This window comes from Xiphophorus couchianus, chromosome 18 (assembly GCF_001444195.1).
Source record: "Xiphophorus couchianus chromosome 18, X_couchianus-1.0, whole genome shotgun sequence".
Classification (NCBI taxonomy): domain Eukaryota; kingdom Metazoa; phylum Chordata; class Actinopteri; order Cyprinodontiformes; family Poeciliidae; genus Xiphophorus; species Xiphophorus couchianus.
This window is the reverse complement of record NC_040245.1, coordinates 19959764-20100539: the sequence shown is the minus strand read 5'-3', so window position 1 is coordinate 20100539 and position 140776 is coordinate 19959764. Positions and strand designations below refer to the sequence as shown.

The 140776-nt window shown below is 40.4% G+C and overlaps 8 protein-coding genes, 1 long non-coding RNA gene and 1 other non-coding gene across 16 annotated transcripts in view; 4 read left to right on the top strand and 6 right to left on the bottom strand.

Moving 5' to 3' along the window:
* kmt2a (lysine (K)-specific methyltransferase 2A) overlaps window positions 1-33941 on the bottom strand; it is a 44422-nt gene extending 10481 nt beyond the window's left edge. Inside the window, exons 1-26 of one of the 3 annotated variants that reach the window (XM_027999219.1) lie at window positions 33167-33941; window positions 24605-24677; window positions 21094-24407; window positions 20017-20194; window positions 19022-19250; window positions 17940-18607; window positions 17577-17650; window positions 16971-17207; window positions 16286-16432; window positions 14797-14895; window positions 14442-14562; window positions 13019-13132; window positions 12690-12874; window positions 12423-12599; window positions 11082-11192; window positions 10758-10831; window positions 8564-8778; window positions 8381-8478; window positions 8158-8295; window positions 7916-8074; window positions 6916-7027; window positions 6735-6813; window positions 6457-6617; window positions 5329-5475; window positions 2638-5212; window positions 1-1662 (exon numbers count right to left, since the gene is read on the bottom strand). The exon at window positions 1-1662 is cut by the window's left edge and continues 990 nt beyond it. In XM_027999219.1, coding sequence (XP_027855020.1) covers window positions 1-1662; window positions 2638-5212; window positions 5329-5475; window positions 6457-6617; window positions 6735-6813; window positions 6916-7027; window positions 7916-8074; window positions 8158-8295; window positions 8381-8478; window positions 8564-8778; window positions 10758-10831; window positions 11082-11192; window positions 12423-12599; window positions 12690-12874; window positions 13019-13132; window positions 14442-14562; window positions 14797-14895; window positions 16286-16432; window positions 16971-17207; window positions 17577-17650; window positions 17940-18607; window positions 19022-19250; window positions 20017-20194; window positions 21094-24407; window positions 24605-24677; window positions 33167-33484 — 11465 coding nt within the window. In that variant the 5' untranslated portion in view covers window positions 33485-33941. The remainder of the gene's footprint in view (window positions 1663-2637; window positions 5213-5328; window positions 5476-6456; window positions 6618-6734; window positions 6814-6915; window positions 7028-7915; window positions 8075-8157; window positions 8296-8380; window positions 8479-8563; window positions 8779-10757; window positions 10832-11081; window positions 11193-12422; window positions 12600-12689; window positions 12875-13018; window positions 13133-14441; window positions 14563-14796; window positions 14896-16285; window positions 16433-16970; window positions 17208-17576; window positions 17651-17939; window positions 18608-19021; window positions 19251-20016; window positions 20195-21093; window positions 24408-24604; window positions 24678-33166) is intronic. The other 2 variants (XM_027999222.1, XM_027999220.1) reach the window with 2 other exon arrangements.
* Window positions 33942-35994: 2053 nt separating this feature from the next.
* Window positions 35995-53394, bottom strand: ube4a (ubiquitination factor E4A (UFD2 homolog, yeast)). Of its 4 annotated transcripts, none has more exons than XM_027999228.1 (20): window positions 53283-53394; window positions 51197-51373; window positions 49294-49467; window positions 47451-47563; window positions 46485-46637; window positions 46215-46374; window positions 45909-46111; window positions 45624-45815; window positions 45213-45546; window positions 44149-44275; window positions 43720-44027; window positions 43394-43526; window positions 42696-42886; window positions 42279-42379; window positions 41313-41426; window positions 41006-41180; window positions 39746-39926; window positions 39408-39555; window positions 39137-39294; window positions 35995-37868 (listed from the first exon to the last, which is right to left on the bottom strand). In XM_027999228.1, the coding sequence occupies exons 2-20, from the start codon at window positions 51330-51332 to the stop codon at window positions 37745-37747; spliced, it is 3225 nt and encodes a 1074-aa protein (XP_027855029.1). In that variant the 5' UTR covers window positions 51333-51373; window positions 53283-53394; the 3' UTR covers window positions 35995-37744. The 4 variants fall into 4 exon arrangements, with proteins under 4 accessions (XP_027855029.1, XP_027855030.1, XP_027855032.1 ...); XM_027999229.1 differs by having other exon boundaries at window positions 51197-51359; window positions 53283-53382; XM_027999231.1 differs by lacking the exon at window positions 53283-53394 and adding an exon at window positions 52950-53260.
* A 3790-nt stretch (window positions 53395-57184) lies between these two features.
* LOC114133393 (BICD family-like cargo adapter 1) lies at window positions 57185-87156 on the bottom strand. Its single transcript, XM_027999273.1, has 10 exons — window positions 86728-87156; window positions 84880-85095; window positions 78586-78705; window positions 77666-77812; window positions 76962-77132; window positions 61637-61792; window positions 60707-60784; window positions 60271-60383; window positions 58973-59093; window positions 57185-58016 (listed from the first exon to the last, which is right to left on the bottom strand). The coding sequence occupies exons 1-10, from the start codon at window positions 86971-86973 to the stop codon at window positions 57777-57779; spliced, it is 1608 nt and encodes a 535-aa protein (XP_027855074.1). The 5' UTR covers window positions 86974-87156; the 3' UTR covers window positions 57185-57776.
* Window positions 87157-90754: 3598 nt separating this feature from the next.
* Window positions 90755-93946, top strand: LOC114133402 (protein FAM98B). Its single transcript, XM_027999284.1, has 8 exons — window positions 90755-90908; window positions 91125-91234; window positions 91420-91542; window positions 91626-91888; window positions 91971-92051; window positions 92133-92249; window positions 93260-93406; window positions 93485-93946. Exons 1-8 carry the CDS (start codon window positions 90865-90867, stop codon window positions 93638-93640), a joined length of 1041 nt encoding a protein of 346 aa, XP_027855085.1. The 5' UTR covers window positions 90755-90864; the 3' UTR covers window positions 93641-93946.
* A 453-nt stretch (window positions 93947-94399) lies between these two features.
* On the top strand, window positions 94400-98047 carry LOC114133409 (coiled-coil-helix-coiled-coil-helix domain-containing protein 2). Its single transcript, XM_027999292.1, has 4 exons — window positions 94400-94582; window positions 95391-95622; window positions 96217-96364; window positions 97690-98047. Exons 1-4 carry the CDS (start codon window positions 94533-94535, stop codon window positions 97698-97700), a joined length of 441 nt encoding a protein of 146 aa, XP_027855093.1. The 5' UTR covers window positions 94400-94532; the 3' UTR covers window positions 97701-98047.
* Window positions 98048-98230: 183 nt separating this feature from the next.
* On the top strand, window positions 98231-109247 carry LOC114133398 (phosphorylase b kinase gamma catalytic chain, skeletal muscle/heart isoform). The gene is made up of 10 exons (XM_027999278.1): window positions 98231-98518; window positions 99959-100108; window positions 102582-102760; window positions 102865-102919; window positions 102996-103061; window positions 103137-103300; window positions 105712-105802; window positions 105945-106098; window positions 106174-106299; window positions 107201-109247. Exons 2-10 carry the CDS (start codon window positions 100026-100028, stop codon window positions 107465-107467), a joined length of 1185 nt encoding a protein of 394 aa, XP_027855079.1. The 5' UTR covers window positions 98231-98518; window positions 99959-100025; the 3' UTR covers window positions 107468-109247.
* On the bottom strand, window positions 108017-111798 carry LOC114133411 (uncharacterized). Its single transcript, XR_003593178.1, has 3 exons — window positions 110234-111798; window positions 109848-109932; window positions 108017-108739 (listed from the first exon to the last, which is right to left on the bottom strand). It is a non-coding gene; the product is annotated as an uncharacterized LOC114133411 (long non-coding RNA).
* On the bottom strand, window positions 108885-108960 carry LOC114133713 (small nucleolar RNA SNORA15). Its single transcript, XR_003593251.1, has one exon. It is a non-coding gene; the product is annotated as a small nucleolar RNA SNORA15 (small nucleolar RNA).
* A 740-nt stretch (window positions 111799-112538) lies between the features above and the next one.
* Window positions 112539-117859, top strand: psph (phosphoserine phosphatase). 2 transcript variants are annotated; one of them, XM_027999288.1, is made up of 7 exons: window positions 112587-112711; window positions 113198-113295; window positions 113392-113535; window positions 114641-114775; window positions 115898-116043; window positions 116137-116285; window positions 117367-117859. In XM_027999288.1, the coding sequence occupies exons 3-7, from the start codon at window positions 113396-113398 to the stop codon at window positions 117475-117477; spliced, it is 681 nt and encodes a 226-aa protein (XP_027855089.1). In that variant the 5' UTR covers window positions 112587-112711; window positions 113198-113295; window positions 113392-113395; the 3' UTR covers window positions 117478-117859. The 2 variants fall into 2 exon arrangements, with proteins under 2 accessions (XP_027855088.1, XP_027855089.1); XM_027999287.1 differs by lacking the exon at window positions 113198-113295 and having other exon boundaries at window positions 112539-112711.
* Window positions 117860-117931: 72 nt separating this feature from the next.
* On the bottom strand, window positions 117932-124479 carry nipsnap2 (nipsnap homolog 2). Its single transcript, XM_027999285.1, has 10 exons — window positions 124323-124479; window positions 123719-123858; window positions 123586-123631; window positions 122825-122919; window positions 122485-122555; window positions 122241-122381; window positions 121105-121136; window positions 120162-120256; window positions 118940-119023; window positions 117932-118851 (listed from the first exon to the last, which is right to left on the bottom strand). Exons 1-10 carry the CDS (start codon window positions 124412-124414, stop codon window positions 118787-118789), a joined length of 861 nt encoding a protein of 286 aa, XP_027855086.1. The 5' UTR covers window positions 124415-124479; the 3' UTR covers window positions 117932-118786.
* Window positions 124480-140776: the final 16297 nt, after the last annotated feature.

The following is a 140776-nucleotide window of genomic DNA, read 5'->3' as shown; positions in this document are numbered from 1 at the left end:
GCCAGGGTGGGCTGGCCGCGGGTGCGAGCCGGTTTCTTGTTTTTCCTCGGCAGACGAGAGATGGGCCTCTTCTTGCCATGAGAGGAGGCTATCACAGCCGGGGAAGAGGTCAGGGAGGAAGGACTGGAGACTATGGCGACATTGTGGCCAAGCTCGTGAGGTCGACCCGCCTCCGAGACTAGAATCTGGGACTGGTCGGAAGGCTGGGAGGGCAGACCGATGAGCAGGCCCGAGGTGGTGCTGGGTATTCCCGTTTGGAAGCCCGCCTGGGTGGATCCGGTGAACGTGTGAAGCTGAGAGGGGTGAGGTATGGTGCCGAGGACTTTGCCACCAGCGGGGAAAATGGGCTGGCCTGGAGATAAACCGGTGTTTAAGCCTCTGGTGATGGTCATGGGGCTCAGCACGGCAGAAGACGTGGCTTCCATCACTCCTGTTGCGCTGATCTTCTGGGTAACGCCGTTTGGCACCGTCTGAAGCACATAGAGAGGCTGGAACTGCTGGTTGACCACGATGAGTTTATCAGGACCCGGTTTGATGACTGCCGGGCTCGAGACCTGAGCCTGGGAAGGTCCTGGACCAGGAACTGGACTGGGACTGCCTGCAGCAGCGGCTGCTGCTGCCGCAGCTGGGAGGTATTTCTGACCCGGAAGAGGCATGGAAGGAGAATTTGGCAAACCAGACAAGCCAGACCTCGTGTTTACTTCCTGGTTTCCAGGAGTTTCAACCCCCTGACCAATAGCGGGGCTGGAAATGAACTGCTCTGAAGTCATGTGACCCTCTGCAGTCTGAGAGTCCCTGCTTCCCAAAGCTGCACCGTCGTGCTGATTCTCGGTCGGCGAGACGCCAGGACCCGCTGATTTCTTATTGCCGCTCTTTTCCCTGCGGATGTTGTCCGGGTCAGAGTTCAAACCCAGGATAGTACCGTCTGAGGTACCTGAGATGAGGCCACCGGCCGAGTGGTTCTGGCTCGTGCTGACGGCCGGGCTGCGTGTCGTCAGAACCGAGAGGTCCGAAGGCAGCTCGAGAGGAAGATATGGTTCTTCGACCGATATGGAGCTGTTAACGCTGGCCTCCACCACCCCTCCGCTCTCAGCGCTGGGCAGCGGTTGCGAGAAGTCGTCAAACAGAATGTCTTTAGGCCTGTTCAGGTCATAAGTCTCGTCCAGCAGCAGCTCAGAGGACGACGGCTCGGACTGCTGACCCAGAGTCGGCATCGACATGGAAGGCGTGTTCAGCACAAACTCCATGATGTCCGACGGCAAAATATTCCCGCATTCATCGCTGTTGTTGTTGTCGGAGTCTGACTTTAGCAGGTCCGTGCTGAGAGAGAGCTGGGCCTCCAGAGGATCCTGACCCTGGCTCTGCGGCTGGGATTTGACGCCTCCACCAAGAGGAAGACAGTTTTCCTTGTGGTTCTTTCTGCTTTCTCGTGTGTTGCCACCGCCGGTTCCACCGCCGCTGTTGTCTGCCTCCTTGCTCGAATCGTGGGAGTCGCCTTTGTCCGCGTGCCTTTCTCTGTTTCTCCTCTTGGGCGCACTCTTCTGTGGGGCGGAGGAGGAGGTGGCCGTGGTGGTCGTGGTGCTGGTGGTGCAGACGCTGGTGTCGCTCTCAGAGTCGTCGTCAACGCCGTCAACCTGGCCGATTTGCTGTTTGCCCAAGGATCTGTTAAACACAACAAATATAATATGTAAGGCAATGACAGGAAGTAAAGAAAACGGCAGAGATGCACCAAGAAATCAGACGATTCCAGGCTTCAGTGGTGATAGGCATCACTGACAAAATCATTCCTCAGTGTGAAAGTTGGCAGTCAGCAGCATTGGGGATAAATTGATTTAATCAAATTTCTTCAGATGAATTTTTTTTTTTAATCAACGAACTCCTTTGGTTTCCATAATTGAGTGATGTCAACTCACATAAAGCCCATCATCTTGTTTAACATTAATACTTAATGATTTCTCAAACCCGAAACACTGATAAAAAATATTTATAATTTGTACTCTGATGGAGAAAATTGAACCAGCTATACTCTGTGGTAGCAAGTATTTCTGAAATTTAACAGTGAAGGCAGGGACTATTAACGTTAAAGGGAAATACACTAAAGGGATAGTTGTGCTAACATGCTAAACTGATTTAAGTAGATGAAGTTGCTTTTGTTTCAAAGAAAACGCCAAATTGAAGCTTTTTTCTCTTAAATATTAAACTGCACTTAATTGTTAGAGTATTTTGTAATATGGGGAATAGAATATTTTGTAGGACACAAATAATAAAAATGAATGAGCCATCATCTGTCTAATAAAGGAGCAAAGCAGATATGCTTTCACTGGGTTTTATCTAAGTGGCTCTGCTTCATAACCTGGACAATTTTACTGGATTTGAAGACCTTCACTGATGCAGAGACAGGCCACTCTGTTACTGTTTTTGAGAAGTCATTTTATTCTACTTAGGGATTAAAAAATCCTTATGCAAGTAAACTTCTCAATCTTAAAAATGTATTGTTGTTATGTATAGTTTTTTTAAGTGAAATCAGAACCAGCCATATTTGGTATAGGCATTACAAAATCATGAGTAAAACAGAATTTTTCATTGGTGCATCTCTAAAACATTCGAGTAAATGTATCAAAAAAATTGTGTACTAACAAAGTACTCAGCATGTCTTCTTCAGTTTTTCCTTGAGCCCTTTGCTGCTGCTGTTCCTCGTCTTTCAGAAAGCGTTGAAGCTGGGATCCCCTTCCTAAACAATCGTCCAGCCCCTCTATTGACGGAAGGTCTTCGCCAGGGTTGATTATTGTCCGAGTGAAGTTGTAGTAGTAGGAGTCTTTACCCCTGTTATTCATTCCGCCATCTTCATCCTCGCCACTGTCTGCAGATGAAGATGAGGTGCTCATATCATCCGCTCCGTCCACCTGCCCCTCAGCCGACTTCTTCCGTCCGCCGGTCCTCCTCTTAACCACAGCCCCCGCTCCGTCACCGCTGCCGTAAAAGGCAATGTCCTCCTCACCGTAAGAGCGAACGCCATAAAACGGAGTGAGTCCGAAGAACATGTTGGAACGTGCGCGGGCGCTGCGCCGCGGGTATCGCCTCTTGGCTGAACCCGAGCCGTCGCTGTCGTCTTCATGATGCTTGTCCTCCATGCCTCTGTTGTGGTCGTCCTCCGGGCCTTCGCCGTCGTCCTCCTCTGCACACTGAGAGAGGAGGCTGTGGTGGTCTCTGAGCCTGTTGCGTGGACGGTTTTTGCGGAGTTCGTCTTCCTCCATCTGAGCCTGGGTGTCAGACTCGGAGCTGTCGCTACTGCTGGCAGAGGGCGAGGAGAACAGAGGGGACGGGGCGGAGCGATGGGTCCCCTGTCCAGCAGGGGAGACGGTGGAAGAAGTGCTTGTGGGACAGGAAGATTGCGTCCCATTGGGGTCAGACTTCATATTGGTCTTGAGCGGAGTGTGAGAAGAGGGTTTAACTTGCCGCTTCTTCTCTCTGGAGGAAATTGACAACTGGTTGGTTATCTGTTTGGTGTGAGACTGAGTTGCGCTCACTACACCTTTCTCTGCAGCCAAACTGGTCTGCATCTGCTGGAAGCTTTCTGGATTGTTGCTGTACTTCCTCTCTGGACAGGGGAAATTTTCTCTGCTCTTTGTGGACAACCTGTCCTCTCCCTGGTTCTGCTGCTTCTCCCCCTGAGGCTTCCCTTGGGATTTGGTGCTGTTTCCGAGCACTGGAGCTTTGCTATTATAACTGGAGCTGGAGTTTGGGGAATGTGTGCTAGAGCTGCCTGTGGTTTTTGCATTGTTGTTGAGAAGAGGAGCTTTGTTGCTGCTGCTGTTCTGATGGGTCTTCTCTCTGTCTCGGTCTTTGGACACATCTCTGCTGCTGGCTGATCTGACTTTGGGGTGTTTGTCTTTGGCAGCTGAGCCTGCAACCGGGGAGGTCAGGTGCAGGGAGCTCCGTTTACCGACATCGTCCTCCACTGACGTCCGTGATGAAAAGAGAGACTTCCCAGCTGGACCTGAAGAGTAATCATTAGATTTCAGTGTACTGGACTTCTGTGGGGAGCCAGATTTTCTAACGACGGATTCCTTATGAAATGGAGACGGTGTGGTATTCCCAGTGGTGCTGCTACTCTCCTTCCCTGAGCTGGGCTTGTCCTTTGATGAGGGGATGTTGGAGGGTGGATTGGATCGGTGGCGAGGCAACAAGCTTAGACCATCGTGGTCTTTGTTTCCATGTTTTCCCTGCTTGTCAACCTGTTTGGTGCTGCCACTCCTCTGCTGACTTGAGAGAGCAGCAGTGCCCACTGGAGGAGAAGACTGTCCTGAGCCCACAGGTGCCGATCTTGGACTCTTGCTCTCACTTCCAGCTCGCTTCGATTGACTTCCGGCATTGCTATCTTTAGCTGAGCCAGAGTCTCTGTTTCGCTCTGCACTTCTATAGCTGGAGTCTCTAGAGGAAGGTCTACCCCTGTCAGAATCCCTGCTTGATGGTCTATCTTTACCTTGGCCCAAGTCTTTTCCTGCTTCCCTGCTGTACTGTCTGCGTTTCTCAGAATCCCTTTGTCCCACATCTCTGCTGAGAGACCTAGATTTGTCTATACCCTTGTAGTTAGGATTTTTGAAAGATGTCTTACTCTTATCCGTTTCTCTATTACTCGAGTCTCTATTTGCAAGCCTCCCCTTTTCAGAATCTCTCGAGGAGTCTCTACTCAGCGGTTTTCCACTCTCAGATTCTTTCAGACAGGAGTCTGTACCTATAACTCTTCTCTTTTCTGGCTCTTTGGCTGATATGTCACCCTTGTCAAAGTCTTTTTGCACATGCTCTCTGGGTGATTTACTTTTTTCTGACTCCTTGGATGCTTGGTCTCGACTTGACGTCCTTCCTTTGTCTGAATCTCTCAGGCCTTGTTCCCTTGCTGGTTGCAGCCTGTTTCCATCTGTGGAAAAGGATCTGCCTCTGTCCCCATCTCTTTGGACTGGATTCTTCTTTGAGTCTTTGATGAGGTGTTTGGATTTTTCAGGGTCTCTGGCCGGGGAGGGGATGAGAGGAGGAGGTGAGGTGAGGGGTCGTGACAAACTCTGAGGTGCGGAGGTCATGCCTCTCTGCCTGTTCAGCTGGTGGGGAGGAGAGGACAGGGAAGGGGAGCTGTGACGTCTGGAGTCAATGTTGCGAATGCTCGGATTCCCCGGTGAATCTGCCACAGCTTGGCTTTGGGGCAGCGGGATTCCCTCTACGATGAAAGAAACAAAAACTGGTTTAAACGTGCAAAACTCTCCAAAACATTTACAGCTATATGAAAACATTTATTGTTATGTTCTAAATACAACAGGAGGTGCATGTTGGTACCTGGAGAAGACATTTGTTTGGAGTCTACAGCGCGCTGGCAAGGGGGGTAGCTGGGATGTCTGTTTCTGGTGTATACCCTGAGCTTTGGGGTATTTGCAGGAGAGAGGTTTTCAGAGCGTCTTGGTGACTCAAATGGATCAGGAAAGTCTGTAAAAAAAATGAACACACAAAAACATTTAATACAAATACTGTTATTTATACAGAACCGCAGAGAAATTCTATGGTAAAGAAAAAAAATCAAAATAGTAATTGTCTTGATTACACACACACACTGTGATTCTTCTTATATTTTTGAAAACATAAGATGTTCAAAATTACAACCCAGAATCCAATATAGCTGATATGAAGCCTAGGCGCAAATTCAAACTGGAAGACTCTTTCATCCCCACCGGGACCCGTTAATTGAAGCGACCTGCCCACAATCGTCGACCTATCAACGCCGGACCAAGCTACGTCACGTCCAATCATCGACCAAGTCCCAGCTGATAAGGACCTTCATTCATGGCGTCCTTCGCTCTCCAGCCGAGCTCAACCCACCACCACCCCTTCTCCTCCATTCGCCCGGTCCTGAGGCCCGCACCCTTCTTCAACCTCCACCACCAGTGCCGGGCCCTGGGGGATGACGTTCCTAACAGCATCGGGGATGCTCATCTGAAGTCTATCGCTAACGCTGCGATAACCGTTATCCCCAGCCGGGGCCCGAGCGCCAAAGACTTTAAATTCTGTTTGTCAATAAACTCTTCTAATTGTCTTCTTATCTCCGTCTGAGTCTCTCCAGATTGAATATATATATATATATATATATATATATATATATATATATATATAAAACACTATAATGGTTTTATATCAGTTGATACTGATAATTATTTATTAGTTTTGATTAATTGATGCCATCAACTTTGCTTAGCTGACCGTGAGAAGTTGAGTGGCTAAAACCTTTCCTCTGCCTACATTCCCCAGAATGCTGTGCGGTTCTAGACTGGAGTTCAGTCAAATTACTGAAAATCCTATTGGACATATCATCTATTAATACTGATAATGTGTCTATCGCAGTATATATACTTTTTGTGCTTTAATGCAGCTTACAAACAGGAATCGAAAACAGAAAAGTCAGTAAGTTAGTACCTGTAATGGGAGGTGGGCTGTGTGCAATTGTGCGATTCTCCTCAGGACACATCACACTCTTCATGTCAGACTCTGCCACTGGAGGATGACAGACTAATATCCTGCAGGTGTACACGCAACGCTTCCTAGCGTCTAAAGTGCTCCAGTATACCCTCGAACATCTGAGGAAAATCAAATGTTTTCAGTTTGATAATATCAATTTCCTCTGCGGTTAATACAGTTTATTTCTGTCAATCACTGAAAATAATGACAATGTCTAGATTAAAAACTCCGCTTACTGGTATCCAACAGGGAAGAGCTTGCGTTTGCAGTCTGAGAGTTCAGTCAGTATTCCCAAACAATCAATTGTCATGGAGCCTGCAATGACAGTGTCAGTCAGTGTTCAGCACACAGAGGAAATAAAGTTAAGAAAAAGAAATGACAGGCGTTAAAATCAATGTTTAGAGAAAGGCATATCACCTATTATCATGTGGACATTTTCAGGCTCCAGCCCTGCCAGCCACTTCCTCCTGAGACTGATCCCTTCCAGGTCCACCAGGATCCTGCGGGTTACCTCAAACCCTGTCACCACCTTGTAGGAAAATACACAAACAGAAAAAATGAGGGGAAATCCTTCTCACAGCATGAATGCACATGAACTGCTTCTGCTCTCTACAGTGTCATAAGACATAAGAATTTATATCCCTTTATGACATTTTACCCTTTGGCCGCATAATTAAAAACTTCAGGCTAGCATAACGTAGCTTATAACTGTAAAAATATTGGGAAACGATACATGGTGTAAACTGAAAATGTTATAATGCATTTATAAACAAACCAAACTCTTTAAAAAAAAACCTGTGGTGGCACTGCGCCAAGAACCACTGAAGGAAACAAAATGAAAACTTATGAAGAAGAAATGAGCACAACTTCCTTCTTCACAAACATAAACAAAAATAATATGGCATGAAATTTTGTTGTAGGATTCTCTTTTGTCTTTGGTAAAGGACCATAATCCATTTGTCCAGCTGGCGATAGACTAGTGGATTTGATTTGGGTCATATTTACCCAGAATGCCCTGCCCAATGGTCCGCTTCCTGCTTTTGGAGTTCCATTTAATCAAACCGAAACCTGGATTTTTAGGGATTTAAAGTGGACCAAACAGAGTGGGGATGATTGGACTGTAAAAAAAATTCCTAGTCTTGACAGAAACTTACACACCAGTGGACTGTGATAACGTGGTATGCAGTTGGCTTCCCTGGATTTTATTTAGGACTAGAGAGTAAAATTGACTAAACTATAAATGCATCCAACACTTTTCAGACTTTTAATAGTAAAAAAAAAAATTAAAACCATATAACATTTTTTTGTTACACTACCCCATGAAACCACAGTGAAATACATTGTTTTATGGCTGTAATGGGAAGAAATGTGCAGAAGTTCCAAGAATATCAATAACTATGCAGGGTGCTGTCCTTACCTCTCCCTTGATGAGGTCCCTGTGCTTTGGACAGTAGACTTTCCTGTCTTCCAGGAACACACAGTGGCAGTTGCGGGCACACATGAAGTGGTAGCTGCTGGTGCAGGAAGTGAGGCAGCAGCCCACAGTGGCCCCCGTCTTCTCACACCTTTCACAGTTCTGCACAGAAAGCACGGCAGGTTGAGAACATCTGCAGAATAAATGCACACTGAAAGAGAGATTACGTGGACCGAGGGTCTCACCGTTTGCCTTCCCCTGAGAACAGCAGTGTGAACATTTTTCAAAGCTCCGTTGTCATCTTCAAACACCTCTGCAGACCAGAGAGCGCAGTTCACGTGAGCCCACTCATTCTGACCGATGTATAGCAGCCTGCCGCAGTCCTAAAAACACAAATAAATGGTTACAGGTGATAACCACCTGATCCTTTTCATGCTGTGAATGGAGTTGGGATTGTTAGGGACTTACATTAGTGTACTCGTCTCCATACTGGAGGCACAGCACACACTGCCTGGTATCACTGATGCCTGGAGGAGGAAGAGGGGGTTCAGGATTGTCCTCGTGATCTTAAGGGAAAATAAAAAATTTTTAAAAAACAAGAAGAAAACCAGATTCCATGCATTTGGAGTCATTTATTTTTTTTTGGCTTACCTGCCAGGAGGTCAGGTGGCGGTGGCAGTGAAGGAGGTAGCAGAGGAGGTGAAGCTAATGAATCTAGCTTGGCAGGGTTCTTGGGCTGCGGAGCTGGGATGATCTTTTTCATGAAGTGGGGGTGAACGGCCCGGCAAAGCTCCTGCCTCTCCTGCCACTGGGCGTAGTTGTGGTCCAGGGATGGAGGAAGGACGGCATTGGGGAGAAGCCCACTGCTGGTGAACAATACCGTACGGAAACACCTTAGTGGGGCAAATATCACTTATTGTGTTAAGCTGAGGCTGTTGTAGTAAAAATGCCCCTTATTGGGTTTTCACTTGGGTAGATTGATGAGACCAGCAATGTTGATGCAAGCACCATACACCAAACACTCAATAAAATCAACAGTAGGGTTCATGTGTGAGAACACATTTTCTCAAGCAAATCCCAGAGATGAGTTGAAATGGCATCAACACTAATATACAGAATTGTATTGGTCTGTAATTTTTAAATTCATGTTTTAGTAGCAATAAATGGAATACTAACAGAAATAAAGGCTTTTAAATATCCATCAGTGAGTATTAATATGCTTCACTTAGTGAAAACTTTTCAAAAATATTATTGAGATAACTATTGAATCCGTATGTATATAATTGGACGTGAAGTGGATATATTTGTTTTGGAAAGTACCCTTCTTCTGAATCGGCACATTTAAATAAACACAACTTAAACGAATTTTACAGTCAGAGGTGACGAAGCTGTGAAGAGTGCGTAAACAAAAATCTAGCAATAAAACACAGATCTGAAGGGAAAACACTTGCACTGAAGCTCATCCAAAGAGTTTTTGTCAAGTTGAGCAATGCTGATGATCTGAAGCTTCAAGCCTCAGAAATCAGCAGAGGAGGCATCTAGGAACAAATCCTCCCGGTGACAGCCTCGTGAACCACGCGTTGCAACGCTGGATTTAATGTGACGGCTGAAGCGATCCAGAACGCAACAGTCCAAGCTAACAAGTAAACCACAAACACGTATCAAAGGCCCTTTGAGAGAAAACCGACACAGTTGCGGTTTGCCTCCCTCAAAGCCAGGAGGCAGGCGGAATAAATGGCGTGAGAAAGCTGACAACTAAATCTGACTGACTGGCTGGGTAAGTGAACGAGTGAGAGACTGGGTGAATGAAGTTTTCAGGAACAATCTCAGCATGCAGAAAAACATCTCTCCAATATCAAAAGGATGATCCAGCTATATATATATATATATATATATATATATATATATATCCAGATCCAGATCCAGACAGACAAAATGGTAATGGCTAACCAACCAGACATTGTCGTAGTGGATAAACAACAGAGGAAAGCCGTTGTGGTAGATGTAGCAATACCAAGCGACTGCAACATCAGGAAAAAGGAGCACGAGAAACTAGAGAAATACCAGGGCCTCAGGGAGGAACTGGAGAGGGCCTGGAAGGGGAAGACCACAGTGGTGCCTGTGGTCATCGGGGCCCTCGGGGCAGTCACCCCCAAACTGGACCAATGGCTACAACAGATCCCAGGAACAACATCAGACATCTCAGTCCAGAAATGTGCAGTCCTTGGCACAGCCAAGATACTGCGCAGGACCCTCAAGCTCACAGGCCTCTGGTAGAGGACCCGAGCTCAGAGGATAAGAACCACCCGCGGTGGGTGAGAAGGGAATTTTTTTTTATTTTTATATATATATATATATATATATATATATATATATATATATATCTAAAGATATATATATAAACCCACATCGTATTCCTTCTTTCAATAATTACAGAGCTGCGCTTCTTGCAAACATCACAAAGGTTTTTGGAAAATCTCAGATTACAGCGGTATTACTGGTCAAAGCTTCTGCTTCTCTGTAATTACAAGCATAGCTTAGAACAGCGTTTGAGAAATGATAGCAAATCACATTCGTTAATATCACCGACTGCCAGGGACTTTTGCTTAAAATACTGACTTCCAGACTTTATTTGTATTAGGGTAAGCTTTTATTTCACTCGTTATAAAAGAATGCTTTCCCCAATTTGATCTCTGTGCTTCCAGTTTCAGCTTAGTACGAGATGTTCCGATATCAAATGACCTCAAAAGCCAAATGACAGTTTATACAGCCCATTACTGAGACAGGGAAATACCAAACATTATTTAATCACTATTGCATTTGCTGCCATGGGATAGAAACTCACTTGGCATTGACTTTTTGCCTTTCCCAGATCCCAGATTCCTTCACTTTGAACCACGGGAAGATTCGGTCCATTTGCTGAAACAGAAAAAATATTCAGTGGAGTTCACATGTCAGCACAGACCCGTCTTTGAGGGCGAAACGGCGTTTGACGGCACCGGTCTTCGTAGATCACAACACTAACACTTGACATCATAAGGATGAGTTTTGGCCAAACATGAGGAAACTACTATTCAAACTGTCTTGAGTATGTGTGAAATATTTTTCTTTGTTTCAGCTATAATGTTGGAGCGATGATGCCAAACCAAAATTATTTTAGGATTCTTACCCGAATGAAGAAAGACTTCACCATGCTGTTTGCTTTCCTGCTCTCAGGCTGGCCTCCATCGCTGTTGATGGCTGTCTGAATGATTCGCACGACGTCGTCGCTGAACTCCACCTGGGAGGCGAAGCATAAAAACACAAGCACAGCATGACTAATACAGAAAAAAAAAACCCACCCAGATCCAGGTGATCATCTTTCAATCTACATCCCAGGTTTGGCCAGAGATGGCTTAAGTAACTTTACTCGTTACTTGAAATCTTCCCAGAAGTATTTTATATGTCTTGTCCATCTTTTTTTTTAACAAATATACTGTATAGTTGCAACTTAGCATTTTTCCTTTCAATTAAATGTTTCAATCTATGTTCAATATTGTTTAAATAATTTTCGGTCTTTTTTCTGTGGCATAAAATCAATAACTGTGTGAGAAAAAGAAAAGAGGCAGCTTTGATAAGGAAGATTTGACATTCACAACATGCTGAATATCCAGGCATTTTATGTTTAAGTACATAAGTAATAAGGCTTTTCCTTTTACTTGTATATGTCATGCATTTATGTTATGTGTTTTTGTTCAAATGTCATTTTAGTGAAAAATCTTTCTGAGCAAATAAATGGCTTCGGTTTTTCAGCCCAGCGATCAAATAATTAAAAGATTAATCATTAAAAGTTGCAGCCGGGCGTGCCGTGGTGGCGTAGCGGTTAGCGCGACCCGTATTTGGAGGCCTTGAGTCCTCGACGCGGGTTCGACTCCCAGACTCGACGACATTTGCCGCATGTCTTCCCCCCTCTCCTTCCCCGTTTCCTGTTAGCCTACTATCATATAAGGGACACTAGAGCCCACAAAAGACCCCTTGGAGGGGTAAAAAAAAAAAGAATAAGTTGCAGCCAAATTTGGCAAGGGCGAATAAAAACTTCATTCATTTCATCACTCCGTCAGATTATAAAGTGAAATCCAACTGTGGTGGAGGGAGCAAGTTGTAGCATTGATTTGGTGATTGTTCCTTGGTATGCATTCTACTTATAGTAAACTTTTTATTACACAGCAGCTGTCAACAGAGAAAATCAAACCACTTCAGAGGAGCAAACCCAACAGAAGAGTCAATCAACCAGGAAGCTTCTTCATTCCTGAACATTTCAAATCATCTGTGTCATCTCGGCATTAAAAATGCAGCAGTTGTTCAAAACCGTGTTTACAGTAGATGTGATCCCACTTTGCCTGCCTTCATTAAATATAAATGTACATCAAGTATAAATGTACATCTGATTAAAGAGCAGCAGACTCCAAATTTGAAAGTTTCCCTGGGCCCTGTTGTAGCTTTGCTATAAAGACTGGGGTTAGTTACTCACCAATGAATTGTAACGGCCCTGACCCATCTTTTTCTCAACAGACTCGAGATCCGGAGGCGAGTCACTGGGAGGGGTTGGGGGGACTTCCGTAAGGACCGGGGGATCCGGGCCCTCTGGGGACCGTCGTGATGGAAGACTCTCCTCTGTTTCTGGATTCAGCTCTGGAGGCTTCACCGCCTGTCGCATGATAAACACAACACGTCCATACAGCTGAGGCTTCATTACAAACTTTAAATTCATCTACATTTACCGGTTTGTGTTTCTCACCTGTCTGTAGCGTAGCAGGTGTGTGGATGTGCGCGAGTTGAGCAGAGCGTTGAGAACATTGCGGATGCAGCCCTGAAACTCCCTCTCCAGCGCTGTCCTCCACTCGGCCGGGTGGCGCTCCGTGCATTTGGTGCACGTGTAGGCCGCGCTCTGTGGCAGCTTCGACAGCAGCTCGAATGTTTCATCTGACGGACAGAGATACGACTGGCCATTAAGGCCCCTGCCACTCGGTTTACTGCCCGTCGGCATCCGATCAGGATCGCCTGTCAGGCCTCAGACACTGAGCGTGCTTTATTAGTATTACGGCATCTACGTGGCGTCGCAGTTACCTGTAAGGTTCTCACACTTGCCATGAACCCATTTCTTGCAGCGACTGCACTCCATCTTCTTGCTGTCACAGTCGTCATCTTCAAAGCACTTATCACACAGTGGGCAGAGGTTCCCTACAGGAAAAGATTAGAACCAGCTGAAATGGGTTTTAACAACATTTTTTATGCCATCTACAGCATTTCCTACACCAACTAGAAGAGGTAACGCCTTCAAGACATTTTTTTTAATTGCAGTAGAATAAACATTCCTTAAATTTGAGAACATTTCAGAGACAAGAAAAAAAGAAGTGTTTTTAGGAAACGTAAATTATGTGTGCCACGAGTATTAGCACTTAAGCTGCTAGTATTTTTGCACAACCTGATTTTGTTAGTCATTTTGGCACTTTCTTGCAACTTTCCACAAGGTTGCAGCATAGAGACAAATCTCTCTTTAGATTGGATTGACTCTTGTCTTCAGTCCACATGATTTAATTTGGCCATGAACACATTTGATTTTTCTTTCTGATGAAACATTCCTTTGCTGTAAATATGTTTCAGACATCCTGCAGGACGAGCCCTTCCCAGTTTACTAGTAGAGTCCACCGGATGTTTATTTTAATTTGAACCTTGGGAAGACCCACCAGCCCGCAGCATTACGAATCCATCATCGTACGAAACAGTGGAAATAAGACCCTTTCCCATATAAATATTCTTTGTTTCTCGCTAAACTCACCTGTTCAACCTTGGTGTTCTCTGAACATGACACATGGTTCCATTTAAAGACCCAGTAGTGGGAAGCAAACTCCACATATTTATATTTGGGATGGTATGTCATCTATTTAGCATCTAATGGTCGTTATGGAGACTTGTTGATCAAATAAGTTGATCGTCTGTCTAATTCTCCAATGGTGAAATTTGGAGATTTAGATAACCTCCTTTCCTTTCTCATCTAGCTTTGTTTCAGTTATATTGTTTTTTTGCTTTTTAATTATTACTCTCACAAAAAAGTGGAATGTTTTTATGTCTTTCTCATTTTGAAAAGTAGCTAAGAAAAACCGGCCTGTGTTACGCCATATTTTCATCCCAGTACCAGAAGTCGCCAATAACTGATGAGCAGAAATGAACATAAACTGGAGCTTAATTTATTTTAAAACTATTTTTAGCGATACCTTTGAGAATGGATTTGAGACTTCGCAAGCATTTTTTTTCCTTAATGTGGTTTATATTTTAAACTAACTACAGATTTTTCTCACTTTAATGGTAAGATTTTGCTCTGCAGTAAAAGGGGAAATTATTTCAAGGATCTTTACCCATCTTTACCAGAAGGTGTTGTAATCTGAAACTTTACATTGACTGAAGTCATTCATATCTTTCAAGTCTACACCGTTAGTGTAAGAAAAAGCAGAAGTGCTTAACTTGTGACCAGCACTTTGACCTCCCTCACCTTTAGAAAACAGCTTGGCACAGTCGTGACACATGGAGAAATCATGTGACCACTGGGCATCCCAGGACTTCCCAGGTTTGGTGGCTCCACAACTCTTACAGCACACACACTTGGTACAAATCTGATGGGGGGGGGGGAGAACCATATGAGCATAAAGACAAAAGCGCTTCAGTAAAATGTGTAACAATTGTGAAAGTGGAGCCGTGATGAGGGAAAAATATTTTTGATAGACACAAGCTATGTAGGGTCAAGTGAACTGAGAAGATAAGCAGTGAACCCACAAGAGGAAGAAAAGAAGGAAAGAGAGTGAAATTTGCTTAGAAGTGGGTGGGAGTACAGAGATGTTGAATCATACCCAGACTCTCTTCTTCTTGGTAGGTCTGCTGGGGTAGTTGGGACCCAGGCACTCCGGGTGATAGCTGTTACGGCACTTATCACACTCTAGCAGCTGCTGCTACATTGCAAAAGGCCAAAAGGAAGATGAGAAAAAAATTTAAATAACAAATGAGGCACTGATAACTCTTTTTAAAGTTCTGTACACACACTTTTTAAAACTGGTGCAAGTGTGTCAGCGGCATCTAAAAATAAATAAACACCAACAATCACTGCTTTTTAGATCAGTTTTACTTGATGTTAAAATGTTGACTATTTCACAATACAATCTGACAGGAGTTCAGGCTGACATGTACAGCTGAAACCAGATTTCTACATTTTTTCCTCTTTGTTTCCTGTTTGAGGGGAGATATGATTATCAAAATTATCTGCACATGTTAAATATCAGAATAAGAAGAGATTATTTTTGACAGGGTTTTTTTGCTAGTCTCATATTCAAATATTTACATGGACTTCCTTAGTATTTGATAAAATTGCCATCAGAAACATTTGGGTATCTCTTGGGCTCTTGGCTCCAGACAGAACAGGTAGAACTGGTGAGAGGTTTGTAGGCAAACATTTCACAGTGGATAATGACTCTCTCAGATCAAAACATGGGAGAAGTTACTCCTTGCTGAGAAGTACGATGGACGACCATTCTGATGCCGTTAACACGTTGCAAGTAGTAGTTTAAACGTCTGAACAGAGCACCGTCAGCCAATTATATCCAACGATAAACCAGATTTGTGGAGGTCCAAAATAATTTTCCTGAAGGAGAATGTAGAGTTATGACAAAAAGACATCAACAAGTATGTCTCCATTTCCCTTAAATGTTTAGAAATGTTGCCACGCCATTATTATCCAGGCTTAACTAATTAGCGTATGAAAAATTCTGTATTTACAGGAAAGTATTAATCCATTTTTATTTGAATGTTCTCAGTTTTCTGACATTCTGCAAACAAATAAAACATGAAAAGTTTAGTCTGATAGAGCAGGGTTGTTGTTTTTTTTTTTTTTTTGCCTTTTTACACAGGGTATGTAAATATCTGGTTTCAACTGCAGCTGGGATTGCAGACTTCTGCGAGCGACGCTCTGTTTTACGAGCAGATATCTTCTGAAACAAATGGCTGAACTGAGTCATCCAGCACACATCCTTCATCTTTTATAAAGATTTACAAACAACAAGCCGAGCCATTGATCAAAATTAATGCATACAGAGGCTTCAATGGGTTGCTTAGATTAAATATGTTCACACATAATTCTTAAATGGCAGCCATACAAGGCTCACACTGTGCAGATTTTGCACAGGGTGCGAGTTCAATAATAAAAGCATGGCAGGAAGCCAGGAAGCTGATTAAATGATGCGTGCTGGCAGGACTAGCGAGCATCTTTCCTTTCAGGAGATTCTCCTCCCTGTCAGTCTCAACTGAGCTGCTTTTGTCTCCAGCTGTAGACTGTACTAAAAGGCTTACTTTAGCTTTCTGGTGCTGGCGCCCACAGGCCTGGCAGAACCGGCAGCGTCGACAGCACCAGTTCTCAAACTGCTCCTGGAGGGGGCGCTCAGACTCCCCCAGGCAAAAGAGGTGGAATGGTTCGCAGCACACCTGGCAGAACACAAACTGGAGGGAGAACAAAAGTTTAGAGGGGAGCAGAAACAAAAATGAGGGCACAGGGAATTTAATTAAGAAGCTGAAAACAAATCTTTTTAAGACTTAACTATTTGGGTTCTGACTTTTTTTTTAATCCGTGAGAAAGTAATAAAACCTCTTGAACCTTTTCATGTTTTATCACAGGACAACCACAAGCTTTGCATGGGATTTTATGTGACGGAACAATGGAAAGTAGTTCATGATTTAATTGTTTTCTTTCTTTTTTTTCAAATCACCTTTAGATGCAGTTACAGCAGCATTCCTTTTGGGTTAAACATTAATTGTTCCCATTTTAGACAGAAATTTAGTTTTTCTTTGGTTTGTAGCTTCAGCTCAGTTATACTGGATGCTCTGTGAACATCAATGTTCAAGTCTAATGCTGCCACTAGTAGGAATGGTGTGTTTTGCAACACAAACCTTATTTAAAAGTGATCAAGTTTGTCATTTTTTTTGTTGCAAACTGGTTTGACGGGTATAAATATTTTCACAATGTGGTTATTTTTCTTACCTCGACATTTCCACTGCTTGCACACAGGAAGCAGAGTACTCTGGGTGTGATGGGCACAGAGGTGAGCAGGCTGAGTCCACCAGCTTCCCACACCTTCTCCACATCATGGTCCCTCTTGAAATCCACTCTGATTCGATGCACTCCGTCGCAGGGAGCTCGGGACTTCACCTGGTCCCTAGTCGAGGGAGTGCTCAGCAAGTTTAAAGTACTGCTGCTGGTCGGTTTTGTTGTCAGCGGCTTTTTGGATAAACGAAAGAGTAGGGAAGCATGTGTTAAAAAGCATTTAATTAAACACTGCAACACTTTTGGTCTAGTTTCTAGTGCAAATATCTTAGTACAATTGAAATGAAACTAAAAACACAAGTAAGTTTTCAGCTTCATTTAGTAACTTATTTTAAGTCAACAATAATATGGATGAAAAAGTACTAGTTAAAGTGAAATAATCTGCCAATGGAACAACTTATACCTACTACTTTTTCATTTACATGAAGGAATTATTTACTTAACACTTTTTACTTTTTCATATTTTTTGGCTTTGTCTTATTTCAAGTGTACAAAGATGTTTGTACTAGACCAAAAATACTTGGTAAGATTTTGTACGCTTACCTTGTCTTTTGTTCTCTGTTTTGGAGATGGAGGAATAGTGCGGGAAGTTGGCTTCTTTGATGTTTTTGAGTCAACTATGGAAAAGGGAAATGATACGAGACTTAAGTAGAACACAATCACCCAACATCAACCACATCAGATTTAAGGAAATTGTTCTGTTTTTTTAAATATTTTTATTTGGCCACAAGTGACCTTTGTTGATAGCCATCAGACTTAAGGTAAGAAAAAAAACACAGGGCCGCAGCCAACTCTACTGCTACACCACTTGAAGCACCAAGGAAATATAGCTGCATTGAGCAATTACAAAGCACCCAGTTTTTGGTATCATTTAAATATTATTACAGGAAGAAAACAATCATTTACCCATAGTGGCTGAGCTCTGTTGTTGTGTTGAGTGCTGTTGGGATTTTTTCTTGGGTTCGCTCAGAGAAATCTTGGGTGAAGCATCTTTCTTTGTAGGCACCTGACTCGCAGGTGTCCACTGTGAGGGTTGCTGACACTGAGTCGACTGTGAGGGAGAGCTCTGGGCTGAAGATGATGAGGAGGAAGAAGATGACGATGAAGAGGACGAGGATGAGGAACTAGGTGAAGACGAAGATGCGGGGGAAGACGCTTGAACAGACTGGTGAGGCTTGTGTCCCTTTTTACTGGAGGTGCCGCTTGTAACTGGAATCTGTTTGGCATCCGGGGTCGGAGGCGGGGACTGAGGCTGAGACGTGCCCGGAGTCTGGGCTTGCTCAGCTGGGGCGGGGGACGAGGCGATGGCTGGTGATGACTGCTTGAACAGCGGCTGCTGTTTGGACTTCTCCTCCATCAGCTTTAAAGGGGGAGTCTCGCTATTTTTCCGAGCAGGGTCCTCCTTTAAAGGAGCGGAAGCCGGTTTGGGGGCAGACTCCAAACTGGGGGCTTTTAACGGATTGAGACCCTCTTTTCTCTCAGAAAACTTCTTTTTCTTGTCCTTCTTGCCTTTACCTTGCTTTTGGAGAAACATCTTTGAGGGCATCCATTGCAAATTCTGACACTTTCTCATCCTGAAAGTTGAACATAAAAAGCGTAAACTTTACTTTTCTTAAAAGAAACAAAAGAAATATAAAATTTTGTAAGAATATAAAGTAAGGATTTTTTTTTTATATTCCTTGTATGGTTGGTATTGTTTGTTTTGTTTTTTTGCAACTATGAGCATGAAGTCTGTTAATAAAGGTTGAAATGGATTTATTTACGTGCATCATAAAATTATTTTTTTACAGTTAGTTAAAAATTTGTGATGCACGGATCAGAAATTTTTGTCACTAGCATCTTGTAATACTGGTTAGTGTGGTTAGCTGGGATAGCAGTCCTAAAAAATTAGCCTTCCTGTTATTTGCTCAAAGTCTTGATCTTTCTCTCTTTCTGCCAGGCTGAATAAACCATAGACAACTCCATTAAGTCCATAAACTAAGACTTACTTGCAGCATTGCTTCTTAATGTTTCGCCCACCAAACTTGGGCTTGTCTAGACAGTTGGTGCATTCGCCACAGTCTTCTGGAACCTGGCAGCCTGAGCACTGGCCACAGCGGCGGGACCGGCGGCCCTTTTTGGGAGGAGCTTCTTGAACGGCCTTCTGTCGCGTCTCTCTTGGCTTTATGGGAGGAGACTGGGGCTCTGCCTCCTCTGAGCCTGCTACTGATGACTTGTCTGTTAAATAAAATCCAGCACATACATATTAGCATTAAGAGAAAGATGCTACACTTTGTTGCTTTTAAGCTTGTTTAGAATAAAAAAGGTTAATCAGGCAAATTCAAAACAATTCTGTGAACAAAGCCAAAAGCTTTTCAAATGAAATACAAATACCCATGGAAAAGAAATTGTGAGTATAATTTTCAGTTATCCTCCAGATTACATGCCACAGTCAGGGGAAATAACCTCACATAAACTCACATGTTCTAACATGACATAAAAACTAGTCAAAAATAACAGGAACAGAGCAGCCCAACTCCTCTCACTCCTCCAGCACTTCACTGTGTACTTGTGCTCCCATGGCTGACTGGATTTCTCTGCTTTTTGCAAATCAATTTTTAGTACATGCACAGATGATGTTATAAAAAATAAAAATTGTGCTCACAAAGTTTACTGATGTAAGGTGGTTATGAGGTCATGATATACTTGTCTAAGTTTTATTTACAGGCTTGAATCATACATTTCTATGTCAAAATTACACATTTCCAGATTACTTAGTCCCCTTAAGTTTTTGAAACTGTAAGTACAACAGCAAAGGAAAGAAAGAAGAAAGGACGAAAGCAAAGAAGGAAGAAATGAAGGAAGGTTTAGAATTTCTTAGGGGAGCCCTTTCATTTTTTAAGCATTATCTCATTAAAACAAGATTTTTTTTCACTATTACATGTATGAATAGAAAGCTTAAAAGATAGCAAGTCAACAGAGAACTAAGTTAAAGATGCCTTACCATCATTCCCCATGGAAGATAGGATCTTCTCTCTTTCCTCCCAGGGCAAGGCACTAAGTGTGGGCATATCATCAGGGAACACGGCCCGATTACGGCCGAGAGCCACAGCTGCACGACGACACACATGCTTGATGCGTGGACCGCGGACAGAGGCCTCTGACGAGTCACTCTCCTGACCCTGCACACAAACACAAAACATGAAGTATGTGGGAAAAGTAATACAAAACAGCAAAGGCACAGATGTATGTAGACAAACGTTCACTGCAGAAGGGACATTCTTTACATAACTTAGTGATTATGACTTTTCAGTAAAATAATAAGTTACAGATTATCTGAGAATTCTGCTGTTACTGGAATAGGTCTATTTTCAAGTTGATCTGCGTTGGTTGGTTGCAAATCTGAAGAACATATAACCAATCTTGATAATTGTTTAATTAGCGATTTCAGTGTACATATACTGACAGCACCACTCTTTAGTGTCGAAGGTGTTACCGGGAAGAGAAAAGGAGTACTCGAGAACTTTTAGTAGATTCTTCAACAAACACACAGGGTGTTGATTTAGTTAAGCTAGCCACACTAACGGTGTCAATCACAAATATAAGACGCTAAAAGCTGTTAAAATGTCAACTTCAAAATACTTTGTGTTTGTTTTAAATTTCCAAGATCCAGCCCTCACAAACCGGGAGTGATGTAGCTTCTGCTTATAATATAACTCACACAAACCTAAGATCAGAAAGTTGACACACAATTCTGACTTGGCCATTTGAAGCAGCAATGATGAAGATATTGTTAGAGTGACATGAGAGTGACTAACGAGGCACTGCCTGGTAATGAACAAAAAACTCACATCCGAGTTCCCTTTTCTGTATAATGCATAACAAGAATTCCCCTCAAGTAATACCCTCTGTGGGACTTTCCTTCTATCTAATTTCAATCTGAGTTTCTATTTATGGAAAATAGACAAAGCATCATTCTCACTATCACTCATCATTACTTGTGGGTAAAGAACAGGACTACCAGAAACAGACAAGTGAGATTTAAGTTCTGTGAAAACAAATCAAAAAGTCCAAAACTGACCTGGACCTTAGTCTCTTCTGCAGGCTTCAGCTTATTCTTCTTTATTGCAATGAGCTGGTCTTTGGCCTTCTTGAGTAGTCCAACCAGCCGCTTGTCAGTCAGTGAATGCTGTCCTCCTTCTGTCGACACCAAGGAGACAGGAAGCTGATGTCTGCCTTGCTGCCCTGGAAGGCTAGCTGTCGGCTGGTTAGATGTACTTCGTTTCTCTTTCTCCTTTTCCTTCTCCCCTTCTTCGGTCTCTGTCCCTTTCTCAGACGGTCTTCCTTTCTTGAGGTGGCGACCTTTAGCGATGGACAAGGGATGGAGCCCTCTGGCTTCTAAGGAAGCAGTGTCAGAAACCGTATCAACTGATGTGGATTTCTTTCTTCCAGGAGTCTTTTTTGGTGCAATAGCGCCTTCCGAGTCCCTCCCATCGATGGTAAACAAGCTGGAAGGTGCATTTGGGGAGCCATCAGGAGTGGACACCTTACTTCGTTTCTCCAAATCTTTCCGCCCCTCTCTCTTATTTTCCTTCTCTTTCTCGCGATTTTTCTCACACTCTCGCTCCTTTTCCTTTGGAGGTGGTTCTTGGGGAGCTGACAAGCTTTTTTCCTTTCCAGTTGTCCCACCTCCTCGCCCTGTGTCCTGAGCACTCGAAGGAAAGAGAGGGAAAAGAGGGGAGGAAGCAGATGATGATGTGTTTGACAGAGGAGATGGGTTTCCTGGTGCCCCTCTTCTGGTTTCAGGTGTTCCTTGCAAGTGCAGAGCCCGAGGGACAGTGGGGAAGGAGCTGAAGGAAGTAGATGTTAAGGCACTCGTGGCTAGAGGGCTTCCAGAGACCCCCGGCAAAGAGCTGGGGTTACTGCCGGAGACAGAGCCCGTCAATGCAGACACTTCAGAGGCACCTTTGATTTGGACGCTGCGTCTCGTCATAGGGTGCGAAGAAGACCGTGGGTGGCCACGATGCGCTCCTGGGACCAGTCGTCTCCTGCGTCGCAGGGTTCTACTGGAACTGGGAGGCGTCTGGTGAGGGGAGAGAGAGCCGGGGCTGCTCCCCGAAGAAGACTGCAAGGTAACAGACTCAAAGATTCGAGAGTGGGCCTCGCTGGGTGTGAAGCGTGGCGCACGGAGCAACGAGCGTTTCTGGAGAGGTGAATCAAAGCGGGACGACGGGGAGTGTTGGTGGTGAGTGTGGGGGTGTAGGGGAGCAAATAGGCGGCTCCCTGTACCTGCTCCAGTGCCTGGTGCTGAATACGCAACTGAAGCAGCTCCCCCTGCTCCTGCGACACCTTGGGGCAGCAATCCCACATCTTCAAGCGTAAGAGGCGGAGGACGGAAATTGTCAAATATAGGCTTTCGAATGAGGCCCTCCTTGGCATATTTAGCAGAGGAAAAGTACTGCTGCCTGGGATGGGACAGGGATGTCCAGCGGAAGGTGGGCTCCCTCAGAATTGAGCGATTCCTTTTGTCTGACAAGTTGGACAGCCCTGGTGGCATAAATGTCTGGATGGGCACCCAGGATGCCTGAGGGTGGTGATCACTGATAGCGGCCGTGTTGGAGGAACCAGACAGGGGAGGCTGCGGAGCAGTGAGGAGAGGGGGTGGTGGAGGTGAGGAAGGGGAGGAAGCTGTGGAAGAAACCTGCTGGGAATTTCCAAGTGAAGAAGAGGACATCAGCACTCCTGTAGGTGGGCTGATGATGGGCTTTTTAACCCCTGTGGTGCCACTCTCTCTCACCCTCTGTTTCTGACGTCCCCGCCCAGTCCCCTGTGCTCTCCTACCCCGCCGACATCCCTCTGCCAGCACATGCTCTGGCTCAGAAGGAGGTGAGGCAGGCCTTGAGTTGTTTAAGAGATTGGGCTCCCTTTCTCCCTGTGAAGAGGGAGAGTGATCCTCTGGCTCAGAAAGAGCCTGTGTGCCCTCAGAAGCCTGAGAGTCAGATGAGGAGTCATCCAAGCTCGGGCTGCTGGACCTGGAAGACTCCGCAGAAGAGAGCTGCGAGGAATGCTGCGATACAGCACTTGAACCACAAGATTGTGCACTATGACTAAATCTCCCATTGGCTGCAGCGTTTGCATTGCTGTTAAGCACACCGGAAGCTGTCGGCGGGGCAGTGGGGACGGGGGCAGGAGAAGACGGAGGAGGGAGCAATTCCACAGGAGCGGCTGCCCCACTACAAGTAGCAGCAGAGGTAACGGAGACAAGTGCAGGAGAAGGGGATGAGGAAGTGGTGGGTGTAGGTTGGGCAGATACAGCGACAGTGGAAGGTGGCGTTTCTAATCGTGCTATCTTTGCATGGGACGCTGGAGTTCCAAAACTGCCCTCGTCCTGAATGAAGCGCTTGGGAGTTTTGATGATGCGAAGGGAAACAGTGCTGACAACTGGCATGATGAACTGTCGGATGTTTTTGAGTTGGGTTTTTCTGATGCCAGCCTCACTGGCTCCTGATCCTCTCCCCCCAATGCCAACAGCTTCTTTCTCCAGTCGCTTCTGTGCTCCTTTCTTAGCACGCTGCAGCAGCTGTTTGGCGATGGTTGCATCTGTACGTTTGGAAGGAGGGACTATTCGAACGGGTTTCCTGTGCCGGGGGCTCTTCCTGAGGCCTACTGGCCTTCCTGGTTTAGATGCAGTTGGGGAGGTGGGTAGACTAGAAGAGTCCTGGTCTTGAGCGCTGTCCATGTTCCTTACATTGGGCTCTTCTGTGCTGTGTGGTTCTGTGTCTCTGTCTCCACCTCTGACCCTAAAGGCCTTGTGTATTCCTTCTCCGCCTTCCATTGAAGCAGACAGCTGGGCTGCAGCTGCTGCTTCAGCTTTGAGCCGCTCAGCTGACGGTGGTCGCCCACGTCTGCGTCGAGGTGCACCAGGCAAAGTCTTGAGGCGTGATTTGAGTGGGGTGGTTTTAGTCTCTGTCAGCCTCTTCATGTTGGTAGCTTTGGATTCACCCCGGCCTCCTTTGGAAAGCTTTGCCTCAGTGTCATGAGGCTGTGCAGGGCCCCCTGGCAATCTCTTGTTGCCCTTTCTGTCCTTCTCATCCTCTGTATCTGTGCCCAGCTCAAATCCAGCCTGCCTACTATCCTCAGCAGCTGCATGGTTGCCCGTACTCCAAGTTTTCTTACTACTTGAAGAAGGAGGACGGCCCCTTCGCTTTTCACCAGTGCCAGGTGGCCTCCCAGGTAGCCTTTTCACTTTCTCTGCTGGCCTTTCAGGGCCATCAGGTTTCGCTTGCGTCGGAGAAGGATATGACAAGGGGGATGGTAGACTGGCAGCAGCTTTTTGAGCAGTCAGGGTCCGTGGTGGGCGGCCTCTGGGCTTCTTCTCCTGCAGGGGTACTCCTTCTGAACAAATCAGAAAACACAGAGGGCATTTAGTAAACGTCATTAAAACTGGTGTAGACAGATGGTTGAAGCCTTATGACAATAGGAATAAAATCTAGTCCTATTTTCCTTTTCCATAAATTATCAAGAACTGTAAAATGCCAGAACAAAATTCCAGAATGTGCAGGGACCCTGTTTTGATTTTTACTAATTAGTACCTGAAGAAGCTGATGAAGGGCTTCGTATTTCTGTTTGTTCATCGGTCGCTCCAAATCCTGCAAATGCTTCGTCCTACAAAAGATTTTTAAAAAATGACATGTATGCATCATTTTCTGCAAAGATATACTTAATATTAATATGTAGATTTTTTTCACAATTTTTCCCCCTTTGGGCTCAAGATCTGTCAGACATCATTAGAAATGTAAAAAGAATGGCATGAACATTCATTCTTTCTCTCCTGCTTCAACAGAGCCTTGAGATGTGGGTTTATGAAGTCATCAGGGACAATCAGCATCTCTAGGATCCTCACACTGGATATGCTCAGGAGTGGAGGTGAGTGTGTCATTTTATCATGTTTATTTATAGAGGCGTGTGGAGATGCAGTTGAGGTCTTGTTGGCCCAGTTTGGAGAGCAGCTGCTCTCCAAGTCTGTGCAGACATTCAGACTGACTCTGCACCACCTAGGAGTTACATCACCTTGCCAAAAAAGCAGATACCATTAAAAAAAAACTGATGCACTTCGCAGCATCTGATACAAAATATAGAAAGCTATAATGTGAGCTGTAAAACTGTCTTTGGTCTGTTCGACATGTAAACTGTCATAACGAACAGTAAATACTGCTGTTTACCCTGGCAAGGAACGTTAATCTGAGCATCTGACACTCCTCATAATGCATTCAAGCATCTTCATCTTCTTCTATTTACACTTCTCTCTCTTTATCTCCCGTCTTGCTTTAATGCCAGCATCCTCTCCTCTCTCCGAGCAAGCTGCTGCTCCTCGCTGGTGATTTTGCAGAGCTGAAGGGGGGCGGGGTACCAAAGGAAGGCTATGACTCGCTGAGATGCAGTGAGTAGCTGACATCACAACATCCTTATTCGGGTGGCAAGATGTTAAAGCCGAACGCTCCGATGCATTGCGAGCGTACATGAATTCTCCGTGTGTACCTCGTGATTCTATCGGTTATCATTTTAACATTTACACGAGTAAATTATAAAAATAATTATTTAAAAAAGAAGTGCAAGCACCCTGTGCATAAATTGTACATCGAGATGTAAACAAGCACAACATATGAGTGAGGATGCGGGGGAGGGGAGTGCATGCACACCAGAGTGAGAACCAGAGAATGGATTTAGGAGCATGCAGAGAGAGAGAGAGGGAGGAGGGAGGAAGAGAAAAAGGAAGAGAGACAAGGAAACAGCATCTTGACCACCAACAGTGGAAACGCAGCATTCCCCTGGGAGCACTAGATGAAAAGGATTCAGGTTTTCAGCATGCCCGTGCAGAAGCTCGACAGATCCCAAACCAAACAGGCCTCCCACGTACAACAAGGCTCCCCGTCTCCTCCCAAAACACATATTCCACCGAGCTCTCGCTTTGCGCCTACTGACTGCCGAGCACAGAGAAGCGGCGGCGTGCGAAACACAAGGCTCGCCGTGAGCTTGACAGCACGGCGGGCAACTACAAGAAGTAAACAAATACGGTAGTAGATTAGTGAGGTCACGTTCATGTGCCGCTATGCCTCGCAATGTGCAACGCTGCAACGGGGGAACAGCAGAGACAGAACTTCCCTTCTCTCCACTTAGTCTCTTGAAATGAAAAACGGTTTACATTGTTGCATGCTCTCGCCTTGAAGTCTTCAACAGTTTTACTTCCTGCTGATCTGCCACATCTCATCTGCCTGATTGCTGCGTGCATTACATGACAGAAATCACTAATAGGTGGAGAAAAGAACACCACGCTGATTCATAGTTGGAGCGAAACTGTTGCTTTCAGGGGGTGTTTGGGACTGCCCCAGACACCTGTGAGGCGGATGGGAATTCGGTTTGAGGTGCGCTTCTCTGTATCGTTTTGATGCCGCTTTTACATGCTGAGAGGCAGGCTGGACTTTTATAGCCTTTTGAGAAATCAAACTGATGCAGATAAAGTCCGTATGCAGATCTGAACTTGTTAGGCATTACCCTCCCACACACATGTAGCACCCTTTAGCAGAAATTCAGAAGCTGGTCCATGCAACGTGCAAACTTTGTGCAGTCTCTTAAGAGAACACCAGCGACTATCATCTGCCTTATTGTGCAGTTGATAAAACAACCACAGCACGGATTTCTGATCGGAAACACAAACCACATCTTATGCAGCCAACAAACACAGCTGTGACAGTTTCACAACAAGCTGTCACCTGTTAGTAAAGTTTTTATTTACTGTTTGGTGGAAAATTGGTTTAGATCCAAAAAAGGCATCCATTGCCAACGAGTGACAAAATGATGGAGGATTACAACAGTTGAACTGCGAATTATATCATATTCAGAAATCAATTTTGTTCTACAACAGAGGGAAAGCTGCAGATACATCTGGGAAGTTGCACTGTTTGTGTCAAAAATGAGGACTCGGGTCTTTAACGTTGAACCCTGAAGCCACAAAATCCGCAAATTCAGACTTGACTTAGACTCGAAGCCTGGAACTAAAGTCTCAAGCATGATCTATGTCTGGTGCAATCTGGGTGGAAAGTAAACCAGTGAGAGTAAATCATTTGAGTAAATTATCCATTTTTGTCCCCTTTGAGTTACTGTAGTGTATGTAAATGACTTTTCGTCACGGTAATGTTATGCATCGTATGAATGATTTAATGCTTCTCAACAGTGCATGTCAGTAAAATGAGTTAAAGAAGACACAAAGTGTTGATATTTATTGGCACCATGGAGCAAGTGTTTACAGGAAGTCAGCCACTGGTCTGTTCAACTATGTGCTTAATTTATTAGTCAGGGGAATTTGTGTACTGCGAATAGCTCAGACCAATTTGTTTTTGTTTGCTGTATCATAAAAAACAGCCTCACTGATGTGTCTAACTGAGATTTGTGTTATTGACTTTTGGTCATGGTGAGAACAAAAAAAAAAAAAAACGTAAATTGAACTCAGTTGGTAATTTTTTGTAAATTTTAAGACTCTTCCAGTTCTTCAAAATAAAATCACTTCTTTTTTGATTCATTCATCTAAGGTTATAACTCAATAAAATCTTGGTTTACCTTGATGCTGCTAAATAGCCTATAGTTCAACTGGAAATTACTAGTATTTCAGAATACAAGGTTTTAACTTTTAATTTTAAAAATTAAAACCTTGACCAGTAGCAGTCAATAAATTGCATTATTTTGAGAACAATTGTTGTTTTCAGTCATATAAAAGGATCATGTTATATTGTTTAAGGTTTTATGCTAATAAAGTGATAGCACAGTATTGTGACTCAAGGTTATCATGTCCTGAGAATTTCACATCGCCAAACAGCGGAGCTGAGTAATGTTGCCTGCTCCCTCTGATGCACACAAAGCTGCTCCTGTTGCACATCACAGTACATCGCTTTCTGCCTTTTCACAGTACAGATTTAGTTGTTATTGGGTGCCTTACTTATATGTAAATACTTCTGTCACATAATCTTGAGACTGTTACTGTATCTGTTGATGCTAAGTGACACAACAAAAGAAAGATCTGTAACTGTGGGTTATTTTTCAGAAAATGTTAGGGTTTCTTTTTAGTATGCACATTTTATTTGTCAGTTTTTCACTCCTCCACAAAATAAATAAAGAATAAAATGCTTGTTCTTAAAAAGACATTTGTATCAGCAAGACAACCCCAGAATTTGTCCACAAAAATCTCTGACTGGTGCAGTGTCCAATTATAACAAATTCCTGGAAGTTTCCCTCTAGGAAGTAGCGTAAAATCACTATTAGTCATCTTGTTTTATATGGTAAATGGCTGATTATCTCATTGTTTTTGTATGTCTTTTTGATTACACATCTGTTAGGAAAAAGGCCACAGGAGTGACTCACACCAGGATGAGTGCCCCATCAGACCCAAGCAAAAGGTGAACATTTGCTTTTTGCAAGTGTTCAAACACCAAATACAACTACTTCACATTTGCCCTTTAGCACACCCCGTGGTGGGACACCTCATCTCCCTCCATATGTGTGAGCTGTAGGAAGAGGAGGACAGTTGGTGGACAAAGACAAACAGACTGACAGGAGGTGTGTCGAACTGTTTCCCGACACAGGAACGTTCACAAAGGCTGGCAGACACAGACGGTGCGTATCCACTCCTCCTAAACCAAGCAGGCAGCATAAACTCAAGTTTTAATCAGAATAAAGACAAAAACAACACGCCCACTCCTGATTGCAATCAGAGACGGGGACAAAGTCCGAGGGACATCCCTGCCCCAACCACCGGCAACACAAAAGGAGGGAAAGACGACACAATTGCCGCCTTTCTCCCAGTCAGAGAACTCCGAAAGCAGAGGTGAAAGCCCCTTGCCCGCCTGCTGTAGCAGAATAAAGCCGTGGATAGAAGGGTCTTGGACTAATTCCCCACCCAGCGCTGTCCCGTTGGGATGAGGAGGGTGGGGGTCGCCCAGCACCCTTTGATATCCCTGCCTGCACTCTTTCAGCCGCCGCACTTTGTGAGAACTAGAATAAAAGCAGACACAAGGCTTCCTGCTCCAATCCACACGCTGTCTTGGGAATGGGTAATCGGGTGTGGGGGTCTTCCATTTAAATAGGCCAAACACCTGCCGGACTGAAGCCCCTTCCGCTCAACCACACCATTTCTCTTAAACCGCTGAGGCAAAGAGATATTTAGGTGGATACATCCATTCAACAGCCTTTCTGTATGAATGATTAAACTTTAATAATAATGTGTGAGGAGAAAAGATGCAGCAGAAGGTGAGATAACAAAGGACCCGTACAAAGAAGAACCGAGGCAAACTTTGCTTGGAGAGACAGAAAAAACTGGGGATGATTTTATTTACACAAACATCTACATGCCCAGCCCTTGCAAAAAAACAAGAAAGAGAAACTATTTATAATTTACTCACTTTAATGCCATAAAATCCCTTCATGCACAGAAAAGCAAATAAATGCCATAATTTGGACAGCAGCAACCAAAGGGCACCCTTTAGAGACATTTAAATAGGCTTAGTAATCCATTCCAAAGTGGCAGCTGTCAGAAGAAAAGTTGTTCTGCCTCTCAGACGGGGATGTGTGTGTCTGAAGTGGATTTCGATTTTTTTTTTTCTGCCTGGAAGGAGGCGGGAGGGGTGACCGAGTGTCCGGCTGGCGCTCTGTTCGGGGTTGCCCCATGAGCTCGGTATCTTACAGTGAGCCTGGACAACCCTGCCTCGGTCTGGCCAGACAAGCGCTTCACACTGCTTTCTTTTTATTACTGATGAAGTCATCAAGCTACGTTACCCAAACTTGATGAGGATTTAATAGACTAATCTGTGCCCACACATTAAAATTGTGTTAAATTTTGAGTGGCTCTTTATTATAAAGAAATATCTCCTTAGAAGGGTTTTATGTAGTATAAAAATCAAAGCAAGCCAATAATATAATGCCGCTTAAAGTGTGAGTGAAATAGAAGAGCAGCAAAAGAAATGCACTAATACTCCAGAATCTCTAAACAGTTCAATGCATGACCTAATAGTCTAGATTGCTCCAAATTATTTATAATCTTCCATTGATAGTGTATTGCAGTAGTTCTCAGAAGATCTGATTATCTCTTAAAGAGTCACCAAACACTAGAGTAGCATGGTACAGCTTTTCGTCTAGCTGACAAAAACTTAAAAATGTAAATCAATAAAATCTGATATTGCACACTTTAGGCTCAATAAAAACTCAATGCTTTATCCATTCTAAAATCCACCATTTTCAGTGACAAAGTTTGGATTTCATTAAGCTAAAGTTCTGTGAAGGTATTATCTGTAACAGTTCCTTTTACCAGCAGTAGAAAGTTGACACACAGCACTGAAAGTGTAGCACAGTGAGGAAATCACCAGAGTGGTACCATGGACAGAGCACAGCCTTCACTGATTTTAGCTATTTAAAGCTACTCACTATAAAAACGTTCACATCTGCTGAATACAATGCTATATTAGCTGTTGCAAAACAAGATACAGGCAAGTTTGTGACCGTTTCCTCAGATGCTAACGTCATATTGGCTAACTTTGTCAGAGTAACCCCAGCACAATAAAACAGACGCTCTCAGCTTAGAAAGCAGAGCTGAACTTAACTACACTGTCTATAACACTGCATCCAATAAATATGTTTACAGGTTAGGCAGTTTTAAATTGCTGGAACATTTGTCAAACTGTTAACATTTTTACCACTTTGAGGATGTACCAATTTCTGTACAAGCTTACATTAATATCTTTCTGTTACAGATAATTAATTATTACTCATAATACCTGTAAACTCTCTCACTTCAACATAGTTCATTGAATACATGGTTTGGTTACTGGCATAAAAAAGCATTTTAAAAAGTTATGGTTTCAGTTTACTAAAGTTTCTGCAGTTTAAATTGCTATTTAATGGTGGGCTACAAAAAGTACCAGAATGATGAGAGGTCTCTCAGGCAGAGAGTAGTCCAGATCTGCCCCTCTAGTCACCTGGCTAAATTAAGGTTTCTATACTTTTCCCTCACCTACTGTAAAAGGAAAATCAAAATAGTTACAGCTAGGAAAAACAAGGATTCATGTCACCCATCACTCTTATTAAGGAACCACAGTTTAATTAATACAGTGTGCAGGCTACAAGCAGTGTGTATATGTTATGCAGCAGGCTGGCTGCTGGAGCAAACAGCACAACTACCTAACCCTCTAACCGGACCTGTGTCACACTACGAGGAGAGGGAATGCATGACCACTAGAACTACCAGCCAACCAAATATTGTATCTAACCAGCTCTTAGCAAAGGCTGCACTGCAAAAATCTTACTTAAATTAAAACAACTTGCAGTATTGAATAACATTTTGCCTAATAAGCATTTAAAATGTGCACACTAGATTTAGCATTAAATTGTGTATTTTACAAAGGTTTACATATAATAATATATAAAGAAATCAAATAAATAAATGTAATGCAGTAGCTGATACATTTTGACAACATGTATCAAACACGTAAAAAAAAAAAAAAATCACAATTTCCGTCTCAAAACCGCCCCTCACCACCACTAACTTAGTATATATAAATACTGACGTGTTTTGGTCAAAAAACATGTTCTAACAGAGCTCTGAACATGAGCTCCTAACCTGCTGGTAAACATCCCCACTCCGTGTACTCCCACTGCAATGAACGCATGCTGCACATCATGAAGGAGGAAGATGGTAGTTCGCTAACGCGAACACACCCCCACATCACACGGTCCGTCTGGAAGGGGCTCGTTGTTATTGTAGCCAGCCCTACATGCGCACTGTCACCAGCAAGCCTCTTTCCGCTGATAAACCTGCCCGCAAAACATGCCCGCATGCTCCCGTTGTACACCGAACAGCTATATTCATTGTGCGGCGTGAAATCGGGCGTCCTCGCCTCGTGTATTAAGCCAGATATTATGTTTGTATTAGCTACGTAGTGACTGTAAGGAGAGGGGGGGAAAACATGTCCACCTCCCATTTTCCTATGCATCAGCAATAGCCCCGATGGCTAGCGTGGCGTACAGCGTAGCATGGTAGCTGTCTTAGCTTATCAACAGAAACCATTTACATTTGTGTGTGAGCCTTGCTAACTTTAGCCCCTATGCTCCCACTCGACTGCGTAGCGATGAACCAGTCGGATGTAAACACAGCAACCTCCTGAGTACAAAACTCAACTTTACCAGCGTTTCAGGCAGAAGAATAATGGTGTACTTTGGGCTAAGGTATACAAACAGCTAGCATGCGAGCTAACCAGGAGGACGTCGCTAAAAGGTTAACCACCTCGATAAAACGAGTTAGCCCTTTTAGCTTATTTTGATTCTACGGGGCTATTTAGCTGCCAAAGATTTACTCCTAGAAAGCTAAACACGGGTTACGCGAGAAGTGAACAACCAGTGCAGAAATACGCTGCACACAGCTAGCTTCACGTTAGCTCATCACAAACCACAACTGTACTCTCTCGCTTCCTTTAAGTTGCCTTATTTTTTCTACGCATTACATGCTTACTACAAAGACAGACGCGCTACATTTGGGTGTTTAAGTGCTAGTTAACAGTAGGCCAGTAACGCCAGTGCTTACATGGGACGTCAACTTTTACATTGTGAGTGAGGATGAATTTTCAGGAGAACATGTAGAGCTCTAGCGGCTCTACATCAATTTAAGTTAAATAACTAGTAAACCATAAGTAATGAAATACGTGTAAAGTCTACTGACTTGCATTTGTTCCGTGTGTTACCGGGACTCTAGGATGTAAGTACCAGTGTAACACAGGGGGTTTCTCTGCTGTGGTTTGGCTAACAGAGTAATGTTAGCTCCAGCTGAACTGTGTGGATGTAGCATCTCTCCTCCTCCGAGAAGAAACTTTCCTTCATTTTAAATGGTCGAGCTACACAAAAACAAAACTTACTACCTGTGCTTTTTCTAACTAAACTTGCAGCTGCAGTACGTTATAGTATAGCTGAAGGCCACACAGCTCAGTCAAAGTTAACCGAGCATCCTTCCAATGACAAGTTTAGCTGCTCTCCACGGAGGGACCGAGCGGTCCGTCCGCCGACCGGCCCGGGTGTCTCGGAGCTGTCTAAACCCAAGGCTCCCGGCTGAGTCCCGGGCTTACCTCTGCGCTGCTAGAGTCGCTCGATTCCCCCAAAACATCCCGAAATTTCTGCAGGTTGCTCCTGATGACAGAAGAAACCTGTAGTGCAGCATCGAACCCGGGTCCGAGTCCAGCGGCGTTTGGCTGGGCTCCCGATACGCTCCGCAAAAAGGCAGTAACCCTGATACGGCCCGCTCTCCTCCCGGTACCGGAGTTGCTGCTCCCTCCGGGCCGAGCAGGGAACCGCCACCGACAGCTGTGCGCCATTTTACCTCTCTGCCTGTCTGCCCCTATGATCAGATACCTCGGTGGGCGGAACCCTAACCAAGCACTCCACATAAACAACCTCTACCACAGCGCTCCGTTCACACTGGCGAGCTCATCGTAATGCATGTTGCGGGGCGACACTGAGAGAACCCGGACAATGCATTTTCTTAGTGGTCCTATTCAGGATCTGCATGGCTGAATCCTAATCAGGTTCAGGGGTTTTGCCCGGGAAATAACTAAACATTTAAACTACTGATCTGGGACAGATTGTTAAATAAGGCGTAAAATGTGTTTCAAAAAATCCGAGTGGCACAGCATATTCAGAGCTAGAATATGTTTAAAAACGACACGTGTGTTCAATAAGTAACTAGAAATGCAAAACAATCATTGTGAGTATAAAAGGCAGGTTGTGTCAAAACTCTTAAACTTGGCAGAGCTTCAAACGGGTTGCTCCTTTTGTGCTCGGATGGTGGATTTGCCAAGGTGCCAATCGGAAATTCCCCCCCAAAAAGTTTTCTGAATCCTGACTGGTAAGTTCAAAGAATGGAAAAATATTTTTCTTCTTTGTTATTTTTTGTTTGTGTTCATTACATTAACAATCTACTTTCATGAAAGTCTCCAATAACATCAGGAATCGCAAAATTGTCCAAATAAGTCAACTACATTAAACTGCATTAAATTATCTAATACCACCCTTAAAATGGGAAGTCAACCAATACTACAACTGTTACCTTCAGTTTTTATGAAAATACTGTTTATGACTAAATAAATTACCGTGTTTGTTTTTAATGACATTTATAATACAACTCATTTAACTAATGTTTATTTAGAAAGCAGCTTATAAAAACCAAAGCAAAAACCCCCCCAAAACATTCAAAGCTATTTAGACCTTTTATAGACTTTTTGAAATTTAGCTTTTTGTGCAAAGTTGAACAGGATGTCTGTAGATGTTAAATATCTAGAGGTGCGGCCAACATGTAGCTGAATGGCTTGGTTCACTTCCTCCGCTGCCATTGCTAAAACTACAGGCAGGCTATAAACCTATACCAGCGCAGAAAAATTGACGTCATCATTCACAACTTCTTCTGCTAGCAGATTGGCCCGGCTGAAATTCAACTGGAGGAATCCAAGTCAATGGGAGAAAGCCCAGACTGAGCCGTCAAGATTAGAATCGCGTGGAATTGGCCAGGAAGGCAGTGGCCAGGCTAAACTACAATAATTTGTTCTTCAAAGGTCCTATAATGCTAAGGAAACACGAAATGCCAGCCTAGTCATCCTGCACACTGCACCTGGCACTTTTTTGGAGAAGAGGGAGGGTCCTCCTACTGTCCTTTCACATCCGTCTCTTGTTATCCAAAATGTAACTATCCTGTCCCTCTTTTACAACTCAACAGCCTGTATTTTTCTTAAACTGGTAAAAAAAAAAAAAGAGGAAAAAAGTTATATATTAATGAAAAACAGAACAAGACAACTTGATGTATTGTCTGTATAATACACACTTTCTCCTAAAATGTTTTCGCAATAAAGAAATGTCAGCCCTTTTCTGGTCAGCCGGTATGTATGGATTTTAATTGATCAAGCAAATTAATCATTTATGCACCTTTGTGGTATAATCATTTATGGTATAACACTGCTGATAAGCTGCCTTTAATGTTCCCTGTGCCCTAAATACATAAAAACCACACATATCTGAAGTCTATGGATGGGAAAAGGCATGTATGTATTTGGAAATCCTGGTTTCAGATTGTGGAGAGAAACACAGAGTCCAAGTTGCTTGAGATCCAAAGTGAGATCAAACCATGGATGCACTCAAACTTCCTCAAAATCATCTGGGACAAGTCAGACATCATCTCGATCGGTCCCAAATCCTTTGCCAAAACTGCCAACAACTTCAGTCTCCCTCCACGCACATCTCCTCTGAACACCACGTCAACCATATCACAAGAACTGCCTTTTTTCTATCTAAAAAATATTGCTGGTCTCCGCCCATCACTCCCCGTCTCGGCTGTTAAAATTTTCAGCCATGCCTTCTCCAGACTTGATTACTGTAACATCATTCTTTATCGCTCATGGTCCAGTCCTCAACAAACTACAGCACACAGAGTTCTGCTGCTCACCCACACCAGGGGCGGTCACCCACTCTGTGACCGCCCCAGAACCTCCCTGTCCTTCAACATATTCATTTCAAAGGTCTTAAACTCCTAGCTTGAGCTAAAAAATAGGCAATTATGATATAAAATATTGTTTATATTTATGATTGAATAAACAAAACAGATTTTCAGATTTATATTAAAGTTTACACTCCAAAAACTGTATGAATAACAAATGTTAAAATATTTTTAAGTAGTCTAGTTGGGAAATAGTCGGTGTGTCAAAGTGCTACCAGTAAATTCATCCCAAATCTTTAAACATCTTGATTTTTGAGGTGCAGGATTTTCATAAATACAAACAGAACGTTTATGTTAAACTTATTTGTAAAATATGTTTTTGCTCCGTTTCCTTACATGCTACAATTTTTGAAAAATAGAACCTCAATTTATACACATATCAATAAGTTGATATAGTCACAGAATTACTAAATGTCTCTTATAATTTACATAAGTTTATTTCTTAATCATTTTGTACATCCAAAATATTTTTAAAAAATCACATTTAAAACAAAAGTATTGCATTGTAATTTAAACCAGGAGACCGTTAGGATGGTAAATATTTAAAACAGAATCAGAGCGTGCCAACAAAGCCACTCCTCACATTTTATCACCTCCTACTTGAGTTAAAGCTCTTTAACTCAAATACACTCAAACAAGATGTAATCTACTTTTCTTTTACAACAATCTTCTGCAAAGCTGCTTAAATTCACAGAAACAAATTAGCATGTGCATGTTAAAGGTTTGAAACTCATTTACTGAGATTTACAGCAGAGCTCTGGATTTTAGGCACCAATTCTACTGATCGACTGTTTGCTCAAATGTTAATGCACTACATTTAAACCAAAAGCAAAAGTGCTCAAAGGGTTCACCAGTTATGATCTGGTAAGTTTTGCTTTACAGGATGAAAAGGGGTAACAATAGCTCTTTTTTTGCCTTTTAGTTCAACTAAGTGTGGTTGTAAATGGAAATAACTTGAATCTGTATCAAGTCAGAGAAACAAACCTAAGACGACAACACAGGCAAGTGGATTCTGTTACAGTGATGACATACAATAAAATCTGGATAGCATTTTCCTGTCTGTCTGGGCCAAGACCACCTAAGGAGTCCTCCGTTACCACTGCTAGGTGTCTGACAGAGATGATCCATAATTTCACACATGAAGCTAGTCGGCCAGGTTGTCTTGAAAAGCTGGCAAATGCTCTGAAAAATTTGATTTTAGACCAACTCTACTATTATACAAAAAGACCTTCCACCCAACAAGAAAGATTTCTTTTTAAGCAGGAAAATATTTAAAGGAAAACTTAGATTTTTTGGGGGGGGAGTGGTTGTGTGGAGTACTCTTGAGAAGAAAGTGTATAGCCTGAAGTTGATGAACAGAACCCAAACCCACTATGAAGAATCTGAAAAAAATCCTGGCGAATTAGCTCAAAATTGTGTTTTCATTTGTTCTGTAGCAAAATTTACTCTTGTTCTGAGTTGCATTTAGTTTGACTTTCCAATGAGAATCCTTCATGCCACATTCAGGAAATTGAAGTCACACTGATCAATACACTTCATAAAACCCCACTTAAAAAATGTCCTTATAATCTGTTAAAACACAAATGGAACGTTTAAGGTTTTTAATGCCTAAATGTAGAACTTTATTGTTAATCAATTAAAATCTATGAATGTTTAGTTTTATGTTACGTTGCCAATTTTATTTACAAAGAGCCTGCCAATTGACGTTTAACCAACAAGTGCAAACGAACGCAGTATTGAGCGTATGGTATTCTTCACAAGGATAAATTCAGTTTGAAATGTTAAACACCTCGTGCTTCTATATTATTAACCCATGACTTGTCTAAAATACTTACCTTGCATTGTAAAAAGGTCAGATCGGAGGGTCACACTGAACTGCTGCTTCTGGCTCTAAATCCCACTGCGATAACTGCACAAGCAGAAGCAGCCTCATTCTGCACGTTAACCCGACAGGGCACCTTGCGAGGAGCACAGCTATAGTTTATTGATTTTAAAGTGAAGTTTGCATGGACTGTTGTCAGAGAGAGAGTCCATTATATACTATAGCAGAAAAGTAAGAAGAAATCCACAGAGGAAAGCATACTGTGGATTTGCCACTGAAGCAAAGGAGCAGAACAACGAAGGGAGAAGTCACTGTATTTCCACTGTGGGACTAGCCGCTGGGTCACTGCTGCTGCTTGTCCTGCCTGTGCTGCTCCAACCACTGTGAGATCTGCTCTTTGAGCTCCGTGTTCGGCTTGATCTGGTCCATGGTGAGAGGACTGCGGTTGAAAGGGTCGGTTTGGTCGCTGCACAGAGGACATTACAATAACAAGAAGTCACAATTTTAGCAATTCAATTTTCAATTTCTGCATTCACAGTTTTAAGAGTTGATTAAATGTCGGAAAAATAGCTTATAGTACAGTGAAGGGCCAATATTATACTTTATCTTAATCTAAAAAATAAATGTAAACAGGAAACAAAAATTACAGATCCTTTCAACATTAAGATTTGTGACTTTTTGTTATATAGAAAAACTAAGTGTTTTTCTCTTTAACTCTCACTTCAACTTTTGGTGCTGATGATACAGTGGATTTCTCCTCAACCAAAGAGAAAAGTCTCTATTCTATATATTTTATTTTTTTTGCCCCAGGATGGGGCTTCAAGGGAAACAACTACCTTCAGTAGTTACTTCAAGGAATGAATTGTCTGTGGCACAACACAGTTCATGCCATAATGAAGCTACATTGCTTGAGCAGTGAGCAGGCAAGCGGACCATTGAGGCAACCACACGTTGTTTGTGAGCATAAAGTTTCTTTTTGTTTTTAACTTGTATTTGATCACTGTCTGAAAGAAATATCTGCCGGTCTGCGGATCACGTTACTAAATAAATCAATAACTCCTTGTATAGCCACAATAAGTAGCTGCAGCAGCAACTCAATTTTCCCTCAGTCTCATTCCAATAAATAGCAGCTTATATATTAGCATTCTGACTTCCTTAGGAAACAAAACGTGTAGCAAGAGTGAGCCTTTTGGGGCTAAAACAACAACCACTAAATGGCTCATTTGTATAAATTAGGCTCTTCTGGTGAGACAGTGTGCCGATGCCGATTTGAATCAGGGTAACAATGTTGGTCAAAATTGTAGCAAAAGTTAAAACATTTAACCTCAATTCTACCAGAAATGTAGAATTTCTGTTTGTAATTTTGTCACAGTCAGCACTGTACAGCATGAATCAGGATATTTTCAGACTGTGTAATCCCTGAGTCAAGACACAACATTAGCAGTTAGCTTGTAAAAACCAAGCGAGCGACGCAATGTGCTGGATTGGTGCTGTGTCACAGCATGAACGGCTCAGGGCGGTACGGAGATCATGGTGGAAGAGGAATTGTTTCACTCTGCAGAAATGAACTGTGTGATCCGGTGAATAGATCATTTGAGTGAACTGATTCTAGAGATTCAGTACACTCAAATGGACTGCCGTCCCATCACTAATCTACAAAAGGACAGACTGTAAAAATGGCATTTAAACAAATGAATGACATGGTGTTTTTCTTTTTTCCCAGAAGTTACGAACCTGAGGAGATGTCTTGCTATAGTGGAACGATCTACAGTAACATTAGAAGAGGGAAGAAGAACAGGATCCGACATCAGGGTGGACATGATGGGGTCCAAGAATTCATCTGGAGCATCTGCATACGTTTCCTCTTCTTGCTGCTGCCTGTCTGCATGGGACTAAAATCAAGTGACCCATGAAATAAATAAATAAATATTAATTACTGCTTTTTTTTTTTTACTGACCACTGAAAAAATATATATTTCTGTCATCCTACAGGAGAAAAAGATACCTTAATTTTATCTGCAAGGAGTCCAAACGCCACAATCATGTCACCAGGCTTATTGATCTTCTTTAGCACACGGAGAGTCTGGGAGAAAAGTGTCGGTGAATACGATCGTCCATCCTTCGGGACTGTGGCACAGAAATTTTCCTCATCACTGCAAAAGACATGCGTCATGTTCAAATTTTACTCAGAAATTAACTTTTTACTACAAAATCCATCTCTCCCATATGGAGAAAACACAAATTTTAATGTTCAACAAAGTGTCAATAAATACAACAAAAACCATTTAAGAGATTATTTACTTTATCAGATCAATTTATGACAGATGAATCTTTGTAACATACCCCAGGTTTAGGTAGATTGTGCAGATGTCAGAAACGAGCTGCTGTGGCTTAAAGTCAAACTCACTGAAGTCCTTGACTTTAAGTGCACCCATCTTTGGACCAACCAGGTGCTGCAAAAAGTAGTTCAACATCGAGATGATCCTCTCAGCCAGAAATGGGTGCACAAAGATGCCCTTGATCTCTGAACGAGGGATGGAAACAGAACAAAAGCACAGAAGAATAAATTATTTAGGGCACATATAGCTTAGTTAACCCTTTGAAACACTCTGATTTCTAATTCCAACACATCTTTTAGGTGAGTTTTAGAGGAAAATAATTGAAACAGAAAATGAACACTTTAGTAAGTGTCACAATCAATTTTTAAAAATCTCAGCCTGATTTTGCATCCACGTCCTCCAAAGCTGTGTTATGTACCAAAAATACCATTTAGCTAATCTAACTAATCTGGGGTTTGCACAACAATATAAGTGTTTTCCACCCTTGACATTGATGTTCCCAGTTTGTAATGGTTGTAGCAGCCATTACAAACTAAAATGGCTGCTACAGATTCCTGTGTAACTGTAGGATGTCCCCCAATACAAATACTTTCTTCCCAGTTGATGTTGGTATTTTATCTGGGGACGAGATTCTGTCCAATTAGGGTTTAGGGCTGCCAGTGACCATAACATTTGTTTAAACTTAAAAAAAATTAAAAAAGAAATGTATTATTTTCCAACTCTAAAAAAGAAAAATGTGCCAATAATCCAGAATACTGCCAATGGCAACAACATTTTATTTTAAAAGAAAATGTCAAAACTTTCTTTCTAAAGGACAATTAAGGTAAATGTTTAATTTAATTTGGCTTATTTATTTATTATAAAGATTTCAAATATCATGATATATATTTAGATAACTATTTATTTAAAAAGGAGGTAGCCAGAAGTAGAAACTTAACTTGACTGTGCCCCTTTTCTTACTTTACACATTATTCTTTAAAAGACTGCAATATTTGATACGAGGTGTAATACTTAAAAGTCATTCTAAAAACAACATTCTCTCTTTCTCGGAGACTACAGATGGAAACTAACATAACCTAAATCTGGTGCAAAGCATCTTTTATTAAAGTTTATTGAACATTGTCCTTCACTGAATTATAAAATGTTCTCTGTAGTTGTTTGGTGCATGTCTCTTAACATTTTCAGGTAAAATTTTATCATTTGAATATTTGGAGAGATTACATTTAATAAGGGTTAAAAGTGGGTTTTTTTTGTCCTGCCTGACCTGAGGTAAGGAAGGCCAGTGTGCCGATAGTCTCATTGGACATGATGTTGTGGAAGCGTCCCAGTTGTCCAAACATCTGCAGGCTTGACTCTTTTTCTCTTCGGGCATCAGGGGCCAGGCTTTCCCACTCCCCTCTGTCACGCTCAAGCTGCAGAATCTTAATTTTACTCAAGTACTACAGAAAAACAAAAAATAAAAACTAAGTTTAGTTATTTTGACATCACAATTAATGATTGGGGTTCCCAGTACGAGGAATAAATGTGTTCTCATGTGTTGTATATTGAGAATTAATTTCCATCAGTCCCACCTGAATAGCCTCATCCAATAAGAAGATGGCATCATTCATGAGCAGGTTGAGGAACCTGAGGAACAGAGGGGGGTTCATGGCCTCCAGGTTCTCGGATGCATAGTTTGCCAAATGCTGAAACAAGCATAACAAAGCATATAATCTTACATGGAATTAGAAGCATTTTAATTCAGACTCCTATTTAACCAACATCTTTCTTACTTTTTAGTGTGTTTAGAACATTGGAAAAATTTAAGAAAGCACCATTGAACTAGAAGAAGATGTTTTTGCACCCCTTTGTTTATTCTTGGTTAAGGTTTTTATTCCTCTGAAATTAACCTTAAAACTATAAAATAAATTATCAGAGTTCACCTGCTCTGTGACCAAACATCTACATTTTCAAATTAAAAGCCGGCCAGATCATCAACTCTGCATTATCTTTGAAAGCTTTACATCAATGTCTGTTATGAACGTCAGCAAGACAGTTAAAGCTTATTTTCATGCTGTTATCCCAACCATCATGTTCACCTTTCCTGCTGTCTTTTTTTTACTGAATTACTGAAGTGAATAAGACCAAATTTAGCTTGCTATGTTTGGACCAGCTAGTAATTTCTTATAATTTTTTATTATTGTTGTGAAGAAAACAAAGGTTCAGAGGAATTTAACTGAGCTGAATTGAACAGAATCAAATTAAACATAGCTGAAGAGTTATGAACAAAATTGAGTTCACTTAAACAATGCATTGGTAAACTGAACTAAACTGAACAAAACTGAGTTGAAGCACAAACTAATATTCTGTGTAACGTCAACTACGGGGCTTCATGATGCTATACTGGGACAGCAAAACAACCAAACTGGAAATCATACAAGAACACTTCAAAGTCAGAAAAACATCCAAGTGTCTAGTTATAAAGTAATACCAATCCTTTTACATAAAAATGCAAGGCATTGAGATAAGTTAGGTTCAGACATAATTTGTTTATTCACCTTGATGCTCTCTCTATAGCTGTCTTTGCTCCACATGTACTTCAGAATCGGATACATCGGTCTCCTGTAGTTGAATTTCTGTTCAAACTGATGAGGGTCACCTGGATAATAAATGAAAAGAAAAGTTAACAAGCTAAACTCTACTTGTTTTACACCAAGCAGATTCTCATATTTTCAGTAGAACTCACAGGTAAACCCGCACAATTAATGCAAACTCACAGATTATGTGAAACATCCAACTTTAATCCAGATCTTGTTTTCACCTCTGACCTATCTTTTCAGACGAGGCTAATTTAATAGTAGTCTTAAATAATTGTTTAAAATCAGTAGTAATGACGGAAATACAATATCAGAAGATGGTTCTGCTAGATAAAAGACGTGGACAAATTTAACCCTAGGAAATGAACTTTTACCTACCTGTAAATTCAATGTCGACAAACACAGTGATGAGGGCCTCAGCCAGCTGAGGTGCATGGGCGTAGGAGCAGAAAACTCTCTCCCTCTGGAAAACGATGGGCTGAGCAGCACCAGGAGCCAGCGGCTCCATGTGAGGCATCACGGCTTCCAACACTTCTGCAAGCTTTGCTCTTAAATGGGGATTCTTCATCCTGGTTCACATTTCAAACATGGGGGATCACAGAAACAAGTTGAAAGATGTGTATATATATATATATATTTTTTTTTCTTTAAACCTGTTCTACTACTCAGAACTGATCTAGTGGTGGTTTTAGCTTCACCTAGTCCAGATTCTGTAAAAATCTCTTATTAGGCACCTATAAAATAATCAATAAATAAGTTCTACATTGTATCAATGCCAAGTCAAGCAGAAAGGCCTGAGCTCTTCACACATTTATGTTAGAAGGATCTATTTAGCTGCAGATGCATCCTTTGCTACAGATGATCAAGTGTTCACTATAGGAATCTTGTTGCATTTTAGGCAAGGAAATTGTGGTTTTCTTATTTGAAAAGAAATTACTATTTTTAATTATTTGCATTTTTATGTAAAATAAGCTTAAGAGGTTACATGAAAAATCTGCAGAACGTGGCAGTTTCTTCAAATGTGATTCACAAATTAATCATCAGGATAATCGATCAATGAAATAATTGTCACGTACTTCTCCACGTTTCCCATGAAGACAGTTATGAAGTTAAGGATCTGCTCCAGACTTTCCGTGGAGGTCTCCAAGATCTCGTCTGCAAAGCGGCGCAGGAAGATGAAGAAGTCTCCCATGTTTTCTGCAAAAAACTCTGAGAAAAAATAAAAATAGTCCAGGTTTACGCACGGCTGTTGTGTTCAGGGACTTTCAGATTTACTCAATGAGCATGTTATCAGTAACTAACCACAGCCACATTACATGAACAGCTGCAACCATTTTAAAATTCCTCACAGAGCTGGCCTTTCTGATATTATTCCTCAGCCAAGCCTCTGACTCCGACATACCCGGTACGTAGCAGAGCATGGTGTTGTGCAGGGACGCCAGGGGAAAGCTGAGTGCTACATGTTCGGGCCCCTGGTTTCCCATGCTCAGCTGAACAAGCAGAGCAGCAGTGGAAGCTTGCAGGTTAAGGCAACATTGCAGCATGGCGGGCTGCGTTGCGGCAGCTTTGGTTGACAGATACACGATCATCAGACGCTCAAACTGCTCCAGGAGCTGCTCGGACAGCGGGCTGCCCGCGCGTTGGGCGTCCTGCCAGGTCACCTGGAGCCGATGGAGTGACTGGTTCATCTTGACCATCTGCTCATGGAGTCTGAGCGGACACACACACGCCACACAAGTACAGGATTTAATACAGGAAGAGAAAACAAATGAAAGCGTTTTGTCTAAAATTGGGAAATTGCTGTTATAAGATACTGTTAAGTGATTCGTACCGGTGAAAGCCAAGATGCAGGGTGAGTTGTGTGAAGACGAGGTTTTCAGTCAGCAGGGTGTAGGTTCGTGCAGATTCCACCTGCTGCTGAGGGGGTAAAGGGATCAAGCAGGTCTCCTTCTCAAGACCTGGTAAAAGAATATTTACTTGGTAATTAGTATTAATGTTAACAATTGTTCCTTCAAAAACTACAGGCATCCGCTACACCAAAACAAATTCATGAAGTGCTTTACAAAATATTCAGACCCATAGAACTTTTTCATATCTTGTAACTTTACAAAAACAAAACTTTATGTATTTTATGAGAGAAGATTATATGTAATAAATAGACCAACAAAAACAGATGCGTGACTTTCAAAATATTTTTACCCCAGTTTGCCAAATGACCCGACTGTGTGAATGCGAGTGTCTTTGGCTGCGTTCATGCAGCAGGTCTTGATGCTCACTTCCAACAGCTGAAATACATATTGCTTTCTTTGCGTGGTTGTTCAGACTACTAATTAAATGAGATGTCAACTACACTTGTGTGTGTGTGTGAATGGTTTATGACCCAAAGTGACCCGGTCAAATGAGTAGTCAGGGCCAGAGGTTGTGGGATTTGTGAAATGCTTCACTGACACAAACTTCCTCCGTAGGTTTACCATTAAAGTCTGGCTTCTTCTGGTGCAGAATTAGGTCAGATAAAATGCGACATGTCCTTTTACGCTGCATAAAGCCGTTTTGAAAACAATCAATTAAGTATTGGAATTAGTACCACATATGCAAGTGGCACAGATGTTGTGGGATGAAAAGATCAGAATTGGGCTGTTCAGACTGCCGTGAAATGTCAGATATAGGTGACATGTGAGCAAAAAAAGTGGACTTGGGTCACATTTGCCTGCTGTGTGCTTTGGTGTAAATATGTGTTGCATCTTTTTCATTTATGGCACAATTATGTGCTTGTTTGTGTAGGTCTGTCACATAACATTCCAATTGAATCCATTAAAGTTTGTTGCTGTGACGTGACATGAATGCGAAAAAGCTCCAGAGGCAGAGTGTGAAAACTTTGACATCTCATATAATGACCTCTTGCGTGGACGTTGCGATTACGCCGGTCTTCTTCGCTCAGGTCTTTGAGAGCGCAGTATGTCGGGTCGAAGGCTAGCAGCTTGGGTGAACGGGGCTTGCAGAACGGCTGACACAGCTTCAGCAGAACGGCCCCCAGGTTGAGGAAAAATGCATCGGAGGCGTACATTTGGAAGAAGAGCTCTGGCACCTGGTTGGCCCATATCTTAGCACGACCTGCGTTCGCCTGCAGACACCCGCCCAGCCAGGTCAGCAGCAAGTGGCGAGTCTCACCGGACCGCTGCAGCAAACTCTTCAAGATCTGGTGCAGTTTTTCATGAAGTTGACCCATAAACTGCAACAAGAAGAAAGTAAAGCTTAGTTTCCTTCTCGTAAAATTTCCAACAAAACAAACTGATTATGGCCATATACCTGGTGAATGTTGGCTTCCTGGACCTTTGTCTCCTGGGCACTGGAGCGAGAAGGGTTCAGGAAGTAGCCATGCCCCTCTACAACCCCCGGGGTTTTCAGCAAGCAGGATATGTTCAAAATCATCCCCAGCAGGCTGTTCTGGTACTGCAGACCATTAGCTGCGTTTTTGGGCTGAATGTGCTCCATCAACACCTGCAAACACCAAACAGGAACAGACAGGATGATACTAAAGGACAGTCTCGTGAAAATGTGACTCAAATTACACGTCTGGTTTTGTCTTCTGACCTTGGCGATATCCTTATTGTGACAAAAATAGAGGAGAACATCCAGGTAGTCGTAGAGCAGAGGCTGGCAAAGGTCCAAGTCTTTGATGCGCCCCTGGAAGATATCAAAGACCGGAACTACCACCTCCTCAAAGGTACGCACCTCTTGGTCAGAGAGTATGCCAGCAATGACCTCCTCCACGAACTCAATCACCTCCTCGGGCCCTGAAACACCAAGAGTGTGTGGAAAGAATATTTTACTGAGCGCAGACGAAGATGAAAGTAAAACTGATACAGTCAGGACTCTTAACTCCAAAGATGGACCTACGTGCTGCTTTGAAACCTTCAAGCCACAGGTCAAGAAGCTGCTCGTAGATGTTCTGGTTGACATAAATCTCTGGGGTGAGCAGAACGGTGCGCGCGTTGGACACCGTCAGGTTCTTGCAGCATATGGCAACTGAATGTAATTTTTCTGGGACTTTTGTCAACTGGTGCAAAAACAAAAAGGAATTCATCAAGTTACTTTGGAAGATGGGTGATGCTTATGCTCCAGTTGCTGTAAAGAGTTTGAGGATTCTTTAAAGGAAAAAAAGAGCACCTCCTCCTTTGCCCTCTGGTAAGAAGCAAAGAGGTAAGGGATGGCACATTTCTCTCCAGCATCCCGGTCAGCCGACAGGTTCACTGCACTGCAGGAGGTCATGTAGATGAGATGGTTTCCTGGCTCCAGGAGCAGCAGGCGGTTAAACAAAGCCTAAAGGGGAAGAAAAAACACCTCTGAGCTCATTACATTCATGTTTCTAAGGCGAAAGACATTGTTACAAAACAAAATGCTCTATAAACTGAATCAAAATCAATGGAAGTAGAGTGCTGCTTAAACATTTTTACAAAATAATATATGATTTAGGGGTGCACCAATTGTAATTTTCTGGCTGATCATCAATTACCAATCTTTAAAAATGCTAACCCGACGATTTAAATTCTGTCCAACACTAATTTTTATGCCCGAAATGTTACTAAACATAGCAAGAAAATCGTCAATTAGCAACAGTGGGGTGACTATTATTAACTACAAACATGCAGACATGACTTGGTGGGCCGGCCTGTCAGTCAAACCTCTCTCACGGCACAGCAGAAGAGGACAGTCGTTGATTTTTGGACCTTTGCAGAGGTAAATCGGTGGATAAAATTGGCTCCACATGTAAGTATCGACCAATCACGATCTCCCAAAATTAAGGAAATCGGAGCCGATAACTCAGCAGGCTCTAATTAGATCATTTGATATTTTCTGTGGCTTTTGTCAACAATTCATGAAAAACTAGCAAAAGGATATATAATAATGACTAGACTAGAATAGAATAGAGTTTTTTGTCCCTCAGTAAGGTAGTTCTTGGTCTACACCAGCAAACAGGTGACAAATAAAAGCACACACTGTATATGAAATAATAGTTAAAAAGAAAAGCCGGAAATAAACCAGAAATTTCAATTGAAACAGCTGCAGTCATGCTGAAATAAAAACATATCTTTACAAATTGTGCTATCTATAATGTTTAACATGGTTTTTAACCTGCTCTATGTTGTCCCTGTCCAGCCAATCCTGGCCGTCCAGATCTGCAGCCATTTCTTCCAGGTAAACGCATCGAGGAGGGATCCCATTGCCTCCTCTCAGACTGGGATCGCCTAGTGTGATAAAAAAAATCCCAAAATGAAAATATTGATATATTTTAAACTTGACATAAAGTAAAGAATAAAACAAGACTCAAACATAACTTAAAAGAAATTTGACTTTGCAACATAGCTGACCCCTTGGAATTGGGCCTCTCCCTCTTTAAGAAGCTCCAACCCTTTCCAACACTGCCCTTGAACACATCATCACGCCAATGCTCCTCCATTATGCCGCTTACAGCCATTCTTAGGAGTGTGAGAAGTAGTTTGTATAATAAACTCAGCAGACTACCACTTCCACAAGTTGTTTGGTAACTGCTGAAGGAGCTGAGTGGAGGAGTTGCAGGAGAGGGGATCTCTGTATGGGTGGGAATTCAGCTGGAGGCTCCGAGGCAGAGCTTTGGATAAATAGGCAACACATCGTATGAGCAAGCCCTTATGGTGCGCTCACACCAAGCACGTTACACGTGTTCGACGTGTGTGCACTTTGAATGCAGACGCTTGACATTTTTGCTCTACACCAAGCGTTTTGTGCATCTGGTTTACATTCAAAGTCTATGTGGATGTGCGTCAAGGGCACGTCAGACGCATCAAAGTTGCTCTACCTGTTGTTTTCCATTGCTGGCCTATTTGTCGGACACGCTTGATGTGTCAAAAGTTTCAAATCGCACCATGCTAGACACACAAAAACGTGCCACGACGGGCCCTCGACGCGTTTGGTGTGAACGCAGCATTAGGCGCCCCTGAATGATTGCCACGGGAGATTCAAGGACTCCTCAAAGAAACACAGGTATGTTTTTGATGAGGGAATAACGTCCTAACATAATATAAAGCTCAAAAAAGTAATTTTGTCTAGTAACAAATCATGGGTCCATCCATGCTTTGGTTGTCATATCTCCATCTGGTCTAGCATCTTTGGGTTGTGGTGAAAGGGACTCCTGATATAAAACACAAAGGAACCAAAAGCACAGCATTTATTTACAACACAGAGGTGAAGACTCACTCGTGCAGGAAATGTGTGTGGAGTGCAGGCGGCATTGGGGAGGTGGCTGGGGGGTTGGAGGTTCTATAATACATTTTCTGAACATCATGACTCATTTTTGAACAGTCTGTGTGATGAGAGGCCCAGCCAGCTCACAGCAAGGCCATGCAGCGGTGGAGGTCTTTGTGTCATCTGTAAGTGCGTTGACTCATTTCTGCCTGGCAAGTTTGGCTTTTAAAAGATAATGAGCTGCATCCAAGAACGTCCCCAGAGCAAAACAGACCCTGCAACTATTTATGATCAGTCTTGTCATCAGCAAAGCCTCTAGCTTTCAACTGTGCTTTTCATGCGAAAGAAATACCTCCAGGGAAAACATCTTTTACTGGTAATATTCAATTGAATTACTTTTTAACTGCATTTGACAGACTTGTCTCGTCTCAGTTGGAAAATCATCCGACTGAGAAGAATTTACCTCATCAACCGTGATCTCAGAACCGAGGAGTTCCCTGAGATACCGCTAGAGTTAATACCAAATAAGACACACTAATTAACTAAGTATCCCTTGGTTTTTGGATAAAACAAATCTTCCAAATACTAGAAGATTTTACCAACTGGTGTCACCTTAAAGCCAAATGCATCTTAAAAGCTGCCAGACAGCATTGACCCTCTGAAAACATGACATATTCATCACAATATCAGAACTTCAGGCTGCGAGTGTTTTAACCCAGCAAATTTGATCTCAAAATAATCAGCTTGTACTCACTGTTATCAAGCGTGATTAGAAATATTCTCTGGATGATGTGGTTGACATTGAGCTGTTCACAAAGCTCCTGCCGGGACCGGAAGGAGCGACTGATTTCTGCTACGGAGTCGTTGTCGTTGACGCTGTCAGAGACGGATGCCTCCAACTCTGAGTGACTTCCTCCCAACTCCTCCGCTGTGACAGCAGACAGAGCGAGGTCATATGAAAAGATTGTATTGACTTTGGAAGCTTAAATTATTACTAATTAACCTCTTAATCTTCAAGTGTTTATGATATGTGACTTTATACTTTAAGAGCATCACATAAACTCTTTAAAAAAGTCACATTTCTGTTTGGCTGGTTATTATTTGTTGTGACAATGGCAATAAATTTGATACCTTTAGAAAACCTGTTTATTAATACGAAAAATAAATTTGTGGGAATAAGCAGCAAAGTTGATTATGTGAGTTGTGCCAATGAAAAACATGTCAAATCCTCTAAACTAATGCCAAAACAGCTTTTGATGGAGGCAGTGTAATGGTGTGGAGTGGCAAAATTATTCACACCTCTGGCAGAATTACAGTAAAAGATACTTTCATTCAACCAAGAAGTTTGTTTCTGATAGAAAACAACACAAGATCTCCCAAAAGCTAATAAAATTGTGTAAAATCAGTATAAATTTAGATTTTAAAAAATGTATAAACTTACATTTAAACTTGCATTCAAATAAGAAATGCCATGTGAAAAATTTATTATACCATTCACAATGGATAAATCTTTATTGGCATTAACTGCTGACCAACTTTTTTGATGTTTCTGCTGGTGTCTCCATCTCTTTGAGGTTGGAAGGCCTCCTTGCCATCACTCTAATACTTTGCTTCCTCCACAGATTTAAATCAGCTTCAAAACACTAATTTCAGTCAGTATAATGATTGAAACATTGACACTATTCACCAAACACAAATTAAATGTTGTTTGGAAATGGATAAAGAAGGGTAACATAAAGCTTTATGAATGGCCTCAAGCTCAAACCCATTGAGTTTGTAGTAGAAAACCACCCGCTCTTCACAACCCTGCTAATAAAAGTTGTGAGTATCTAGCCAGAAGCTTATTGATATCTGAAAAAATCAGTTTCTCTGAGACTTGGTGAAGGACAATTTAAGCAAATATTGGTAAACGTGTATATATTTTAGCCTGTTCTTATGTAGATAAGAGAAAATGCACAATAGACTGAAACTTGTGCGTACGACTCCTGTTTATAAAATTCACTGAAATTCCACCTTGTACAATACTTTCACATCGGGAAAAAAAAACCTCAAATGAATCATTAAAAGCTTCAAATCCATTTATGCAAATTTTAAGTGTGTATGTAAAGGAAGTAGGTCAATAAATAAAAAAATAGTTTTAAAAATGTAATAAAACCCAAATATTCCTCCAGTCAAGTATTTCTACAGTAAACCAAGGTAGTAAACTTTTACCAGTTGATGAAATTACATTATAAAAACTGGGACTTTATTTGATTAGTCTGGATTGTTATTACCACTGAACAACTGGCATAAACAACATATGCTTCAGACGTTTTGCTAAAACCTGCTGTGACGTTTTTTATGAAGAAACAGCAGAAATGAACTGAGGAACCCAGCAAGGTCCAAACAACTAACATCTCTTAAAAGTAGAGGAATACTGAACAAAACCTCTATGGACTGAAGCTCCATAGAGGTTCAGCTAAAACTGTTTCACTGAGACGACAGGGACGAAATAATGTCTTTTATCCTTCAAAATAAATACATAGAAATATGTTTATTACCTTTATCCAACTTCTCTACAGAAATAACACATCAGAAAGACACATGGATACAAACAGTTCTGAAGTATACATTCAGTGTGTGGCTTTTGTAATGGACTGACTTTTAATTCTACTCACATGGTGGTTTAGAAGGTTGCGGTTGCTGTTGTGGGTTTTGGCTTGATGCAAACTGCTTGGCATCAGCCAGTGAGGTGAAGAGGGCAGCGAAGGGGTTGCAGGAGATGTTGTGATTGTTGTTGCCCTGGTCAGTCATCTCACTGGGGCTCAACACTCACTCCATCTAAGATCACAGCCCTTATGAGTAATGCAGAAGAGCAAATATTGATCAAATAAATCGCTCATGTCAAACTCAAGGCCCGTGGGCAAAATCCGGCCCGCCATAGCATTTTATGTGGCCCTCTAGATTCTAGACTAGACACTAAGTGAGCTTAAATATGTAATCAATCAAAACAATGCAGGTTTTATCTGTTTACTGCCAAATTATATCAATCAGTCCCTCCAGTTTCTTGAGAATTTTTGAGGAAATTCATGTAAAATCAACAAATCCCTGCAATTATTTGCGCTAATAATTGGGAGTTTATTGCAGATTTTTCTCAAAAATTGTCAAAAACTTTCTTACTTGTATCAAAACAGCTGCCTCAGCCTTAATTGAGGTCAGATTATAGTCCATGATCTATTCAGCGAGTAATAAAAGTCACATTTACTGTCATAAATAAGCACAACTGTTGCAAATATTTTTAAATTAGTACCACAAACACTTTGATTTTTATTGCAAAAAAAATCACAAAATCCTGGAGGGACTGAAAAGATGTTCAATAATATTTTAGAATTCATTGATATTTTAAAGTTTGTGGAGAAGTTTTATCAACACATTCTGGCACAACCAGCCCTTTAAGAGAATTCATGATCTTGAATTGGCCCAAAACGAAAATGAGTTCGACACCCCTGAAATAAATGAGCACATAAGTAATTACTGTGGTCCAGATGTCATGTTAATGTAATCACAGCCTCTCATGGTGAACCTCCATCCAACTCTTACAACCTCTAAGAGGTCTTTTTCCAGGATTGTTCCATATTTAACTCTGTTCATCTTTCTATCGACTCTGACCTGCATCATGATAAGGCTATGTTTTACCTTTGAGCGGTGTATTCAGGGTTAGTTTTTCAATAAACATGTTTTGCATGGAGGCCAAAAAGCTACATGTTGGTTGTATCAAGGTTGTAATATTGAAATCCTGTGATGTGAATCTCAGTTGCAACATTCTTTTCTTTCCTCTTTCTCGTCTGTGATTCCATCACTGTTCATTTTAGCATTTTGAGCAAAGTTATTTGTGTCTGCAGTGAGAGACTCTACATATTAGATTAGCATGTAAAATGCCACACTACAATTATTTTGTAAAACCGTGTATAATTTTCCTTCCACTTCACAATGACACCATCTTCTGTTGGTTGAGCACATAAAATAAAACAAAAACAAAACAGTCATGTTTGTGGTTCCAATTTATAAGGTGACAACCTTGACAAATGTTTTTTCATATGCTCAAAACGTTTCGACTTCTCTTTTTTTTTTTTTAAAAAAAAGGGAAATTATCGTAACTCAATTTGAGTTGGTGACAGTGATTTACTTTATACTTCATGTTCTGACCAATTACTATAAGAATGCTGCCGTTAGCACCAAGTTTACCAATATTAACTAATAAAGCATTTGTTGGAAGCTGACAAAAACGAACACCATCACAAAATACTGCTTAAATGGACCCGTTATTGAATACATTTGAAGGTTTTCGATGTGAAACATAAAGAGACCGTGTGAATCTACCAAATGAAACAGAAAGAACGTTCATTGCTACATACTCTACATGCTGCTCACCTGTCAACAGATTAACCGTCTTCTCGCGATATTAGTCACTTTAAACAAAAACTCCTGCATTTATTTAGCCGTCTTTTAGCTTTATTTCATGCTACTCTGGGGATGGAATAACAACCAGTGAGCAGCTTTAAAAGCAGAGGCAGGTTTCGGCAGTTGACACTGTTTAGCTAACTGGTTAGCAGGTGGCTAGTTAGCTCTTACGTGGAGCAACAAGCTAAACTGTCATGGCGTCTCAACGGATCAACTTCAGCGTTTGTTTAAACTCTCAACACAAGGACTTGGCGTGTTTTCGGTCTAAGTAATGTGTATAAACAATATACAGAGCTGCCGTACCTGGCTGGTAAGCAGTTGTTGGAATATTTGGTTAGAAAACAAAATGCTACAACGAAGCCAGGGGGGACAGTTCCTTAGTAGTAAACAGAAACGTCATCCATGTGAGACAATGTTAAGGCGGCGGTTTATTTAGTCATTTATTATTGTTTTACATAGCACACAGTAGCGCAGCAGTGTAATTTACAGAGCTCATTTGGTGACTTGGGACAAAATACAAATCGTGGACACGACTTAATAACATTAATTATTATTATTACAATGGCAATAATGGACAAATTAGATCTAATTTCGTTGTATTTCAATTTGGGAATCAATTAAAATCACATTCTTCAGGCACTTCCGGTTAGGCATGGAGTAATTCCTAACTAGAGATACTTAAAAAGCAGGGGCTGAGCAAACAATACACTGACCTTAGGGCAGTGCTTCTCAATTCTGGTCCTCAGGCCCCCCTACCCTGCATGTTTTAGGTGTTTCCCTGGATTGAATCTATGAGTGATTAACAGGCTTCTGCAGTACTTGATGCCTGCAGAACAGGTAATGCAATCATTTGGATCAGCTGTTCTGAAATAGGGGCACATCTAAAACATGCAGAGCAGGGAGGCCTGTGGACTGGAATTGAGAAGCACTGCCTTAGGGGAAGTCTTTTGCAAAACAAAATGGGTTAAAAATAAGTTTGCCAAAACGGTAGAAACATAGCCTAAAGGTTTTGCAGAATGTCACAGCTGCGAATGGTTGTTCCACAAAGTATTAACTCAGGTGGTTGATCACAAATGCATGTCGCATTTTGTGTGAACATTATTGAAAACTGTTTTATTGTTTACTCATTTCACAACCTTGCACTACTTTGTGTTGGACTCTCACACAAATAAATAAATAAAACATTGAAGTTTGTTGTTGTAACGTGACACAATTTGAAAATAAAACCCCACAGAGGGAAATTTCAGGTGTAACATCAATGCCAACATCACAAAAAGTGTTGAGAAAATATACAAAACAAGAACAGTAATAGCAATATACTGTTCAAGATTATGATGTGATATAATGCAATTCTTAGAAATAGAAATATTATGCTCACAATCCAAAATATGCAACTGAGTATGATGATACATAATGTGCATGTGCATTGTCACTGAAAAATAACAGACTATTTACAATATATCAGTGCAGCGCAATTATGAGTTATTCATGAGTATTCGTGAATAAAACAGACACAATTTACTCATCAATTTACAGTAAATGACTGTGCAAAGGCCAGTGGGGATGTAAACACATTGATTTTGGTAGGTTCTGTAGATGTTGTGTCCGCTCTCAGAAAACCATGGTGTCCGCTCTCAGAAAACCATGGTGTCCAATTGGACTAATTTAAAACCTGCAGTGAGTTTAGACCATCAGTAGAGGGTGGCAACACACTGTATCTCTCAGGGAGCCTTTTTCAAACGGGATGTAGTTTTAGAGCTTCCTTCATATTGGCTTTTCATGGCAAATAACCTACTTGTTCTTCGAATAAAGTAATGGATTATTAGTGATCCTAAGTAACCCACAGTGTGATTACAATATCCTGAAAATTTTTTCATCTGGTGTTAATGCTCTCTTGTGGCATCATTAGTTCAGTTAAACTAATCTGCGTGCATTAAAAGTAATATTTCATCTGACACAGAGTCTTTGAAAGCCAAGGGACTCTCTTCAGGGATAAACTTATGAATGTGTGCTAAGGGTGGTTTTTATAATACAATTTAAGAAAGTCATGGACTCCATCGGAGCACTACCATATTCAAGCGTATGCATCAAATTACAAAGAGGAATTATGAAAAAGATGTTTTGTTCTTGAGAGTTTTTACCAGTTGGAAGTATCAATCAAATAAATACAACAGTATTTATCCTGTTACTGACTTACCAAAATGTAGAAATACTCCAATTGTGTAGCAATCTGTGACACACCATATGTCTGCTCTAAGCATCGTCACTAATGCACTGCAGCATTTTCATTTAAAAATTATTTATTTATCATTTGGTAAGCAACATTTCATTCACCAGGGATTTGTGATTATTATAGATTTAATGGAAGAACTTTATTCAACCCTTTTAGTACCTGGATCAAAGTCTTAGAGCATTAGCTGTTTAGCAGTGGTGCGTAGATCCATTTGTCCACCTTTGGTCTCTGTTTTAGTTGGGACATTTACAACTCGGTGGTGTAGGGTTCTGATGACGACAGCTACAATAAATTAATCACTCTACATTAGAGAGACAAATATAACAAGACTAGAAATCCAAGACGGACATTCGTTGTGTTTGCTTAGGCTGGTTACCATATCAGCAGAAACATAGAAACGGATTAGCTGATGTCAACCGATTTGTAGTTCAGAAGTGAACTGATTGCCTTGACCTGATTATATGATGCTGAACAAGATAGGTGGTGCAAGTCAAAGATCATGTTGTGGTTTCTATTATGTCATGTGTACAGTACACTTCAATAAAAGGGAGTGTGTTATCTCTTCTTCTGGATGAATACTGTCGTCAGTCAATTTTTTTATCATTGACTTTGATGTGATTGTCTTCCATAGGTCAGATGTTGTGGTGTTGCTTGTGCATTGTAAGACTGGTAACACTGGGTAACACTGGCACATGGATGATTTGGTCTTTACAAAGCAACACTGTATTTAAAATAGAAGATCAGTGCATGCGGAAGCTGGGCCTACTGTTTTTGCAGTAATCAAACTGTAATTTACTGATATTCTTTACAGCCTCAAATTGAAATTTAGATGTCAAAAGGCGGCACCATTTCATCTAGGATGAAATGGTGCCGCCTTAGAGGAAATAAATTCAGTGTAGCTGAAAATTAAGTGTTTGATCGTCAAGTCGTTTCAACTTTTGTGTCATAATACCATGCCAGTCCAAATAAACATCACACACCATTGTATGTTGTTGTCATTCAGGATATTCAACCTGAATGACCTCGTTCTTTGGGCACATGATCATAGCACTGCTCCGACAAAGGCCTGCATGATAGACATGAGGCATGATGGGTGAATCACTTCATGGGACAGTTTTTAAGCAGTCCATAACTTTTAAATGGGGCTCAATTCACTCCCATTCAAACCATTGCCTGCTTTGTCCATTCCAAAACCAGTTTTAATGTATGTTTGGGATCTTTGTTCTGTTTAAACAAAAATAAAAAATTCAACCAAACTGTTCCCCTCAGATGAAAGGAAACTGGTTCAGCAAAAGCCCTGCAAATACCAAGACTCCAGCCTTACACAAAGCGGTCGCTGCTTGAACACCGGTCTTACAATTCACTGTGAAACCAGTTTAACCTCAATATGGATCAACAAAGAACCCGCTCCAACGCTGATGAAAACATAAACATTGCTGAGATGATAGGAAACTAACCAGTTTAAATCAACTTCTTCAATTCTGTAAGTGGTCAAATGAGGACATTTTTACACTTCTACATGATCTGAGGTTTCTTTCCCTCTGGAGGCAGGAAGCCTATATACACAATTTGTGGAAAATTGGAAAGTCACAATTTTGTGAACCAAGCTTTTATAAAAAAAAAAAAAACAACATTTATGCTGTATGCTAAAAATGAAGGATTGAATTAAATAATTAAAAGCCCAGACTTTGTATGTGTGCATACTAATAAAGTCTCATTACAGACATTATGCCTGTAATGAGAGTTTTTAATATTTTTCCCAGAACTATTTTTTGCAAAACTAAATTAAAGTAGAACCAGAACAATTCCCAACCAGAATAATGTCACCTTTGACCTATTTTGTTTGAATGGAAGGTCAGCTGACCAATTGTTCTTTTTTAAAAATGTTATAATAAAAAAAAAAAAAAAGGCTTTTTCTTAATATGCTACGAAACTCTGAAATGTAAAATGCGCGAAAAACAAAGCCAGAAAGTTTAGGAAAACAACACAGTTTATGACTGAGCGACTTCAAAACTGAACAGTCAGACATGTCTGCAGCATAACACATTTCAAGTAAACATAAAAAAAATAACTTTTTTAATAAAAAACAAAGTGAAAATTATATTTAAAAAAATACATTACTGTACATCTCAGAAGAAACTGAGAAGTAACTGTTTAACACAACCTTCAAAGAACATAAACTTTTACATCCAACTTAGAGGAAATAAATTCAGTGTAGCTGAAAATTAAGTGTTTGATCGTCAAGTTAAATAAACCTAAACAAAAACTTTCCATTGAATTACAAGCGTTGTGTAATTATTATACAGTTTTATATAATAAACAAAATGTTTGTTAGCCAGTTTTATGAGAACGCAGGTGTTTCCACGTTGTCACAGCTTAGATCTGAAGATGGCTGAGCCTTCACTGAAATGTGTTGTGCTACAAATGTCCATCGATAAAGTGTTTGTTTGTGTCCTTCATCTCTCAGAGCCGACTTCATGGCTCCCTCGTCTTCACTTGTGACATTCCCTGATCTCGTTGCTTCATGTTCCCTCAACCAGCGGTCCGTGGGGCTGTGTAGGACATTATTTTCCGTATTGTGCCCCTTTCCCCAGTCTTAGCCATTCTCTCCAGGGGGCCTGCACTTTGTCCGCATTACTGTCTGAACTCCACGAGGAGGAAGGGGAGAGCTGGCGCGTCCAGGTGGAGGCCGTTCTGCTGGGTCGTCGGAAGAACGGCAGGCCGTTGGAGGTGGGCTTCTTCTGCGGCTGCTCCGTCTGCTGCTGCGACTTCAGCTGCTGGTTGATGACGATCTGGATGTCGTCCTGAGGCAAAGGAAGGAAAGAGCGGGTGAGCAGGACAGAATTCACAAACTGCGATAAATTGAGACTCTCTCATTTAATTTTCTTATCTGTCATTAGAAGGATCTCAGCGCTCTTTTAGACCTTTATCATCTTAAAGACTATTTGCAGTGTCAGGTATGAGCAACTAATGTTGCTGAGTGCTGCTTTCCTGACTGCACTTTGTCAAGTGTAAAGTTTGATGACAGAAAGGAACCTAGTTTTTTAGGAGTCGGCCATTTTTTTCCAGTGAAAGGACCCTCTGAGCAAAAGACCTGGTTTCAATGGTAAATGGTAAATGTAGACCCCCATGTTAATTAACAGAGTGTTTATTAATGTCTTTTTTGGAAGTTTTAATTTAAAAATATCAAGTAATTAAATGACGTACACATACACTTTCAATTTCCCTTGCTAATTTCCTCAGATGTGAAAATTGGAAATCCATTTTAAAGGTTTTTGATCATTTTGTGAACATTTTTGATCCCCCCCCCAAAAAAAAAAAACGTTTTACGTTTGAACCAATAAGCTTCAACTTGCAGAAAGTCACCATTTCAAAAGTTACTTTCATGTTTGCGTTTGTAACTGATATAAAACATGTGAATTACTATAAATTAGTCTTTTAGACCGAATAATGAATCTAAATCACAGAAAATAAAATCAGCGTTTTAGTATCGATGTTATCAAGACGCTCAGACAGGGCAGCAGTGGCTCGGCTTGGCTTGGCGACTCATGGACTCCTGCTGCTCATGTCCCCCAAAACTGTTGGGACACAAATGTCTGTCCCTTGTGCCCCAGTGGGGACACGTGGACATTCCTGGTTGTCAAATATTGCAGACTTCCAAATACAAGTTGTTGCTTCGACAGTACAGCAGATATTAAAACATATTTTGTTGGAGCTGAGCTGACATTAGAAAGAGTCAAAACTAAGAAAATAAGCTGACCTGCCAGGCCTCCAGCTCCTGGGACAGCTCCAGCTTACGTTGGATAGCGTCTAATAACTGGTTGTTCAAACACATCATGTCGTTTTTGCTTCTCACCAATTCAGCCTCCATCAGGTTTTTCCTGTTGAGAGATAAAACAAAATGCTTCTAATAAATGAGGATCAGATTTGCCACAACGTAACAGCTGTAAGAATAGCTACAGCAAACATGAACTACATCCATCATTTATCTTTGCCTTGCAAGTGTATTCATCCATTTTTTCACATCGTCACATTACAAACTTCAATGTATTGGATTTAGATTTTATTTAATAGACAAACTTAAAGTTGTGAATAATTGTGGGGTGGAGAAATAAGGTTGCATTGTTTCTTATGAGCAGATAAATGCGAGGAGTGTGCCGGGTCAAGACTACCTCAGCCTACAGTCTCTGGCAGCTTCAATCAGCTTTCCTTCCAGGGCTGCTTTATAAGCTTTATTCTTCTTTACATAACTCTGACCAACTTTTCTGTCCCTTCTGATGAAAAGGACCCCCACAGCATGATACTGCCACCACCATGTCACACAATAGGCATGGTGTGTTTATGGGTGATAGGTTTCTGCCACACACACAAGCACTCTGGATGTAGGCCAAAAAGTAAACTTTTTGTCTCTGTACAGAGCATTCATGTGTTTGTAAACTGCAAACAGGACGTCTTTTAGCTTTCTTTCAGCAATGGCTTACTTTTTTGACACTCTTTTTTACAATTACATGACTAATAGTCTAATAGTTGTTCTGTCAACAGATTCTCCCATCTGAGCTTTCAATTGTTGCAGTTGCTCCAGGGTTACAAGAGGCTGCTTTTCCCTGACCTGTCTGCTGTGTTTCTTAGTCTTCCTGATGCTAATGTTTGTAAGCTAATGTTCTCCAACAAACCTGTAAACCTTTGCCAACACCTTGATTCATACCGAGAAGAGATTTGTGCACAAATGGACTTTATTACCAATTAGGCAACTTATTAATGCAGTTTATTGCATCAGATTTTATTTATGGGGCTCTAAGCCAAGTCCCCCCTTTCTTTCCCCCCTAAGCAAAGGGGGAAATGAATCTCAATATGTTTTAGGTATTATTTTTTCAAATAAGCTTGTACCCTTTTCTCAGTACTCCAAAATGCAAAATCCCAATAAATTATATTCCAATTTGTGGTTGTAACGTGGCAAATTGCGAAAAGGTTTAGCAACTACTGATATCTTTGCAAAGCACTTTATGTAAACTGTAAACTATTTGAATATGAATACTTTAACAATTATGAGTTATGTACTTGGCGATAGCTTCATCCCGGTCTCTGACGGCCTGGTGGACGAAGTCCTTTTGATCCTGCATGCTCTGCAGCTTCTGCAGCAACTCGGCATTCTCCTGCTGCAGCTGGATGTTCTGCAACAAGAAGACAAAATAACAAAAAACTAAACAAAATCACGTTATCCCAAGGGAAGCTTACCCCGAAATTAAGATTAGGGATGTGTTACGAAAGATTGTTTTCACTTGTAAATAAAATGAAGATTTTAAAGGCAGCATTAAACAAAGTAGCCAAAAGATGACTACACCTGTATCCATACTGTTATATTAAGTTTGTATGAGTTAAGTCAGCTACTTTGGGATGATAGTAAGAGAGAAGATTTAAAGTCTGTGCTGCAGCCCAGTTTTGATACAATAGGACGCCACAGGCAATGACCCGAATTCTTTTCATCACTGGTTACCTGATCCCTCAGCTCCTGCGCTGTGCTCAGATTCCCACAGTGATCGGCCATCCCGCCAACAAAGGCCAGATTCACCTTCTAGACAGAAACAGACAGTAACAGAGAGATCAGGTGTCAGCCACGCATGTGCAACAGAAGGGGTTTCTGTGGCTTCTGCCTTCTTGGAACGATACTCTAAAGGTGGAGGAGGTGCGGCTGGTTATTTAATTACAGTACAAATGCAGTGAGACACAGATTGACGATGCATGATAGCAGTAAAAAGAAACTCTGTAAAATATCAACTGGGACAAATCAGAGGTGAACAGTGATTATACGTGTTCAGCTGTTTTTAATAACCAATAAACATGAGAAGTTTATTTATATATCCCTTTTAACAAAATAAATCTAAAGAGAAAACTTGAAATATTTTCTGGATAAAGACATTGATGGAAACTGACGTAATTTTATTCTTCTCCAGAAAACGTAAACTGTTCCGCCATAATTTTCTTTTTTCTTTTTGACGCAAAAGGGCAGCTTAAATAGCCGCGTGTAAATAAGAAAGACTAAATAAACAGGATGGCTAAGGACGCGCTTTTTACTTTTCTTTGTTCTGCATGCATCTCTTACCTCTAATGAAAGAGTGAAGGTAAACGTTTCACCTCAGCAGATTTATATATTATCATAATGAGGTATTGTGTATGCTTCTCTAGAACTGAACATAAGATATAAAAATACAAACCTGACTTTCAGGTAAAGCATGCTTACCCATAAAGTGCAGCTCACGTGATTTACTGGATCATTCTTTATCTGATACATATCCGTGTACAGTGACTCTTTACTAATGAAAGTTGAGACAACTTTTTTTTTTTTTAAAGTGAACTCATCTCGTCCTTTTTAGATTTGAACCAACAATGCAGCCTTTTGTTCCCATTTTCCTGTCCTGGCCCTCACCTGGGAACTGGATGCGTGTGACAGAGATTGGGCCGCTCCCTTCAGTCGGTGCATCAAGGCCTGCAGGTCGTCCTGCTGATCCGTGACCTCTGAGCTGCTGAGACCCCAGGTCAGAGGGCGGAGTAACTGGAGGACGGAGCCCATTTCTTCAGTTATCTAATAAAAGGAGGCAAGGACAGAAACACGTTAATCTATCCTCACTAAAAAGAGTTAGCATAATTAAAATCGGTTAAGGAACCTGGCCCAGCTTCTGGGAAGGCTAACATATTTGTGGTTTTCAAAATGAAACACATCAAGGATGGCTTAATGGAAGTCAAAGCAGGTCAACAACAAAAAAAATCCTTTGTTCTGTTTCCTTTCCGTCTGCAACAGCGTAGTCTCATGACTCGAGTGACTGAGTGACATCTGGTATTTACAAAGCAGGAGTTGAGTGGAATCAGCTCATTTCTATTTTTACCTGAACTGATGTCAGGTGACTGGGATAAATTTTATAATTCGAATATCAGGTAACATTTTAGAAAACGAGACATTGCTCAAACAATAAAATGTTTCATTTACCACCTCAGGTCATAAGCTTGACCAGAAATGGACCGATTCTTTAAAATGTTTGTGATATGGTAGCTGAAGAAAAAAAATAATAATAATGGAAATATTCCCACAATGCAGCCAGGACAAACGAGAAGCAAAGCGAATGACGCACAAACCCAGGAACGTATTAGATCTTCCTGTAGTAATGATGTTTTAACATCCTGAGTGTGAAGACTCATCGACCTCATTCACTTTTATTTTCAATCTCTCCGCACAAAGACATTTTGACTGTGTCAGATACAAGTCACACTGTCATGTAGAACTTGTCATCTTACTCCTTTCTGAGGGAAAAGAGGGACTGTGTTTTTCACTCTGTGTTGATTTCCTGAAATCTCCCGTGTCGACCGGGTTTCTGCGTGATCTTCCTGCACAGGACTTTCAGGAAAGACATTAATATTCCGAGTATTACGTTTGCAAAGTTTTTGCTCAAAACACACCATCAGCGAAACACTGCGGGCAGGAATACTATAGAAACAAGTGATGCAGATAGAGCGTGTTCAGCCCAAACAAGACGCTGGCATCTTTGTCAGTCAATATTTGCCAAAGATTATTGTCTTACTGTTGAGCACGATTGTGTTTAGTGTAATTTTTAAAGAGAAGCTTCATGACTTCTAAGAAAAGGGCTTTTGTTTCTTTCTGGGAAAGTAAAATGTGTCTCAAGGCTCTTATAAGTTAACAAATAGCATAAATAACTTTCAAACAAACTGAGATTTTTATCAGAAGGAGCTTCTATTTCTGTTTTGCATGTGAGCGTTTTAGCAAAATCTTCAAGTGTGCTTTATAGTTTAGATTTTTATTTTCAAAAAGAGACTTGTAAAGGGATTAAAAAAATGCTACTAAAAAAATATCCCAAATAAATCTAAATTACAACCACTATTACTGTTTCTTTAATTATTTAAAGAGAAAACTTCTATTTTAATGAAGTTCTAATAAAACTTAAATAAAAATACTTACATTTTGTTCCAGAAATAAAATGTGTGGCCAACATAAACCCAATTTCTTTAGGTTGATGACCAAAGTTGCAAGCTGGTGTAAAATGTATTTATTTTTAATCATTTTGGATTTCCAGTCATTCAGAATGTCTCATTTAGCACTTTTGTGTGTTGTTCCAATTGGCTTTGAAAACAACAGAATTTGACCAAAGTCATCCATGAATCAATGAAAGACAAACATGAATTACAAAGTTATTAAACGAATTCCCAAAGGAATTAATATGGGATATTTGGGAGGAATTATAATGGGACATTTGGGAAATTCCCCCCAAATGTCCCATTATAATTCTTCCCAATTATCCCATTACAATTCCTCCCAAATATCACATATTATTTCTTCCCAAATGTCCCATTATAATTCTTCAAAAATGTCCCATATTAAATTCTCCCAAAGGAATTAATATGGGACATTCGGGAGGAATTATAATGGGACATTTGGGAAATTCTCCCAAATGTCCCATTACAATTCCTCCCCAATATCACATATTATTTCTTCCCAAATGCCCCATTATAATTCCTCCCATATGTCCCATATTAAATCCCCCGAAAGGAATTAATATGGGACATTTGGAATTACTTATAATGGGAAATTTATGAAAAATCCTCCCAAATGTCCAATATTAATTCCTCCCAAATGTTGCATATTATTTCTTCCCAAATGTCCCATTATAATTATTCAAAAATGTCCCATTATAATTCCTCCCAAAAGTCCCATATTAAATCCTCTGAAAGGAATTAATATGGGACATTTGGGAGGAATTATAATGGGAAATTTGGGGAAAATCCTCCCAAATGTCCCATTATAATTCCTCCCAAATGTCCCAAATAAAATTCTCCCAAATGTCCCATTATAGTTCCTCCCAAATGTCCCATATTAAATCCTCCCAAATGTCCCATTATAATTCCTGAAAAATGTCCCATTATAATTCCTCCTAAATGTCGAGCTGATCTAGTGTTGCCCATAATAATCCTTGGACATGTCCCAGACTCCTTGATAATGGAGGCAGGGACATGTCCCACTCTGTGTGGGCCATGTTCCACCCACTTCCTCCAAAATATGTCTAAAGCACTATCTTTGTTGTTGGTCAGTTGTCACTTTGAGCCCTACACTGTATTCGTCCCGTCCTTCTGTGGCTTTTTCGTAGATGTAGATATACCCGTTGCTGCAAACGTCAGCTCCACAGTCGATATTCTCCAGTGATACCCGCTCATCCTCCGCCTTAAACACCAGTTCTCCACACACCAGATATGTATAAAAGCTGCTGGTGTCAGAAGTAGTTTCCTGTCTCCGGCAAATGACGGAGGACAGATGATATAACTGAGTTCCATGTTTTACAGGAACGTCAAGGACTGGGTCAGGTATCACAGGTCGTCTGATATCGTCTGGACTGTCTGGCCATGGCAGAATCAGGGTCATCACATCAGTTTCATTAAAAAAGCAATCCCTCTTTTTGTTGGACTTGCAGGTGTCGCAACTTTCTGACATTCTGCTCCAATAATTCTCCAGAAGAGTTGATGTGGTGTCATTTTGTTGTTCCTTTGGCAGAGGAATGACAGGACCAAGGTTGCGAATAATTCGTGAACACTTCTGACATTGTTCACAGTGGTCAGTTGTATACAGCTTAGAGTTTGTGTAGATTCCACACTGGGCCAGATAGTGCAACATGTAAAACAACAGGACTCCTGGCTTGTCCTGATGTTTTACATCCTTAATCTTCAGAGTTTCAACGAGTTCATTCTGAACAGCAAAGATTTCATGTGGAGGAAAGTCTCTTCCTGGATGGTACATTGCTGTAAAGAAACACCTTGCAAACAATGGTGTCTCTGCAAAAAGTTCCGAAATCTCCTCAGGATACTGAGCCACAAACCTTCTGACAATAGTCAAGTTCATGGTGCTTTGTGTTGTGGCATTCATCCAGCTGTTAAAAAAGGAGTTGGAGAATTTGCAAAAGTACATTCCTGGGTAAATATTTACATCCACAGCGTCGAAATCATCGGTGTCATTCTGAGTTCCATCTTCTGAGTTTTCTTCTTCAGAAGACGATTCCTCTGAAGAAGAAAACTTATACACTTCTCCAAACTCTGTCCACATATCCTCTGCATTTGGGCTTCCAGAACAAACTTCCTCATCCTTAGTGGAAGCATCAACGTCCTTAGCGTAAATGCTATCGTAATGGTCAGGTTCATTTTCAATGTCATCTATAGAGCTTTCTTCATCTGAAGACCATTCTTCTGATGAAGAATACTCAGACACTTCATCAAAATGTGACACATCCGTTGCAGCATTTTTGCTTCCAGAGTCAACTTCCTTAGGTGAATCATCCATATCTTTAGTGTCCAGGTTCTCAAAGTGGTCCGTGTAATTTTTAATTTCACCCATTGAGTTTACATCAACTGAAGCGGTTTCTTCTGTTGATGGATTTTCAAAGACTTTTTCAAAATTCGTCAGACTTTCCTTGCTGTCACAGCTTTCTTTCACAGCCATTTGTTCAACAAAATCGTCAAAGTATTCTGAGGTGTCATCAATGTTCATTTCTCTGTCCCCAGAGTAGATTTCAAATTCCAGCTCCATTTTGATATCAGGAAGACAGACGCTTTCCAAAGCAGCAGTGTTTTCAGATGTGTTGACTGTCAAAGGCGTATTGATGGCAACTTCCTCAACTTTAGAGGAAGCATCAATGTCCTTCTGATCTTCAGGAAAAATTTCAAAACCCAAGTACTTTCCTGTCTTATCCTCTTCAAATTCTCCTGAAATTCCATCGACTTTTACATTGTCTTCTGCGACAATGTCAAATCCAGAGTACTTAAATCCTTCATCTTCAGATGAGCTCTCTGCTGAGGCATCACTGTGTTTTACATTGTCTACGGCGACAATGTCAAATCCAGAGTACTTAAGTCCTTCATCTTCAGATGAGCTCTCTGCTGAGGCATCACTGTGTTTCACATTGTCTTCGGCAATAATGTCAAATCCAGAGTACTCAAATCCTTCATCTTCAGATGAGCTCTCTGCTGAGGCATCACTGTGTTTCACATTGTCTTCGGCAATAATGTCAAATCCAGAGTACTCAAATCCTTCATCTTCAGATGAGCTCTCTGCTGAAACACGACGGTGTTTTACACAGTCTTCAAAGAAATCTTCGAATCCAAAGTACTTATGTCGTTCATCTTCAGATGAGCTCTCTGCTGAAACATCAGTTTGTCTTACATTGTCTTTGGCGACAATGTCTAAATCAAGGTGTTTTGTACTTTCATCAGTTGAGCTCTCTGCTGAAATGTCTTCATCTTTTATCCGATATCCCAGCAACTTCTCTACTCCCTTCGTGACAAGAAACCCAAGGCCCCAACCGATAGTTAAAATCATTTTGATTGCAGTTGAAATGGTTTCTAAAATCACTGTCCGAAATCGTCTCTCTATCAAAGTGTTGTACCTCCAACGACGTTGAAAAGCAAACTGAGAATTCTTGTATTCCAAATGATAATAATAATCATTTGAACCTTTATGACATCATCAATGAGAACATAGATAATATGATGATATCAAATGACCTGTCAGGCTCTTGTTTGTTTTAGTTGCTATGGAAACACCAGGAGTTATGTATGAGATAAGACTACTGTCAATTAAAAATGCATGCATAGACATCTAAATTTGTGAATTTAAGTCAATAAATGCATAAATTTAAGATTTGTATTTATTGACTTAAATTCACAATGTGTTTGTCCTGTCTGTCTCTGTGTTGCCCTGCGACAGACTGACGACCTCCAGGGTGAACCCCTGGAAAGGGTTTTCTCTCGCCTCTCACCTTAAAAGTTAGCTGGAGATAGGCACCAGCACCCCTCATGACCCCACTAGGGAAATCTCAATTAAATCTGTGTTCTCCAAAAAAGTCACTCATAAATATGCTCATTTCCATGAACTTATTCAATTTGTAGTCCACCTGTATGTATGTCCAGATAAAGTGTTTCACACAACTGGAGGAAAAGCACAAAGTATCAAGTTCTACAGACAAGATGCTTGGTGTTGCACAATCTGCAGCTCAGCATCAGGAAGAGGAAGCAGCTCAGTGTAAGAGACTAAAGGGAGGAGAAAACATCTTCTTAAGGATCAAGAGAAGATGAGCTGGCCACATCACACAAACATTAACAAAACACAAAGGCAGAAGCTGTTTTTCTTCAGCAGCTATTATATTTTGTCATTGATTCAAAGCTGCTGACCAGATGCTGGTGCATCATTCAGTGTTGCAACACGCTGCATCATAGCCTGTGCCACTTCCATGCCTATGAAATGAATATTTCCACTTCCAATGACTGGTAAAACTGTTTTTATTCAGCCACTGTTTTATGTGTTGAAATTAATTGTTTCTTTTCACATTAAATTATGAACACTGTTGACAGTGATGTAGTTAGAGATGCAGTTTATTATTTTAATAACTAAATCGTTGAAGTTCAGTCTGTCTATAAAGTCAATATATTTAAATGTGTTGAGCAGTTAGTAGCTGCTTGGTTGCCTGTCAGGCTGACTTGTCTCTCTAAGTTCTCCTTAGGTGTGAGTGTGTGTGTGCATAGTTGTTTATCCTGTCTGTCTCTGTGTTGCCCTGAGACAGACTGGTGACCTGTCCACGGTGAACCCCACCTCTCGCCCATTGACCGCTGGAGATAGGGACCAGCACCCCTCATGACCCCAACAGGGATAAACATGTAAGATCATCGAAGGATGGATGTTAAAATGTGAGCAAAAAGTAATAACTCTGAAACAGGAAGAACAGAGGAGTGAATGACAGCCTTTATTCAACCCCTTCTGCAAAACACAAAGTATTTGCATCTCTCGACACCATAACAAAACAAAAAGAATAAGACACAGTGCCACATGTCTTATTCTTTTCTGGGAGCTGATGGAAATAAGATGCAAAGGTTTGTATTTGACTGATGCATCTAAAAGTATTTCTATCAGGGAATATATCATAAGCATCAGCTTGCAGCAAGGACCATCTGCTGAGTTTAGAGTGGGTATTACATAAACTGAGTTATTTTTGGTTTTGATGAAGGAGGATGCAGGATCCAGCGACAGTCACCTGTGTTAAGAGCAAATATTCTAACCCTTAAAATGTTTCCTAACCGAAAACAGTGTGAAGTCTTTTATTTGGTAAGCGGCTCACGTCATTCACATCTAAGCTGGCACTTTTCATATACAATATTTAAATATTCCAGTGAAACAACCCAGCATCTTTAGTTTCACTGTGAGCTTATTCCAGCCTCACTTTGAGTTAATCAGGTTCTTGCTTGAAATGTACCACCTGTATTGATGCAGAGGAAGTAGCAGACCCGCCTCTCCTTAAGAGGCGAGCCTATCTGGAGGAAAGATTTTTGAAACCTAATAGTATGACCTTATGATATTTTCATGAGCTGAAACCTGTAAGTGAGACAAACAGATTGGGATGATTGATGCAACCGTCTGGGCTCTGATTTCTGATGTTAAGATTGCTGCTGCATGTCCTCTCCCTCTATCTTTGCCCATGTCTTCTCTGCTTCCTGTCAAAAACAACAACAACAACAACAAACTAGTATGTACAACCACCGGCCACTTTATTAGGTACACCTGTTGGCTGTACATCCATGATGCAAAATTCGCGTTCCACCACATTTGTCCCATTATAATTCCTGAAAAATGTCCCATTATAATTCCTCCCGAATGTCGAGCTGATCTAGCGTTGCCCATAATAATCCTTGGACATGTCCCAGACTCCTTGATAATGGAGGCAGGGACATGTCCCACTCTGTGTGGGCCATGTTCCACCCACTTCCTCCAAAATATGTCTAAAGCACTATCTTTGTTGTTGGTCAGTTGTCACTTTGAGCCCTACACTGTATTCGTCCCGTCCTTCTGTGGCTTTTTCGTAGATGTAGATATACCCGTTGCTGCAAACGTCAGCTCCACAGTCGATATTCTCCAGTGATACCCGCTCATCCTCCGCCTTAAACACCAGTTCTCCACACACCAGATATGTATAAAAGCTGCTGGTGTCAGAAGTAGTTTCCTGTCTCCGGCAAATGACGGAGGACAGATGATATAACTGAGTTCCATGTTTTACAGGAACGTCAAGGACTGGGTCAGGTATCACAGGTCGTCTGATATCGTCTGGACTGTCTGGCCATGGCAGAATCAGGGTCATCACATCAGTTTCATTAAAAAAGCAATCCCTCTTTTTGTTGGACTTGCAGGTGTCGCAACTTTCTGACATTCTGCTCCAATAATTCTCCAGAAGAGTTGATGTGGTGTCATTTTGTTGTTCCTTTGGCAGAGGAATGACAGGACCAAGGTTGCGAATAATTCGTGAACACTTCTGACATTGTTCACAGTGGTCAGTTGTATACAGCTTAGAGTTTGTGTAGATTCCACACTGGGCCAGATAGTGCAACATGTAAAACAACAGGACTCCTGGCTTGTCCTGATGTTTTACATCCTTAATCTTCAGAGTTTCAACGAGTTCATTCTGAACAGCAAAGATCTCATGTGGAGGAAAGTCTCTTCCTGGATGGTACATTGCTGTAAAGAAACACCTTGCAAACAATGGTGTCTCTGCAAAAAGTTCCGAAATCTCCTCAGGATACTGAGCCACAAACCTTCTGACAATAGTCAAGTTCATGGTGCTTTGTGTTGTGGCATTCATCCAGCTGTTAAAAAAGGAGTTGGAGAATTTGCAAAAGTACATTCCTGGGTAAATATTTACATCCACAGCGTCGAAATCATCGGTGTCATTCTGAGTTCCATCTTCTGAGTTTTCTTCTTCAGAAGACGATTCCTCTGAAGAAGAAAACTTATACACTTCTCCAAACTCTGTCCACATATCCTCTGCATTTGGGCTTCCAGAACAAACTTCCTCATCCTTAGTGGAAGCATCAACGTCCTTAGCGTAAATGCTATCGTAATGGTCAGGTTCATTTTCAATGTCATCTATAGAGCTTTCTTCATCTGAAGACCATTCTTCTGATGAAGAATACTCAGACACTTCATCAAAATGTGACACATCCGTTGCAGCATTTTTGCTTCCAGAGTCAACTTCCTTAGGTGAATCATCCATATCTTTAGTGTCCAGGTTCTCAAAGTGGTCCGTGTAATTTTTAATTTCACCCATTGAGTTTACATCAACTGAAGCGGTTTCTTCTGTTGATGGATTTTCAAAGACTTTTTCAAAATTCGTCAGACTTTCCTTGCTGTCACAGCTTTCTTTCACAGCCATTTGTTCAACAAAATCGTCAAAGTATTCTGAGGTGTCATCAATGTTCATTTCTCTGTCCCCAGAGTAGATTTCAAATTCCAGCTCCATTTTGATATCAGGAAGACAGACGCTTTCCAAAGCAGCAGTGTTTTCAGATGTGTTGACTGTCAAAGGCGTATTGATGGCAACTTCCTCAACTTTAGAGGAAGCATCAATGTCCTTCTGATCTTCAGGAAAAATTTCAAAACCCAAGTACTTTCCTGTCTTATCCTCTTCAAATTCTCCTGAAATTCCATCGACTTTTACATTGTCTTCTGCGACAATGTCAAATCCAGAGTACTTAAATCCTTCATCTTCAGATGAGCTCTCTGCTGAGGCATCACTGTGTTTTACATTGTCTACGGCGACAATGTCAAATCCAGAGTACTTAAGTCCTTCATCTTCAGATGAGCTCTCTGCTGAGGCATCACTGTGTTTCACATTGTCTTCGGCAATAATGTCAAATCCAGAGTACTCAAATCCTTCATCTTCAGATGAGCTCTCTGCTGAAACACGACGGTGTTTTACACAGTCTTCAAAGAAATCTTCGAATCCAAAGTACTTATGTCGTTCATCTTCAGATGAGCTCTCTGCTGAAACATCAGTTTGTCTTACATTGTCTTTGGCGACAATGTCTAAATCAAGGTGTTTTGTACTTTCATCAGTTGAGCTCTCTGCTGAAATGTCTTCATCTTTTATCCGATATCCCAGCAACTTCTCTACTCCCTTCGTGACAAGAAACCCAAGGCCCCAACCGATAGTTAAAATCATTTTGATTGCAGTTGAAATGGTTTCTAAAATCACTGTCCGAAATCGTCTCTCTATCAAAGTGTTGTACCTCCAACGACGTTGAAAAGCAAACTGAGAATTCTTGTATTCCAAATGATAATAATAATCATTTGAACCTTTATGACATCATCGATGAGAACATAGATAATATGATGATATCAAATGACCTGTCAGGCTCTTGTTTGTTTTAGTTGCTATGGAAACACCAGGAGTTATGTATGAGATAAGACTACTGTCAATTAAAAATGCATGCATAGACATCTAAATTTGTGAATTTAAGTCAATAAATGCATAAATTTAAGATTTGTATTTATTGACTTAAATTCACAATGTGTTTGTCCTGTCTGTCTCTGTGTTGCCCTGCGACAGACTGACGACCTCCAGGGTGAACCCCTGGAAAGGGTTTTCTCTCGCCTCTCACCTTAAAAGTTAGCTGGAGATAGGCACCAGCACCCCTCATGACCCCACTAGGGAAATCTCAATTAAATCTGTGTTCTCCAAAAAAGTCACTCATAAATATGTTCATTTCCATGAACTTATTCAATTTGTAGTCCACCTGTATGTATGTCCAGATAAAGTGTTTCACACAACTGGAGGAAAAGCACAAAGTATCAAGTTCTACAGACAAGATGCTTGGTGTTGCACAATCTGCAGCTCAGCATCAGGAAGAGGAAGCAGCTCAGTGTAAGAGACTAAAGGGAGGAGAAAACATCTTCTTAAGGATCAAGAGAAGATGAGCTGGCCACATCACACAGACATTAACAAAACACAAAGGCAGAAGCTGTTTTTCTTCAGCAGCTATTATATTTTGTCATTGATTCAAAGCTGCTGACCAGATGCTGGTGCATCATTCAGTGTTGCAACACGCTGCATCATAGCCTGTGCCACTTCCATGCCTATGAAATGAATATTTCCACTTCCAATGACTGGTAAAACTGTTTTTATTCAGCCACTGTTTTATGTGTTGAAATTAATTGTTTCTTTTCACATTAAATTATGAACACTGTTGACAGTGATGTAGTTAGAGATGCAGTTTATTATTTTAATAACTAAATCGTTGAAGTTCAGTCTGTCTATAAAGTCAATATATTTAAATGTGTTGAGCAGTTAGTAGCTGCTTGGTTGCCTGTCAGGCTGACTTGTCTCTCTAAGTTCTCCTTAGGTGTGAGTGTGTGTGTGCATAGTTGTTTATCCTGTCTGTCTCTGTGTTGCCCTGAGACAGACTGGTGACCTGTCCACGGTGAACCCCACCTCTCGCCCATTGACCGCTGGAGATAGGGACCAGCACCCCTCATGACCCCAACAGGGATAAACATGTAAGATCATCGAAGGATGGATGTTAAAATGTGAGCAAAAAGTAATAACTCTGAAACAGGAAGAACAGAGGAGTGAATGACAGCCTTTATTCAACCCCTTCTGCAAAACACAAAGTATTTGCATCTCTCGACACCATAACAAAACAAAAAGAATAAGACACAGTGCCACATGTCTTATTCTTTTCTGGGAGCTGATGGAAATAAGATGCAAAGGTTTGTATTTGACTGATGCATCTAAAAGTATTTCTATCAGGGAATATATCATAAGCATCAGCTTGCAGCAAGGACCATCTGCTGAGTTTAGAGTGGGTATTACATAAACTGAGTTATTTTTGGTTTTGATGAAGGAGGATGCAGGATCCAGCGACAGTCACCTGTGTTAAGAGCAAATATTCTAACCCTTAAAATGTTTCCTAACCGAAAACAGTGTGAAGTCTTTTATTTGGTAAGCGGCTCACGTCATTCACATCTAAGCTGGCACTTTTCATATACAATATTTAAATATTCCAGTGAAACAACCCAGCATCTTTAGTTTCACTGTGAGCTTATTCCAGCCTCACTTTGAGTTAATCAGGTTCTTGCTTGAAATGTACCACCTGTATTGATGCAGAGGAAGTAGCAGACCCGCCTCTCCTTAAGAGGCGAGCCTATCTGGAGGAAAGATTTTTGAAACCTAATAGTATGACCTTATGATATTTTCATGAGCTGAAACCTGTAAGTGAGACAAACAGATTGGGATGATTGATGCAACCGTCTGGGCTCTGATTTCTGATGTTAAGATTGCTGCTGCATGTCCTCTCCCTCTATCTTTGCCCATGTCTTCTCTGCTTCCTGTCAAAAACAACAACAACAACAACAAACTAGTATGTACAACCACCGGCCACTTTATTAGGTACACCTGTTGGCTGTACATCCATGATGCAAAATTCGCGTTCCACCACATTTGTCCCATTATAATTCCTGAAAAATGTCCCATTATAATTCCTCCCGAATGTCGAGCTGATCTAGCGTTGCCCATAATAATCCTTGGACATGTCCCAGACTCCTTGATAATGGAGGCAGGGACATGTCCCACTCTGTGTGGGCCATGTTCCACCCACTTCCTCCAAAATATGTCTAAAGCACTATCTTTGTTGTTGGTCAGTTGTCACTTTGAGCCCTACACTGTATTCGTCCCGTCCTTCTGTGGCTTTTTCGTAGATGTAGATATACCCGTTGCTGCAAACGTCAGCTCCACAGTCGATATTCTCCAGTGATACCCGCTCATCCTCCGCCTTAAACACCAGTTCTCCACACACCAGATATGTATAAAAGCTGCTGGTGTCAGAAGTAGTTTCCTGTCTCCGGCAAATGACGGAGGACAGATGATATAACTGAGTTCCATGTTTTACAGGAACGTCAAGGACTGGGTCAGGTATCACAGGTCGTCTGATATCGTCTGGACTGTCTGGCCATGGCAGAATCAGGGTCATCACATCAGTTTCATTAAAAAAGCAATCCCTCTTTTTGTTGGACTTGCAGGTGTCGCAACTTTCTGACATTCTGCTCCAATAATTCTCCAGAAGAGTTGATGTGGTGTCATTTTGTTGTTCCTTTGGCAGAGGAATGACAGGACCAAGGTTGCGAATAATTCGTGAACACTTCTGACATTGTTCACAGTGGTCAGTTGTATACAGCTTAGAGTTTGTGTAGATTCCACACTGGGCCAGATAGTGCAACATGTAAAACAACAGGACTCCTGGCTTGTCCTGATGTTTTACATCCTTAATCTTCAGAGTTTCAACGAGTTCATTCTGAACAGCAAAGATTTCATGTGGAGGAAAGTCTCTTCCTGGATGGTACATTGCTGTAAAGAAACACCTTGCAAACAATGGTGTCTCTGCAAAAAGTTCCGAAATCTCCTCAGGATACTGAGCCACAAACCTTCTGACAATAGTCAAGTTCATGGTGCTTTGTGTTGTGGCATTCATCCAGCTGTTAAAAAAGGAGTTGGAGAATTTGCAAAAGTACATTCCTGGGTAAATATTTACATCCACAGCGTCGAAATCATCGGTGTCATTCTGAGTTCCATCTTCTGAGTTTTCTTCTTCAGAAGACGATTCCTCTGAAGAAGAAAACTTATACACTTCTCCAAACTCTGTCCACATATCCTCTGCATTTGGGCTTCCAGAACAAACTTCCTCATCCTTAGTGGAAGCATCAACGTCCTTAGCGTAAATGCTATCGTAATGGTCAGGTTCATTTTCAATGTCATCTATAGAGCTTTCTTCATCTGAAGACCATTCTTCTGATGAAGAATACTCAGACACTTCATCAAAATGTGACACATCCGTTGCAGCATTTTTGCTTCCAGAGTCAACTTCCTTAGGTGAATCATCCATATCTTTAGTGTCCAGGTTCTCAAAGTGGTCCGTGTAATTTTTAATTTCACCCATTGAGTTTACATCAACTGAAGCGGTTTCTTCTGTTGATGGATTTTCAAAGACTTTTTCAAAATTCGTCAGACTTTCCTTGCTGTCACAGCTTTCTTTCACAGCCATTTGTTCAACAAAATCGTCAAAGTATTCTGAGGTGTCATCAATGTTCATTTCTCTGTCCCCAGAGTAGATTTCAAATTCCAGCTCCATTTTGATATCAGGAAGACAGACGCTTTCCAAAGCAGCAGTGTTTTCAGATGTGTTGACTGTCAAAGGCGTATTGATGGCAACTTCCTCAACTTTAGAGGAAGCATCAATGTCCTTCTGATCTTCAGGAAAAATTTCAAAACCCAAGTACTTTCCTGTCTTATCCTCTTCAAATTCTCCTGAATTTCCATCGACTTTTACATTGTCTTCTGCGACAATGTCAAATCCAGAGTACTTAAATCCTTCATCTTCAGATGAGCTCTCTGCTGAGGCATCACTGTGTTTTACATTGTCTACGGCGACAATGTCAAATCCAGAGTACTTAAGTCCTTCATCTTCAGATGAGCTCTCTGCTGAGGCATCACTGTGTTTCACATTGTCTTCGGCAATAATGTCAAATCCAGAGTACTCAAATCCTTCATCTTCAGATGAGCTCTCTGCTGAAACACGACGATGTTTTACACAGTCTTCAAAGAAATTTTCGAATCCAAAGTACTTATGTCGTTCATCTTCAGATGAGCTCTCTGCTGAAACATCAGTTTGTCTTACATTGTCTTTGGCGACAATGTCTAAATCAAGGTGTTTTGTACTTTCATCAGTTGAGCTCTCTGCTGAAATGTCTTCATCTTTTATCCGATATCCCAGCAACTTCTCTACTCCCTTCGTGACAAGAAACCCAAGGCCCCAACCGATAGTTAAAATCATTTTGATTGCAGTTGAAATGGTTTCTAAAATCACTGTCCGAAATCGTCTCTCTATCAAAGTGTTGTACCTCCAACGACGTTGAAAAGCAAACTGAGAATTCTTGTATTCCAAATGATAATAATAATCATTTGAACCTTTATGACATCATCAATGAGAACATAGATGATATGATGATGTCAAATGACCTGTCAGGCTCTTGTTTGTTTTAGTTGCTATGGAAACACCAGGAGTTATGTATGAGATAAGACTACTGTCAATTAAAAATGCATGCGTAGACATCTAAATTTGTGAATTTAAGTCAATAAATGTGCATAAATGTAAGTTTTGTATTTATTGACTTAAATTCACAAGGTGTTTGTCCTGTCTGTCTCTGTGTTGCCCTGCGACAGACTGACGACCTCCAGGGTGAACCCCTGGAAAGGGTTTTCTCTCGCCTCTCACCTTAAAAGTTAGCTGGAGATAGGCACCAGCACCCCTCATGACCCCACTAGGGAAATCTCAATTAAATCTGTGTTCTCCAAAAAAGTCACTCATAAATACACTCATTTCCATGAACATATTCAATTTGTAGTCCACCTGTATGTATGTCCAGATAAAGTGTTTCACACAACTGGAGGAAAAGCACAACATATAAAACAAAAGGACTCCTGGCTTGTCCTGATGTTTTACATCCTTAATGCAGAGAGATAAGTCTGTATAAACACTAATGCATGAAATTTTCCTAATTTAGACTCTTTCACTGTACACAAAAAAAGTAAGTGATTAGTCAATAGATGCAGAAGAATGCAGAAGTAGGTCTCTGCCTGAATTGGCCTTTAACTCATTGTCTTCTAGGATCATTACCACTTTCTAAAGCAAACAAAACAATAAAGTAGAAAGACTTTTAATTCAAAAGAGGAGTCATTTCAAAGGATTGTTCCAATTAGAACAGTCGCTCTCGATTTACTGAGCAGGTATTGAAGCATTGATTTAATGTAGCACCATAAATCAGACGCCTGAGATGATTTAGCAAGTCATTCTGTTACATAAGGATGGTTATCAAAGTTGAACTCTTGTACCTGTTCTTTGCTGATGCCCCAGTCTGCCGCCTCTAGCTCTGATAGCAAGGAGGCATCCAAGTGGGTCCTGCTGTCCTGCAGGGACACCTCCTCCTGCAGCTCCTCCACCTGAGCCTGAAGCTGCTGCGAACGATCCCGCGCCACCTCCACCTCCTGCCATGCTTCACGAAGCTTAACAAAAAAGAACAATTATTTCTATCATTTTTTTTTGTAAAACTTGCAATTACAATATGAGTATAAAGCTGCAAAGTGGAGAAGAGTCTGATTCTGTTTATTAGAGCTGTTCATGGTTTTCATGTGACCTGTGCAAACATTCATCTGAAGACAAATCCTGACGGGCCAGATTCCGGCTCTCAGCAAACGTGAAACCAAGCGAACAAGTCAGGAATCCGGACTTGTGGGTGGAAGTTACAATAGCAGGGATGAGGTGATTGTTTTGCAATTCTTTCTACAATCCCATCGAAACCCAGGCAGCCAGGCAGAGCGTAGAGCGTCCCATTATCACTGAGGCTTTTATTCATTCACCAGCAACATCACAGTGATGTTTAATGTTGTTTACTTATCTAATGAACTCAATCAGGAGCGGTTTTATAGCTCTGAAGAAGAAAGGGCGCACTTGCTGCATCTGATTGGTTTAGGCATCAGCGTGTGTGTGTGTGTGTGTGTGTGTGTGTGTGTGTGTGTGTGTGTGTGTGTGTGTTTACCTGCTGGCTGTGCTGCTGGTCGAGTTGGTCGTGTTGGGCCAAACGTGTTTGTAAAGAGGCCAAACTCGCTCTGAGCTCAGCGTTTTCTTGACTGACACTCTCCAAGCGTCGCTCCAGCTCCTGCTCCTTCTGTGTGAGTCTCAACACCTGCACAAAAATGGCAAAACAGATTTTTATCTAACCATCTGATCCTCCTACAACAACTGTACGTCTGAATCTACTGCAAAACGGAAACATGAATTTGTTCTGAGACGGTACGAAGGCAGTGAGGATTAAAGAGAAATGTTAAAAACAAAAAAGAAGACTTTGGAGGCTTAAAAAAGGCTTATGAATACATTTTGAGAATGGTTATAATGAATAATAAATACAGTTGCCACTTGAGTATTACGTATTGAATTATTCCAATGTGAATGTCACTGCAACTTGCTTAGAGACATTTATCCAAATCTTAAGAATACTTGTGTACAAATTTGGTTCTGTAAGTCTAAGGATTACAATAAATCCATGCTAAATTCAAAAATGCTTCATTAAGAGCCCAACATGACAGTTTGACCTAATTATTTTATATTTATGCTGGAGAAAATCAGAATAAAAACAGGATATCAGGCAAGTTGTCTTGTACAGATTTCCTTTATTTATGAATCCATTTTTAATTTGCTTCATCCTTTTAACTCTCATCATTTTTATTTCACCTCGTTATTCTCAGTGTTTATGAATAGTTTTGCCTGAGCTGCTGTTTGTTGCTCATGCTACATGAAATGAAAACACATTACTGACCGAAAACATGGAACAAACCGCTAAAAGATAGGGCAGGTTGTTCTGGACACTCTGTCAGTGTGAGTAGAAAATAATCAGACCGTGTTATTAGCAGGGGTGCAACACTGAACTTGCTTTTATCATGTGTGAGCGTCTGCATTTACCTGCTCCTTCATGGCGCTGATCAGCTCCTCGTCCTGCTGCCGGTTGTGGCCTCCTTTCTGCTGGAGCTCCTCTTTCAGAGCCTGCAGCTCGCTGGACATGGCTCTCTCCACCTCCATCGCCTTGCAAGAGAAAAACAAGACAGGCTTACAAAGGAGCAGAAGCTTGTGGCCTTTAAGTATTACAGCATTCAGAAGCAAAGCGAGCATAAGTATCACTTATGTTTACAAACTACGTAATAACTAGATCATTAAAAAACAGCTCCAGCTCTTTAAAGGGCCGGCATTATGCATTTTCCAGGCTCATAGTGGCATTTTGTAGCACAATCGAGTGACTATGTTACCTTCAAACATGAAAAGAAATATGACTTTACAATTTAAAGCCTTGAAATTGGTCTCTGTCTCTTTAAGAAGCTCCTGCTCTTTTGCACATCTTCAGCCTGCAATCACAACAATGACTCTCCATTTTCCCGTTTATAGCCGTTTCTAGGAGTGTTGAACTGAGAAGTAGTTTGCATGATGAGCTTAGCTGATGAGTAGCTCCACCAGGTGTTTGCTAATGGCTGCTGCTGCTAGTCTGAAGGAGCTGTGTGGGAAACTCGACTGCTCCCAGGAGGAAATAGTGGAAGTAGTTGGCGCTTTGTGGGGGCAAAGGTTAAGGATTTCTCAAACATGCATAAAAGTTTCAAGGCAACACTACAGGTATGTTTTTGATGGGGGAATAACTTAATGATATAAAGCTCAAAAAAGTTGATTTTACATAATACCACCCCTTTAAAGAAATACTCTAAACTAAGCCTCAACAAGAAGTTGCATGTCAAGTGGTGAAAAAAATAGTTTTTTATAAGTTTGCATGATTCATGTAAGTTTTTTAAAATAATGTTTGGACCGTTTATATCACAGGTGTCAAACTCCAGTCCTCAAGGGCCGTCCTGCAGTTTTTAGATGTGCCACAGGTACAAAACACTGGAGTGAAATGGCTTAATTACCTCCTCCTTGTGTAGATAAGTTCTCCAGAGCCTTAATGACCTAATTATTCCGTTCAGGTGTGGTGCAGCAGAGGCACATCTAAAAGTTGCAGGACAGCGGCCCTTGAGGACTGGAGTTTGAGACCCCTGGCTTAGGTAGATTTAAGAGACAAATAAAAGCTGTTTTACAATTCAGAAGTTTTTCCCTGGTGAAAATCTGATTGGATTGCAGAATCTGGCCTTGAGCACAGGAAAAAAAACAAGCTGCAATCCCTGAAAGTTCCTTAAAATTGTAACATCCAACATCAACAAGATTAAGCTCAGAGTACCAGCTCTGAAAGTTGCACAGTATCTCCATGGTGACCAAATATCCGCCGTGCTCCCCGCCTCCAGCCTCCTGAACCCGGACCCTCGGTTCCCCTTACTCAGCAGTTCGGCATGAGGCTGTCAGGTTCCATCACCCCCACATAATACCAGACGAAAGGCTGGCCTCTGCGACAGACTGAGCGCAGAGGCATCTTGGTCCGCTTTGTGACATCTTCATGCCACATTGGACAGCCGTGGAGCAGGGGGTAAACTTGGACACGACGGGGGCAAATGGGCTTCAGAGTGAGTGTAAAGAGGAAGTCAGGCTTAAAAAGGAGAGGACGCGTGATGAGAGCGAAGGAGACACTGATGGACAAAAACAAAACACAGCCCACAGAAGCAAAGTTGTAGTCTGGAGGGGAGCTAATAATGAACGTCTCGTCTCTCTGTCATTTCACAAACATGGGCCTCCTCCACAATAGAGACCCCAACCCACTGACGCTCAGCAAAACACCAGAGACAGGAGAGCCATTCTCTGGAAGAAGTATAAGGCCTCAGGTTTCCAGAGATATCGAGCAGCTGACATCCCCAGCCACAGCCGACGCCACCCTGCAGAAAAGGTCGGCTCTCCCTCTGGGACGCAAGGATGTTTGGGTGTGAGAGGCAGCATCAAAACGGTCAAAAGAAAAGACAGATTTATATCTTAAAAGTAGAACGGCTTCTGTTTTATGCCGTTTGTGAGCTCGGTGATGCTGACATTAGGGGCAGAGGTCACGGAGGCTTTTGTAATTCAGGCAGCCACCTTTTCTAATAACGGAAATCCACAGGGAGGGATTTATCACAGCTGTCTCATAAAACAGTGATCCACAGTCGGAGCTTGTGATCGCGCTGCAGTGAGTGGGAAACGAGAGGTGGAAAGGTGAACTGTAGGTCAATGTGAAGCTTGCAGAATGGAGCTCCGGTGGCCCAAATGTTAGAAATGCCTTTGGGGAAATAAAAATAAAGTTCATCTGCAACAAAACCTGACCTTTCCCATATTGAGAAAAATACATCTTTAAAAAACATAATAAAAAAAAGATTTATGTTGCTGCTTTAAGAGTTTAAAGAAATGAGGAAATTTTACACCGCCCAAAAATAATATTATTTTAATGAACACTTATCAAAATTAGAAGTTTTTTACATTATGTTTAATCAAAAACCTAGGTTTAAAACTTGTAATGGTGACATCAAGATTTTACAGCAAATAATGAGTTTAATAACGTCTGAGTGCAGGAAAAAAAAACAAAATACAATTTTTTTCCTCTTAAATCATCATTATTTTTTAATCTTAAAAGAAAAATCTATTATTGACTTTTATGGATCGTTGTTATCTATCTATTAGGAAAGCCTCTTTGACAATACCAATAAAATAAAGTCTCTCTTTGGTCTCTGCGACAAAACCTGGTCCTTACTTAAAGAATAGTGTTTAAAATTTTATTGAAAGCAGCTTTTAAATAAATGTAAGCAGGAACACATCATCACATTTTTATTTAAAGCTAAATAAAAATGCAGAAAAATGATGGAAAACTGAGCTTTTCCTTCATTGATGTACTACAAATGCTTCTTGGATTACTTCACTCACAAATAAAAAACTTTTTTAGGGTTCTGCAGAATAAATCTTAACTTCTTGTCACAATTTCAAACAGTGAGGATAATGATCAAAGACTGGTGCAGCAAACTAATAAATAAAGGGAATAATGTTAAACCTGTATGAAAACAATAAAGACATAAACTGTTATTTCATGTTAGTTATCCATCCTGTGCACTGCTATATTTTTTATTCCATCTCATTTGAATTTATTTATTTTTTTAAACTTTATTTTAAAAAATACATTTTGTGTTTACATGGCATGTCATCTACTCATTCATATAGCATTACTACCATTTTCAGTATGACTCTTTGTTTACATAATTAGAACATTGGAAAGTCATAAACATGGTGGGATAGTCAGGAAGACTGGAGGAAAACTGGACCCGTGTCACCGAGTTTGAGTGAAGCTGATCTGTTAATAATCTCAGTTCTTCTTTTTCCTGCAGCAGCAACTGAATATTTCTGGCCTGCCATCATAAACAGACTCCTGTTGCAGGCTGGTATTTCTTATCAACTGTAGCTAAGTTCACGTTCAAGTTTCCAGTGAAGTTCCTCCTTTTTCATCCCGAGAAGAAAATGTCAAAACCTCCTCTTTCTTCTGAATTACTTGTCATGTTTTAGCTTGATAAAGACTGACAGGAAAATTCCCCCTAATGCAAAATTATGCAATTAAAAACAAACGGATGCATCAGGCAGACTGCAGGAACATTAATGTGATTAAATCCTGTCGGCGCTCAGTTCTCCCTGATGTTTAAACTGTGCGTCTCTGGATCTGGACCGTTGTTTATCCACTCACTTCTGAACTCTGTGGACATTTGTTTTTAAGCTGCTGCTTCCAGTAAAATCTTAAAATAAAAAGACCAGATGGAACGTTTTCTCAAGCCCCCAAACTGAAATAGTTCATCCTGAACACGCCGTCCCCACAGTGAAACACGGTGGTAGCCGCATCATGATGTGGAGGCGCTTTTCTTCCATAGGGAGAAGAGAACCGTCACAATCAGAGTTTATAAAAAAAAAAGAAAAAAGAAGATGGATAAAACTCAATCCTGGAAGAAAACCCGTCGAAACAGGACAACAACGCTGAGCTTACAGCCAGAGCTACACTGAAACGGTCCAGTCAAAGTCCATTCCTAAATCTAACTGAGAATGTATGACAATTTCCAATAATTTTCTTCTTCCGACATGAATGAGCTTGAGTGATTTAGCCAAAAAAAATAACAAAAAAACATTTAGCACCAATATGCATCAACACATTCCACTTTCAGCTGTGGCTCGAGTGAAAGGTGGTTCAACAGATGTTAAGTTTTGAAAATAAGTTGTCTCTGTCTGTCTCAGGACACTGACATTTCATTTGTTGAGGTGATTATTGTCCTGATTCTGAAACTAAATGATTACTAGTAAAGAAAATAGAAACATTTGATCAATCTACCATCTTCTGAATTTCTTGGCTTGAGACATTTTAATGCCTGGGATACGAGGTGTTACTCCTCTCGAGTTTAATCAAGGCTTAATGCAGTAGTTGTTTCGAGAGCAGCTACACGAGGAAAGGAGAAAATTTTATTGTTTTTGGGTTTGCTGAAATTAATTCAACCTTTCTGGACCTAACAGGCAACCAGTCTGCAAGCTGCAATAAAAATAAATTTTAAAAAAACATGACAAACAGCCACAACTCACCCGAGCGGGCAGCAGCGGTCCACTTCACCACGTCTGACCACCAAACATTCAACACAAAGCTCCTCTCCAAAGTAGTTCCACCGACTTGTCCGCTTTAGTTTCTGACATTTTACCAGCCACACAGAGCCAAAAACTATGAATGACTCCTGCCAGCCAAATTAGGCATTTCCTTCACTTTTCTCTCTCTTTCTCCTAAAGCAGCTCAGAGAGTTGAGCTTTTTTTTTATCTAAATTGACTTTTTCCTGAACTTTAAGGGAGTCTGTTGATTCCCAGCAGTGGAGGAGTTCCTTGATTATTTGGACCTTGACTTCTGGGAGGGTTTAGCTCCCGTTTGGATTCATTTTTAACTTTTGAGGCAGATTTCACAACAACACAAAGGAGCGCGTCGAGCGGTTAAGCGACCGGTCGACTGGAACGCAACATTTTCACAAATGTTTGAGAGAACACGACATGTTTTCTAAAGCTGGAAAGTTACTCAAGGTTGTCCAGCTGTGGGATCCGATCGGCTCCTCCTTGTTTGCTGATAAGAAGCAGTAAAATATGTCAGACCTCATTTTTGGCTTTGGGAGGGTTTTTTCTGTGAGATCAGAAACCGAGGATGATAAATGTTCAACTTGAACACATGCAAGACGAAGGACCTGAGTCAGCTGGATGCTGTCATTGAACCCACTTGTGATGTCAAGCAAGTTTTCGAGTTAAAACTTAACTTTGTGTAACTCCTTTAACTGATCTGGAACACTAAGCAGACTAAAGAGCGAATAGGGATTGTTTGGGACAACTTTGGGGCAACTGAAACATTTGCCTGAGCCTGATGAATTTAAAGGAAGGTTTTAGTTATTTTTGGCATCTTAAAAACACACACACACATCGAAAAACACATTTCAAGAGCTGGAATCTTTGAAATAGCTGCAAAAGTCACTGAAACTGGATTTATTGTGCATTTATTTTTGTAAAGCGACACCAGCAGCGGTCAGATACGGTCTAATCTCGTGTCCAGATCTGAAATAAAGTCACGGCATTAACTTTCACTCCCCTTCTTGTTTACATATTATTTCCATCCTGCTCAACACCAGAACAGATCTTCCTTGGCATGCCAAAAAAAAGAAAGAAAGAAGAAACACCCAGCTACTGACTGAATGTCCATATACAGTTCTTGTTAGAAGTTTAAATACGCTTCCATTTTTGTTTTAATCGTAGTATTTTAATGATGCATTGGACCTTTTTTTTATTGCAAGTAATAATGATTACAAGACAAATTCCTCAGATTAAACAAATTGTGAGCTTTGTGGCCACTATGGGGGTGGTAGCATCATGTTGAGGATCAGTTTTACATACTGACAGAGGAAGCCTACATCAAAATTCCTAAATTTCACCTCAAAATCATCAGTTGGGCAGCTGCAGATTGGATCTAGAACTCAAAAGTTCTGAAACGCCTGGAACATCATCGTATGTAAACTCCTGACTCTTCTGTACAGTAAGAATTTCTTTAAGGACCTCACTCTGAGCGCGTCAACCACCTGAGAGTCTCAGCTTAACGCTAAGACAGTTCAGACTGATACACAAGCAGCTTAGTTTCGTATGATCGGATCAGATTACACTCCAGTTATCCGGTTCGGCCCAGATGGCCTGAAGAAGCGGGTCCGTCGTAACCGTTGCAGCTATAAGGATGGGAGATTTTTTTTTTTTTTTTCCAAACTAGACCTTTGTGTCAGACTCACAGTTCTGAGCTCCTCCCGGAGACGCTGCGTCTGCTCGCCGTGCTCCAGCTGCAGTCGACCCTTCTCCCTCTCGGCCTCGCTGAGCGCCCGGGTCAGCTGCTCCACCTGGGCGCTCAGCTCCCTCGCGTCCCGCTCCAGCTCTCCCACCTGGCTCTCCCACTGGGACTGGCAGCCCTCCAGCTTCAGTCGCAGCTCATGACGCCCCTGCTCCAGCCCCTGTAGACGCAGGTGAAAACGAGGCGAAAGATGAACAGGTGACGGCGGGAACATCAGCTCCAACATCATCGAGTCATTCATGCCCTTCATCCAGCATGTGTGCATAGGTTTTTTATTTGATCATTTACGACAAAATCCTCTCAGAAGGCATTATTGCATGAAATACTTGGTAGAATATACAGTACAAACAAAAAGCAACCGTAAAAATCAAACAAGTGCTCTTTTATAGTCTTTATATATTTAAGTAATATCTTCTTTCTCCATCTTTCTGATAAATGAAGAGCCTCCAAATTGTTTCAAATTTTTCCATGTTGCTCTTCAATACACGTGTAATCCTATCTGGTGGAAGAGTGGATGTAATTTGTAGTATCCATTGATTTATGGGACTTGTTCCAGTGTAGTCATCTACTATCAGTAGCTCTGAATCTGTTCGTTCTGTATAATTGTGTCTCGCAGGTTAGGAGCCCAGACAGAAACGGCTTAGAGTGCATAATCAAATTTCCCCCATCACCACTTTCATCTCTCCCCAAAAAAGTATTTATTTTTGGTTTGAAGGTACATGGCTTTCCAGTGGCAATAAATACGGACAATGTAAGTCTAGAGAAAGTGTTCTCTTTTGCAACACTTTGGAAACTGTTGCATAAAATCCAACACTTTTCCAGACTGCAAAAAAAAAACTTGATAATTGTGCCACAGACTCAACAGCTTTTCAGCATTTTAATCAACTTAGAAAGTCCCAGAGTGTGTGAGGAGCCCTGATCCTGCAAAGGTCTTTGAAGCAGACGTAGATCAGAGGGTAGAGACACTCCGATGACCCCTGCAGCTCCCCTCACCATCATCTGCAGGGCCAGTTAAACATATCAGTCTGTGAGTTTTTACAATTATTTTTGCTGTTGCTCTTTGTATCCAACAGGGGATAGAGTTACATCATATCTGAACAGGACTTCATACTGGAGAAAAAGATGACGTGTTTAATCGTTCAAGTGTGAGATTTTATGCAACAAAACACCTGGCACATGGGAACAGCGCCCCTCCTCGTGGTCTGATTATAACACCGGGTGTTGCACAAGAAATGTTTATCATAAGAGGGAAGTCCAGAGCAGTTTGGCAGCTTTTTTTCCCCCTCACTTTGCATGATGTGGCATGGGAAACATTTCCGTGTTGACATTTCAGTTAGATAGAGATGCTAGTCCAGTCACCGAAACTGAGTGATTGTTTTGTTTTTAGAGAGAACAAATAGGCAGAAACCCGATTTTTCTTACACTCAAGTAAAGCAACTTAGGGGGGGAACAAATGTTAACCTTTATTGTGCATTTTATAAAGATGGGAGATAAACCTGGAGCACTTTTCAGAAGAGGTGAATGGATTTTTCATGAATTTGGCAGACCATATACTTCCAAATCTGTTCATTCCGCCCAGTTTAATCTGAGTATTTCTCTCCGTTTATCGCTCTCTTTAAAACAGAAGACGTTTCCCTCCGAGCTGTGAACACTCATTATCCCAGTTACCCGCCCACCCAAAACGCAAACTTTTTACGCAGCACATTTCGCTAATTATATCCCTTTGGTTAATTAAATCCTGTTTAAAACGCATGAAAAAAGAGAGAGAAATCTGTTTTTTATTCCCCCTTACCTCCAGCCTGTCTGTGAACTGCTCATGAAGCTTGTCGCTCTTCTCCTTCAGCTGACGGTTTTCCAGGAGCAACGCGTTTCCCAGCTGCGCTGCCAAAATAACCTCTTCCTCCTTTTGTTTCAGAGCAGCCAGGAGTTCAGAGGGGTCCTGGTAATCTGTTATTTCCTCAGCTCCATAGTCAAAGTAGAAATCCTCCTCCAGCTCCAGTTTCTTTGGCTTAAAGCTCCACTCGTGCAGCGGCTCCATGACTAACGCGATCGCTGTTTTTTCCTGCTACAAATGAAACACTGATTCTGGTTCTTGTTCTAAATATGCAGGGAATAAAAGCGCAGAGCTGCTGCCATTCATCGATAGTCCCTGAGAGCGGCTCCTGTGTCTCTGTCCAGACCACAGTTGGGGAAAAATAGTCCTACTGCCAGCAGCAACGATTGTTTGGTCTCCAGGGGGCGTGGCTCCTCTCACCTGAGCGGCTGCCTCCGCCCCGCCCAAACAGACACCTGTCCTCCTCTCCGGGCCCTGTGTCATGTCTCCTCGTCATGGAAACATGACAACTCCTGATTGAGACTCGGACATGCAAAAAAAACATGTTTTTTTGCGGTGCTTTTTTTTTTAACCTCCCTAGTGAGTTAGTTTGAGTTTCAGTAAAGCTCCAACTCAAACAACAGCAATGACTCCACAATGTTGATTCAAATAACTGTGGAAGAGAAGTCTGTTTTTGTCCCAAATGGTTCAGCTTCAAGACCGATGTCACTTTTTCTGCAGTACACCTATACAAAACAAAAGATATTCGTTCATATTCTACCTAATGTTCTTGTATTATGTGTTTAGGCCTTTGATTAATAACAGCTCTGTGTGAAATAAACTGTGGTTTGTCTTTCAACCTGTAATTGTTTTTCTTTACTTTGCCACGAAAATGTAATGTTTTTCATGCTTGTTTGTTGTTTTATTTTCCTTTTAATCGTGTAAAGAACTTTGAATTGCAGTGTCGCTGAAAATGTGAAATAGAAATACATTTTAAAAATCTATATGGTGAGCATTTTTCAGATATGTAGCCTACTATAGGAGTGATTATAACTCTCACTTTCTCCCTATAGCTGACCTTAAGGAAACCCTGAAATTCAGGACATTTACTGAAAACAAAATGAAGATTTTAAACATGACCTAGTCAAAGTCTGGATCTGAAGTCAAACAGATGTTGAAGGTCTGAAAACAGGTTGTTTGTGCTTAAAACCTTGAATCAGAACCTGCTCTATAAAATGCATTGCCCTTAATAAGTTAAATAATCATTCGCAAACTGAATGTTGTGCTTCCTCTGGCTTTCTTTCTTTGATTTAAAATTATTTTTGATGATCTGAAAAGGTTTAGCATATGTCATGTTACGGATCGTTAAGAAATTTCTACCGATTTACTTTTTTTTTCTTAAATTAAACCAATAAACAGGTGTTTTGTCATAGTCCTTGCTATAAAGAGTCTGTTTTGGGAGATTTCTGACTGCCTCCGAGGGGGAGTGTTTGCCCTTTTTGTCTAGACGCTCTTCAGAGGTTAAAGGTCGTCATCCGTAAGCTTTCCTGGAGCAGGAACCGGTGTCTGGGGAATAAGAGACAAAGCATCCTGACGCATGGCAGAGCCTCATAGTCAGCGAAGCCACAGCTTCTGTACATATGGTATCAGCAAACATAGAGGGACTGTACGTCAGCGCTCACTATTGTCTCCATTGTTCCTGTTGATGTGCCACCAGTGTGACGGGTTGTTTAACAGAACGCCTGCTGTGAAATCCTGCAGGGCTTAACAATACATGCAGGCAAAGCTAATAAAGCCCTTGGGTTCATACATGTGCACATACAACCAGACATGAGAAGGAGAAGGAGCAGTCTGACTAAAGCTAATAAACATGAACTACTTGTACAAAACGTTGCAGCACAGACACCGACTTCTTTTAGGTCAGACCGATAAGGCCAGTTCTACGTATGTTCCAGATTATCTGTGGTTAGAAAGTGCAGAAGGAGGCAGGAAAGATGGCCTTGAAGCAAATCTGACAACCATAAAATCCTCAGAGGGAGGCGATAATGGCACCCTCATCAAATCACGCTGTGTGACACCAAGCATTCGGCCAGCTCCACGTTATCAGCAACACATGACGCAGCGGTGAGAGAGCACTGGGTCGTAAAGACTAATTAAAGTCAAGAGAACATTTACAGAGCCTGATAATCAGATTTTAGGTGGATTTATGTAATCATTTACTAAGTCAGAAAAAACTATTTGACTTGGGATCATAATTTTAGCTAAGTCACACTATATGGTATGAGGTCATCTTTCCTGCATGACATAAGTTGTAAAGAAAGTTATATTTAGCTCTCCTTCCTTAAATGAATGTTTCATTTATTTAAGGAGTGAATCATGCTAGTAAATGAACTAATAATCAATAGTAATACCTTTCTCTCAGTTTGTTATTGTTGTTAAACCCTCAAACAGGATGAAAACCAGCCGTCATAAAGAGGGCCGATGATGAAAAAAGACAAGAACAGGCTGCACAATTTTTCAGGGCTCTGATTGTTTTTTATTTTACTTTTGAAACAGATTTTCAGCAGGTCTCACTAGTCTCAGTTTTTGGCACCAAAGTCACATATGCAGTAGCTTAGGTTTATAAAAAAACCACAGTCCAACCCTACTCTACACGATGAAGTTCAGGGGATTCATACACAAAGCATTCAGAAGTTAATATACACCCTTTGGGTCTAAGATTGTTTTACAGACATCTCACTACCAATTAACAGATTAAACATACAAAACAAACTGAGTCAAATCAAACCAGTTTGGTTTGACTAGTTAAAGCTTCCCCTTCCTTACATGGGAATCAGTCCATTTCCTTAAACAGCTCTTGTTTGTTCCAGTAAGGAAAAGGATTAGGGAATTCCTTCCAGCTGAAGTCATTAGGCTGTGATCATGTGTGCATTCCACTGATCTGGTCTTCAGGAACTTGACCCATCAAAGACAGAGAGAATAGTGGTCTTCGAAATGAAAACAAACCTGTCAGCCAATGTGGGTGCTCTGCCTAGTGAGATAACATATATATATATAGATATATATAGATCTATATATATAGATATAGATATAAATATATATATATATATATATATATATATAAAATTCTGTAAAAGACATAGGATCTTCTTATTATGCAATAAGTTAGTTAATAGATGTAAACCCTCAAACAGGATGATTCTCAAAAATGAGAAAAATTGAAATATTTTGTTAAACAAAATAGCAACTGTCATTACACTGAACTGGTTTGAAACTTTGCTGGAGAAGAGTATGCACCTAATAAATAACCATCTGTTAAATACAGGAAATGACAGAAGTTTACAAAAGCGTAACAGAGAGTTAAATGGCCTTCTTATTACAGAACTTAAGTCACATCTAACAAAAAAGAAATACAAAGAAAAATTCACAACCCTTTATATTACTTTGTTCTGAGGGAAGGTTTTATTAATGAACATACTTAAAAAGTTAGAATTTTAAAACTTAGATGATAAAACTTTTTTGTATGCAGTGTTGTGCAATTCTGTCAGAACAAAAACAGAAAAAACAACAACAACAACAGAAGTCAACATATATTAGAAACACATCCCAAACATGAATAAGATTGTTTGGTGGAAATTATGGTAATCCTATGTTTATGAGAAATCACAAACTTATTAAGAAAGCAACAGAAAACTAGATAATGATTTAGAAGGAAGCAGAGGAAAGTTTATTCTGGATTACTTCAGAAGGTTTTGTGAGTCTGTAGGAAATATTTTCATAGTGTGACTCTCAAAAAAGCTTCGTATTGGTATTAGAATTAATTTAAAAATTACGTGGAGTTTTTGTTCATGTATATTATTTAAAATTAAATTTCCTCATTACGTTTTTCCAACAATTGTGCCCTTGTTTTTCTAAAGAAATATCAAATTAACTGGGTATTTTTCCTGTTTAGATGTTGTGTATTGTCTATGCCTCCCCCGGCCAGTAGAGGGCGATACAAAGGGAGCAGGACGTCCAACGGAAACCAGGCTTTGTAAACACGCCTGAACTTTCACCTGCGGGTTGAGAAAACTGGTAGAAGCCGATGTGAATTATCGTTTACTTTTCACGGTGGGAATGGAGAGGAGCGTGGAGACAGTTTCAGCTATTGTATCTCTGGGGTGAGAAATAATTACTTGAACTTTTCTTGCACTCCGACCCGGCTAAATCTGGTTAATATGGCAAATCGTTTAAAAGGTAATAATAGCTTCGGGTTAGCTTAAGAGCTAGCTGTGATTCATGGCTTCATATTTCTCAGTTAGCCTTAAAGTTTACTGACTCGGGACTTGAAACTGGTTGGCTGTCTGCTCTGAGTTCACCTGTCACTTCCTGTTCAGGTACCCTAGAGACGGCCGCTGCCTCCTGCGGTGCAGGTGTGACGAGCTCCCCTGTCCGCTGCTCAACTGGCTGTCCGCGGAGCTCAGGACTCTGTGTCCGGAGCTAACAGGTGAGGCCACAGCTCCTCCGTGCGGTTCAGCTCATAGTTAATTCATAATTACTAACATACCATTGCCTATGGTTGGCAAAGGTTTAAAATCGGGTAAACGAGTAGTGTATAACTGTAAAATGATTGGAAAAAGGAATAGCGTAACGTTCAAATGTGCTAAACTGTCCTTGGTTTATTGTTTTTAGACCTGAGGGGAGCAGGTGACGTCTTGTTGGTGGAAGAGTTGAGAAATTTGATGTCAAACATGTTCTCGCCCCTCGCTGTTATGACTGATTTGCTGGAACCGTCTGCCCTCGACAGGATTACCGGTGAGGAACTGCTTTCTCTTATGGACGATGATAAATTCTCTAAACATTTTGGAAATCGCATCTTTTATTTTGTGAATCTGCAGAGTTCCTTGTCTCAGAGTTGCTTGCAGCTCATGTAATCAAGGAGAAGGAGCTGCATCCCAAAGAGAATTTGACCAGAGAAGAAGAACCTGTGAAAGAGCAGCGAGTTGAACATTACAGCTATGATGATTTGTGTGAAGAATGCAAAGACGGAGATCCTGCAGACACGGAGAGAATGAAGGCAGAGATGCAGGCGGAGTGGATTCTACTGCTGCATGCACTCGGTTTAGATGCTTCTTCTCAATTTGAAGATGTGGAGAATGAAGTGAGCCCAACAGCAGGACATTAATAAACTTTATCTACACTGAAAAATCCTGAGATCTTAAGAATTGTTTTTTTAAATTCAGGTGAAGTCAAGGCTTGTCCGTCTGCCAGGTGGAGATATGACAAACCCTCTTCTGAAAGCCAGCCTCAGCTCAGAGCAGTGGGTAAGTTCACATGAATGTTTGCCTGTCATGTAAAACTTTGCATCAATAATATTTTAAGCATTTTTCTTTTGTTTCTTTGAGATGGAGCTGCAGAAGATCAATCAGACTCTGTCTGTGGATTATCAGTGTCGGCGACAGATGATGATTAAACGCTTTCAGGTCACACTCGAGTCATTTGCGTGGGGAGAGAAACAAAAGGTATTGTGACAAATCCTTTCTTTCAATGAACTCGAACTCAACTAACAGCTGAAATGAAAGTGGATCCTTCAGTTTGTGGTTAAGAGTTTAGATTTTCTGTGTGAGCTTATTAGACAACAAATTAAACCAAATTTTAGTTTGAATTGCAAGTTTAATATCTTTTACATGACAAATGGCAGTCAAATTTCCTGTTTTCGTTGAAATATTCCTTTATATATTTTTTGAAAAGTAATTTAGGTAGTTTACAGTGATTTTTTCTTTTAATTACACAGGTCGGTGATAATTACATAATTAGAAACATAGTTTCTTACATCTGTCTTAGACTGTAATATATTCAGAATAACAACCAGCACATTTTGACTGTTACGCACAATGTCACAGCTTCATGACATAAGTTTTAAAAGTTTGCTTTGTGAGTGAAGGTTAATTTATATCAATAATTCAATTAAAAAAGAGAAACATCATGTATTTTGTTGACTCATTACACAAACAAACGCTTGACATACTGTACATCAGTGACGTATGTCAAGCATTTGTTTCTAATAAATAAACAAACTTGATGATGGTGGCGTACAGCCATTGAAAAGCCAAAACTCAGTTCCTCAGAACATTTGAACATCACATAAGACCAATAAAAAACAATTTTGGACACAAAACTATTCTGACTATGTTGGCACCTCCACAGTCATTGTTGGTCTAGAGTGCTGTATCTAAGCATAAGAGTGGAAAGCTTAGTGGAAGGAAAAAGTGTGTTGGGTAACTTCAGCCTTGTGAGAAATGTGAATCCATTTAAAAGTGTGGAGGAAAGTCACAAGGGCTGAATTGGAGCTGAAGGTGGTACATCAAGACCTGACATGCCGATTCATCCTGGGAATGGGCTCCAAATGTCACAAACTATTGGATTACTGTCTACCACCTGAACACGTCTAGTACATGTTAGCTTTAATTAATGACCTCACTAGAGCTGCGTAGACATAAACTTCCCTGGTTTAATAGCTATTTGTTTGCAGGAGCGCAGAGCTGCTCTAGGTTCGGTGCCATCTCTGGTGACCCTCACCGGATCCTCCCAAGTGTCTCCATCACTCCTGCTGGCTGCCAGAGAAGATCAGTCCTTCATTGAACCAATAAAAGCTGGGAAGAGCACCGCCGTCTACAAGGTGGAGCTGTGGACATATTTTCATGGGTGAAGCCATCTTTATTTATTTATTTTTAACATCTGGTGTTACTCTCCCTAGATGTTAATGGGCAGCGTCCCAGACAGAGGAGGCCGGCCTGGGGAGATTGAGCCTCCTATGCCAACATGGGGAGAACGAAGAACACAAGGAAACAGAGGAGGAAGAGGAGGCGGACACCAACATAGGCACCAGAAAAAGAAAGGGAAAAAGGAGTAGCCCTCTTTCTAGGTGTTATTTGATAGTATGTTTTTCTTTTTGTGGGCTATAAACGGGTCAGAGGATGGTGCTTGTAATATAATTTTTAAATGATTAAATTATTCATAATTTTGTACATACTTCATAGAGTACATTTCTGAAGTACTGTAAAGTGTATAATCAGTACATGCTCTGGTTTATGATCAGATATTTCTGTAAGATTTATTTCATTTGAGAGATAAATAAGCCATATTTTCTTTATCTGTTGGCTTTCCATATTTGCAGATGAGTTTAAGAATAAACTTAAGAATAAACTTGTTTCTGTCACTCATTGTTCTCATGTTTCCATCATATCAACTATTTTTAACCTGTTTTGAAACTGTTTCTATTTCAGTTTTTCCAAAGTATTGGAACTATGGTGATTATTGCTCCCATTTTACAGGATTATTTAATAATAATATCCAACTTGGCATATTGATGATTGGCTGCTATGAAATATTAGCACCAGCTTCATCCTTAAACAATCCATATCAGTCCACCTTTACTCCTGACCTTCAATTCTCTTTGCCCTATTTTGCCAAATTTTCTGACCAATCACAAAAGTTCCCACATGTTATAGATTTTTAAAAAACCCTCTTCAAAAATGTTTTAAAATTTGCGCATTAGTCAAAGGATTTGTATAAAACGAATACAAGGAGACACAAATAGTTATTTAAAGCAATTAACTTATAATTTGTGAGTTACACAATTGTTTTTGAGGCACCGGAAGTCACCCGGAGGACAGCTGATGTAACACACGGAAAGTTCCGGATTAACTAAAGGTCGAGATAAAACTTGCTGCGTGTGTCGCTGCGGCTCAGAGTTGCGTCGGTCTTTTCTCACAGTGACAGTGAAACAAACCTAGTTATTGAAAATGCCACGGGGAAGCAGAAGCCGGCCCGCCAGGATGAGCCCTCCCGCCAGGTAATAATATATGTATTGTTGTCAGAAGTTGTTGAAACCGTATGAATTTGGGGCGCGAGTTAGCCTACTTGCTAACATTGAGGTAACGTTAACAGTGTCATGTGTCAGACAGAGACTGAGCCAGGAAACTTGATGAGATCTACTGCTGTCAGTGATGTAAAACGACATTTGGATATTTATGTTTTAACCAGAGAATCTAGTTGTTCCAGACGTCATCGACTGAAAGGACTGAAGGTCACACTGCGCTAAAATGTCTTACAGCAACGAACATTTCTATTTAAACCAGCGTTTGTATTCTATATTTATAAAGAATACAAACGCATATAGACATTAAGGCTACACAGATATTTCACCCAAGATACTGGTTGTATCTGAAACTGAGGTAACATTGTTTTGGATTATAAATAGTTTTTTGTTTTTATTTAGGTTATCGAAAACCTGGTGGCTTAATAGTCTAGCTGGTGTTTTTTTTAAGTGTACAAGTGCACATCAACATAATGAACAGTGATGTTTAGTCTGACCAACTCTGCTGTGTAACACAACCTGAAGAAACCTCCAAGTCAGTGACCTTAAACAACACCAGGCTGCACTGTTGTGTAATTTGTACATTTATTTTTTTTCCAAATGGGAAAAACTCGTTGTGAAAAAACCCCTGTATTATTAAACCCCATATTTAATTTTAGTTTATTAGTCCACAGTGGCGCAAATTTAATTTTTAACATTATCTCTGCTAGAAAAAAACAGTTTTGTACTATTAAGTTTGGCCTCTAGTTAATTGACCTTTTAAATTGAAATTTGCTTTTCACAGCCGGGCACCACCATCACCTCCACCAATGGCCAGTGCACCATCTCACGCCCCAGTCCCCATGCAGGCCGCTCCGGCTGCAGCGCCCAGACAGCCAGGTATGTTCGCACAGATGGCATCGACAGCCGCCGGTGTGGCGGTGGGCTCTGCCGTGGGACACACCATCGGCCACGCCATGACCGGAGCCTTTAGCGGAGGACGCTCTGAGGCTGCCAGTCCTGACGTCACGTACCAGGTAAACCGATGAGCAGCCTGCTGGGATACCAGGATCGTGTTAGAGAAGATTATTTTGTTTACCAGACAGCTGGCAGGACTTTAATCACAGATCCAGTAAAGAAAGGTGATAAAGTGTACATGACAGCTAAAGCTCTTGTTTGGATCAGTGAAGAGATGATAAAGATTCAGTACTGTAAGCAAGAATAACCTCTTTAAAGAAAACAATGGAGTCAGTTCAAATCGAGAAGTCGAGTTCAAAAACACACCTGTTGGCATACACCAGAATTAACCTTCTTTGCATTTCTATGTAAATAAATGTTTAAGAGCTAAAATATGTAAGTGCAAATAATACTTGAAAGATGAATGCAGGAACAAAATTAAAAGAAAAAGAAGCACATTTGACAACAGAAACAGGAAAATATATGAAATGCAGCCTGGACGTATTGCTTGTAATGAGATAAACATCTTAAGTGGAACACATGTAAGCCCAACGTGTGTTTTACACTTTGTACTGTAAGAATTATATCTCTGGAAGGAACTGCAGACACAAAAAGTTTCTTTCTACACATTCAGTGGATCTGTCAGCACATCTTCATGTGGTTTCTGTCCATAGGAGCCGTACCAGCAGCAAGCAGGCCAGCAGCAGCAGGAGGTCTGCTCCTATGAACTCAAGCAGTTCCTGGAATGTGCTCAGAACCAGAGTGACCTGAAGCTCTGTGAGGGATTCAGCGAGGTACTCAAACAGTGCAGGTCTGCTAGTGGTAAGTGTACATATGCAAAAAAATACAATAAATAAACAAATTTGGGTTATTTCTGAATCTGTTTGTCATGTAGCTTTATAATTTTTTTAATTCTATTTAAAAAACAGTCAACTTCAAGTTTTATCTCCTTACCAGTGCATAATCTGAATGCTAAATGCTTTTATAGAATATATTTAAAATAAAGTTAGATTCTTCAATAAAATCCAAGCCTTCTGCTTTTCCTTTTCCTCCTGCATGTGATTCGGAAATCAAATTTTAATACATTGTGTACTGAATGTACGGGCTGAAACTGGTTTAGGCTCCTTTTGCATGAATTACTGCACTAATGCAGCATAGCATGGAGGACATCAGCCTGCAGTTCTGCTGAGGTGTTGAGGAAGCCCAGGTTGCTTTTATGCGACCTTCAGCTCTTCTGCATTAACTTTTAGTTGTCATTCATCTTCCTCTTGACAATTTTCCAAAGACTGTTTGAGGTCACCCCAACATTGTTGACCAATCAAAAACCAATGGTCAGATACTTTTAGGAGTTTGAAGACATCTCAAGTCCTCTTGAAAAAAAAAAAAAATCAGCATCTCTACAAAGCTTGACAGAGGGACGCATGAGGTGCTCTATTATTTCCTTATAGATATCCTATTTCTGTCTCTGAAGACTCAATCCTTTATCTCCTTAGTCTAATTAAGGCGCTTCTGATCATGCCTGCAGTTTAGAAGTGGCTTTAAAACAAGGAACGTGACAGTTGTAGTCCATGTTGTGAATACGTATGTGTCGGGTGGCGCATGAAGCTCTGAGTCCAGCCACAGTCCACATCTTATGAATCACCTCCAAACTCCTTAAACTGCTTTGCTTCAAAAACCTCTGCTACTGGTGTTCCTGGTGTTTACACAGGAATACCGCTTTTAATCAAACCTTTACCTTCCACTCAACTTTTCATTAAAATGATTGAATACAACACTGAACACATGCAAAGTTTGTTGCACAATTGTCACATTAGATTGTGCAGTAATTAAGAAATGGTAAGCTGTGTCATAGTTATATTTTTTAATAAAAGCTCATTTACATTTTCCTCTATCATCTTTTTTTTTTTCTGATGGGGATAAGAAAATGAGAGAAGTTTGAGACAGTAAAATAGGACTCGGGGTGACTTTGCAGTATTATGGAAGACGGTGTTGCATTATTCAATACTACCACTAGGGGGAATAGTGTGACTTTTTAATCCTCATTCCTGGTTTGCTTATTGTATTTATAATATAATCTATAGAAGAATATTTCCTGTTATTGACTAAGTAGAACACACCTCTCACTGAACTTTTCTTTGTCTCTTTAGGTTTTTCTTGAGATGGAGACAAAGTCCTGCAGAGTTGAAATCACGTCAGCTCACCAGATTCTAGTGGGGCGTAATCTAAAAGGGATCAATAAATCAATCAATAAACATGCTTTATTTAAATAATTGACTTTGGGCAACATTATTTTGTTGTGAGAACACTTCTGCAGCATTTGTAATGATAGTCTTATAAATACTGTTTATATATTTTGGTGTCACGTTTTGAGTGTAATTTTAACAGGGCTTTTCATTAGCAGTGCTTTCATTATAAAACCTCAAATAACGTAGAATAAAGCTCCTAGTTCTCATCTTATGGTTTGGTTGTAACAAGGAGAAAACAAATAAAGCACTTGGATGATAATGTTGCTGTGTTTTATTTCACTGCCTCCTCAGTCAGACTACATTACACTACGCTCAAATGTTTCTATTCTTATCTGTTACACTCTTCAATTAGATTTAGGAGCTTCAAAGCAGGGATACCTCAGGGCTGCAGCACCTGTCGTGTCACTCTAATCTCAGTGCAGGCCACAAACTGAACATGGGAAGTGTTTCAAAGTGTCCACAGCTGAGAGAGAAGAAGCTGCTGGGTGTGAGTGTGGGGATCTCTACTGTGTGCATGTGCTGAGCTGCTGCTGCGGAAGAAGCCATTTATTTTTGGCATTTGACATTAAGGCTCAACCTTTATAACATGGGACCAGCAATCCTACAGCTATTCCGCAGCACTGGGGTCTGACTGGATTTCTTTGTGGTAGATTTTACGCTTTTTGGAAGGACGTCCAGTTTAAGCATGGAGTCCCTCTGGAGCAGCTGAAAGAAAAGACTGAAAGACGCGGTGAGTAAGCAAAGCTTTTACGTTTGGCTTTACTGGAGATGGATAAATGAAGATACTAAAAGGATCTGATTTTAAATGGAAGCATAATCACACAATGAAAAATCTAGAACAGCTTTTCATTTGAGTACTTTTATTCAATGGGGGGCAAAAATATTACTTTGTACGGCAAAACTTCTTCAGACATCAGAAGTTTGAATTATAAAAGAATGATCTCTGACTATTTCCTGGTCACAGTCACTCTTGTCCTGAGTCCAAGTTTTTATCAGCTCACCCTCCATCTTTCTAAAGAATTTAGATCTGAGGACAGATATGGCCAGGGAGGAAAATGTTTTTGGTGAATCATTTCTGTCTTCATTTGACCATAAATTATTTGTTCAGAGTATTCTGCTTCTAAACAACCGATAATGACTCATTCCCACTTTTCTGGAAGAAACAGATCTGTATTTAAAATGTCCTTAAAAGCTAAAAGGTTTGTGATGCACTCTCAAATTTCCCTGGGCCCACAACACCACAGGCTCTCAATTATACTTAACAGTGGACATGAAATGCATTTTCGTCTACCCCTTGTTTTAGTGCCAGTCCCATTTTGGAGTGCTTGCATCCTAAAGGCTGATCCTTGGCATCATCTGGCTACTGCATGCAGTTCTAGAGCAAATCCTTTCCTCATTTAGCAAACTCCCTACATTTATAAGTGAGAGTAGGACAATTAAATCCTTTGATTGTCCTTTGACAGCATCTAGTGGTTAAGGAAACTTGTTGACCTCCAAAGTACCCCTTTAGTATCCAATCTCTGGGCTTGATTGAAATATTCTCAATTCTTTCCTATTTAGAAGAGTAGCTGAGAAAATCAGGCCATGCATGTCATATTTATACCAAAGGAAATTGGAAGTCACTGACATATCACACCTGCTACATGCCTACTTAATCTTAAAGGTCAAGAGGAAGTGAATACCCTGGACAGATGGTCAGTCCATCACAGAAACAGGAATTAATGAATTGCTAGAGATGGACGATGTGACTGAAAAACATATCACGATATAAGTGTTTAATATCAGTCTTATAGATAATTATTGATTTGTTTTTTTTGTTTTCAATATCTGAAATACTCCCAAACTGGTGACATGACCTTTCCTGTTTTATCCACAGGAAAGGTGTACAGGTCTGCAGCAGTTAAGGTGGCAAAGCCAAGCCACACCTGTGTGTGTTACTCAACAAGTTGTTGCTTAGTAACCAGACAGCGAGTGAGTTGATGCCACCAACCTTACTAAGGCTTAGAGGCTAAAGCAAGTCCTTTGCCTACCTCTTTGTCACTACATCTGTTGTTCACGATTTATTGTCCAGCCCTAGGAATTACTCATTAAAAGTTATTTGACACTCAGATCAACTTGAGAACCGCCTGTGTTGTGCCAGTGTTGTTTTGAGAGTGTGTGTTTCCTGCAGTGTGCTGTGAGCTATAAGAGGAAAACAGCTTTACACACATTTGGAAGTGAACCAGCGTTTCTCCATCATGACCAAAGAGGAGGAGATCCCAGACTGGGTGGGAGCGAAGGAGTTCTACGACAAATACGACCCCAAGGAGATTCTGGGCAGGTATATGAGCAAGCACAGTGAGACACAGAACTACTGAAGGTTCAAACATGTTCTGCCCTTCAGAGACTCGGTTGCGTTTTTTTTTTTTTTAAAGAATCATAAGGTAAAATTGTCTTTTGCATCCTTATCTGGGTTGCTACAAGCACTCTGTTTGCCTGTAAACATTTATCCTGCTCTTCTTAGGAGCTAGGATTTTTATCCGTAAAGTATAGTTGGCAGTACATTTAACCTCATGCACCGTATTAAGATTTGATGTGATAAATTAACAGAAAGCATCACCTAATTGATATACAGGGATGCAAATATAGGTTCTCAAACGACTGAGTTAGATTTTAGTCTAGACTTTGTCAATGTTAGTCCATATAAATATGCTTTGAACTAAACCAAGGATCTCCAGTCCTTGGAGACGGATGTCCTACAACTTTTATTTGTCTCTGCTTCAACACACCTTAGTCAATAACGTAGGTCATTAGTTGGACTCCATCAAAGTTGTATGCAAGCTGTAGAGGTTATTCAGTCATTTTAACAGGTCTGCAGGACACGTAATGACGCATGTAACAGATGAAGGATGACAGTCGTTGATGGATAAGAGTTTGAAATCCATGATCTAAAGCCTTCAGATTTCAAAATACAGGTATTACAGTAACATCGAGATATCTAGGTTCACACAAAATCAAAAAGTTAAAAATATATAAAAAACAAAAATAACTAGAACGGCGAGCAGTTATAATGGGTTCCTGGCCTGACGCGGCAGGCCCTTGGGAAGATGTTTCTCACCTGTTTAAGCATGTCATGTCATGTCAAGGTGCTTCACAAGAAGAAAAAAACAAATCAAGAAAACACTGTAAACAAACATACTGAAAAAAACCATAATAATAAGTCATGCAGGCAGCACTGCATGCATCCAAATAAAACTATGGCCGAATTACTTTACATTACTTTAAATACATAAAATGGTATAAATGGTTCATCTCACCTTGAGATTCTACGTAGATAAAGTCAGACAAAAAAAAACAGACAAAGCTTTACTATACAGACAATAAAGCATGTCAAAAATTGTTATATAAAAATGATGCCTCGTGGGCGGAGGGAGTCAAATAAGAAGACCATGACTTGCATTGGCCATGTGCTCACTCCATGGGCTTGGAACAATAATAATAATGATAATAATAATAATACACTGTACAAGATTAAAAGATAAAAATGACTGTGTAGTTGTCAGAAATCACATACTCAGATACAACTGAGTAGGATGTCTTTTTTAAAATGTGGATTATGGACACATGTTTCACCGTAGCATGATGCTGCCAGCACAATGTTTCATAATGAGGAAGGTGTGTTCAGGGTGTCACTGACTGTAAAACACTTTATGTTTTACAGTTAATCTGAAAAGTTTAGTTTTGGTCTTATTTGACTAGAGTAATGCTGTTTCCTCTACAGGGCTTGTGCAGCAAAAAGGCTCAGTTCAACAATGGCATTCTTCATATTAATTTTCCACAAATATTATATTTACAGAGCGTTTTCCATACTTCTTGCCCAAAGAGTCAGTTTAGATTGGCAGATATCTCTTGGTAGGTTTGCATTAGTGCATTATTGAACCAGCATTACTATTGATCTAAATTTTATAATAATTTAACAAGAAGGTCAATTATATTTTAGAGACAGACCAGTTTGGATAGTTTGGATCTAATAACTTAAAGCATAATTTGAAAACTGTATTTGGTTTTTACTTTATCTGTGTTTGGCTGTCTAATTTGTTTGAGTATTAAAAACGTATAGGTGTAGGAAAAAAGCAAAAACACAATGTGTCTCAGGGTGTGAATAGTTTTTATTTTAGATCATTGCATGCCCGCCCCTCTTTTCAGGTTTTTATTTGTAAAACACCCTGAAGTCCATGGATCCCTTTCTCTTCGTTTCCTTCGCACTTTTTACGTTTGTGGTTGTGAATTGACTAAATGTGAGATGCGTCCCATGAGTTTTTAGTGAATTGCCACGGAACCCAGAGCTTGCTCCTTGTCATTCCCGCCGCCTGTCAGATGTTACGTAAGGCTCAGTGTGCAGGAGGCAGCATTCATTAACTTCAGCGTGTTGTGGACAAAGGTTTTAGCTCTAAGAGGGTTTTGGTAAAGGCAGTCATGCTGAGTCATTACATAACGTCAATGCATTTCTCACATACAGGTCAGCGGGTTGCTGGAAGTGAGGACATTCTGTTCATTGACAGTCAGATCCGCAGTCAGGGGGGTTTCGTTTCAGCAGGTTCAACTCTGAGACTTAACCTTTAAAAAAAGTCATCAGAATACTATTCCAATTTTAATTCATTTGTGTGTGCAAATGAATGTTAAAAAGGCAGATAAAAACCTAAATTGTCATATAAAACTGAAGTTCCAACTAAAGTGAACAGACATGTAAAGTTTCTGCTCAGATATCAATCAAGTTCCCACACAAGCTGATGTTTTCTCTCTTCGTTCGACAGGGGAGTAAGCAGTGTGGTCCGTCGCTGTGTGGACAAGCGCACGGATCAGGAATATGCAGTAAAGATCATAGATATCACCCCGTCTGACAAAATGACTCCGCAGGAGATCGAGGAGATCAGAGAAGCGACAGTGAAGGAGATCGACATTCTTAGGAAAGTTTGCGGGCAGGAAAACATCAGTAAGCACTTTCTCTTATTCTTAGTTTAACTGGAAAGATTTTTTTTGTACCTTTATCCAGTAATATTTAGCTGACCCACTGATGAACTGAATTCTCATCTCCAGTACGGCTGAAAGATTGCTATGAGTCCAAAGCCTTTTTTTTCCTGGTTTTTGATCTGTAAGTGTCAGGATTGACAGATATAACACATCAGATAGGCTGCAGCTTCTCCAATGTCTCATTTTCTTTCCCTCAGGATGAAGAAAGGGGAACTTTTTGACTACCTCACAGAGAAAGTAACTTTGACAGAGAAAGAAGCCAGGTCAGAAAGCAAGTTTTCTTAGTTACTGTAATGTTTTTAAAGACATTTTACAATTTAACGTGTTACTCCTTTTAGAAAGATTATGCGTGCTTTGCTGGAGGTGCTCCAGTTCCTTCACAGCCAGAACATCGTTCATCGGGACCTTAAACCTGAGAACATCTTGCTGGATGACAATATGAACATCAAACTCACAGATTTTGGCTTTGCTGTGCAGATCCAGCCAGGACAGACACTGAAAGGTGAGTGAACTGTTTCCATAGTGACCAATTTAAACACGGCAGACGTCTCATCAAAATTACCTTTTAAGTTACCATATTTTCCGGACTATAGAGGGCACCATACTATAAGCCCCACCTACAATAAAAAAATAATTAATAAATAAACAAATAAATAAATAAATAAATAAAATTAAACATGGCAGACGTCTCATCAAAATCACCTTTTAAGTTACCGGTACATAAATCCTTACAAAACAGACATAATGACAACTCCAAGCTTTGACTCAAAGTTCAACAATAGCTACAGTGTCACTTCCTGCTCCTGCAGAGTGTGCTGGTCAGCACAGCAGCAGTTGGTGGTCGGGGGGCGTAAATCTGGATCTGGTTGCAAAGTGTGCTTCCTGCTATGAACAGCACAGGACACAGCGTACCGCCACCGAGGGTCGCAGTACGCTGAGCTTTCTAAATAGACTTCTCAGAAAGCTTAAGATCATTAAGAGTAGTAGCTGGCAAGGAAATGTTTCTGATGAACTGTTCCTCTGCTGGATGACGTAAATGGTTTGGGTGGAGATTTATCATCTCAGTGTGGTGGTGTCTCTAAAACACGCTCTGAAAAATGCCAATACTTAAACTTGACTTTGAGTTCTGGCCCATTCTCAAATCCAAAAATGTAAAAAAAAAAACACCTAAAAATAGATATTTTTTTATACATTTGTAAAGCAGATTCTTTTGTGTGTGTGTGTGTGTTAAAGATATAAAAAAAATAATGCAAGCGGTGAACTGAAAAAACAAATCTATTTAGAGGCTCAGTAGAAGTTCTCACATCCCGACTCTTTTACTGCATTTCCATGTTGAATGTTAGTATTTATAACTCAAAGAATAGTACTATTATTTATCAGTCATCACTGATCATACAATTATGAAAATGTTAATAATGCTGAGACAAGAGTGTAATGATGGGAACTTATTTACCTAGAAAGGATTTTTTTATTAGTCACATTTATTGTTTATTAACATTTACAATCATGACAGGAAGTAAAGTTTTACCTGACATGTAGCACCCTCATTTAATGTCCATAAATATCAGACTTATAAGATTATTGATGCACAATACATGTGCCGAAATATATCAGTCTTCTCATTATAATATAAATTTATATTAAAAAAACAAAAATAGAGAGAAATTTCAGCAGTTATCCACATCCATTAAAGAGGTGAAAGATAGTTTCCTTTTAGTAAATGTATCCACCAAATTCTGGGTTTGGATTTTTTTTTTTTTTTCATGCAAAAGAGATTCAGATATTTTATAATTTACTTTTGCAAAGAGATATTTACACACACTGGTGCACTTCACCAAAACAGAAGACATAAAGCAGGAAAAAACATTTTTGAAGTATGAAAGTTTCATATTATGACATTATACAGTACAGACCAAAGGTTTGGACACACCTTTTAATTCAATGAGTTTCCTTTATTTTCATGACTATTGACATTGTAGATTCACACTGAAGGCATCAAAACTATGAATAACACATGTGGAAATATGCACTAAACAAAAAAGTGTAAAACAACTGAAAATACCCTTATATTCTAGTTTCTTCTAAGTAGCAACCTTTTGCTGTGATTACTGCTTTGCACACACTCTGCATTTTCTTGATGAGCTTCAAGAGGTCGTCACCTAAAATGGTTTTCACTTCATAGCTGTGCCCTGTCAGGTTAATAAGTGGGATTTCTTGCCTTATAAATAGTCATGAAAATAAAGAAAACCCATTGAATTAGAAAGGTGTGTCCAAACTTTCGGTCTGTACTGTACAAATAAGCCTTCGACTTGGACATTGACCCTATTCATACTGCCAAATTAGTTACAAAATGGTGTAAGGACAATAAACTCCTTATTTAGTAGTGATTATTACAAAGCCCTGATCTCATTCCTGAAAAAAAAAAATGTTTGCAGGCTGAGAAAGTGTGTTTGAGCAAAGCAATATACAAAACTGATTCAGTAAAACCAGGAGCAACGGGCCAAAAAATACAGTTTAAGTTTTTAAAAAAAAATTATTTAAATGAGTGACTGTAAGAGAAAGTTGAAACAAATCTAATTTCCACATTTAAGAAATAAAATGAACACTAAATGGCTTGAACAGGAAAGGTTTAAGTCGACTTGGGGTGAACAAGGTCATGTCCTTTCATACAATGTATCTGATTTCAACTGCACTTCAATTCATACAGTAGATATTATTCAGTTCATTTTAGAAAATGTCAGTTTTCTACGTAGTTCTGAAAGAAGGATGTTTTTTGATTAAACATTTAACATTCCTGTTCACCAGTACACATACTTGTGGATACAGAGTGCGGTATGTTTAAAAAGCAGAAAGAACTGTGCTCAGTTTTTAAAAGTAAAAGTTTCCGTCTGTTTGAATGTGTGTTTATTGCAGAAGTGTGTGGGACGCCTGGTTACCTGGCTCCTGAGATCATCGAGTGCTCCATGGATGCAGGACACCAAGGATACGGTACAGCTGTTGACATGTGAGTGACCAGAGACAAAACCATGTCCGTCTCACATGACCTTTTCCGTTTATGCTGCTATTATTGGAGCTTCAGTTAGATAGTTGGTATATATGGTTTCTGCTTAACCAGGTCACAGATTTGCTGTTGTTGGTGTTTGCAGATGGAGCGCTGGTGTGATCATGTACACGCTGCTGGCCGGCTCTCCGCCTTTCTGGCACAGAAAACAGATGCTGATGCTCAGGATGATTTTAGCAGGGAGCTACGACTTCTCATCTCCAGAGTGGGAGGATAGCTCTGACACAGTCAAAGACCTGGTAGGTTTGTTTCGCTTGTCTTTGCCTACAGTAAACTTTGAAAAATCTAAAAATGGCGTTGTGCTATTTGCTCAGATCTCCCGGATGTTGGTGGTGGATCCAAGGCAGCGATTCACTGCTTCAGATGCTCTGAACCACACGTTTTTCTCCCAGTATGTGGTGAACGAGGTGCGACAGTTCAGTCCATACAGGCGGTTCAAGGTAAGGAAACGTCAGATTTCCAGACAAACGGAATCAAAATAGTTTGCTAGCATTTGAAGAGTTTGCCTGATTCGAGAGTTTTCATCCACAGGCTAAAAATGAACCAGATGTTGAGGTAACGGTTTCCTTAACAACAAACTATTTCATTAACTTGTGGACTGGAAGATTTTTGAGATCTGTTTTTGATCTGAACGATCTCTTAGGCTGTGGCCAAGTCTGTTCCCATCAGTTCTACACTTTATTAACAGAATTTGAGTCTTTTTTCTCCCTCAGATTCTATTGATAAATGCATCCAGGGAGGGGAAATAGTATTTAATCCCATCCCTAGGGATGTAAATCACACCAACAATAAAATCAACAGACTTACATTTTTTCATTTGAAAGTGTAGAGAAGAAAAGGATCAAAATACCCACAATATTTCCAACTCATACTGTACAAAGATTGATTTGCACATCACAGTTAAATAAGTAGTAGATCCCCCTGTAAAATATTTAGTCCTATTGCTTTGTGTAAAATCTCTTCTGGAAAGCACAGAGGTGAGATCTTTTTTGTGGCTATTTTTACAGAAACATTCTAAATTCTTTGGGTTTCTTGGCATCTTGTAGTTTCAGCCCAGATTTTTTTGTATGACAGAGATGTGGAGACTGACCAGGTCTCCAATGAGCCGTCTTTGGTCGCTCTTTTATTACATTAATGGCACTTCTGGGTCTTCGTTGAGCTTAAAGACCCATTTCCTGGGTTCTGGTTGAGAGCCCCTCAAAGCAGTTAGATTGTGAACTGAATCTTCATTAAACACCTATCATTTACATATTAATGACAAAATACAAACAGTCAATTTGGATTATGATTCAAGGTGAAACTACCACTCCGTTGTTATGAATGGTTATGTTTCTCCATCAGGTCATCTGCATGACTGTGCTCGCCACGATGCGCATCTACTGCCACTACCGCCGTGCCAAACCCGTCACCAAGGAGGTGATAAGGAGCGACCCGTACGCCGTCAAGCCCATCCGCAAACTCATCGACGCGTGCGCCTTCAAGATCTACGGCCACTGGGTCAAGAAGGGCCAAACTCAGAACAGAGCTGCGCTTTTCGAGAACTCTCCGAAGATCGTCCTGCTCTCCCTAGCCGCCGAGGCGGATGAGCAGGGCCAGCACGGCTGGTAATGTGCCCGCAGGACTGGGAATCACTTCTATTCAAGAAACCGAACTGGTAAACTAAAATACAGCCCAACTCGGGTGTTCTTTGAATGTTAAAGTTTGGAGAATGTGCTTCAAAAGCTTTCTATGGAAGAGAGGCTTTTGGATTTCTGTTTTGAACAAGCAGCGAATGTTGTGGAAAGTAAGTTCTTAATTTAGGTGAATGTCGCCTCCAAGGCGCTGAGTCAAGTCTTCATCTTTTGTCAGACTATTTATTCACTTACTGTAAGACCAGTATGTAGATTTTAGTTTTAAAGCTTGTTTTCTTCCCCCAAAATGCCTGGATGGCTGAAAATTCAGTGAATTTGTATATTTGAAACTCTACAGGCTAAAAAGATCGTATAATGACAATTGCTCTAATAAGAGAGTACTTTAATTTGCATAATACAAACATAATTATTAAACCTTCCATTTATTTGAAGGTTGTGTCTTTGAGGTGAAGATATTTTGGATGTGTTTTATGCATCTCTCCCAGAGTGCTTTGTTTCCAACTACACAAATGCGGCACACACAGGGTTGGTTTCAGCACAGTGACAGGTTTATTATGAAGGAGTGGGGGCAAGGGGTCACAGAAAACACCACAGGTCACAGAGGGCTTGTTTCTGGCACAAGGTCTTCCTCATTCCTGTTCAGGGGTGGCCCTGCTGTGTCTGTTTTTAGCTTCATGTGCGATCTGGCTGTCTCCAGGTCTGAAAAGTTATTGTGTTACATGAAACTAGATGTAACACGTAGTTTTTAAATGTTGTAATAATAATAATAATAATGCCACAGACAATTGCTTTGTTATTGCCAAAAGAAAAAGAGGGAAAAGGCATTTCAGTGAAGTGTAGTTACCACAGATGAAAGTGTCGAGTCTCTTCCCGTTTGGAAACTGGGCGCCCTGCTGGAAAATACGGCAGGAAAATTAATTTCTACAAACCTATCATGAATGTCAAGTACGTCACTGTACTCATTCCTGTGTAGCCAGACAAAGCTGAGGAAAGCAGTTGCCCAGGTGATTTTGTTTTTGGCAGAAATGAGACGAGGCTGTTGCACGGTGTCTGACTGTGTCCAGCACAGAGCCCAGCTGGAGCAGAATTCAGCCGTGCTACGGGTCACCTTTCCTTTCCACTGATCGCAGTAATTATGTAACGTGTGTGACCATTAACGGTGAGAGTAAAACATACCGTCCTGCGAGAAGGTCGGGTCAGTTACAGCAGCCGCCGGGTGTAGTACAGCTCAATCACATGCTGCAGGACTCTGACGAATGAAAAGCAGAGCAGACTGTAGGGAAAGCCTCACTGATTGTATCAGTGATGCAAACAGAGATTTTAATTTTTTCAAAGTGTTGTCACTCTGACGTAAGAACGAGGGACATAATGACCACTCTGATCTTGTCGTGTCAGTTTGTGAGAGCAGTAATTTAGCATGGTGTCTGACTGTATTTACTACATCCAAAGTAACACAGAATTCAGCCATGCATCCAGAAACATGCTATAAACATGCGGTTTTAAACACACTATGGCTAGTAACATGTTCTGTGGTGATAATTCAACAAGATTAAAGAACTAAAGCACTCAAAGCATGCTTGGTGTGTGGATGTTAGGATACCCTTTAAAAAATAAAAAAGATATTTGAACAGCCATCCTAGCAGTTTAGAAAACCATTACACTACCTTAAATACATAGTGATGCCATATTGTTCAGACCCAATATTTTCTGATTATTACTGTTTTATAATGGAATAAATCAGACTGATTTGACATGAATTTGGACTCTATGGATTCTATGTGTTTCAATATGAATTGTCTTGTAAAGTTCATAACATCTGTTGTGAAATGGCAGTATACAAACGAACGAAATTATTTTACGTTATGCATTACGTGAAGTTCTGCAGGCACAAATTCTTAGTGGAAAAGCCTGCAAACACAACCAGAAGCTTCAAAATGCGTCCTGTGACGCTCCCCTGTGGTGTTTCTTACTGCTGCCACATGAGGGCAGTAAATACGTGTGTGCGTATGTGCTGCCTCCTAAATTGTGGCGTGCAACCAACCAACACCAGCTATATTTGTTGGAGAAAATTAAACCTAAAGTAGATCACAGAATACAACACAGTCCACGTCTTTCACAAACGCTTTCTCCTCTTTGTGGTATTAATCCTGACAATGTAGCAGGCAAACGGAGCTTTGCTGCTGCTGCTTCATTTTTCTGCTCGTAACATTAGTAAAGTTTAACAGTAGACATGCCGATTATTAAAAACAAAACCTACTAAAAACATACTATTTACAATCTGGTTTCACTCAGAGATGGGACTTGAATGGACTCTCCTCATCAACCCAGCACCATATATGCACGCTGCCCCTCCTCACCTCTGCCAGCAGCGGGTCAGCGTGGTGTAGCATCTGTTGTAGCCTGGCTGATGGCTGGCATCAGGCCACCGGCTTCACTCTCCTCCTGTGTCACAAGAGAAAAGGATGCACAGCAATATTATAACTATTTACCGACCTGTAAACACTATAAGCAACACATACAATCACAGGAGACACGTCATCATCACTTTATAATGCATTTACAACCGTGAAGAGCCACGTCCTGTGCCCGCATTCACACCAGAAATTAAGATTTTTAGATTTAACACGCAGTTAAATTACTTATAATGAGCTGGATGCGGCAATTCCATCTGTTCATCTTTCAAATCTTTAAAAAATACCACGTTTTCACGAGGTTTTACCTCTAACCCTTACTTCCTGCTTACCTTAACCGACGTGGACCATCTGCATCTTTCTTCTTCTTCTTCTTCTTCTCTGCTTTAGAACGTTTCTTCTGGGGCTGTTCTAATCAACAACAAGCTCATCAGCGCCCCTCGCTAATCTACAATCAAAACTGCAAGTACTTAAAAAAAACGGTTTCCTGGAAATCAGGTTGAACGCTGTTGTAGTACACTGTGTAAAAAGAGAAGAAAAGAAATAAGGTTTCCTAGAAAGCAAAGCAGGCTGAATGCGATTACAATCAGATATTTAGCGTATAAATAATTTAATAAAAAAAAAAACGTTTTCTGGAAAGCAGGTTGAATGCTATTGTAACCAGATTTACATACCCTTTAAAAAACATTTTTAATTGTCCTGTAAAACATTAAATCATCTTAAAAGTTCCTTGTTTTAGGTCAGTTGAGCTTACAAGTCATTTTATTTGATAAATGCCAGAACGATGGATTACACGTTTTTGGTTATTTTATTTAGATTCAGAAGTTACTCTAACATAGATCAAATCGAATCAAAATGTTCATCCACAGTCATCAACCTGAATTTGCCTAAAGTCACAGAAGGAAAGACAAAGTTTTCACAGGTTAAGCCTTTTTCAAGTTTGGGCAGAAGAGAGTAATAATAACTTGGCCCCATCCCAAATGTTCAGGTAGTGGTAGAATCATCTTAAATGGATTATCTGCTGCAAGAGCAACGGGTGCACTTCACAAAATAGAGGTCATTGTTATACACAATCAGAGAGAGAGGGAGAGTTTACACTTGTAATAAACTTAAAAGCGGACAGCAGACAAAAGCAAAACAGGAGGAGCGTCAGACGGCAAGCCTCAAACACCGGCGCCATCTTCCCCACCCACAAGTAGTCTTGTGGGTGGTAAACTCTACAACTCTACGATCACAACTCAACTCTACGCCATCAGCCAGGCAGCACTTCGAAACAGTGATCCATGCATTTGTGACCACACGGCTGGATAACTGTAATGCACTTCATACAGGAGTCAATGATTTATATATTTTCCAGCTTCAGAGGGTACAAAAGGCCGTTAAAAGAAGTTGGTACGTCTTTTAACAGGTACACGAAAATTTGACCATATTTCCCCTATTTTAGCTTCCTTACACTGGTTGCCAGTACATTTTAGGATTAATTTTAAAATCCTTTTATTTGTTTTTAAATGAAAAAAAGCTCTTAATGGCCTTGCCCCTCCCTATCTGTCTGAGCTGTTACACAGCCTCCTGTTCCCTCAGGTCAGCTGATCAGCTGCTTCTGAAGGCACCAAAGACAAAGTGCAAGCTCAGAGGGGGCCGTGCTTTTTCTGTGGCAGCTCCCAAGTTATGGAATGATCTTCCTTTGGGCATAAGACAGGCCTCTTCACTCGCTGCTTTTAACTCCTTTCTTAAGACCCATCTTTTTTCTTTGGCTTTTGGCACAATCTGAGAGGTTTCACTTGGTTTTATTGTGTCTGTATATTCATATGTATTTTATATTAGATCTTTTCTATTTTATAATTGCATTGTATTTTATAATTGTGTGTAGCACTTTGGTCCTGTCAGTGTATAAAGTGCTTCATAAATAAAGTTGGTATGGTATTATTATGATTATTGAATCAGAATATTTAAGACATCTGCCAGAAAGTTAGACACAAAGAGGTCCTTAAAATGGATAATGTCTAATCACAAAACCAAATTAGTTACAAAGTTTCTGAAGGACAACAAAGTCAATGTTTTAGAGTGGCCATCAAAAAGCTCTGATCTCAGTCCTAGGCAGCCTACGGGGCTGACACCAGTTTAATAGGGAATTCCAGTGAACTGTTGTGGCAAGACCTCCCGACCCCACTAGGGACAGGGGTGTAAGAAAATGGATGGATGGATGGATGGATGGATGTTGTGGCAAGATTTTGGAAGGAAAGCAAAATGTTTTATCAAAGACAACACCTGGGAGTTGAATGCCTACAGCTCACTTTCTTCCTTTTTAAGCTGGTTTTCAGTGGAAATTTCCACTGTTATTCTCCTGGTTAAAATTGGGGACTGGGAGGTAAAAGAACAGTTGAAGCCATACATTTAAAAAAAAAAGAACTTCAAGAGAATTACAAAATGTACAATATACCTCACGGGATTTCACTCAAAATTTAGCTTTATTAACAAAATGCTGATGACAAATGTATATAAAAAAATGTAATTTGTTCATTTCAAACTTATTTGAGTTTATTTTTTGTTTACATCAACTGACAATATGCCTTACAAGTTTTCCAACCTTTTCGTAATTTTTTTTTTTTTTCCGGCTTTGCTAACGCATGGTATTTGACCGTTGAGGTCGCCATGGCAGCGAGCCAGCGGGTGAGTGGGCGGGAACCTTGTCGGCTTCTCTCTGATTGGTCAGCCGTCTGGCTCATCTCTTCCTCGTCGGTGAGCGGTCCCAGTCGGTTCATGTTAAAGCGACCAGCATTCTCGATCCGTATCAACCCTCTTCTTTCTCGGTATGTATAAAGATACCATATTCCATATTTATGACCACTATGGTGCTGTGGTGCTGTGGTGCAGGGTTATGTGGCTTTTTACTGCTGACAGTTGCAATAGAAGACCTGGGGGTGTAGGTAAAAGTCAACCCTCGTATACAAATGGAAAGACATTCCAGAGGCTCCCCGTGTCGACTGAAGTTTTGATATGTTACATAAGAAGAGTAATAGTAGCAGCAGCATTTACGAGTGTTATTCTTTTCTGTTTTGTTGCGGGTTCAGGGGGTGAACCTTTAGTCGTCTGCATGCCGCATTGGGGTGATGCAACAGGGACAGAAGATGTCCATCCACCGGTCTTCCCGGCTTCTTTAATTGTTAACTACTGTTAACGCCTTTTCTAGTTCAAATTATTGCGTTGTAGACTCGTTTTTAAAAAAAAATGTCAGATAGATACACAGTTTGCACATGTAGGTATTTCAGTGAATAGCTGCGTTTTCTGCTCCAAAGGAGGAACGGCGTCCTCAGCATGCAGGAGGAAATCAGGCGTAAGAGATGTCCCCTTAAACCAACAACACAGCAACAGACCGCCCAGATGACTTCCCAGTGTTAGCTCTTCATGTCACCTGACATCCCCAGTCTGAATGACCAGGCTTAATAGCAGTGCTGCTCATCTCATGTTGAATTTTTGTCTCCCTCCCCAGCACAATGACAACTATCCAGGAGACAAAGGAGCTCTTCAGGAGAGCAGATGCTGTCTGCTTCGATGTGGACAGCACAGTCATCAAAGAAGAAGGCATCGATGAACTGGCCAAATTCTGTGGGGTGGGGGATGTGGTCAGAGAGATGTACGTAAACCGCTTCTCTGCAGAAGTACTTCTACTCTTTTAGGTCTTCCACATTCTGCCACGTTACTACAACAGATGCCAATTGATTTTCTTCGGGGGGACGTATATGATTATGATAGATCAACACAGAAGAGGAAGAAAAACAGATTTCCCCCCCCCCATCTTTCAGTGCAAGCTGCACCTACCTCTCAACGAGAGCCACAAATCATTGGGGTATACTTCTAGGAGCTTTGCACATCTAAACTGATACCTTTATTCAATGTTCTTTGCAAAACTCTTTGACCCCTCAATTGGATAGAGACTTTCTCTTGGCATCAATGTTTAAGTCTTGCCACAGCTGCTAAATTCGATTTTGGTCTGGATATTGACAGGACAATTTTAACACAAGTTTGTTTAGACAAAGCGTTACCGTAGTTTGGACTCTGTACCAGTTTTAAGTCTCCCACAGCCTCTAACATGTTTTCTTCCAGAGAGGCAAGAAAGTTCAGAGAGGCATGCCCATAGCATGATGCTGCCACCACCAGCATTGGGGTAATGTGCAGTGTTAGTTTTCGACACATTTAGGTTTGTATAGGAAGATCACTTGTTTCGTCTGATCAGATCACTTGTGGCATACTCCAAATGGGACCCCTCTCGTCATGGCTCACCTTCAGCTATGACTTTCTTCTTCCTAATTGCATAATTAGGTAGCAACAGCTTGCTCTGGATTTTATTTAGATGTCTCAAAGTAAAGGAGGTTGAATGCAAAGGAACACCAGTTTCCAGATTTTGTAATTGTAAAACAGTTTGAAAACCTCAGATCATTTTCCTTCAACCTCACAATTAATCCCATTAAAATCCCAATACTATAAATTCAAATTTGTTTATTATGTTTCTAAAAAAAAAATTGTGAAGTTGACAAAAGTGCTATATAGGTACAAACAACACTCCCACATATCTTTCGTTCACATCTCTCAATAAAATGTCCAAAAGTTTACAGGATATTTCTGCAAGGTGCTGCATCTGTTCACATTCTGTCCTCAACACATTTCTATGTTTATTTACTCTGTCTTCCTAAAATTAACCATATTAGTAGATATGAACCAAATCCACTTTGACATTTTAGGACTCGTAAAGCCATGGGCGGCTCGATGACGTTCAAGAAGGCCCTTACTGAGCGTCTGTCCATCATCCGATGTTCCAGAGAACAAGTAAACAAACTCATAACGGATCACCCGCCTCAGCTGACTCCAGGCATAAAGTAAGTGTGCGGAGAGCTGATAAAGTAAATCAATTCAGCAGACTTTGTTTTGCACTGCATGCAGAAGCACTGGCTCCAAGTGTAAAGAACAAACTGGATGTTATATGTCTATATATGCTATGCAGGTATTTTGTTGTTGCTGTTCTGATATGATTTGGATGTTTTTGTGACACATAGCTTTTCCAAAACCCAGTCCAGACAAATTTTGCCCATATTTTCCTTCCTGTTTTGGTAATGGCAGTAATTGGTGTCTTATAGTTTAAACATTATGAAGTAATCCATGCGGACTGGATACTGTGTAGTTACACAAGTTATCAAGGATCCAAAGAAACCCATTTTGGGGCCTTTAATCTACTCAGCTCTTATTAACCAGTTGATACATAGTTCAAAACCTATGGAGACAACTTAGAAATATACTATTAAAACAAATCAAAAGCTCAAAAAGTACTTCAAAAGTTGAAGAGGGTACAAGTGATCAACTGATTTTATACTTTGAACACTAATGGTGTTCCATGAATTCTTTGAGGTAAATATAGACATCTTTCAAAAATGTACAGCTGAAATGTGTGAAGAAAATTCTTCACTTCTAAAGTTATATTAAGCCATGCTGAGGCATATCAATCGATTTTTGTGTTTCATTCAGATCCAAATACTCTCTAAATCAATTATAATTGCACCACTGTAGCATAAACATGACATTCACTCCAGTGAATATTTATAAGTGTTTTCAATTATTCTCATTATAAAATGACAGACTTCCTATTAATTTAGATATGGCCTAAAAATCCTTCCCAGGTTGACAGGCCACAACAATTGCTTCTTACGGGGATTGCTGATGCCTTTCCGCTTTGGCATTGTTAACACACACCTTTATTCTTCAGGCTTGTAAACTGCCAGAATTGCCCACAGAGCTGCGTCTTGCTACTAACTTTCCCTATTAAGTGATATGGAAGCAGCTGGAAGTACTTTCCCATGACTGTATACTACACAGAATTTGTTGAGAAGTAATTTAAAATGAGATGAAACTGAATAGAAACATTCAATAAATAATTAAATATTTTCCTGTTATTTTTTTCTCTCCGTTTTCCATATTGTTGACAAACGCTTTTCATTTTTGTCCAGGGAGCTCGTGGACCGTCTGCACAAGCGCAACATAAAGGTGTTCCTCATTTCCGGTGGTTTTCGCTGTATCGTCGAACACGTGGCTTCTCAGCTAAACATCCCCCTGCATCACGTCTACGCCAACCGACTCAAGTTCTACTTTAATGGTGAGAACCGGGCCACGCTGTCTTGTCCTCGTCTCTGTCCATTCAGCTCTTTCAGGTTTTGTGTCTGTTTCTAATCTACAACTAAATTTGCAGGTGAATACGCAGGTTTCGACGAAACTCAGCCCACAGCAGAGAGCGGCGGCAAAGGAAAAGTGATAAGCATGCTGAAGGAGCAGTACGGCTTCGAAACTGTGGTGATGATCGGAGATGGAGCCACTGATCTGGAGGCCTGTCCCCCAGCTGTAAGTGTACACTGGAGAAGATCTGCTTTAATATGTTAGAAATTAGAATTTTACAACCAGTTTCTGAATTTTGTAATGCCTAGAGTTGCTGATCCCACATTTGATTTTGATTCTCTTTCTATAAAACAGAAACAACATTCATAAAAGATCATCTAAATGGATTACCACTTTTAAACAACAACAAAAATGTTTTACTGACTATTTAATAGCACATTATATGTTGAAAATTATTCATATCCTTCACAACAATTAATGTAAAAATCTTCCATTCCAAGTTGTCAAGTCCTCTTTAAAGGCCGCCTTGAAATGACTAATCTTTTGCACCTTCCAGATTCTGTATTAAATTTACAAAACGTTACTTCCAGTCACAGAAAACATGTTGGTAAAACTATAACATTACTTTACATCTATGGGTGTGAATATTTTTGGGCTTGTATATATTTTTTAATTTATGTTTTTATTCCTGCAGTAGCTGTTCATTATTCATATAAATGTAAGGAACAAATGGTGCAGAATACAGTACAGAATGGTTGCTTTAAAATAGGATTTTCCTAATACTTTAAAACAAGGAGAAACTTTTTAGGAGTTGATTATTAGCATTTTATATTATCAATGACTGCATCTAGCATTACTAAAACCATAAACCTGAGATTTTCTAAAGGTTGCCACATTTTGACATCCAGCGTTTTCCATAACAAGTTAAAGAAAAATATAGAGCAGTTTTTCTGTTATTTTCTGACAATTTGCTCTTTTCCTTTTCAAAAGCATGTCCCAACATAAAAAAAGTTTCCATTTAATAGCTTCTTCCTCTGGCCTAATTTTCTTTAAATACTTCACTGATACTGAGAAACAACTTCTAGAGTTCTTTACCCAGTTGTCTTCCACACTAGTTAGCGTTGTTAGCATGGCCTGATGGCGCTCACCTACACCATCAGGTGTAAACCTTCTTCACAGATCAAAAGGGAAGAGTTTTAAGTTGATCAGGGTATAAATCAGCCTATTGCGCTCACCAGTGATGTATCTTTAGCATCAGTGACGACGTGGCCTTTTACATAAAAATATCCAATCTTTTCTTCTTCAGAATGCTTTTATTGGATTTGGCGGGAATGTCGTCAGAGCTCAAGTCAAGGAGAGAAGTTCCTGGTATGTGACGAGCTTCGATGAGCTGCTCAAGGAGATGGAGAAGATTTAAATATGCTAGAGGAGTTCTGTTACTAATTTAACCTTTTATATATTTGCACCCAAAGGTGTGCCAGTCAAGCTTTTTATCCAGTACACTCAATAGACTTTTTTATGAACAGACGTATTTACAATAGACAAACTTCACTTTAATGTTTTTTGTACTAAAAAAGTTACCAAGTCCTGTGTGAGAGGACATTAAGTTTTAGTGTTTTTGCACTTATCACATCAGAATCTGATAACTTGTAGGTATTATATAGTGGCATGTGCAATAAGAACTGTACTAGAAATGTGTTCAATACTAAGAGAACTGTAACCTGACTTGACTGTCAAAAACTGTGGCGACTTCAGTCCTTTTAGGAGAATCCCAATTAAAAACCAGAACGTGCTGTAAAGAATGTCTGAATGATTTTAATTTCTTTCCACTCTCTCTCATCTCTTAATATTTCTTCTTAAAAACAAAATGATAAATGTGGATCCTTTAATGATAAATCATCCATTATTACAGGACAATGCAGCATCCCTCCTACCAGATTCACCCGACCGCTGATGGACAACAGGTTCCCACGCTTTTTCTACACAGTTAAGAAATGTTTGATTAAAAACAGATTTTTAAAACCAGGCATGCCGTCTCAACAGGAAAAAAAGTTACAAACACAGCACCGGGAAGAGGTAACATTGCCTTAACAGGAAACATAAGAATAAAACACAGAACAGAACCTGGAGTGTTCATAACAAACAGCAAATATAAAATTCTGATATCTGCATTGTACAGCATGTCTGACTTTACCACCTTGATAGGTCACTGAAATATATGTTCTTAAATTAAGAGGTCTCATGTCGATCAGCTTACATCAAAGAGTCACTTTGTCAACACATTGAAACACCATGTACTCTACATTAAATAAATAAATGGCTACTGCACTGAGCAATAAATTTCAACATTACTATCCTGGCCGTTCTTTTTACACACTTGCACTTTTTCAAGTGGCTTTTGTTGCTTCCTAAACTGGAGACGAGCTCTTCGTCTGGCCCGCCTTTTAACGTGGCACGAGACGTTGCATGTGACAATCAGAAGGTTTCAATTTGGTTAATTTCGGCCGTCTGTGACCGAGAGCACGCTACCGTCCACATCTGTTTGAATTGAAATGCAGATATTTTTAGGAGTGGATTCTTGACGTTATAAAGCCAATATAGAAACAAAAAAAGGGCTGTTTTTTTTTTTTTTGGTAGCACTGCCAGAAAGTTGGACCCATGATGGCGATCCACAGAAGAAATGTAACATTCGAAGGGGGGCCAACTTGATAACAGATCGTCCCTCCTTACTGCAGCGGGGAAGCTTTAGTTGGGATCATGATCCTAGAATCCATGTGCTGAATGAGAGGGACTGCAGAGAGAAATACATGAAGAGGTTCATCAGGTTGACTTGAGGAAAACCACAGTAGCTGGAGTACAAAGGGTTTCATTTAGCTCACCAGTGTAATACACCACTTCATGCCAGCCCTCCTGCTGCCACACGGCGTTCCTGGTGGCTTCTCGGGACAGAAGGTCTTTGTAAGCTGCAAATCAAAGAGTAAAGGGACAACTCAATAAATTAGAATACCATCAAAAAAGATAATTTATTTAATTAAAAGACACACAGTAATACACTTAAAGAGTTTATTCCTCTTCGTTTATGATTATTGCTTTCAAATAATGAAAATCCAGACTTAAGCTTCTCAGAAAGTTTGAACATTTCATGGACCAGAGAGTTTGATTCACAATTTTTTCACAAAATATATGACCTTAATGATTAAACTCCACAGTAAGATTTGAACTGATCTCAATAATCACCATTTTTAATTAACAATACAATTCCACAACACAATTCCCCAGGATATTACAAGCCTGGCGGGCCACCAGGCTTTACTTGCACCACCACCACCAGGCTAAGCATTGTTTACTGACTTACGTTTTTATTTGACTTTTTTTTAAAAAGACTTTACAGTTGGGATTTAGGTATTTCTAGTAATGCCTTCTAATAACACATTATTAATTAGTAATTTTTTCAGATTTTCTGTCAACATTAAAGATTTCTTTACTCGAAAACAATGGCAGGTAGCTAGATGACTTTTGCTGGGCTTAGCAGGTTTTCTGTGGGAAACCCTGCACAAAATAAGTAGCATGCAATAACTGCTAGGTTGGTTAATTATTGCCATGTAGAATATTTTTCTGTCAAAAAGAGCGACGGAAATCAGAATTGATGCTAATTTGCTACCATTTTCAACACAACAATATTTCAATACACACAGTTGTGTGTTTAAGTGTCTGTCTTCTTATTAATTTTAGTTTTATGGTTCTTAACCATATCCCAGTGTTGTCATGCTGCGTTGGCCTTCGTAGTTCAACGCCTTTCTTAAAGACACAAAGAAAGTTTGCTAGCATTGATGGTTTATGTTTCCGCATGAGGGCCAATAAAATGATCTCATCTAATTATGACAATTTTATATAGCCATTAAAACATTTCTTATAAAAGTTAACTTTTTAGGATTATATTTTGCTTATTTTGTCAGAAATCCTAATGCAAGATTTATGTAACCAAGGTGAGGCTTTGTAACAAGTCTGGAGGTCTAATTTAGCTTACAATATTAAAGAGAAAAAACAAATCGGTAACAGGAGAAATGATGTAAACTTGGACATGCTTGTGTTCAGTCATACCCCAAAGGTGATGGACCATGTAAAGGTCACCAATCTGGGAGAAAAACCCTCCCACGGCCTCTCTGTTGCGCTGGCGGTATCGGATTGCTCTGGCCCTGCAGGACAAGAAGCAGCTCGAGTCGTAACCGGCGCCAAAACACACCGAACCTTCTTCAAAGATCATAAACTCTCCTCATGTCTGAATTAACTGTGGCCCCTGTCTGAAAACTGGCATTAACCTGATCGATCAATGAGCTGCTCTGAACCCTAACACAGGCCAGGATGGGTGAGCTGCTGTGAAAGGAATGTTTTAGTCTCATTATGCTCACCCCAACGCAAACATGGGTTTTCAGATCGTGTCTATTAAACTCTGAAGGCTCATTTCTACATGTTGTTGTAACTTGAAGCAGAACTTTAAGCTGTCACCTACACAAATTACGTTGAAATTGCTTTAAGTAGCTTTACTGACATTATTTATAGGTCCACAGGGGGTTCTTCAAATAACGGCGAATTAAAGCAACCATAAAAGCAACAAAAAAGGCAATACTAACCATCCCTGAGTGATGTTGATATATTTCTCCCCCCCCCAGAGACAGAATGAAACACGAGGCCTCACATTAGAAAAGCAGCTACACCTAATTTCTTTGTTCTAAAGTATATAAAAACTGTGCTAGATGTGTTGACAGAACGATTTTTATTGGAAAAAAATCGTTAGCTGCCTCAATTATGTTGCCATTTGTCATTAAGAAGATGGCTGCTTAAAGTAACGTCTCTTTTATTATGTACAAATCCTTCAAGCAAACAGCTTCACTTGAGATTTAATCTCAGTTACAGCGCGGCTTCAAATTTGAAGCGTCTTCGGGGAATATCTCTTGTTAATGACAGTGTGATGAAAGAGGGTTCATGTGCTGCAACTGCTCTGTAACTACAGTTCAGTGAGTCAGATGAATTCAGGCTGCCTTACCAGTAATTACCCCACTCGATCATGGTTCCTGGCTGCAGAAGGAGGGAGAAAACACAACATTCCTTATTGCAATAAAACAGTGTTCAAAACTTCTGTCCAGATTAAATACATTAAGATGGAAGAATAACGACACGTGAAGGCTTCTTCAATCATCTGACTGGGTTTAAGACAACACGTTTCCTGCCGTTTCTCCGATATAATCTCAGCCTGAGACAAGGGGTAATGGAGGGCATTTTTCACATGTTGCAAGGGGAGCATAGCTAGATGAAGGCTGACCTTTTCAGATTAGAAAGGAGGACTGAATCTGCAAGAGAGGGCTTGGTTTTGAGCAGATCTATGTTGAATTTAACAGCAGGCATGATCAAATACTAAAAATGTTTATAAAAAATTCCAAATGCGTGCGGGCTAAATGCACAAACCAGGTGTGTTCCTCCTTTATTTGGTATGATGAACGTAACAGAGCTTCAGATAAAACTAGAAATAGTTTTGTGAGAAGCGTCACAGAAGAAAACGTTGCAAACTGATTTCATTGGAAAAAGTAAGGCGTTAAAAAGAGACTTTGTTAAAATCTGTAAAAATTGTAATAATATTTTGGGCTCTTATTTATTTACTTTAAATGTTCCCTTTTTCAGTGTGGCATAATAATGGAAACTTCAACTTCAAAAATCTTTAGGACCAAGAATTGGGTCATGGTTCACAAAGAGTAAGAAAATCTTCACACAGGCTTGAAGATAATGAATTTGTGTATGTATATATCTTAACTTGTATGTATAATTTTGACCCTACGTGAATTAGATGAAATCCATAACACAAAATGAAACATTTTTATAAGAATCATTGAATTTAATTGAAGAAAATGGATTAAGAAAAGTAAATAAAAGCTCAAAATGAATAGAATAATGCTAATATTGAGATTTTTAAAGTTTAATATAAACTAAATTCCCAAATAAACACAAACAGTGATACTCTTGATGAGTTTGAGTGTGGATATTTAAAGGAGATTTGCATAATTTTATCTGTTTAAACAGATCATGCAGTCAGTTACATTTCTGCAGTTTCCTCCTGTGATCCAGTGCAGCGATGACTCTGAGCACAGAGCACCACTGATGCAATGGCGTGTTGGTGGCGTTCCTCACCCTGAGCTGATAGGACCTGAGCTCGTAAATGTTGGGGCCTTCCCGGGGCATGGGCTCATTCCAGAAGCTGAACTCCAGCAGGAGCTGATTCCTGCGTGACAGCAGCATCTTCCCGCGCTCCTTTCTGTACGCCGTGAACTCCTGATGTCCGACAGACACGGATCCGTGAGATTTACTTTGACTTTATAGAGCGAGCGATAAAACGAGAGCAAAACAGAGGTAAAGCGCAGGAAACGGAGGTCACCTTATTCTGCCTGAGCTTGTTCATGACCTCGGTCAGAGCAGGGTAGCCGCCTCTGTAGCGCCACAGATGAACTGCAGAAACAACTTCTCATTAACAGCAGTTCAACTATAATCAGGTGGAAAGTTAGTTCAGCTCAGTTACAATTTTAACAACAACGAAAAAAGAAATATCAAAAAATCCAAAAACAAACAAATCATAAATTACAAATCGGCAGTTTATTGTCTGTAAATGATGGATTTTATGTTGATCCAGCAGGCCTTGCCTGCTGATTGCAAAACCATGCGCAACAGCATAGACCTGCTTATACTGCAGATTTGTGTGTTGTTATTAGCAATCCTACCAGCTTGGTCTTGTTCTCCATACCAGGTATTCCAGGTTCCCACCAGCTCACAGGGGTAGTACTTATCAGCATGGATGGAGGGCAGAACGTCCTCGCTGCGACAGAAGAGACAACATGAGGCCGGCAGGCATGACGGACATGAGCACAGGTGACTTTAAAAAGCTAAAGCTAACTTCTAAACAGCAGTAACTGAGCAACAATCTGATCATGTACTTAGATTTTAACCATAAATACATATCCTTCCGTCTTCATTAAGTTGAGACAGTTGAGAATGAATTTATGCAGAGCCTTGCAAAAGTATTTAGACCGCTTCATTTTTTCCACATTGTCACATTACAACTGTAAACTTCAGCGCATTACATTGGATTTTATGTATGAGAGCAACACACTGGTGCATAATTATTAAAAGGGCAAACAGTTTTCTATTTTTTTCCCAACATCAAAAATTCTATTTTTCAAAAGGTTCTCTTTACAGCAGGAAAATTAGCCAGAGGTGCAATAAAAGGGTTAAAAATCAAAAAATCTTCTTGTGTTGGAATGGCTTATTCAAAGTCCAGCCCTAAAACTATGTGAAAATCCACAGCAGGATGTGATTAACGATCTTCTCAGGCACTTTCTGGGGATGAAGAGTAGACTAGAACCACAAGACCTGAGTGATAGAGTCTAAAGTCTAATGCAAATTGCATGAATATTTTCTGCAAGGCACTGTACTTAATTTTAGTAATCTAATATAGACACATTTTAGTCATAATTACACTTACCACAACTTATTGTAGTCATCCAGGCACTCCGGCTTCACATTATGGACTGACGAAGGAAGATATGTCATTACTATTGGTCTTATTATTAGACACATTAAAAGTTGAGGACCCAATATTCATGTGGGGACCTTACACTGAATTTTGTAGAGGTTACTTTCCTCGTTTTTGGTCAGCAAGGTGGAGTGTGCATCTTTTCTGGGATCGACCTTCCGGACAAACAGAGACCTAAACCAGCTGTCCTCTCTGTTTCTGCTGTTGGATGCTGAAAATCCTCTGAACCAAGAACACAGGAAGAAAAGACGAAGGGCTACATCACGAACTGCTACAATGCAGCTTAAAATTATACAGTGCATATAGCGCATTTCCACGAAGTGTGATGACCCAGATGCTGCTTGAAAGAAATAAAAAGACCTGTGTGTTTCTTATGATGAAGCTAAACAAGAAGTAACAAGCTGACCTTGAGCACTGCACATGGTTAAAGGCAAAATATGACAGATTATTTCACTTCTACCAAAAAACACACGCAGCTTTTGTCACACACCTCCCGGGATAAATCAATAGGGATGAATCTTCAGAGGGACTAACAGCTGAAAGCCAACCCCGGTTTGCTAACAGTCAGCGGGCTAGCTTTATCAGGCTCATGATAGCCACAGAAAACAGGGTGAATATTTCACACAACAGGCAAAATAATAAGCTGCAAACACGACAGCCAGGTGCCCAGTACTGTGACTGCTCACCTGACCCAGAGCGAGAGGTTTCCGGCTGAAAGAGCCCTGCTTTTAGCCGGAGTGAAGCCTCCGCGGACTCTCTGAAGGACTCCTGTCGCCATCTTCCGTTTAGGAAACACAGACAGTGACCGCCGCTGACCGCCAGGTGGCGACAGAGCGCCGCTTCTACACAGGCGAAACAACATCTCCAGGGTTACGCATAAAGCATCCACTGTCTGCCTCATTAAAAACAAAAAAATCTACTATCTGCTTCATTAAAAACAAAAAATCCACTATCTGCTTCATTAAAAACAAAAAAAGAAATTTTGTTGGATTTTAATCTGACGAATCAATATAAACTAATACATACTAGTACAGAGGAAGACCAATATTTTTAAACCTATAAAAAAGAGCATTTGTTTTCACTTGCACCTTGTAAAACTATGTAGAGTTCAGGAGACATAAAATAACTAAATACATAAATAAATACACAGTGAAATAATCAAATATTTTCATATTATATATTTTAATATATTATATATTTTAATAATTTAAATATAAAATGAGATTTTACAATTGAAATTTATTATTTAAGAAGGTAGATTTAATTATTCCATGTGACATTTAATTAATTTAATTGAAATTCAGTTTTGCACATGTTGAAATTGACATATTTATCTATTCTTGTTAAAGGAGCAGTATTATGTGTAGTGCCGTTTTAAATCTTAAAGGAACTGTGTTACCTTCAGCTTCAGAAATTGGGCCTCTGTTGCTTTAAAAACTCATGCTCTTTCTGAAGCTCCGCCGTCAGGAAGTCATCACAACAGCGCTTCTCTATTAACCTTTTAACAACGATTTTACCAGCGTTTCACTGATAAGTAGCTCATATAATGAGTTCAGCAGATTCCACCAGGTGTTTGCTAATTGCTGCTGGCGAGTCTGACGGAGAGAGAGTGGCTCTATTAGGCCGAAGCTTGGAAACTGCAGCTCCGAGGAGGAACTGCGCCTTGAAGGTGGTGCTAGGTAGGTCTGTCATGATAACAAATCTTGCTGGACGATAAATTGTCCCAGACATTATTGCGATAAATAATAATATTGTTTTGGGCCATTTTCAAGTAATGCAATGGCTTGATAATGCAGGAACACATTCTCAAAGATCAATAAAATCTTAAATTCTAACGAGAATTTAACAATTTAACAGTGGATCTGGAAGACATTTTAAATATCCAAACAAACAAAAACAACAACAAAAACAAATAAAACGAATTATAAAGTCTTTGTCAACAAAATTGTCCTTCTAAAAAAGGACTAATTGAGACCAAAACACCAGACTGAAAACTTTTGTCATCCAGTTTTCGGTGGAAAGAGAAAAAAGATAAATTGTGCAAATAGACATTATTGTGAAGTTATCATGCGATTAATTGATTTATTGTTTATTGTGACAGGCTTAGTGCTTGATCCAACCAGGCGTTTTGGACAGCTGAATAATTACCATGGGACGTTAAAAGATTTCTCAAACATGCATGAAAGAATCAAGGCAACAGTCCAGGTATGATTTTGAAGAGTAAATAACATTATAACATGATGTAACGCTCAAAAACGTTGATTTTACATAATACTGCTCCCTTAGTTCTGTCTTAGGCAGCATGAAAAATGTCTGTGAGCTTCAGTGTTTTGAGCCCAACACATTTCTACTTGCATTTATTCTGTCTGGACTTTGACTGGACCAGTCTGACAAAATGTCCTTGTCTGGGTTGTTCCACTATTTGATGTGCAGTATTGTTGTCCTACTGGAAAGTGGCTGTCTACTTCAGTCTCAAGTTTTTTCACAGCCTCTGACAGGTTTTCTTCCAGGACTGCCTGTGTTTGGCTCCATCCATCTTCCTATTAACTCTGACCAACTTCCCTGCCTTTGCTGAAGAAATGCTCTCTCACAGCAAGATGTTTTGGGGGTTTAAGGTTTTCTTTCAATTAGCTTTTTTTCTTGCTTGTCTTCCATAAATGCCAGCTACAGAACAACTTAATCACAGTAAAGGAAGCATTTATTTTGGTACCAAATTGATGATAAATCTCCTCTCAAACACTGTTTTCATTTACCTCACAGCTATTCTATAAGATTGTGTGTCTGAATTTACTGTACTGAGATGGCTGTGGTAGAGGTGAGGCATTGATCATTTGTGAAAAAAAATCCCCAAATTTAATTCTCAAATTAAACATAAATTAATTTCTTAGCTTTTGACACTTTTTTTTTTTTTTTTACCAGTGATGCCGAAAACTGAAAGGTGCTGTTTAAACAATTCAGGATCTTTTAAAATCGAGTATTAGAGTTAATAAAATTCAGAGCAAAATTGAATGCAAATGTGGCATTTTTTTTTAACATGGGATGGCGCTATAATCCAGTTCATCAACTGTCTTCAGTTCATCACATCTGAGATGGCTTACCAGCATGAAAACCTTCTGTAAGTGATCATTTTGTGAGACATAAGGCTGCTAAGCTTTGATTTTGGCATGAAGAGAAACCGTGTCAAACTGTTGGTAAAGAACCAGTGCTTCTTTTTGTGAGAAGACAAACAAAATCAGATTGCTATGAAAAGCAAAAGCATTGAGAATAAAGAGAATATAACAACATAATCCCAGTTGGAAACTTGCGTTAAAGGACATTATGATCCTGTTGCTTCTTGGAATAGTGAGCACTGTAAGCTATGCTAAGATAAGTTAAAAGAGCATTCAGGCCCCAAAGAGAAGATCCTGACTCTGACAGGGAAATCAGAACCTGGCCGGCAACTTCTTACTGTATTTATTCCAATCTGAAACAGACGAGCTGCGGCGTTGTTTCTCCAAAGACTTCGGGAAGAGCCGGTCGCCACAGGTGGATGCAGCTGCACATGGGTGTCTGGGGTTTGCCGCAAAAAAGAGGAGTTCAGTGCAACTTAGACTGACTTATTGGTTGACAGAGTGACTATGAATTTAACGGGGACCACATTGCTGAAGCCCACTTGGCTACTTTACCACCGGAGGAATTCAGAAACTATGGAGGGATTTGTATTAAGTTCACAGACATAACTCATGAAGGAGTATACGCACGGTGAAACATTTTTGAACAACAACAAGTACAATGTGAATATGTCTGGGAATTCAAAGAATGACCATATCCAGCCAAATTGTGCTATTCAAGTAAAGAAAGTACCTATGCTGCATTTGTGGAAAGATTTCAGTAAATTCGCCCCCCAGTGAACTATTTAATCAGTTCAACTCATTCAAAAGGTTTTAATTAGGTTTTTGATTTTGTTGTTAAAATTGAAAAAAAAAAAAGCTCCCCAAAAACCATTTCAATACCCAGAAGGATTGTAAAACAGAGCAGCAGGCGGAAACTGCTATAATGTCAGGACTATTCAGAGCAGTCTGATCTGCATTTTTTTTTTTTAAGCAAACTTAGCTGGACATGTAATGGTTTAACAAACATTTTATTATTGGAAGAAGTGAGATCAGCTCTAAAACAGAGTTCCACATTCCCTGCTCCAGCTGTACATGATGCACACCATTATCAGCACAGAAAAATATGTTTTGTAGAGTCTTAAAACAATTTTAAAGCCCCTGTTAAAACAAAAGAGTGGTTGCTCAATAGTGTTTTGCCTTCATAGCTCCCTTAAGTCACATATCAGAAACATTCCTCTGAGATTTTGGTCCATGTTGACATAATAGCATCAAATAGTTGCTGCAGATTTTTCTGTTGCACATCCATCATGCTGGGCTTCCTGTTCCTCCACATCCTAAAGGTGTCCTGTTGGACTCGGATCTAGTGACTGTAGAGGTCATTGGAGTTCAGGGAGCCAGTTTGAGATGAGCTTAATGACGTTTTCCTGCTGGAAACGGCCTTCAGAAGATGGTCAGAAAGGGGAAGACATGGTTACTCTGACAGGTTATGCTTTTTAAAACAATGATCAACTGCTAATAAGGAACAAAGTGAGTCGGGAACATTTCATCCAGACCATTAGACCACCACCACCAACCTGAACCACTCGGACAAGGCAGGATGGATCCATGCCAGTTCTGAATGTTGCAGCTGGAATCCAGACTCCTTGGATACAATTTTCAGCCCTGTTATTGTCTGATTTTGGAGCCTGTTGAAATTGCACTTCCCTGTTCTTGACCGGCGGGAGCGACACCTAGGGGATCTCTGCTGCTGCTGCAGCCCAACTGCCTCAAGGCTTAATGTGTCATGAGTTCAGAGATGATATGCAACACACCTTGGTTGTACGGAGTTGTAATTTAAGCTACTGTAGCCGTCCTATAATCTTGAACTGCCCAGTCTGCCCATTATCCTCTGACGCCTTCAAGGCATTTTCGTCCACACAACTGCTATATGGATATTTTCTCATTTTGTGTAATAACAAAATTGTAGTAAATCAGAAGTTTCTGAAAAACTCAGGCCTGTCCTGTCTGGTGTGAATTTCGGCATCTCGTCTCCACCATGACTTTCTAAAAATGGAGTTGCTGCCGTGTTACTGGCTGGTTCACAATGATTTTCAACAAGCACTTTAACCTGTGTGCCTAATAAAGTGGCCAGTGAATTGTGCTACTGTTGTTATGCGGTTATGTAAGCTTCTCATGGCAGAGCTTAAAGTTACCAAGTCAGCAGATGTGATTTCTGAATTCTCTTCTTACGATTAGCTAAGAAATTGTGAAAAAAACAAAACTATGATCTTATCCTGGCATTGTTCACGGAATACAGTTATGATTAATGTCGTTTTATTACTCAATCCCTGGACAAAATTACAATATGTCTAGAAGCCTGGATAGAAAAAAAAATCCCCCCCAATGCTAAAATTGAATATATTTCTTCGGCATTGCTTTATTTATTCTAAAATAATTAGAAATTATAGTGTGATCTATGCCAGTCGCCTGTAACCTTATCCGCTTACATTCTCACTCATTTTGATTGTTTAGGCACCAGCCTGCGCTGGGCCTGATTCCTCCCATTTTGTTTTCGAGTGCATAAATTGCTCTAAACCAAGGCTTTGAGAGGAGCAGCTGTAAAAACAGCTGACATGATTTCTCTGCTAATGTGCCAGAAAACATGGGATGCCATTCATCTGACAGTTTAGAAAAATTAAAACACATGCACATTCTTCAACTAATATGGCTTTGCCCCCGCCACCGGTCTCACACACACAGGGTGGATCTTCTGTAATTTAAACATCGCAAAGCAGCATTATCTGATTAGCTGTCACTGAAATTTCTCCCACCATACTCCTATTATCTTTGGCTGAATCACAGATTTGCACGCTGGCAAAAGCTTTCCAAGAAATGCAGCCGGACGTGTAAGAAAATACTTTGGACGTTCTGTTTACAGTCTTCCAACTTATCTTGTCTGGGCTCCACAGTGAGTGAGTGCAGCTTTGTGGCAGAAAGTGGCACTAAGGCATTTATAGTGTTTGCATTAAGTAGATTAATATCCAGGAATCAGCCTTTGTTGATATTTCAATAATCTAATATAGATAAGAAAATCAGCGCCTCCATACTTCTCTGGAGTTAGGAAATATGGCTGATGGTAGCAAAACAGTAAAATGATTATCCTGACCTTGGCATTTTTTTAACACTTAAGTTATATGTGTGTGCATGGTAGTTTGTTCTGTCTGTGTTGCCCTGCAGGGTGTAACCCGCCTCTGGGCCACTGACCTCTGGAGATAGACACCAGCAACCCTTTGACCTCACCATGGATAAGCTTGTAAAGATAATGGATGGATGGATGGATGAAGTTGTACTTTGTTTTTGTTTTTTCATTTTTAACATGCTTACATTCTTTTCTGGGGCGATTGTGACTGTGTGGGTAGAGTAGTTGTTTTGTGATCGGAAGGTTGTAGGTTCAATTCCAGCCTCCTCATGTTGATGTATCCCTGGGCAAGGCACTTAACCCCAAATTGTGATCTGTGTATCGGTGTGTAAATGTGTGCGACTGAGTGCGAATGGGTGAATGTGACTCTAGTGTAAAGCGCTTTGAGTGGTCAAAATGACTGAAAAAGTGCTTTATAAATTCAGTCCATTTACCATTTGCTCTTGCCGCTCAGTCTAATAGTAAGTGGCAGTAAGTCATCGTCAGTATCATCGTTCACAACTTCTCCTTCTGTTCGCTGATTGGCGCAGTAGAATATCTGCCAAAGAGAATCCAAGAGAAGGGAAGAAAGCCCAGACCGGGCTGTAAGCGAGGTTATCTGGGACAGATCTATGGAAGCAAGGTCGGCAGCCAAGGAGGGTGAAATGTCTTGCTCAAAGACAGAGACAGGCGGAATGGGGCTACAACCCACTGGTAGGACGAACTCTTACCACCGTTGTCGACCTTGAAAATTTTATTTCCAAAAGCAAAATTAGGCAATGTTGATAAGAAAACTGAAGATAAGTAGTGTGCTACTAGAGGCCTATTTTAAATCTTTTTGAAACTAAAAGGAAAAGAAAACCCAACAGAAAAAAAGGAATAAATAGAATCAACTTATGCACTTTTAATAAAGAACTAATTAAAATATGCTATCTTTTTAGCCCCTAACCTAAGATATTTTATAACAAAATGGTTAAAAAATGTAAACACATGATTCAAAATATATATACAGTATAAAGTAACAATAAACACAATGATTAAGGTGCAAATCCTTAAAAATACCAAAACCGTAACCCAAGATCACACCCATGACACTAAAAAAGGTCTCTGACCCCAATTTAACTTGCTGTACAGACAACGAAAATCAAATTTAGGATTTATAAACTAAGAAAAGCAAAAGGCTAAATACTCTGAAATATATCACCACAAGCTGGACTTTCACAATACATTATGCTCAACAGAAGGTCAATAACAATTCCTGGCTATGTTGAAATTACATTCTTTTCCATAAATAGATTTTTTGCTGTATAAAGGTTAAACCACAGTGAAGGTAGAGACTTGATAAACGTTTTTTCTGTAGATCTCGAACAGAAACCCTGAAAGCCGTGTGGGAAAAATCCCTCCAGATGACATTTGCAATGTAGAAACTGAACAATACTCAGAGGTTTAAAGGACTGCCCCACATACGACATTAAGAAAAACATGATATACATTGTACAACACATCAGCTGTGTCATAAAGGGGCTTAGGTGATAAATCTAGCTGTTCCCAGTGTTGACACATAACATTCCCCAGCTTCCCAACTTTTCCAAAGTTTCGTTCACTACTGCACGATGCGCCTCACTTGTAAACATGTCCTTTCACTGGTTTGTAATCACATTTAAAACAAAGATGTAAGAATTATAAACATTCAAATGCATTTTGATCCACAGTTGAAATATTATTTGGTCTAAAATTTCAAAACAGATTAAGATGGATTTCTTCACGTTATAAAACACAGCTGGGAAAAAAATGAGGGAGAATTTATGACGACATGAATAAAAACTGACACCGAAGCACAAAGGCTAATGTCAGCAGGGTCGTGACATGGACTTCGCCCCTGACCTGTGTCATGTCGTGTCATAAATCGGCTTCTAAGAAAGGACAAAAAGAGGTCTAGGGAGACAAAGGACATACTTCATGCATGTCTGCTTTCTCTGTCTCATCTGCACTTCTTCTTCGCAAAGCAATACTCTGACGCCAATGAGAGGTGCGATCGACAAATATGTGTTCAAGGCCATTGTAATGTTTTCTGAAAGGAAGAACTGCTCTCCTGTGGTCTTCTTTCACCTACAATATGAGATGTTTGTCTGGAAGCAATTTGGCCTGTGCATCAAATCCTGAGACGCGCAGGAACGTGTCCACAGATTACAGCTTTGCTTTTGCTCATACATCACAGGCCACTTCACAAGGTCAGTCCACTGATTTTAGCCGGGCCGGCTTCCCAAAATCCAGCAGTGGACCCATGTGAGGGAATGTGCTGCAGGGGCATGATGGATGAACATGGGCCTCAGTATATTCTCTCTTTTGTCATGATAAAACATCTACTGGCATTTCAGACCTCATTGTTTTTAATAGATGTTTTTAGTTTGTCATATTAAACCTATGCAGTATTCCTGATTGTTGCAGGTAGAGTATATTAAAAGGAAATAGATTGGTGTTGGGAGTACATCTGATTGTTGTGCATTCTCAGCTGCAAGATTTTTGCAGGTGTGTTTGTTCTTTAGTGTGCAGAGTGTGTCATTTCTTTTCCATATGGTTTATTTTCTCTTTTCACTGTAACAGGTGATTGAACCGTTTTACTTTTATTACCACAATGACCTCATATCCCCATGAGTACGAGCAAAGCTACATCCACCAGAGCAACTACTTAGGAAAGACTATGTGTCTTTTAGTTTATTTCTCTAAGTCTATTAATTGATAAATCAATACATTTACGGTAAAAGGTCTATGCATCTTTACATCCAAAAACTTAATGAATCTGAGAAAACAAAGCTGCATTTCTCAATTAAAAAATTCTTATTGCCACAATCAATCAACAAAAATGTTACAGTTGTCTGTCAAATGCCAAAGATTTTTCTTTGACAGTTTTTTTAATCAGCAGTTTGTCACAACTTGAAAACCACAAACATTGTGAATTACATTCTTAATGTCTAAAATACAACCAAACGTTTAACTGCAGTTGTTTTGATAAACATCTGCATTATTTGTCTTGACATTAAATTGTCAAAGTGTTTGCAGAGAAAACAGTCTGTCGTTTTGACAATGCTGAGGTAATTTTCCAAACTGTGGCAATTAAGATTTTTCACAGAACTATGATTATTTTTTTAATAGACATTTACCAAGATTTGGTGCTAACAGGTTAGCCAGTATGTTGAAGCTACAAGCAAATTACTGATGCTGAGATTACAAGACTAATTTCCTGCTATTCATTTATACATAACCTGATTAATAAATCTGCAGTCCTAAAGTAGTAACTTTGTGACTTAATAATCTGAGGTCCTTTGTTTCTTTTGCACCAATGCTCTATTTCTACCATTTTATGGAATTAGAAAAGCTCTTACATTTCTGACAAGTTTCATCAGATGCCAGTCCGTCACACTGTCTGCGGAGACAACTTTTAAACCGATGTTTCACCACGTAAAAGAGAAGCTCTCCTGCATGTTATTCTGGAAAGAGTGGGCCCAGAGGAATGAAACGATGATGTCATGTTTTCTTTTTGACATTTTCTTGCTCTTGCAGCACAGGTGCTGTCGTGAGGTTGGCTTTTTCCTTCCTTGCGCGTCCATCTGGAGTGTGTCAACACTTCACCCCGGCTCACACGTACCCTGTAGCATGAATGGAGCAGTGTGCATGTTCTCGGTCTTTTCAGTGGTTCATAAACCCTTCACGCTGGATATGCCTACCATCAAATTAAAGTTTAGAGTCTGCTCTTTTTGTCCATGCACAGTATATATCCAACTTCTGTATTTTGCTGTATAAAAACATCTAGGTTGTAGCTATGCTAGAAAACGTAGTAGATGTTGATTTGGGCAAGTCTTTTTTTATGACAGGGAGTATGATATTACACTCCTCTGAGCTCTTCTAGGACTAAATTTATTATTTTTACTTGATGGCTACAAGAGCTGCTGGTGTATTACTACTTAATCGTTTCTTTATCATAGTTGTGTGGCTATTAAAAGGTGTTTATTGTAATTTTCACAACATTCCCCTTTCACTTGTATTCATGTTTATAGCTCATAGGGCAGCACAAGCTAGCAGAAAGTTGTTGAGGTGTGTTGGTCAAACGTCTTGAACACCAAGCATGCACATTAGCGCATAACACAGGCTCCTGTTGCAAGATTTATTCTGCATTTATTTAGTGAAGAAGAGGACGTGAGGATAAATGCCTCAGAACAATATCTTAAAGATATAACTAACTGGCACCATGCAGAGGAAATTAAAGCCACTCTGTTGTGAGTCTAGTCTGCCTGAAATTCACAGAATCAAATAAATAACTGTAACTAAAAGTATAAGTCTTGTTGCACTCAGGTGTAATTTCTGCTTTTTCAATATTACTCTGCTGTGCACATGTATACATTCCTCCTAAATTAATGTCACCAAACTAACCCACTTCATATTAGAAATTTACAGATCAGTCTGTAATTTTTGTGAAGGTTTAACTACAGCTATAGTTCATGAGGCTATAGTTCATGTTGTTTGGTCCTTAGGAGTCACTTTAAGCCGGTGGTTCCCAAACCAGGCCCCCAAGCACACCGTCCTGGATGATTTAAATGCATCTCTGATCCAGAACACTTGTTTCAAATGAAGTGCTGTGCTGCAGAGGCCTGTTCGAGGGGAAACACCTAAAACATGCAGGGCAGTCCCTGAGAAACACTGCTTTAAGCTAATGGCGCGCGTGTGCTGGAAGGAAGGTTACACAAAATAACGGAGCAGCTATTTTCCGACACTGACTTAGGCTACCTTCACATTACAGGTCTTGATGCTCAAATCAGATTTTTTGCTGAGATCAGATGTGTGTGTGTGTGTGTGTGCGTGTGTGTGTGTGTGTGTGTGTGGTCCTTCATAATGACCCTGACCGCAATGAGACTTCTGTGTGAATGGTACCGAAGTAGTAATGAAGGGATAGATAGATAGATAGATAGATAGATAGATAGATACCTCCATTTCTTACACAGCACTATTAGACATGCATAAAAATGATTAAAACATCAAAAACTTAGCCACACTGGCTGATTGACTAGCTGGTCAACAGACCTAATGGACTCTTACGGATTAATTTTAAGGTTTATTCAGCAATGGGAGATGACAGGAAGCTTCTAAAAAGAAAGCATAAATAATACCACTAACCTTTTGTGGAGCTTTGACTGAAGCCTCTGTGGAAAAGTCTGTTTGGATGCGCAGCTAAAGCCAGTTGGAGTGGAGGGATTGTGATGAATTGCGCTTCAGTGACAGACTTCTTTCATAAGCTCATAAACATACTTTGCAGCCATTGTTTACGTCCTGATTTACCACGTCTGGATTTTTCTGGTGCAGAATATGACGCATGTCTCACATCAGTGATATAAAAGTCGGATAAAATGCGACACGACCGTTCAGACTGCTGATGCTATGAAAATAATTTGATACATACAGAAATTAGTACCACTAATGTAAGACTTAAATGGCAGAGATCAGATTTTTGGGGAGAGGGTGAAAGGATCGGAATTGGGTCATTCAGAGTGCTGTGAAAAAGTCTGATAATTATAAATACATTTAGGATTAAGTAGACTGTTATTTTACAGGTAAGAATAATGCATTTGCCCTCTGTGCAACTAGTTATCAAAGAAGGAAATATGTGCTGTTCTGTCAAAACACACTACCGACAAGAATAAAGTGTCTTTCTCAGGAACAAATACTGAATATTTGTGAGTTTGTTTATGTTGGTGTGTGGTTAACTGTGTAGAAAATGTCTTTCTCAAATGTCCTGTTTAATTTTTGTTCAAAATCCTTGACCAGATCAGAGTTCTCCCTAAGCTCTGTTTTGGCAGAAAAAGAACAACTGGCTTAGCGAATTTGCAGTTTGCAAAACTCCCACACTCATGTGCATAATTTGTATTATTTACTTGTGCAATCTTTTTTATTCCATAACAAACTGATGGATCACAAAACTAACATAGCATTTTGCTTAATATGGAAACATTTTCCTCCTAAGATATGAAGTGCATTTTTCTGGGAATCGATGGTAATGCTGAACTGGCTTGTTTTTCTTCGAAAATCAAAATGCCAGGAAAATGTGCAGAGATTCTGTGTGTTGGGAGTGTGGGAGGTAAAATAAACATGGGCAACAACAGCTTTCACTCATTTGCACCAGGCCTAATCATCCTAATTACGTCATGCTGGAATGAGGGTCTAAACTGAGTTCATGAATGTGTAAATAGATTCATGTATTTTACAATTAGAGCTGTTAACTATGAGAGGCTGTTGAGAACGCTGCTGAAAAGGTCGAACAATTTACACAAGAACATTTTATGCGAGAGAAAGCATGTAACCCACATCATCAAACTTTATTGTAAAATGTAGCTAATAGATTTTACGTTGCCTGTCAGCTTTGATACGCTTTTATGGGAATGTGTTGGCGTTAGATGAGCGATACATTAGACAAGTAAATAAAAACAATGTGGCAAGCCGTGTAGATTGCAGCACACCAAATCCTGTGGCATTTGTAAAACAACAAAGTGCCTAGATTTGCACATAAATTTGAGCACTTGGAGGGAATATTTAAAACAATATGCAGACTTAAAGGACCGCATAGTACTGTGTGTCCATAGTACTGTGTGCATATTAAAGCTGCTGATATTTAAACATCACACAATAAAATTTGGTATGTTTAATATGCATTGTGCAAACATGTTTAAACCCAGGACGGTTTGGAGTGTCCATCAAAACTTCTGCAGTCTTCAGGTTGACCTTTAGGACGATGCATACAGAGCAGTGGAAATATGACCTCCAGAGCAGTAAGTCCCTCCATCAAGAAAACTATTGATTAGTCTGAGTTTGGCAGTTTGGTGTTAAGAAAATTTGGTGATTAACTTCCAGGAATCCATAGTTACAGACTCAATCAATTTGATTATGTTCAAAACTACTTTACTGATCTCAGGGGGAAATTAAATGTTGTTGTAACTCGTATTAGTTCAGAATCTTCAAATCGTTATGGTAGATGGTGATGAGTGTTGGCAGGAAAGACCTCCTATAGAAATCTGTGTTACAGCGAATTTGAAGAAGGCTCTGACTAAAGAACTAAAGTCTCTTGAAGAGGATGGTCAGGGTTGTCCATAATTGTCCAACATCAGTGTCTGACCTCACAAATGTTCTCCTACAACGATTGCACACATAATAGCAAAATTAGATTTGTACAAAACAAATGATATACAATGATTACTATAAAAAGAGAAACCCAAGTGGCATTTAGAGCATCGATTCAGCACAAACAAACATCGGCATCAGCTTGTTGTCCTTGTAGAGACAAAGACAGTTGTGCCCCTTCGTCAGAGGTTGTATGTTGATGCAACTAATGCCTTGTACTTAAGTTCTTATTCCAAGAACCACCCTTGACATTTTATGAGACACCATGTTACCTTTCACTCAGCCAAATGTTTGCAGAATTAGGTCACATGCAATATGCTGTCTGAATGCATGGAGCCAGGCTACACATCTGAATTTCATTATCACGAAACACTATTTCCGTGAATGAAATTGAGATGTATAGACACAGAGTGGAGCATTATTAAGTTGAAGTTTTAACAAAAACAAAGGCGGCGGTATGCAAGATGGCTGCTTGTGAGGCCCAGCACAATTTGACACAAAACAAGAAACGGCAATTTCTCAAGTTAAACGCGTTGTGTCAGCCCAGCCCTGGCTTACACAGACACGGCGTTATTCACTAAAAGGATGTCCAAGATCAATCTTGATTTTACCCAAGTGTCTTCTTTTTAAAATCCCATTAATGCTGTCGTTAAGGAGTCATTAATGATTTATACACAGAAATGTCCAAAGACTCGGCCAGAGTGGACAAAAGCAGCAGATGGTTTTGCTTAAAGAGAAGTTTATTTTTCAACAGTGTTTGCATGTTTGATAATATTCTCATCACGGTTTGTATTTATTATGCACATGCACGAATCTCTGAAGGGGCATGGTGTTCCAGTGCGATTACGAGACGTTCCTGCGTATAGAGATGATCTTATCGATATCGTGGAAAGATATCCGAACAGATTTAGGAAAACATTGCAGCCATCTGACAGTGATTACCTGCTTACCTTCAAATGCACTAGAAACATATTGAGGCATTTTGTTTTTCTTTTTGTCTATGGGGTTGATAAATACGTGTCAAATGATAGTTATCACTTTAAACATGTAAAGCAAACCTCATGTCATAACAGGGGTTTCTTTATAAAATGCTCTGATTTTGCTGGAGCTGAGAAAGTGAAAACAGTGTTGGATGACTGAATTGTTTGGACCGGTTCTAGTCTGTGCTTACATTTTACCTCATTCTTACCACAGGATAAATGATAAAATGTGATGTGCATGACACGTCCAAGAGCCTATTTCTTGAGAAGCGGTTTGCAACTGTAAACGCAGAGATTACAGTTGGCACGCATCGATGGCAGCGGGTCAACCGTTTCGCCGCTATTATTTTTGTCCCAGCTGAATTCAATTTATCTTTATTAATTTTATAGAGCCGACTTGTTTTCCAGACTTACATTTGCGGTTACGTTTTTTTTTACCCAATGTTTTCTTTTTACATTGTGAACAACAATTGTGTGTTGGTGCGTCGGGGGAATAGTAAAACTTTGATGGCGATTTTCAGCATGTGTGATATTGCTCCACCATTTGGGTTGCACCATAAATCAGCAGAGCTAATACTTGGAAAAGGTTGGGGAAGTGGGATTTGGGTTCTTTATGGCTAGAGTGAGGGAAATGATCACTCCAGATCTGCCCCTTTTTTTTCTTAGTAAATGTAAAAAATAAAAAAGAGAAAACCCTGTGAAAGTGGTTACCAGAACTGTTTTATCTTCATGGATTTCCCACATTCCCAAGGCAGAAAAAATTGCCTCTCACAACGCCAAGATTTTTGTTACAAAAGTCTTTTCTGATCACTGCGTCTCTGACCTGCGGAGGGGGTCAAGCTGTGCTGTGGCGACGTGCTTTGATTCAGAAACAAATGTGAAATCTCCTGACGAGACTGTCGCTCTCTCTTGCCTTTTACTCCGTCACTTTAATAGTTCTCAAAACAGCTAGTGTTTGATAGCTGTGAAAGTGCGCTCAAGGCATGCTGCAATATTATCTGCCTGTAATCTTACCAAGCGTTTCCCGCAACTGCTCTTCTCAGCAGTAAGTAATGTTCTGGTTTGTCAACACATGACATTATGTAGCGACGCTGGAATCTATTTGTGCCTGTACTGGTCACCAGAGGCTGCCAGCAAAGATGACAAGTCACCAGTAGGGCATCTGAGAAGCCAGACGTGCGCAGTTATTCAGGGAATTTTGTGTCAACATGACCTTGATATTAGTACAATTAATCTAGTCTTTTGGGATTTGATGTTGCACAGATTTGAGTGATAAAGAAATACTTAGTATTGGGTTGAAAAATCACAAGACTTTAATGTGTATGTTTTGTTTAATCATGAAATTTAATTATATTTAATAAGTGTGTTTTCACTGTATGCTTTACAGGCCTGATTTCAAAATCCCAGATATAAGTGTTTAGTAGTATTTTTAGTATTTAGCTGGGGTTTTTTTTAGTTTTTTTTGAATTAAAAATCTGAATAGTGTGGCATGTATCTGTATCCAGCCCCCTTTATGCTGGAAGGCAAATGGTGCCTTTTAGGTCACCTAATTAGAAGATAGAGTGTCTCAGTGTGTTATTTTATTCCTTTATAAATTCAATTGTTCTGTGGCGGACCCAGAGGTCTGCTGGAGAACATCAGAGAACCAGCAGGGAGACGGGGAATGATTACAGATTATAAAGGATGGAGAGAGGTAAATACAGAGGGATCCTGGAAGAAAAGTTGCTGGAGACTGGAGAAGACTTTAGTTCATTTTCCAGTAGGTCAAAAATAAACTAGAGTTTAGATTAGATTTATCTGTAAGTATAAGGGTGAAATAAAAGAAAATAATATCCTTTATTAATGCCACATTTATATATTAAAATGTTTTTTATTGTTCTGAGGTAATATTCTAACCTCGAATGTCATGTTTTCATTAGTTACTGAAATAACTAAAAAAAAAAACAACCCAACAAGGGTGGGCGGAGGCACAGGAGGCGTTCCGCTAGTGGGAGGTCCGGCGGCGGAAGAGCTCGGGCCTAGGAAGGCGGCAGACCCCACGGAGGAGGTCCGGCGATCGGCGATGGAGCTGGGGGCGGAACCCTGGAGGGTGCAGGAGACAAGACGTCCGGCGGACGATGTCAGCTCAGGGGGCGTTGAGGGAGGAGCAGTGGACCGGCAGATGGTTCAGGAGGGTTGGCAGTTGGCTCGACGGAATCTCTGGGACCACTGGGGGGCGACGAGGGAGCTCTGGGTGGAGACAAGGGGTCTCGGAGGGCACTAGGGGGCGACAAGGGGACTCGGAGGGAGCACTGGAAGGAGGGGACAATGAGGAGGCACTGGGGGGCAACGAGGAGGCAGTGGGAGAGGGCTCAGAAGGATCACAGGGAGAGGGGAAGAACCAGGGTTGTACAGTAACGAAGTAAAAATACTTCACTACTTTACTTAAGTATATTTTGGAGTACTTCATACTTTCGAGTATGAAAATTTTTGATGACTTTCACTTTTACTTCACTATATTTCCGAACTTAATTGCGTACTTTTACTCCGATACATTTTCAATGTGTGGTTTAGTTACTCGTTACAAAAAAGCGAGAGAGAGAAACAAAGTGTTTTGACCCCACCTACTGATTAGCAAGTACCAAGCAGGCTACCGAACAAAGTCCGTAGCCTACTTGCCTGGGCTTGTTCATCACCACCAATAGGATACACCTGTTTCGCTTCTCCCATTAAACACAAAGCAAGTCTCGCAATCAGCAGCAGCCACA

Bases quoted from the DNA above. Each gene is read 5' to 3' on its own strand.
- ube4a (XM_027999228.1), bottom strand. From the start codon at position 51,332: ATGACTGACCAGGGCAACAACAATCACAACATCTCCTGCAACCCCTTC. The intron at 47,564-49,293 runs GTGAGTACAAGC...TTATCACACTAG, and splicing joins TCTAATCACGCTTGATAACA to GCGATCCCAGTCTGAGAGGA. The intron at 43,527-43,719 runs GTATGTCGGAGT...ATTTTTTCTCAG, and splicing joins CATGCTCTGCTACGTACCGG to AGTTTTTTGCAGAAAACATG.
- LOC114133393 (XM_027999273.1), bottom strand. From the start codon at position 86,973: ATGGAGCCGCTGCACGAGTGGAGCTTTAAGCCAAAGAAACTGGAGCTG. The intron at 78,706-84,879 runs GTGAGTCTGACA...TTCTCTTGCAAG, and splicing joins TCCGGGAGGAGCTCAGAACT to GCGATGGAGGTGGAGAGAGC. The intron at 60,384-60,706 runs GTAACCAGTGAT...TTCTTGTTGCAG, and splicing joins CGCAGGAGCTGAGGGATCAG to AACATCCAGCTGCAGCAGGA.
- LOC114133402 (XM_027999284.1), top strand. From the start codon at position 90,865: ATGGAGAGGAGCGTGGAGACAGTTTCAGCTATTGTATCTCTGGG. The intron at 92,052-92,132 runs GTAAGTTCACAT...TGTTTCTTTGAG, and splicing joins GCCTCAGCTCAGAGCAGTGG to ATGGAGCTGCAGAAGATCAA. The intron at 92,250-93,259 runs GTATTGTGACAA...ATTTGTTTGCAG, and splicing joins CGTGGGGAGAGAAACAAAAG to GAGCGCAGAGCTGCTCTAGG.
- LOC114133409 (XM_027999292.1), top strand. From the start codon at position 94,533: ATGCCACGGGGAAGCAGAAGCCGGCCCGCCAGGATGAGCCCTCCCGCC. The intron at 94,583-95,390 runs GTAATAATATAT...TGCTTTTCACAG, and splicing joins AGGATGAGCCCTCCCGCCAG to CCGGGCACCACCATCACCTC. The intron at 95,623-96,216 runs GTAAACCGATGA...TTCTGTCCATAG, and splicing joins GTCCTGACGTCACGTACCAG to GAGCCGTACCAGCAGCAAGC.
- LOC114133398 (XM_027999278.1), top strand. From the start codon at position 100,026: ATGACCAAAGAGGAGGAGATCCCAGACTGGGTGGGAGCGAAGGAGTTC. The intron at 100,109-102,581 runs GTATATGAGCAA...TTCGTTCGACAG, and splicing joins CCCAAGGAGATTCTGGGCAG to GGGAGTAAGCAGTGTGGTCC. The intron at 103,301-105,711 runs GTGAGTGAACTG...TGTTTATTGCAG, and splicing joins GCCAGGACAGACACTGAAAG to AAGTGTGTGGGACGCCTGGT.
- psph (XM_027999287.1), top strand. From the start codon at position 112,554: ATGGCAGCGAGCCAGCGGGTGAGTGGGCGGGAACCTTGTCGGCTTCTC. The intron at 113,536-114,640 runs GTACGTAAACCG...TTGACATTTTAG, and splicing joins GGGGATGTGGTCAGAGAGAT to GACTCGTAAAGCCATGGGCG. The intron at 116,286-117,366 runs GTAAGTGTACAC...TTTCTTCTTCAG, and splicing joins TGGAGGCCTGTCCCCCAGCT to AATGCTTTTATTGGATTTGG.
- nipsnap2 (XM_027999285.1), bottom strand. From the start codon at position 124,414: ATGGCGACAGGAGTCCTTCAGAGAGTCCGCGGAGGCTTCACTCCGGCT. The intron at 122,556-122,824 runs GTAGGATTGCTA...TTGTTTCTGCAG, and splicing joins TGGAGAACAAGACCAAGCTG to TTCATCTGTGGCGCTACAGA. The intron at 121,137-122,240 runs GTGAGGAACGCC...CTCCTTCTGCAG, and splicing joins TCAGGTCCTATCAGCTCAGG to CCAGGAACCATGATCGAGTG.